The following is a 105,960-nucleotide window of genomic DNA, read 5'->3' as shown; positions in this document are numbered from 1 at the left end:
AAAATTAACTATTCTAGATGATTCTTGTAGCCTTGATTGAGTGGTATTTGTGGGCTTTGCATACTTGAAGTTTGAGTGGACCTTGAGTAACTTTAATTGAATTAAAACCAAGCTCCAGGCTGGCGCTCTTGATGATGAGCGTGAGTAAGAGTGTTGAGGGAGAGCGCCGGGCCTAGCTCCAGGGTCCTTGGCATGTATTGGACGCTCTTCTGGTAGCTGGTTTGGCACTTGCTAAATGAGCGCCTAAGAAAGCGCTGAAGGTTGCTCTCCAAGTGCTCCTTTGCAAGGAATGCTTTGTCTTGTGCTTTTTACTTCCTTTTCTTCCACCATTTTCTACAACATAAATCAAATCAAAGAGATGAAAGTAATCTATGAATTAAGCACAAAATACTCAATAATTAAGCATTATGAATTAGTTTTGTCATGAAAAAGTATAGAACAATATAACATGATGCCCATGCATCAACCACCTAGATGCCCGATCTTGATAGAAGTCACAAAGGAAAAACCCTGTTGTTCTGTCGTGGCCACAGTTTGTTTCACTGGACTTCGTTGAGATGGATTTGGATCCAAAAGTTGGAAGCTTCGCCAAAGCCGAAGCTGTGGTGATGTTGTTTAGATACAGTGAAAGTCTGAAAGATAGAATATATGAAGCAACCGTGTAGAAAAAGAGAAGATGGCAGCTCTGCCGTGATGTAGGAGACAGTGCTACGAGAAGATGGCAGCTCCGCCATGATGTAGGAAACGGTGCTACTGGGGTCTATTTTAGCCCTCTCTCTCTCTCTCTCTCTCTCTCTCTCTCTCTCTCTCTCTCTCTCTCTCTCTCTCTCTCTCTCTCTCTCTCTCTCTCACTCACTCAATTTTTGTATCTGAAATTTTAGTATCAGTTCTCTTGCAAACAAATGTAATCTTAGAAGACATATTAGCTAAAGAGTCCAGCTACACATCGAAGTATTTTTGACAACCAAATCCAACCAAGTTGGTCCAAACTCAACAAAAATCACTTTCTCACACCAGCGTGTATACACGTGCGTTTCAATAACACAAAACATATCCTTCTTCGGCTTCATCTTCTCCTTCTCCTTCTCCATTTTCTCCTCCTCCTCCTCCTCCTTCTTTCAAATTCGCGCACGTAGGTTCTTCTTCTTTTTTGTTATCGTCATCACCATGCTAACATCTTTATTGGTTCTGTTTTTCTCTGTTGCTATCATTAAATAATTTCAGTTTATTTTGGTTCATTTGTGAATTAATTGAGGTTCACTTGATGCTGCTGATAAGTATTGACCAAATTTTTTATTTCTTAAGTAATTTCGGTTTATTTCTTAGTTCAATTGAGGTTCATTTGAATTCAAAAATAAATTGTATCTGTTGTTGTTGATGATTGAGTTTTTTTAACTGCTTGTTCAAAACTAAACTAATTTCGATTTATTTGTGTGTTAATTGAGGTTCACTTGATGCTGCTGATAAGTATTGACCAAATTTTTTATTCCTTAAGTAGTTTCAGTTCATTTCTTAGTTTATTTGAGGTTCATTTGGATCCAGAAATGAATTCGATGTGTTTGTATTAATTGAGGTTCACTTGATGCTGCTGATAAGTATTGACCAAATTTTTTAGCAAAGAAGAATGAAATTATTCATGATTACTTTATTCAATTGCATTAGATTCCACTCTATTCCATTCAATTAGTTCATATTTGAACAAACAGTAAAAAAAACTCAATCATCAACAAAAACATATCAAATTTATTTCTGGATCAAAATAATCCTCAATTAAACTAAGAAATGAACCAAAATTACTTATGGAATAAAAAATTTGGTAAATACTTATCAGCAACATCAAGTGAACCTCAATTAGCACACAAATGAATCGAAATTAGTTCAAATTTGAACAAATAGTAAAAAAGACTCAATCATTAATAAAAACACATTGAATTCATTTTTGGATCCAAATGAACCTCAACTAAATTAAGAAATGAATCGAAATTACTTAAAAAAAATTTGGTCAATACTTATCAGCAACATCAAGTAAACCTCAGTTAACACACAAATAAACTAAAATAAATTAAGAAATGACTCGAAATTATATAATGATGGTATTAGAGAAAATCAGAACTAATATAGATGTTTGCAAAATATTGATGTTATTGGTGACGACAATAACGAAAAAGAAAAAGAAAAAGAAGAAGATGCAACATTGGAGAAGGAGGAAATATCAAAGAAAGAATCTCTTCTTCCTCTGTAAAAAATTATTTTAATAATTCTTTTGAATCTAATATTTTTGGAAAAGTGCGTAAAGTCTTCTTGTGTTTACGAGCCAACGTTTTAATACAAGAAAGTCGAATTATATATTTTATTCGATACAAACTTTTTTTTGAGGACCTATTATATTAATGAGAAAGATTTTGCGAATTTAAAAGGAAAAGGAGGAGTAGAAGGAGAAGGAAATAGAGAAGGAGAAGAAGAAAGGGAAGAAAACAGAGAAAGAGAAGGAGAAGGAGAAGCATGATTTGAAAGTTGTTATAACAACTTGGTTAGACTTGGTTAAGTATTTTTTTTGGATGTAGAACTTTATTGTTAGCTAAATTTAATCTTAAAAACTTTTAATTGACATTAAATACATTATAGAATTTATAATTCATAATTTATATATTATAATTCATTTATGTAACAATCGTTGATCACAGATCATAATCACACTTGCAAATTACAATTTATAAACATAAACATTTTCTTTTTAAAATAAATTACAATCTTGATTATTTTGATCATTAATTATTTTAGTTTTGTCATTGTAATCCATCAAGAGTTCTCCGTACTCATCGCGGTACCTGAAAAGGTGAGTCCTTCTTTTTTTCGCTCTCGATTGGACCGGAGAGGAAGAAAGCTTTTTCAGAAGGCTCACCCATGGGCCTTTGGGCGCTGATTGAAGCGGGAATGCACTAAATAATGACGTGACTTTGAATTCATTTACGATACTTTCTCTAAGAGAAAAACCAACTGCGTCATCAGCATCATATTAGAGAATAATTTTAGGAGTGGAACTGTTGGCGCTAACAGAGGCACTGGAAATGGACTTGAAAACGGGTTCGGTGTAGGTTGAGAAAAAGTAGAAGGCGACAGAAAAGGAAGAGAAGAAGCAATCGCAATGGGAGAGTGAGACATTGAGAGAAGAGACAAATGATAAAAATGAGGAGAAGGACATCATAAAATAAGAGAAAAAATAAATGATGAAGATGAAGATTTAAAAGTTAGGATTTTATAATTGTATATAGACCAATTTAAATATTTTAAACAAATTTGAGATACTAATTTAAATTGAATTTATTATTTGTCTATGTCAACTTGCAGTAAACTGGCAAATTGACATTTAATTACATATATTAACAACGTAAAAATGGTGAATGACATTTAGACTAATTAAGACTTATGTTTTTAAAAGTAAAAAATATATTTAATTATTTTAAAAAATAGAAAATTTAATTGAAACGACTTGAGAATTTCAAAAATATTTGAAACATAACTTTCATATATATATATATATATATATATATATATATATATATATATATATATATATATATTCTTTAGAATTTCCCTGAATTTTTTCAATAACTACGAGAAACCTAATTGAAATTCTTGTTGTAACTAGTATATGGCCCTTTTTAAGTAAAGCGAGTACTGATGTTATCGCGAATCGTACTAGTATCTGTTATATTATCTGTATATAACAGTTGGCAACGTGACTGTTGCCTGTTGGTATGACATCATTCCCATTCTTTAATATAAAAATATTAGTATACATATTAAATACTCTTAAAAAACATAAATTAATAAATATGTTAATAACTATTAATGTACACTAATCTGTTTATTTTTTATTTTTTATTTTTTTTGGTGTCCATCCACTAATCTATATAAATGGACTAGGTGACTGTCTTGACACAACTTTAGTTTTCAATGATCAAAATACATTAATCCGCGAATAATATTATTCTTCTTTCAATTCATGCTACTTCAATAATAAACTTCGTTTCTATGATGGATTTTCTTAGTGGTAATAAAAACATAGCTTTAGCACATTAATATTAAATTATTTACGTATATATTAATAAACAATAATATTTAAAACATAATAAAATTAGTTTAAATAATCCAAAATTAACGTAATTAATATTATATTATATAAAATAACTTTAAATATTATTTGTCTAATATTATTATTATTAAATATCTTTTATTTAAACACCAATTTTGGGTGCTTTCAATTTAATATCTCACAATACCGAAAATTTTTATTTATTTCTTTCCTTCTTTCTATATATACGTGGATTCTTCTAATATCTCCATATTATAATATTTTAAAAAGTGTTGTTAAAATTAAAATAAATTTTTATATTTTAATAATATTTTTAAAAAATTATTAAAATATAAAAAATATAACTTTAATTTTATAATACTTAATCATTACTGAATTCATATATATATATATATATATATATATATATATATATAACTTAATTTTTTTTATAAAATTACTTTTAAAATCATTTTTAATTATCTTATTTATTTACATTCTTTTACATTATTTGTTTAAGGTTAATAAAGAACGAGACTTAAAAATAGTAATATTACAACAATTGAATACTTAGTCATAAAATAAAATTAAAATAAATATTTACTTAAATTTTTTATTAATGTGTATTTTAAGAATATTATAAAAAATATTTTATTAAAATGATTAAAATTAATTTTTAGTATTTTTAATATATTAAATACATAAAAATTAAAATATTTGTATTATTATATTATTAAAAGAAGTTTTAAGGTACAAAATAATTAAATCTTTATTTAAAAACGAAAAAAAGTAGTAAAAGACTAAAAGTAAAGAGAGATAAAGGAACTTTAGTTATGTGGAGAGATAGAGCTACAGCTAGCTAGGGTTTCTTTTTGTTGGTAATGTGTCTTGATTAACACACAGCCTGGACCTCCAACTCCAACTCACACACTATCTCTTAATGTGACAGACAAAATTAATTAAAATAAAAATTGCAGCTTGGCCTTCTCTACTCTTGTCTTCGGTTACTCTCTCTCTCTCTCTCACTCTCGCAATGTCCATCAGAATCAAAATATACCCACACCCATAACCCACCAAACCACCTCAGCAACCTCTGCTGTTTGTTTCTCTGCGTTCTGTGTGTGTTGTGAGCAAAAGCAGAGCAATGGTGGCACTGGCCAATGCCATTGTGGCCACAGTGCTGGTGCTGGTGCTTGTGGCGGTGTTTCCACTGGGAAAGGCAGATCTGGCATCGGAGCGGGCGGCATTGCTGGCTCTACGGTCCTCCGTCGGCGGCAGAACCCTCTTCTGGAACGCGACCAACCAGAGCCCCTGCAACTGGGCTGGCGTGCAATGCGAGCAGGGTCAGGTGGTGGAGCTCCACCTGCCCGCCGTGGCACTCTCCGGGCGCATTCCGGTGGGAATATTCGGGAACCTGACACACCTCCGCACCCTGAGCCTGCGGTTCAACGCGCTGACGGGACCCCTCCCCGCAGATCTGGCATCGTGCATCAACCTCCGGAACCTGTACCTGCAGCGCAATCTGCTTTCCGGCGAAATCCCAGAGTTGCTGTTCCGGCTGCCGGACCTGGTCCGCCTGAACCTTGGCTTCAACAATTTCTCGGGTGGGGTCCCAGCAGAGTTCAACAAGTTGAGCAGACTTAGAACTCTTTACCTCCAAAACAATCAGCTCTCCGGTCCCATCCCGCAGCTCAGCCTGCCGGACCTCGAGCAGTTCAACGTCTCCAACAACTTCCTCAATGGCTCTGTCCCCGACAAGCTCCAGAAATTCCCCCAAGATTCCTTTCTTGGCAATTCCCTCTGCGGCCGCCCGCTCAAGCTCTGCCCCGGCGACGATGCATCTGCATCTTCTCCTTCCGGCGACATTCCCAATAACAAGACCAAGAAGAAGAACAAGTTATCTGGCGGTGCCATTGCTGGAATTGTCATCGGATCCGTCGTGTGTCTTCTGCTGCTCGTATTCGCACTGATTCTTTTGTGTAGGAAGAAGAGTTCCAAGAAGACCAGTGCCGTTGAAGTTGCAACCGTCAAGCATCCGGAGCCCGAACTTCCAGGCGACAAACCAGTGGACGAGTTGGAGAACGGGCCGGGGCCCCACAGTAATGGCGCTCACGAAAATGGGTATACGGTGGCTGCAGCAGCTGCAGCGGCTATGGCGGCAGGGAATGGAAACAAGGCCGAGGCCAACGGCGGCGGTGGTAGTGGAGCCAAGAAGTTGGTGTTTTTTGGTAATTCTGCAACAGCGGGGGCGGCGAGGCCATTTGATCTGGAGGATTTGCTTCGGGCTTCGGCGGAGGTATTGGGGAAAGGTACGTTTGGTACGGCGTACAAGGCGGTTTTGGAGTCAGGGCCGGTGGTGGCTGTGAAGAGGTTGAAGGATGTGACGATTTCCGAGAAGGAGTTCAAGGAGAAGATCGAGTCTGTGGGAGCAATGGATCATGAGAACTTGGTTCCTCTGAGGGCTTATTATTTCAGCAGAGATGAGAAGCTTCTTGTGTATGATTACATGCCCATCGGAAGCTTATCTGCTCTTTTGCATGGTCAGCACTCATTTCATTTCATTTGTCTTCTTTTATTTGTTTTTGTTTACTTCTAAGTTCTACCTGCTTTGTCAGTACTTGAGTAGTGTAGTGGCTCTCCTTACATGTTTAGTAACAAAAAGATGCACTTCACTTGCTTCGGATTTGGATTTGTTACTTAGGAATTAGGATTAGATTTGGTATCATCAATGCGATGATGTATGTGATTGTTGTTACAGGAAACAAAGGAGCGGGGAGGACACCGTTAAACTGGGAAATCAGGTCAGGCATTGCACTTGGAGCTGCACGCGGGATTGAATACCTTCACTCACAGGGAACAAATGTTTCTCATGGAAACATTAAGTCCTCTAATATCCTCTTAACCAAGTCCTACGATGCTAGAGTATCTGACTTCGGCCTCGCCCACCTTGTTGGCCCCTCCTCCACCCCTAACCGAGTGGCCGGCTATCGCGCCCCTGAGGTCACCGATCCTCGCAAAGTATCCCAGAAGGCAGATGTGTACAGCTTTGGCGTGCTGCTCTTGGAGCTACTGACCGGGAAGGCACCCACCCATGCTATCCTAAACGAGGAAGGAGTGGACCTCCCTAGATGGGTCCAATCCGTTGTCCGAGAAGAGTGGACTTCGGAGGTGTTTGATCTTGAGCTGCTGAGGTACCAGAATGTTGAAGAGGAGATGGTTCAGCTGTTGCAGCTTGCAGTTGATTGCGCAGCACCCTACCCTGATAAGCGCCCTTCCATGTCTCAAGTGGTACAGAGCATTGAAGAATTGCGTCGCTCCAGCTTGAAAGAGGATCAGGACCAAATCCAAACCCAACATGATCTTGTAGAGTTATAGATGATGTATCTATCTTTCTTCTCCGTGAGTTTCCTCTGGATTTGCCTACATTTACATTGTTTGATCCCACTAAATCATGTGCTTATGTTGTATTCAGTAGCTTTGGTTCCAACCCAAAATTTCTTTCGAGTTTCCTCTTTTTTCATTATTTTAATCCTCAAATTAAATCTCTACTGTGTCATCCCCCCTCCCAAATTTTTTCCCTTCCCAATTGATTTCCTGTGGGGGAGTTGATGTATCTGTTTCATTAATTTTTTTGCTTGTGGATTCTGGTTGATGTAATTATCACTTGTGCTTTAACATGGGTTTTTACTTTTGTCCAAAGCTTAATCGAAATGTTTTAGTCACTGTCGTTGGTTGGTTGTAATTGAAATGTCTCGTCGGTAGCGTGTGTCTCCTCTTTAATTGTGACCGTGATACCAACTTCGGTAAATATGAACCATAACCAACTTTGGTTAATTCATTCGACAGGTATGAGTACTACGTAGTACGTACAGTATTTAGTATTTACTACTATCTTGCTTCTCTACTACATCAGATTATCAGTAGCATTGCTTAAATAAGTCAACAATGAATTTAGTTTGATGCATTAACCAATATTAAACTAATTCAATAAGATTCATTAACATTCACAACTTCAAAGGTCCAGATAACAATGGCCCCAGTTCCGAAAATAAAAAGGTTTGGAAACTGATGAATCATGAAAGCGATGTGAGAAACAGTGACATTCCATTTGCAGCCCTTTTTCAGTTTTTCTATTTTTTTTTCTTCTTTTTTCACGTTATGGGAATGTGATGTGTTTGTTTCATGGCTATTGCTGTCCCATCTAACATTTTCCAAATTGATGAACGATCACCAGTTCACCACTCACCCTCACTGGGTTGGGTTAATTAAGCTGGTTTTCCACTTTCCGAGTAGTAACACGGTCGGTTGTCATTTAGTCTCCAATCAATGTTGGATCAATTTAATTCATCAGATAAATTTGCTATTAATTCAGTAGTTTTACCAACAACACACATTTATAATTTTTTTAATTATCACTTGTTTTATTTTATTTTTTTAATTACTGCTGAAGTAATTGAATAATACTTAAATGTCATATTGTTGGATAACTGTTGAAATTATAGATTTTAAATTAAATAAATTAATTTTCAATTATTATTTTCTTAACATATTGCATTTGTCGAAGTGTAAATGTTTAGTATAAAAAGATTTTATTAAGGTTTAAAAATTCAAAACTGTAATATTCATATTTTTATATGATATATAATAGAAGGATTTGAATTTTTTAAATTTTGAATTTCACTTTAGTGGTAGGATTAAAAAAAAATGAGAGATAGAGAGAAACCATTTAAAGGTGAGAGATCATACTTTACCTTCTAAAATAAAAATTCAAAATTTAGAAGATTCAAATTTAGAATGGAGATATGAAAAAGATTGTTGTACAATTTTTTTCTTTAAAATATTTTTTATTATATATATTTATAAAAACAGTTTTACTAGGTAGAAAATGACTTTCGTAAATAATGTGAATAGTGGACTATAAAATTTGTCAAATAAAGTAAAAGACACACTATACCCCCTACGACAAAAATCATAAATGGAGTGTATAAGTAACTGTATTCTTCACTAAACTCATTGTCTACTTATATTTTTCCTCCTAAAAAGTAGGGCAAAAAACCCAAATAAACCAAGGAGACTTCGAAATTACCTAAATCCGCCAAATCAAAAATCTTCACCTGTATCCACCAGGACCAATTATTATGTAATTCGAATCAATAAGATTCGAATTATGCTCTCAAGTAATTCGAATTGATTTCATTCGAATTATGTGCATGCAACGAGTTAAAGTAATTCGAATCAATATGATTCGAATTACTATGAAGGTAACAACATAAGGTAATTCGAAACAATTTGTCTCGAAATATACATAAAGAATTCGAGTCTAATTAATTCGAATTACTAGGTTAGCTTGTGTTTCAACATAATTCGAAACAAATTGTTTCGAATTATAAGTAAGGAATTCGAGTTTAGTTAGTTCGAATTACTAGGTTAGGTTGTGATAATTCGAAACAAATTGTTTCGAATTATATATATATAGCACGAACCAGGGCTATATATATATGCTGTGAACTCATGATGCTGTGAACAAAGTGGGGAGATGGCTAGTGAGGAGAGTTTCCTAGTGTTGGTACATTATAGAGGGTCGATTAAGAGAAAAACTCGATCCGGCGTGAAGTTCACTGATAAGGATCCACTATGTATTATCGTGACGCCAACAACCACCTACGATGCTCTTGTTAGCTGTGTGCTGGATAAGCTTGGTCTCGAAGGAGTTAAAAGGGTCAAGAAGTTTTTCTACCGCATTCCAACAGCGGTGCTCCATGACACCGTGAAGTTTGATTGTTCCACAATCGGCAGTAACGAGGACTTGCAGGTTATGTTTCTTTGTCGTAGGCAGTTTCCCGAGGTAAGGACACCAGAGTTGTTGGCTAAGTTGGTTGATGTGGTATCTAGCTCGGGTGGTTCAAACCGGAATGCGAATACTATAGCCGCGGTTGCCGGGTCGAGCTCGAGACCTGCTGTTGCTTCGTCCTCTGCTCCTGTGTATGAGCCACCGATGCAGCCTGTTGCGTCCCCTTCGTTTGCCGTCGATCTGGGCGGGAATGTTGGAGATGAGGTTCGGCATGGGGAACATATTCCCACCGAGGTACATTGTCCCACACCGATTGGTGTTGGTGATGGTTTGTTTGATGATCCAGATGACGATGACGTGGAGCCGGATTTGATCGCTGATGAAAGCGGCGATGATGTTGGAACTACTGTTCCGAGAAGAGCTACAGGTGGATCTAGTTCTGGCACACAGCAGTATCCACCCCATTTTTCCCCGTTGGACCTGGATGCCATGCGGCAGGACGAAAATGCTCTGCTGCCCTCAGGATTTGGCGCTAGAGATACCGAGGGGTCTGCCGGTGTGAACGAGTTTCAGGTTGGCCAACAATTTCAGGATAAAGATGAGGCGCTGTTCAATGTGAAGACGTACAGTATCCGCCGAGGGGTCCAGTACAAGGTCGTTGAGTCTGACTATCGCAGGTATGTGGGAAAGTGTTCTGAGTTTGGGAATGGGTGCACATGGCTCATTCGGATGAGTCTCCGACAGCGGAAGGGTATCTGGGAAGTGAAGCGATACAACGGTCCGCATACATGTCTCGCCAGCTCCATCTCCAGCGACCATAGGAGTCTGGACTACCATGTGATATCCACCTTCATTATGCCGATGGTTAGGGCTGATGCAGCTGTGAACATCAAGGTGCTTCAAAATGCCACGGCCGCACAATTTGGGTTCAGGCCAACGTACAGGAGGGTATGGATGGCGAAGCAGAAGGCCGTTGCCGTCATATATGGGGACTGGGACGAGTCGTACAACGAGCTCCCTAGGTGGGTTTTAGGAGTTCAGCTGACGATGCCTGGCACTGTAGCCGTCCTCAGGACTTGCCCTGTTCGAGTTGGGGGACAGGTTGACGAGTCTCAGGTTTATTTTCATAGGCTGTTCTGGACTTTCCCCCCTTGTATCCAGGCATTCCGTCATTGCAAGCCTTTGGTGAGTATTGATGGGACCCATCTATATGGGAAGTATGGGGGAACACTGCTAGTCGCCATTGCACAGGACGGAAACTCGAACATCCTCCCCGTGGCATTTGCACTAGTCGAGGGTGAGAATGCTGAGTCATGGTCTTTCTTTCTTTCCCACCTCCGTGAGCACGTGACACCTCAGCCGGGTCTATTAGTTATTTCAGATAGGCATAATGGCATCAAGGCAGCACTCGAGGCTCCGGATGGGGGATGGCTACCCCCAGCTGCGTACCGGGCATTCTGCATTCGACACGTTGCATCGAATTTTGCATTGACGTTCAAGGGAAAAGATGCCCGGAGGCTTCTTGTTAACGCCGCATATGCGAAGACTGAAGTGGAGTTCGACTACTGGTTTGACATTCTGCGCTCTGAGAATCCGGCAATGTGTGACTGGGCGAACCGAATCGAGTATTCGTTGTGGACACAGTACTGTGATGAGGGTCGGAGATTCGGGCACATGACGACCAATATTTCTGAATGTGTCAACTCAATCCTGAAGGGGGTAAGAAACCTCCCTGTTTGCTCGCTGGTGAAGGCCACATACGGAAGGCTAGCTGAGCTATTTGTCCGTAAGGGAAGGGAGGCCGAGGCTCAGATGGGTACTGGACAACAATTCAGTCAATACCTAGTAAAGTGTATCGAGGCCAACCTGAAGACAGCCAGGTGCTTCACGGTGACTGTTTACGACAGGGATAACTCGGAATACACCGTTGCTGAGACAACTCCGACAGGTTCATTCTCCCTTGGTACGTACAGGGTCTCATTAGGGTCTAAGACTTGTGATTGTGGATACTTCCAAGCACTTCACTTTCCCTGTCCGCACGCACTGGCATGCTGTGCTTATTCACGACTTACATGGCAGCCCTACGTCCACGAGGTCTATCGCCTGAGTTCCGTTTTCGGTGTCTATCAGATGGGATTTACACCACCCATTACAGAGGGTTTCTGGCCACCTTATGCAGGGCCAACCGTTATATCGGATCCGAATATGAGGCGTGCGCGGGAGGGTCGTCCTAGATCCACAAGAATCCGCACCAACATGGATGAAGCAGATCCGAACCAGCCAAAGAGATGTGGCCTCTGCAGGCAGCCAGGTCACACCAGGCGTAGTTGTCCACAAGGCGCAGGCCCCAGCGGGACTGCTGGAAATCAATAGGAGATTTCTTAATCTATTAGCACTTGTCTTCTACTTCAGTTAGCAACCATTGTGGTCCTTTGTACTAAGTTGTGTCCTATTAGTAATGAAACTTGTTATTCGTACCAAATATTTCTGCTGAATATGTTTTAAATGATTGAAATTAGTATCTAAAACAAACAACATTACCGCGAGGGATGACTCATAATGAATAACATAACATCAAACTATATATCATAACAGAAAAGTAGAAGACATCATAGTAAATGACATAACAAAACAACAAAGTACATACCATAACATCAAATAACATAACTACAACGTACATACCATAACAATGATAACAAACCAATAAGGTACACAATATAAATATAACAACATGACATACACCACTATCCATAAATCATCTAAATAGGTGCGATCCAGTGCCGCAACGGCGTGGCACTCGTGTCCGAAAACTCCTCCGTATAAGTGGCTCCTCATCCTCAATAGACTCGTCGCTGTCATCCGGAACTGGCTGTCTCGGGGTCACAGGCGCAGCATGCACGGGTCTGGATGATGACGGGCCGGCAACTGAATGTGACCCAATAGTCTGGGCCGATGCTGGGGTCCCACCCATGGCAAAAGGATGCGGGGGAGCTACCGTGGCAGGCTCGTTCAGATCTACATCCAGGGGTGCCTGTGTCCCTGTCGTCTGAACCCGTCCGGCTGCAGCCTCATCCTCCTGCATGATGGTCCGAATATCATCAAGGAAATGCGGTCCACCAAACTCGGCCACAATGCCATCACTAGCAAGCAAGTCTCCAAACATCGAGCCCGGACTAACCCATGGAGTACTCTCCTGAAGGGTATGATCATCACCGGGAACACCTACGAAGTAATCTCCAAGACCTCCACCACCAAGCCCAGCATCAGTGTGAGTCGTCCGATCTCCCATACCAGATCCACGCGACCCACCCTCATGCCCGCCCTGATGGGCCCTATCAACCCCCGCAACATCACCTCCCATAGGCATCTGGGCACCCTCTCTAGCAGCACCCACTCTCCTCCTGCCTCCACGACCACGAACTCTCCCCCCACCCCTAACTGGGGGTCGACGTCATCCATAGCAAGATCCACCCCGATCCACTCCCGCTGGCTACGACGTGTCCCAACTCGTGCTCTCCGCTCAATACGACGTCTGTCGGGAACGTCCTCGACCCGGTCCATATCTGGAAGTCGACCTGCACCCCTCTGCGTAGCCTCATCTGGAATAGGAATACCTCTCGGATCCCCCAATAACATCTCCGGCGACAAAAACCTCTTTCCGTGCTGATACCACCATGTCAAGAAATCGTGTGACGGACCGGGGTCGGGGACGATGTCAAACTGTAGAATGTGCTCCGCACGCTCCTGCCAGTGAACATGCCAGTCAGCGTACTGTGCCGGGAACCAACGGTCACCTCCTCTCCCATCCTTCGACATCAAGAAGTCGATGTTCAAGGCGGGAGACGGTATGGGCTGAACGCCGCCAAACTGAGGTAAAACTCTATCAACCTGATGCCACTCCACAACCGCAAAGTAAATCAGGGACGTCCTGCACCGCCATAACATCATATGCCGAGGCTCCAAGACCTCTGGATGTACAACCTGGATGACGTCTAGTGCGCTATAGGGCATCCATATGAACTGGAAAAATAAAAATTAAAAGGGTTGGACAATATAAACTGAAACAATGACTTGAAATACACATATGTTCTGCGTACTTACCTGCCGAGGCTGTAACAAGTCGATCTTCAGGCGAGCCATCTGTACCCGAGGTCCCTTGTTGCTAATCCCAGGATTGTAACCAGACCATCTGCGTACGAGAAACATTAAAATTGGTTTCATAATCGAAAATAAATACGAGAAGAATATATAATACAAAACAATAACGGTACCTCGAGGCAAGGGGCCAGCTAATCTCATCATACCCAGATGGTCTAAGAGTGGGAAACCTCCAGAATATCCAAGACTGTAGTAACTGTAAAGGGCCAGCTAACTTCACCACATGTCTGTTGGCGACTCGGCACATGCACCTGTACAACCATGCAAGTGCCGCCGACCCCCAATTTTAGCGACCCATCTCCTCAAGCCGAGCAACATAAGGTAGCCATCTGATGTGTATACGATTGCCGGACTTGTCGGCAAAGAGCTGCGTGCCCAATAACATCGTGATATAGGCCCGGACAAAGCGCCTAACTGTCTCCTCATCAGCCCCGTCTGGACACTCTGCAAATGTCTCCTGAAACCAGGTGCAGTTGACTGCGAATTTCTGCACCTGGTTCTCGGGAGGTAAAACACCGAGCAACTCATGGAACCACTGCCAAGCAGGTCTCCCACCCTCAATGTAAAGGTGGAAGTCTGTCAGGCAACCACTAACGTAATCTCCGTCCACTGGCAACCCCAGCTGGTATGCGACGTCCTGAAGCGTGATGGTACACTCTCCGAACGGCATGTGGAAGGTGTGCGTCTCAGGCCGCCACCTCTCGACGAATGCGCTGACTAGGGGCTCGTCTAGTCGGAACCATCTGTCATTCAGTCTCGCAAGATGGTACAATCCGGCCATCTGCAGGTACGGAACGTACCTCTCATCAAGACGCATCCCCTGCTGCCGCCTAACGTTGGATATGCAATGACGAGGCTGGCCAGTACATAAACCGCATAATTAGAACAGATGCACAACCCACTAACATATACAATATGTTTCATAAGGAACCAGAAAATAAATCGTGATGTGTAAAAGATATATGAAACAAACGACCAACATTTTATACACAAACCGCTCACTCAAACCTAGTGCAAATACCATTAACAAAAACAGATGCATGATCACATTTATCATAAACCACTACCGTTAACCGCTAAACCGCTTAGTTAAACCGCTAACACTAAAATAAACCGCTATAAAAAACCATTAACAAAACCCACTACCATACACCACCAACTCAAACCACCCCCCTAAACCGCTAACCATCACTAAAACCACTATCCAAAACAATTAGCACAAACCGCTTACAAAAACCAATTTCAAATACCACTAACAAAAACCACTGGCCTAAACCGCTTGCTTAAACCGCTAACACTAAAATAAACCGCTATAAAAAACCATTAACAATAAACCACTAGCCTGCACCACTATCCTAAACCACTATCCTAAACCACTAACAGTAACATAAACCATTATCAAAAACCATTAACAAATACCGTTATCATAAAACGCTTTCATAAACCACTAACCTCGTCGTTGATCACACCGGCGATATGAGCAACTCCATCCAAACGATAAAGCCTTCCCGGATCGTCCCCCATCGACAAAAAAAGGCGCTCTGCTCTTACTCGTACGAAAGGTTGGTCGTTTTCTCTGGGATTTGGTGGGGTTAGAGAAAGAGAAACTGATTCGAATGAACTTGGTTCGAACTCCTTTTATAGCCGAAACAGTTGTAATTCGAATCAACTTGATTCGAATTACTATGGAAATCCGTTTTAACCCTAATTCGAATCAACTAGATTCGAACCTCTCTAAAGTGAACTTCTCCTAGTAATTCGAATTAACTAAATTCGAAATAGGTTATTTTAATTCGAAACGTATTGCTTCGAATTACATGCTTTTTTGGATATCTATAATTCGAATCATATTGATTCGAATTACGTTCATTTGTTGCATGGAGATAATTCGAATTATATAAATTCGAATTACTTGAGAGTATAATTCGAATCTTACTGATTCGAATTATATAATAATTCGTCCTGGTTGATTCAGGTATGGATTTCTGGTTTGGCTGATTTTGGTAATTTGGACCTCTCCTTGGTATATTTGAGTTTTTTGCCCTAAAAAGTATTTATGTTCTCAAAACTGATTTCAGTATCTTAATCAAGTTATTACTTATTAAACAATTTGTCATGACAATTAATTTTATTTTTATTATTTTACACACATTTAATAAATAAAAACGAAGTTTTTTATAATGCATTTATTTTTTATTTTTACTTATAAATAAGTTTAATAAGTGCCCTAAGTATACTGACGAGAAAAATGTGATAATTAATTTTGCAACGAATGCTCTAAATAGTTAAATACCATATTAATAAATAATAACTTTTTACAGATTGCAAAACAGTAATATTTATTAATACACACCAATGAATTATAATACAAATAATACCTCATACTCGTCTAAGAGATTCCGAGTTTGAATTTTTCTATCTTTAGTAAAAGAAAAAAAAAATATTAATACACATTGCTGACTTTCCTTTTAGAATGTGGAGTGGTGTCTAGTGCTGTTGGATTAGCCAATGAGGGAAGTCATGTGTATATTTTTTGGACAGGGCACAGGAGGCAGTGTAGTTGAAAAATTGAACCCTAATTTCGTTGATTGAGTGATTGACTGATCATTGATTTTGGAGTTTGTGTATCGAGAGAGATTATGGAAAGCGGGAAGATACTAGAGCTGAGGCAATTGATAGAGGCATGCAAGTCCAATCCTTCATTCATCCACGACCCTTCTCTTTCCTTCTTCAAGTCTTATCTTCTCAGGTATGCGTATGTATGTATGTATGTATGTATGCTTCACTCTCTCTATCTCTAAGAATGAATGTATGAACTCTGCACTACGCAGCCTGGGTGCTCGCATCCCCCCGAATCCCAAAACGGTGAGCCTCTCCCTCTTCTTCTTCTTCTGAATCTCTCTGCTCTGCTATGCTTCTGTTGTGTTCTACCTCTACCAACCATGTATGCAGGAACCAGTTGATGTTGATGACATAGTCGAATCTGACATAGACCTCGATGATTCTGATCTTGTTGAACCCGATAATGATCCTCCTCTAAAGGTGCTCTGTGCTCATCTCATCTATGTCTCCCTTTATCTCCTCTGCAACTCAACTAATATTTATACTTCCTATCATTAAATGAGGCAGATGGGCGACCCTTCCGCTCAAGTAACACCAGACATGATCGATGCTGCACAACTAGCAAAATCAAGGGCCATTGATTATATATCACAAAGCATGCTCTCTCTCTCTCTCTCTCTCTGGTCTTCTTTTGTTTTATTTCTTCTACTTACTTTAAATCCTGTTCATTTTCAATGGCGCTTTTCCAGATAAGTTGGATCAAGCAGTTGAGCAACTAACAGAAGCTATATTGCTAAACCCACATTCAGCCATACTCTATGCTACTAGAGGTACATACTCTTACTCTCCCATACACACAGCTTCCAGAACGAGATACCTTTTCACAAATTCATTCCATTATCTTTCCACAGCTTTATTTGTTCACTCTTTGCATCACTTATTATTGGATTTCTTGTTTTCAGCTAGTGTCTTATTGAAATTGAAGAAACCAAATGCTGCTGTCTGTGATGCTGACACTGCACTGAAGGTTATTATTAATTTTGTCGTTTAGTAATTGGCCTAGTATATAAGTTCATTTGATTTAGTCATAGCTTGTTGCTCATAGAGCACGGTCTTAAAAGAATTTCTGCACAAATATGTATGTGTGTTCTCAGAGGTATCTCGTCTGTTCCAGATTAATCAAGACTCAGCCAAAGGATATAAAGTTCGAGGCATGGCAAGGGCCATGCTGGGACTCTGGGAAGAAGCAGCAAGTGATCTTCATGTTGCTTCAAAGTTAGATTATGATGAAGACATTGGTATGGCACTTAAAAAGGTAATTTGAGCACCATGTTCGGTAGACCAACCTTCAAAATGATTTTCTTTCTTTTTTTTTTTTTGAATTTTTAAAATTATATCTCTTGGTTAGACAGGTTGAACCTAATGTTCGCAAAATTGAGGACCATAGGAGAAAATATGAACGGTTACGAAAGCATAAGGAGGAGAAAAGAGCAGAACTCAAAAAACAAGAAGCAGCTGAAGCTCAAGTGAGTGTATTGTGTAGCATAACGCTTCCATTATTGGATAGTCTCTTGATAGTTAGGCATTGCTGGGCGACACATCTTTTGTACCAAAACTTTTAAGCAGCACACTATCATCAATCTTCTTAATTATGTCTTGGGAATTTTTCCTTTTCTAGAAATGACATTTCAGCTGATAATTTTTTTGTTGGGTAGTCCAGCTCTGTTTTAATCTCTCAACAATTTGCCTTTGTCTTGCAGCATTATCTACAAGGTTAAAAAAGTAGATTTACTTTGGCTAGGTTACTCTAAAGTTGAGATGTAACATAATATTCAATCAACTCGTAATTTCCAGATTTATAATTTTATTGTAATTGTTATGTCGTTTGGTCTTTCTGCTGAAATTCCCCGTTGGACGTTTTCTACAGGTTCAGGAAGCATTGTCTGCTCTGAAAGATGGTATGTCTCTATACTTCCATCTACTTGATGTTATTAAAATTCCCAAAATTTTTTATTTACTTGTCTGATCGCTTTCCCGCATACTTTACCTGCGGTTGTGATAAGAAAACTTGACAGTTTTAATCTGCATATTGCATCAGTATGTCCACACACCTACATTACAGCCTTGGAATCCTTCTCAGATAGTATTTGCCAAAATGGTACTTTCATGATGATGGGAATGGCTCCATGACAGATTTTGTATAACTAATTTTTTATTTTGACGATTTACTTAGAACTAAAATGTAAATTGTCTATAAGTCTGTTTGGTTAACCGCGAGCATGCTGTTCAAGGTGTTTCCAGTATATTTTCACCAAAAGCTGAGGAGGTTCTTGGTCAAAAGTACATTGGACCGACCAACAGGCTATTTATTTTCTTCTTTTACCTCTGATATATTTAAGTTAAATTTTGATCTTTGAGGTCAAGGTATGCCTCCGGCCATTGGAATTTAAACGGAGAAGAGGGTGAACTTTATTAATTAAATGACACATTATGTTTTGCGGCTTTTGACAGGGCAAGTCATTGGTATTCACTCAGCATTTGAATTGGAAAAGAAGTTGAATGCTGCATCAAAGACATCTCGCCTGGCAATACTGTATTTTACTGCAGCATGGTGTGGCCCCTGTCGATTTATTTCCCCTGTTTATACAAACTTGGCAGGAAAGTACCCAAAAGTTGTTTTTCTAAAAGTTGACATAGATGAGGCAGCAGATGTTGCTGGACGTTGGAATGTCGCCAGTGTTCCTACATTTTTCTTTATAAAAAACGGCAGAGAGGTTGATAGTGTGGTGGGGGCTGACAACAATGCACTTGAAAGGAAGATTGCACAACATGCCAGCCCTCTTTAAGTGAGTAGCTAATAAGGACCTTGTTAGAACTTGCAATTTCATTGCTGTTGCTTTTGCGTATATGTTCATAGTGCTAACAAAGCCAAAGATTAATGGAGTTTGTCATGGCTTGAGTTTCCGGTCTTATTGACTATTGAGTGTAAAAATATTACTGTTGATTTTAGATTCGTGATGACTGGTGGAGAAACAAAAGATGATGACTGATCTGGAACATTGAGGATCAGTTTCACCTGATTTTATTCCTTCGTTTGGAACTCTAGCTAGCTGAAGCTTCAGTACTTCATTAGGACTTCGGAGGCAACTTGTGTTTTGTCTCTCTTCCCTGCTGATAAGTAGGCTGGGATTCCATCCAGCTATTATTACGTCTTTTTTTTTTTGGGGACGGGGCTATTATTACATCTAATAAGTAGAAAGTAAAAGTAAAAGATTATACTGAAACAGGTTTCTTGTTATTTTGATCTTTTAAGTTTTTGGGCTGAAGACGGCTTAAAAGAGAGAAGAAAGAAACCGAGAAAGAGAATGACAAAGTCCACTACAGCTTGGTTTGATAAAGTAAACTTATAAAACCTCATTTTTAAGAGTTTTTTAGAAGTCGTAGTAGTATTTATGTTTGATAAATTAAATTAAAAATAATTTTTAATAAATATAAGTAATAATAATTGTGTTTGGTATAAGAATTTTTAAAATTTAAAAATGTTATAATAGATATAAATGTAAGAATTAAATTTAAAAATTAATTAATATATAAAGATATATTAAATTTTTTAATTTTGATAATATAAGTCAATTTTAAAAAGTTGTATTTTAGGTGCTTTCAAAATTCAAAAGTATCTCCATTTTTTTAAAACTGCAAGTACAAACATATAGTTATTTTGATTTACTAAACATACCAGGAGTTTGTGTTTTTGAAAAGTATAAGTATTTTTTTAAAAAGCTTTACCAAACCAAACTTAAATGATGTTTCAAAAATAAAATTGAGGTAATATGCAAAACAGTTTTTAAAATTTTGAACATGAATTAAAATAGTCCTTTACTTTCATAGATGACTAAATAAGTCCCTTAAATTTACTTTCGTGAATCTCTGATAGTTTCTAACCCAAATTTTCATTAGTACAGTAGAATTGATAAGTGCCAACATAATATCCCAACGGTAAATTGATATGAACACTATATTAGTATGATCAAAACGATGTCTTAAATTAGTTGACTAGACTCAATTTAATTCTTTTTCTAATATAAAATCCTAATCCTAAAAAATTACAGTAACATCATCATCTTTGACTAGGTTTGTGTTTTTATCTTGTGATATATGAATTCATATAAGGCCCATAAGGCTACATTTGTTTATAGCAACCGGACACTAAGACATAAACATAGAGATTAAAATTGTGTTTAGCAAGTAGAATATAGATAAATATATTATGTTCTGAAATACTGAATTAGTATATTTTGTTTTTTAATTTTTTTATTATTACTATCAAATTTTTATAATTATATTTTTTTATTCTAAATTGTGTGAAGAAAAAAAAAATAAAGATCAATTAGACTTTTTGTTATTTGTTCTATCTTATTTTTACTTCACTACCAAACAAAATAAAAAAATATTAATTTTTATTTCTGTCATATGTCATGTTCTCATTGTCTTGTCTTATTCTATTCTTAAAATCAAAAGCAACTTAAGAGAACACCAATGAATGTGTCGCTCACTAAACTCGTAACAAGATAAATAATCTATCCATTATTAGACTCTCTTCTGGCAACAAGGTATTCACACTTTCACTTCAATGATCATGTAAGATACTACGCGGACCAAAATTCACCAAAACAAACAAACAAACTCGCAGTGAGAAAAGAAGAAAAGTTGAAGATGATGCTATAATTTAGAGAAAGGACTAAATTAAATCCAATTAACTAATTTGAAATACCATTTTAAATTTGATCATGTTAAAATGTCGTATTTGGTATTGGCATTTAAAAGTCTAAGATAGCATTGTACTAACAAAGTGTGATTAGAAACCAACAGAAATTCACCAAAGTAAATTTAAAGACTTACTTGGTCATTTATTTATAAAAGTGAAAAACTATTTTGACTTCATTCAAAAATTCAGGAACCATTTTAGACATTAACTAAACTTTATAAAGATTTAATGTTTAGTAAGGCTGCAAGTGTAAAGTTTCACATAAAATGCCGCTTGTCTAACAAATGTTTAAAAGCTATCATTAAGGATCTGCCGCATTCAATCGATTATTTCATTGATGATCCATTTCTTGGTAAGCCTAGCAGCCAGCAGGGTCTCCATTTCCTGGCAGAATACCCCATGCTGGCAGGCTCAAAAGCAGAGGGGAAAATGTAACCATGGGGATTGGCCATTTGCCCATTATGTCTAGTAATATTCTACTGAATCAACAAAATTCTCTTTAAGACAATCTACATAGAAAGAAACTACTACATCATTTCTGGGAAGACTACTGTACAATTCTATACATTGGAAAAGAACCACCACTACGTGGATATCAATCAAAGAATAAAAGAAAGCATAAACTCATCACACCGATCAAGCCAAAAAGGAATATGAAAACCCAAATCGAATGAATGAAATGAATGTAAACTAACAAAGAGCAAAATAGATTTATGATGAACATCTTACTACCAACGGACAGACCATTTTTTCTGCATGGATTGCCTTCAACAATGACACAAACTTCAGAAGGTTATCTTTGCAGAACCACTTAAGCTTCAATTTAAGCGGTCCTAGAGCAGAGTTTCCCTGGTTGACAGCTTCAAGGTTCATTTGGGTAGACGGTCGGAATTCTGCCGCTGGATACGTCAGAACCAAAGTCACACAGCTCTCGCCAACCTCAATGACCTGTTAAGTGTTACAGAATAAGCTAAGCAATGAATGTTTAGGTACACAAGAAAAGGGAAGGCTTAGACTTATTTAATGGGAAACTTTGTGTTGTCCACAGTAGTTTCTCTCTCTAGGAAGATGGCTAAGTATTATGTATTGTGATGACTGGTGAGGTATTGCAAATTTGCAATGATGTAAGATGTTCAAAACTCTCAGGAAGCTTACCACTTTTGTAATGTCAGGAATGGAGCAACAAGATTCAACTCTGAAATAGGGAGACACGGAAGAATCTGATGACAATGAGAACAGCTGCTTAACATCTTCAATGCATAAAAGCACATAACCTTTAATCACAAAGAGCGATCTCGAGACCCATGATTTTTCTGTAAGTTGAAAACGAAAACTTTATTTCTGTAAATTAATATTTAATTTAAAAAATATATAAATCATTGCAATTATTAATTCCATGTTTTCAACCCTACTACAGTTAAATAGTACAAGATAGTCTCTGAAACAATTATGACTAAGTGGATATAGAGCTAATAATAAGGGTTTTGCTGCATAGTGTAGAAAGGACATTTGCTAAAGATACAGCACTGGAAGTTTTTAAAATCCTTTTATACATTTAGTATCACTGAAAACATGATGGAAAGCTTTGGAGCAACGGATGAGTTGTCTCCATGTGACCTCAAGTTCAAGGGCTCAAGCTGTGTTCCCCACTGATACAATTATCAGGTTTGGCTGCCTACATTACACCCTTTGTGTGCAGTCCTTTCCGGACCCTGCATTAACATGGGATGATTGGCCATCGGTTCATCTAATGGAAAAAATCTTCTCCAAGAATATCATTTTATAACTAGTTCTGATATGCTTCTATAAATGTTATCTTTCAGGAGTCAGAGCTACAAAGTATCTAGAAATCTGGTGACAAAAAAAATATACAGGAAATGACCATTGCAGCCAACTGAGGTTAACTCGGTAGTTCAGTCTTCCCCCTCCCCATAGGTACTGGGCTTCTACGGGTCACCAAAAACAGATATGACCACTGTCTGCCATTCTCATTCCAAATTGAGTATAAAGAATTAAGTGCAACATAAAATGATTGGAAAGAAGTGTACCGTTGCTATTGTTACAACTGACAAGCACCATGGAATACTGATATATGCTCACATTTGAACCACCACACACTAGGTTGTCAAACAACTGAACCTGAACCTGCTCCAAACTGCCATTTAAATTTCCAAAACCAGTCTATTATAACAGGACGAATTAGAAAGAACAAAAAATGGAAGAAGAAAATAAACATGGTCCTAACAAAATAGAGTAATAAATTATTTGAACTTTGAAAACCAATAGGAGAAAAAGCACCATACCCTATAAAACTTTTAGCTACATGCACTTTACCCCAAGAGTTTTGAACTTGTGCAAATCGACCATCTGACCATTTCCTAACCACAAAAATTGACTCATCTTTCCTCTATTTGTTAACAGAAATAGAACAAGTTGAAAAACCATTCAAATTGACTCTTCTGTCATCTATCGTTAACAGACCCAAGTTAAAAAATGTATTGCATATTAAGTTGCACATCGTTCTTTAGCTAAGAGGCACTGAAGTGCACATGAAATGATGCACTTATTTTTGGGGTATAGTGCACTTATTTTCCATTATTAATGAACAAAAAGTTGGGTTGATTTGCACGCTGTTAACGTTCTAGGGGTAAAGTACACATGACCTATAGTTCACGGGGTAAAGTTCTTTTTTTTTCTATAAAAAATAAACTTTCATAGAGACATGCATTTAAAGAAAATGAAATTATCTATATAAACTATCACTCAAATTAATATTTTATAGGTATACCTTTTTATTGAGCATCTACCATTTCCAACACATGAATCAAGCATGTTACATAATAGCTCTCGTGATTTCTCAATGTTTCTTGTTACGAAAAGGTATGTTTCACCACCCTCAAAGTTCACCCTGAGAAGCCAAAAGATTACATATACAAAGCTGCTGTTTTTAGGCTCAAAAGTCGAAACATATCCAGGTGATTCAGAAGTTGCTACTTTTTTTTAGCTCAAAAAACATGCAAGTGCACTGACCTTAACAGCTGAAGCCCCATCCCAACAAGCACTTCGAAAACTTCTTCTACCTTGTGGCAACTCAACACACTCAAAGTTCCTGGATGGCATTTTAAGAAGGCTTTTTTAGTACATATATGTATATATGTGTATATATAAGCAGCAATCAGGAGAGAAAGTTATCAAGATATGGATAAAATGTTCAACTTTTATAAGGTGTGAATATGGTTGTGAAAATGCCATTGTTTGCAGTAGGTGGTTGTGAAAATATGATAAGTGGCAAGCATTAAGAGAAATTCCACATTTTACATAAATTAATATGATAATCATGGGAAATTGGGCAAAGAGAATCCACTATAGATACGGGGAAGTTCAAGTGCCAACAGAAGGTCATAGCCTACCTGACCCTTCAGAAGCTACATTGATTAGTAGCACATAGAGCTTCTTAAGACTGCTCAGCAGTACTGCAACCTCTCTACATGGGGAAAACAATAAATAACAAAAGTCATGTCTGGAATGTGCAACTTTTAGAGTACAAATAATAATAATCAGTTCAGAACAACATAAACAGATAATTATTTTGGAAAGATTCATGCTTCCTATGGCGATTACCAATGGATCTAGAACTGAACTTGACAGAGAAAAAAGAAAAAGAAATAAAATCAAGTAATGCAGCTCAAACATTTTACATTACTATTTTGTGAAATGAAATTCATCATCTATAAAATATGTTTCAGAATTCTTCACAACAGTTTTGAACTTTTTATCTACTTGATCCTTTATATATATTTAGAGATTAATAAAAGCTTTTTGCAAATATTTGACAACAATACAACACACAATTTTCCACTTTATTTAAAAAGGTATATATGAAATTTTTATTTGATTATTCCAATGCAAATATTATGATTTGCTTCACATGATTATGATTATTAAAATGTGATACTCATTTACAAGAATTCTCTAGTACTCCTTTCAAATTAAAATAGAAGCTCAAGGCAAATATCATTTCTTTGTTACACCAAAGGGTAAGTATTCAGACTCTCAAAAAGATGGCTAGTTTGGTACTATCCTTGCTTCTTCTTATTATTATTATTATAAAAAAAGAAGGAAAAAGAAACTGTGTCATTTATATAAATCTCCATGGAGAACTATTGAATGCAAATCAATAGGAAACAGTGTTACTTTGACAGTTAGAACAATGGAAAAAATTGATTGATATATATAAGAAAGACTATGAGAGAAAACAGTTGTCATTACAAATATGCGCAACGATAAACATTTGCAGAGCTAATGCTCACCATGGGTAAAAAGCATAAGAAATTTTAAACACAAAAGAAGTGATTATAAACAATAATTGACTCAGCCTCAGAAACAATTTACTGTATATACCCAGTATTATGCTAAGTAAACAAAATTGTCAGATAAAGTTATTAACCATTTGACTCTTCTTATCAAATTTACTTAAATTCTTGTGAACTGATAATTACCTTTCTATATAAATCGCCTCCCTCTGAATGACACAGCTACAACGCATGCAATGACTACAGATCTCACTAGCTTCAGAATCAGCAACACTCGAATTGAAATATGTAACTATAAAATCATCATTCTCTTGGGCACGGGAATTATGCACGGAAAATTCAGAAGAATCATCAGTGTGCAGTTCATTCTTCAAATTTCCCGATATAGGTCCTTGACTAATCTGCTCTTGTTCTTGGGACGCACTGCCATCTGTATTCTCTTCTAAAATTGACACAAATCGCTTCTTGACCTTTTTCTTGACTTTTCTTGTCAATGAATCGGCATCTTCGCTCACAAAAGAAGTATTTGCATCATTGTGACTACTAGCAGCAAAATTAATTGAACATTGCTTAGAATTTTCATCACTTAGAGAACCAAATAAAGAAATGCCATTTTCTATTGCATGAGGAATTCCCTGGCTTGGGTTGTAAAACATGTCCTTGGGTTGATTTTGGGGAACATGACCATTGACATTCCCATTCACATAATTTTTGCTTAACAAATTATCATCCCCAGGAACTGGTGGCTCAAATTCACTGTGATCAACTTCACTACCGCTCGTGTTACTGTCAGAAGATGCCACTGAAAAGGAATCTGCGGAAAGCTGCAAAATTTCCTCCTCCATGTGTTGCCGACGATGAAAAAGGTCTTCTTGAAAATGGGGAGGAGATGAGGGGCATACAGATGATGACTGAGACCCATATACGCCATTAATAGTGGTCAATGGTGATATGTTGACATTTTCGGCCATTCTATAGGCTCTTTGATCAGCAACAGTGTCAGCAAGTGAATAAGATTTAAGTTGATCCACATCCACTCCTCCCAAATCAGAAAGACTAGCAGTAAAGTGTGAACCTCTATAATCAAAGTATTGCTGCCTACACATATCTACAAAAGAATTATCTGATTCCAAAATATTCATGCTACTTTCATCTCCTGATGCTAGGGCAGAGTCTGATGCATATCCCGAGACTTCCCCAGATTTCTCCTGATTCGTCTTGTCTCTGAAGTAATGTTTTTTCTGATGATGCAAAGCAGTTCTGGCTTCTTTGCTAGTTCCCACCGATTTATCACAAGCAATATCCATCCATTCTTTGAATTCTCGCAACCAAAGAATAGAACGCTCTTTCTTCATATGCTCAACTTTGTTTATCAAATCCACCACTTCAGCTTCATCATTAGATAAATCAGGCTCCTCTCTATTTAGAATTTCATTCACACATGATGCAGATTCCTCATCCGAACATGAGCTAGTCATCACTTCTTCATTCTTAATACTGGCTAGACGAATGACCTTCCTCTGCTTGGGGGGAAAACAATAAAACATAATAACACAATGTTTATCTCCAAATAGATAAAAAATGAAATTGGCAGATTTTTCAACAATGCAATAGAAAATAATCCAGATAAAATTAGCATCTATTCTGAAGTTCAATTTTCAGAATAATAGGTTCAATTTCAGAAGTTAGCAAAAAACCCAACGTGCAACAGGTATCATTTATACAAATACACATCCAATTTCACCTATTACATACCCTTCTATTATTGCCCGCTTCCACTGTAGACTCATCCTTTGCAGGCACATAAATCCCAAAGCTGGCAGGTTGCTTATGCATACTGGCAATAATTATTTGTCTCTTCCAAAAATCTTCAGTGCTCATTTCCTTGTCATCTAATTTTAACTGATTGGCACAGGAAGAAAAATATAAGTTTAGAAAGGTGGGGGGAAACAACTGAAAGCAAGAACGAATTAAATGATGTCTGAAAATGACCTCAGGGAAAAGAAAAACAAAAATACAATTAAACAACAAGAATAAGCCAACAGGACAATCAACATCTCAAGTAAGAGTATACTCTACAAAGCCACAAGTAGATACACCGCATGTGTGAGTGTGTAAAAGCAAATAACATTTAACTTAAACCTTTTCTGCGCAGACGAAGATGCTAAAAACTTGTGCTCTATACCATCGAGCACAGCATAAAGGATTTCCTTCCAACCACAAGCTTTGGAGATTTGGAAGGCCAGCAAGGAACTCAAGCTCTGAAAACTTCGAAATAATATTGTAGGAAACATCAAGTGCTTCAAGTGACCTCAACTTCTCAATCCCAGACAAAGTAGTGAGAGCATTGTTCCTCAAAACTAGTTTAACAATATGACAGGATACCTGCATGATCCAACACAATTGGCATATGGGTCCAAGAGCTAGCTCGTAAAAGACGAACACACAATTAAAACAAAGGACATTAAAATTGTTCCGGCAAATAGTTTCCTTTTATAGCATTTAAGTGTTTCTAAGTGACTGGTTACCACAACCAGCTGGCATAATCAACCATATAGGTACCTGGGTGAAGGGAGCAAATGATCTGAGATGATTGAAGCCAAGGTCCAAATGTTTCAATTTGGCACACTTATGAAGATTGTCTACCTTGGCAAACTTGTTCCTGCTAAGGTCAAGCGTTTCAACAGCAGGAAGAAGCTGCAGAGACTCGTCCATGAGAACCAAGGCATTGCAAGCGCAGGAGACAAAGGAGAGGCGGTTCCACTGGGGAGAGTCCTTGATTTCAGTGATCCTGCTAGCAAAGACATGGCGGAGAGCATCGGTGGAATTGTGACAAATGATCTTCTCGAGAGTGTGGCGGAGGTCGAGCAAGGCTCTGGCGGCGGAGGTGGAGAGGTCGCAGCCCCTGAGCTCAAGAACCTTCAAGCGGCCAAAGGGGAGGAAGGACAAGGGAGTGGGGTCCCTGATGGGGGGAGGGAGCACAGAGACCACCTTGAGGGAGGTCAGCAGGCGGAGGATCCGTCGCAGCTGCTCGAGGGCGCGGTGATCCCCCAGGTCCGAGACGTATGCCCTAAGGTAGTCCACCGGTGCCCCCGCCAGCATGCTCTCCAGCTCATGCAGTGCCTCCAGCCTCGACTGCACGTAGTGCAACCCCGCCGGGTTCAGCTTCAGTACCACCGTCCCCTCGATCAGCGGCCCCGCGTGCTCCTCCACGAACTTCACCAACTTCTCCAGGTACCGATCTCCCGTCACAATCGCCATCTGATTCCCCCCTTTCGCGCTCTAATTAGGGTTTCTACCGACAAAAGCAAGCTGCCGTCTTCATGAAAAGAACCGCCGCGTCAACTCAACACAGACACGAGAGAAAGGCGTATCATGTATGATTTATGTACCTACAACTGCTGCAGCAGCAGCAGCAGCAGAAGAAGAACAGCTTCTACTTGAGAATAACCAGAGGATGAAGAAAGAAAATGAAGGAGAGAATATCGAGGAAGCGAACGAATTCAGAGTAGAAAGCCAGAGAAAGGTGGTTTGGGAGGGATGGGCGAAACAGAAACGGCCATGGGTACGGATGAAGAGAAGCGTTTGAGAATTGAGATGGTGACTCTTTTTTTTTTTTCTATTTTTGTTGTAATAAAATCGGTTCAAAAAATTATAATTCTAATTAACTAATGATTGAGGGTTTAACAAATTGCTAAACAACACAACATATTATATTAAAAATAAATTAAATTATATATATTTATACATAAATATATTAAATATTAATTTTAATAATTAATTTTAATGTATAAATAATATTTTTAAAAAATTAAATTAAAAAAATTATAATTCTAATGAACTAATGATTGAGGGTTTAGCAAATTGCTAAACAACAGAACAGGCGTAAGTCTAATTTTCAAAAGAGGGAAAGAGGTCTCCTGCGGGATTACTAGGACACGTGGCGCACATCTTGATGCCTTTGTTTCGCTAGTCTGTCTTAAGCTGTTTAATTTAATCAAAGCGAAGTTATATCGTATACGGAAATCTATCAGGAAAGGATCTGTAATACCATCCTTTTTATCATTTTAAGTTAAAACAAATTTCTTGAAATGATTGTCATTTTAATATATCTCTTTTCTACTATCTTCTCTTATCCGTAACTATGATCATTCCATAATCCAGCTCTCTAATATCTATGTACTGCCTCTCTTTTAAGAATGTTGCTTCAACGTGTTAAACCAATTCCTTTTTTATTTGTATATTTATTTTAGAGAAATGTTAGGGCCAGCAACTTTTGTGATTTATAGCTATCAAATAACTATCAATAATAATTTTAATGGTGTGAGATTTCATCCAATGATACTTTTTTTTGCTAGTTACATGCTGACCAAAATTTAACAAAGTTACTGGTCCTAGACTTTTCATTTTTTTTATACTTAATAGAGGAAATGAATGAATCTCATATAGGGCTGTGTTAAAGTGTAGAATTTCGATGTTCAAATATAATTAAGATTTATTATTTATCAATTCTATTAGAACATTTATTTTCCACTAATAAAATTTGCCATCTTACTCAGGTATTGTGACTCTCTTCTATATTCTAACAACAAATTGGAATATAATGACAAAACAAAAAATTGGTAATTCTTTTATAATTACTTATATTCTTGATCAATTTTATTGAATCACTATTCTTTTTTTTTCCCCCTTGGAATCTTCGTTGTGTATACTGATACGAATCGGATAATACGATATTGGCATTCATAAATGTGTTAACTGAGAAAAGAGAAAGAAGGCTAAAGAAAGATAGACTAAATTCATAAATGTATTTAGTTTTTATAATTAACATAACTTTTTATTTATTAAATATGTATCAATTTCTATTTTAATAGTAAATCAGATGATACTTAAAAAGAATGGAGTCTCTTTTCCCACAACGAATCCTTCCCCAACTCTATCTCTCACGAGGTTCATAGTAATACCACTGCTAACATTTTTAACATTTTTTATAAGAATTTAATTTTAATATAATGATAGTGTAAAATATTTAATTCTATTTTTTTTTAAAATAACAATGCTTTAAACATATATATATATATATGTATATATATATATATATATATATATGAGAAATATTAAGAGGCTGATATTTTTTTATCAATATTAATAAATATTTTAGGACAATATTCTATTTTTATATTATTAAAAATTAAAATTTAAAATTTAGAATAAAAATATTTTTATTGGTCAAATATTAGACAAAAATGATAAATCTGTTGATTATGTACCATTGATAAATTTTGTTAATCTTGTTATAGAACGGCTAAATCTGTTATGCAACGTTCTCTGCTAATTTTGTTTCTTCCTTTGTTTAAAGTTCACCCTACGCTCAGACCTGCGCGTGAATGGTTCTGCTGTATACATGCAAATGCAATGAAAAAAATGGACAAGAGATTCATGAATCTAGTGCAAGCTGCACCAGCACGTGAATGGGCAGAATGGCTCTTGTACATACATGCATGCTGCATGCCTAACCAATCATTTTGGTTTCCAGTCAAATAACAATTGGGTATTTCAATTTAGTAGCGCTTGTGATGAGGAATAAAAGTGCACTCAACGATAGAGAGAAATATACAAATACTGAGACGATGGGAGGCACAGCTTCACTTTGAACGAGGTAGTTAAGAAATAGGATAAAGTACTAAATTGGTCTCCTATGTTTGGACGTAATTCTGTTTTGATCCTTAAGGTTTAAAGTGTCATATTTGAATCCAAAAATGTTTCATTTAGCATCAATTTAGTCCCACAATAAGGTCAAAGTTAAATAATTAACGAAATGTCCTACATAACAACAGTACAAGAACAAAATTGATAATCTAGAGAACATGTACAAGCTTCAGAGGCACAAAATCAACCGTTAATGCATTAATACATTTATTTATTATTTTTCTTATAATATAAATAAAATAAATGTATTGATGCATCAACGGTTGATTTTGTGCCTCTGGAACTTGTACATATTTTCTAGATTATCGATTTTGTTCTTGTACTGTTGTCATGTAGGACATTTCATTAATTATTTAAGTTTGGCCTCAATGTGAGACTAAATTGATGTTAAATGAAACTCTTTTGGATTCAAATAGGACACTTTAAACCTTAAAGACTAAAACAGAATTACGCCCAAACATAGGGACCAATTTAGTACTTTACCCTAAGAAATATTTAAGGTAGTAGTTGTTTTCAAAGACCAACTAAAACTTAGTGTTATATTTGATAGCTAAAAGTTAAAACTAAAATTTCAGTCTCAAAAAACACACAATTTTAATTTTTTTAGTATTTTTAAATGAGGAGTACTAGATTTTTTTAGTATTTTTAAATGAGAAGTACTAAGAGGCTAGCAACTTTTGTGATTTGTAGCTATCAAGTAACTATCAATAATATTTTTAATGGTGAAAAATTTTATCCAGTAGTGTACGATTACTCACTTTTCTTTTGCTGGTTACATACTAGCCATAATTTAATAAAGTTGCTAGTCCCTAGACTTTTCCTTTTTAAAAAATAAAAACACAAAAAACTAAAATTTTTAGACACGGACTGAAATTTTATCAACATTTTTTTATACTTAAATATTTTAGTAAATATTCTTATTTTCATATTCATATTTATTTTGAACCCAATAACATTCTTAGTCATATACCTTTTATACCAAACATAATACAAAGACTTAATTTAATTTCAGCTTTTATCTTCCATTCCATGTTTCTCAATCTCAGCCTTTCCACCAAAAGCATCCTAAATGTCAATGACCTTACTACAACCAATGCTTGGGATAAGATTAGCACGTCAGTCAAGTTAGATATCAGTTGAGAATTGAGATATTCGCGGATGGTTAATATATATATATATATATAGATATATATATATATATATATATATATATAGATATAGAGAGAGAGGGGTGAGTTTGTGCATGAAAGGAGTTAGAAAGTAAGAGAAGTCCTCGTTGTAACAATCCATTTTTTTTATAGACTCTATCTCGAGCTCTGCTCTGCTTCATCTGTTTTTCCTTCAATGGCAAGGAACATTGATTTTAACAAGTTGTCTAATCTTTTTTTCTGAACTGAACTTAGTCAACTAGGACCATATAGACTGGAATATTCTGTTTCATTTACAGTTACAGTGGTAAGATCTTAGATTATTATATATACAAACAAGTTACCTGCTTCCCACAAACTTAGCGTCTCTTCTCTTCCTCAATTTCCTCAAGCAGAGCCTCTAGCTCTGCTTCTGTTAGGGACTCTAACCGTTTCTGCACATTCAAAATTAATTTGTAAAAAATTCCATATACTAATCTCCTAAAGTAAGGTAGTAATTAAGTGATACTAATAAATCTGTTCACAACACAATAACCAATATACAATAACTCAATAAAATTCGGGAAACAGTATTCCCAGGCATGTTATGTTGAGGACCAATGTGATCACCGACTATTTTATCCTAAGTTTACAAATTAAGACGTTTGTATGGAAAAATATTTCTGACTAAAATAAAAGTAATATTTAGTGTGCAATGCCACATGACCAACAAAATTGATCACACTTGGCTAAGGCTAAATTCTATACAATAGAAGCAACCTTGTTAATATTATTATGTTACCTCCATCACTTTGCTTTCATAGTCACGCAGTTGTTGAGCATATGTCATTTCCTTGTTTGAAACTCTGAAGATATATGTTGAGATCCATCCAACTGTGAGGCCCAGAACCAGCACCAGTTGAACTACGTTTCCTGCTTGTAGTGGATCAACTCCAACAAACTGCCAAAAAAATTGCAACTGCAAGGTTAATCCCAATGCGTAAATGAATGCCTATAGAAAATCCATATCTCATGGTATGTTAAAACAAGAGTGGAAGGATAATCCAATAACTGAAACCAAGGTACCTCTAATCCAGCTTTTAAGGCAATGCCAAGGAAAGTAACTCCGAGTCCAATTAAGAGAACATCTTTCCTTGTATATCCAAATGGTGTCTTCTGTAACATCCAAAAATATAGTTAAAGCGAGCACACATCATTACTTACTTCCTTGATTCCTTCAAATAGTACATATTTGACAAAAATGATGGAGTGATAGTGATACATGCCTGTGCTTGAGGAGAGGGAGAGGGAGTGCTAGCAGGGTCTGAAGATGAACTATTTTTAATTGTACGGATAGAGAATCTGTTACGTTTTGCTTCGAATGATGCAAGCGTCTTTGCATTTAGGGTTGTGGAACGGGGAACCACTGTTCCGGAAGAAAAAGAACCCAAGGGTCAGATCTGAAATAGAAGGAATAATAAATAGTTGAGTACTGAATAGGAGTTAATTGAGGTGGCTGACCTGTCCCTGTGTTGAAGCTTGAAGGGGTTGGCAAAGAAGAAGCACGCAGACTCAGAAAGGAGGGGATTGCGCAACCTTGGAGTGGAAGGGTGAAATTTGCATATCCTATTCCGTATCCAATTCCAATTGGAGGAGAAGAAGGGGCCATCATAGAACAAAAGCAAGAATTTGAAACAGCGAGCGGGCGAAGGAGGATAAGTTAGTGAGTGGAGTCATAGTGCAAAATGAGATTAGAATTGATATTTAGATGAGATGGCACTTGAGATATGAGGCTAGATAGCCCTGTTTTGTGTGGTGTAATGTGTTGCTTGTCCAACCGCGTTGCAAATTCCTCTACCTCCTTCCCTTGTACACGTGTGGCTAGTAGCTACACCTTGCCTTTCATGGGAGAATTCAGCGAGGGTTTATTTGGTCTCTTTTTTTTTATTTTTAGTACTTTTTATTTTTAAATTTTTGTTAAAAAATAAGAAATATAAATGTTAATTTTTTTATTTTTTTTTTAACTTTAAAAACAAAAACAAAAAATATCTAAAAAGATAAAAACACAAACTAAATGTACCTCTTATTCTCAAAAAATTAATATTTATTAATTAATTATTTTATATTAGTATTATAAATTTATAATTATTTTTAATTTAATTTTAATATATTAATAAAATAAAATTTTAAATTCTAAATCATAAAATTTAAAATACTAAATCTTAAATCATAAAATAAAAACTAGCATCAAACTCACTAAATAAATAAGACAAAGCAAGAGTGTTTATTTGTTTTCCGAACATACAATAAATTTTCTATTATATGGTTCCATTTCCATCGGCTATTTGTTTTTATATTTAATTTAAGAGTTTAATTTTAATACACCGAAAATATAAAATATTTTATATAATTATTTAATGGTATTTATTTTTGTAACGACCAATTAAGTGATGTAAAAAGTAGTTATTTATATTAATATAATATTATATAATTAAATATTTATGTAAAATTATTTAACATTGATAATGTATTAAATCAAATCCCTAAATTAATATTAATTTATATTTTATTTTTTCAATAAAATTATTCACCTCGTAACATTTTCTTTATTTTTGACCGAAACACACCACTCAAGTTAAGATCTATTTCCTATCCTATTTATGTCTGATCTACACTTTATTGTATAAGTAATTTTCATCAGAGAGAAAAAGAGGCAGTATCAAGGCAGACATCTCGTTGTGTATTAGAAATCAAAACCCACAATCTTTTGATAAGGACAATATCTTGGTTGGTGCTAAAAGAAAAACTGGTTTATGTTTTTGGAAATATCATATGATTTTGCTTAAAAACAATAATTAAGGGGATAATAGATTAGGTTGATAATCAATTATTGATGTATACTTTATCCAAATGTAGTAATAATTTGCTATTATTTTGTGAAAGATGAAAAGAAACCTATACATATATGAGATGCCAAAGTATGATTATCTGGAAATACTAACAGCAGAGCACATGATGACAAATTGACAACTAACAGGTCGACCCTAGGGCCTAAGTAGGTGCAAGTGCATGAAGAAAGACTGTCTATTCAATATTCATGCATCAATGGGAATATATATATATTACAAGCTAGCATATGATAGCGACACGATATCAAACAAAGATTTGACCTGCAATCAAATGTAGATTGTAGATGTTCATGGTCCATTTTGTTAATGCTACAAAATCAAAGGCATTGCTAATTAATGCTAGATACCATAACTAATCATTAGCTTGGTGGTGTCCTAAGTGAGGTCGCGAGATTATCTATACTCCAGTCCTCTCCATGTGCACTCCAATCAGAAGGGTGGTACCCGCAAATAGCAGATGTATGTGCATTCATATTCCCAAATATTATTAAAGTCATATAGGCCAAATTAGTGACAGGTTGGACATATATATTTCCTTCATTTGTGGCATTTTCAAACTAACCTTGAAATTAGAAAAGAAGATGATCCTTAAATTGCACAGGTGGGCAGAGGCACAGTCACAAAAAGATTATATTAAAAAAAGCTTATTAAAAGTCCTAAAGCCGCATACCAACTTTCTGTCCTCATATCTGCTGTCAGATGGAAAAATTTTTAGTTTTGAATATATTTATATATCAATCTGCTCCAATGCGACAAACATGAGTATTATTAAAGATAGAGAAAAGTAACATAAAAATATGGCAATAAATTAAAGATACCCAATAAACTAAGGAGGCCGAGGAAGAAAAAGAGAATGAAGTAGCTAGTCTTATGTGTGTGCGACAGGCAGGCAGGTAGGCAGCTTGCAAGAATATAAATAGAGGAGACTATTGTAAGAAGGTGTATCTATGTATGTATGGAAATGGGAAATAGGGGTAGTTCATGCAATCGGAAGAAGAAAGAGGTGTTTAAGGTGCTATTGGTGGATGATGGGAGGGTGGAGGCGTACAGAAAAGCAATGAGAGCAGGAGAGCTGATGGTTGAATACCCAGGGCACTTTGTGTGTGATTCCGGTTACCTGAAAGTAGGGCACCGCATCCAAGGCCTGCTAGCCCACCAAGAGCTTCAGGGCCGAAAATTCTACTTCCTTCTGCCAATGGACCTCCTATACTCCGTCCTCACCCACGACGAGTTGAGCTCCTTCAATTACAAGGCATCCCGATCCAGGCCAACCCTCAACAATTTTGCTAATACGATATTTAGCCACTTTTTTGTATGCATGTGTCCTCCACAGCCCGAGAAATTGCGATCACTTGCTGATGCTGGTGCTGAGACTGATGAAACGTACTCGAAGCTGAGATCTTGGAGGCCCGCACTGGAGACCATTAACGAAAGTCCATCAAGAGCTTAGATACATACATGTTTTAATTTTGTCTCCGTTTTTCTTGGATTCTTTTATTCTTCTCCTGCCCTCCTCATTCTATTTGTATTTTGTAGTTTCACACACCTTAGATTTAGCCCTCTTCTATATGCTCCCTGACACAAATTTACACTCTGTTTTTAGTTTGTACTCGCGATCAAAGACTGCTAATGTAATTAGAAAGACGAGAATTAATTCATTTCATTATTGGAATGGTCTCCAGCCTCCGACGCTCTTTGGATTCAAGTGCCATTATTATTAATATTTGCTTGTGCTTGTGTAGTATTAGGGGTGAGCATGAGTTGGTTTGGTTCGAATTTATAGTAAAATTAGAATCTAACTTATCAAAATGTAATTGGTTTGGTTTGGTTTGGGTTTATATTTTTTTGTATATGTACTTGAACCAAACTAAACCGATTAAGAACGGATTGGTTCGATTTGGATAATTCGATATCCGATGACTTTGAAATTCATAAAAAAAATCAAATTTTTATCTTAAAAATTTAATAAGTATAATAAACATGTAACATCAATAGAAATAATTCAAACATGTTAAATATTAAATACATTAAAAAATAAACTCATTAAAATCCAAACATATTAATAGTGAATATTTTTTGTCTAATAAAAAAGTCATATATATATTTTATTTTTTTTATTTAATTAATATATGATCGAGTTTGCGGGTTGGTTCGGGTTCTGCATCCCAAAATCAATACCTGAACCAATCACTAAAAAAAATTATCGATTTAGTTCGGGTTAGACCCGATTACCCATTAATTCTATAACTAATTTAATTAATTCGGTTCGGGTTCAACGGATAATCAGGTACCCGCTATCCGTGCTCACCCTTATGCATAATGGCTTGCATCAGATAAACAATGGAACCTACTAGCAAATAGCAGGCAATTACTCTACAGGTTAACCTTGAGTCAGGCAATTATTAATTTTATGTAAATATTACTTGCATATAAATTTTTATATATTTTTTTTCAAAGTAACCAATCCTATTTTTAGTCTAAATTCGTTACGTGCTAATTTAATCACATTTTTTAATAATTTAATTATCAATTTAATGTGAAAATACTTTGTGATACGGACATCATCTTTCGACAATAAAAATGATCAGTTCAGACACATAAATTCCAAATCAAATAACAACTATCATTCAATAAAAGTAACTTACATAATGATATGCACAGAGTTCATTAAGGATCTCGGCGTAATTCAAAAATATCACAATAGATTCTCACTTTATACGAAGAACCAAAATAACATACAAAAAGATTATCTATTCTTTACTTATTTTTTCTACCTCTTATCATATTATTAACTATTAAAACCCGCTTATAATTTGAGTGTTGGAATATTTTTTGCAAATATTTTTATACGTGGTGTTCAACTTAAGTCGACGTATAACTCCTCCAATCAAGCAACTCATCGATATTAGGAGTCGATATAAGCTCGGCTGATCATCAACAACCGAAATATTTGGTACTCACCATGGAGTCGAGTTATACTAACCCCATATTAAATTTCTTTTTCTGAAGCAAAAACTCCAAAAATTGTTGACAATAGAATTCTATAACCGACGCAGTTCGAACTGCTGACACAAAATGCAGAACTCCAAACGGAGCTTCAAAAAGTAACTGACTTACTAACCCAGCAACAAAATGGGAAGAAGGACAAGGGCGACCCCAAGAGCACAAACCCAAACGATGAACCCATGGTGGAAGTTCGTCCGGATGAGATAGTCCCTAAAAAAAAGACAATATCCAATCATTTTTCAGAACATATTATGCAATTTTAAATGTCGAAAAACTTTACACTGCCGACCGCTCTCAAGTCATACGAAGGACTCAGAGACCCTCACATCCACATTACTAATTTTTCAGGCGATGATGTTTTTTAATAGTGCTTATAACCCTATTTTTTGTCGTTCTTTTCCAATTTTTTTAGATGATATTGCTTTATATTGGTTTTCTAAGTTACCTGCAGGGTCTATTTCAAACTTTGAGGACTTGGCGGAGGCCTTTACTAGTCATTTCGTCGCGTCCAAAATATACGTACATAGATCAGACTATCTTAGCACCATCAAGCAAGGACAGCACGAAAGTCTCAAAGATCATATGACACGCTTTGCTAAGGCAACCATAGAGATCCCAGACCTTAACCCGGATGTACACTTGCACGCAATCAAAAACGGCCTTCGTCATGGTAAATTTCGAGAGACCATAGCAGTAACAAAGCTAAAGACGCTAGCCGAGTTCCGGGAGAAAGCTGCTGGACAAATGGAAATTGAAGAGTTTCGCGAGGCTCAGATAATAGACAAACAACAACCTCGGCACGATGAGGAGAAAACCACCAAAGCCTAAAACAACAAGGATGTTAAAAAATCAAGTTGAGTTGGTCTAATGGTTAGCTCACTAGTCCACTTAAGTAAGTGTTGGAGGCTTCAACATCTCATCATAAAGACATTGCCGAGTATATACAAGCGACAAAAACTCGACGTGCTTCCTTAAAGAACGATCAAGCTTGGGGCTATGATACGCTCATCATACCTCGACAACAGAAATGATAAGTTCGGGCATGTAAGCCCCAAGTCAAATAACAACCATGATTCAGTAAAAATAACTTACATAGCGCTATGTAGAAATTCGTCAAAGATCTCAACATAATTCAAAAATATCACAACAGACTTTCACTCTATATAAAGAACTAAAATAACATAGAGAAAGATTATTACGTCAAAATATTTTTTATAAATGTTTCTATACGTAGTGTTTGACTTAAACGGACGTATAATTCCTCATTTTCTCCAATCAAGCAACAAATCGATATTAGAAGTCGCTATAAACTCGGCTGATTACCAACAACCGGAACACCTTGTAAATTTTTTTCATTGTTATCTAACCAAAATTCAACTAGTGATTCTTTTACATGTTTAGTGGAGTATATTATCTAATTTGCAAAGGAAGAATGCCCACTATGAAAAAAGGTAGTATGTTCTTGTCATAATCTGAATCCCAATGAGCCACTGTCGACTCAAGAACTGCCTACTAGAGGGGGACCATAGAAGGATATCTGCCAGTTACAAATCATGAATCAACATTTAAGGGATAAGATGGTCGTCGCAAACTTGTCCATGGAGGTTGGTGATGGGTGCCGGACTCGATTTTGGGAGGATGTATGGTTACTTGGTGGATCTCTGAAGGATCGTTTTCCGAGGCTTTTCTCTGTTTCAAACCAATGTGGATCCGTTATAGGGGAGTGTGGGTTTTGGGATGGGTTTGAGTGGATTTGGAACTTCCAATGGAGGAGAGAGCTCTTCCAATGAGAGTTGGAACTCCTGAGTGCACTGCATGAGGTTTTGAGACCTGTGACATTAGTTCCAAACAGAGAGGACAGAGTGGTGTGGAAATATAATAGGCGAGGTATTTTTACAACTAACTCATTTGTGCATATGATGCATGAGGAACTGATCCCAGAGGAGGTAACTAGCTACAGCTTCACCAGGACTGTTTGGAAGGGGTTGGTTCCGCCTAGAGTAGAGCTGTTTGTATGGTTTGCTCTTATAGGAATAGTAAATACAAAGGACAGGTTGAGTCGGTTTGGAATCATCAGTCAAGAAAATGTTACTTGTGTTATTTGTAACAACGATGTGGAAGATGTATATCACTTGTGTCCTAGGATGTGTATTTGCTTGGCAGGTGTGGAGTGCTTGGATTTCAGCCTTTGGCCGACGATGGTCTTATCCGGGATCGATGAAAGAGCACTTTCTTAGTTGACAGAAGAACCGAGGAGAATGGATGAGCGTAACCACCGGTTGAGGTGCTTCTGCGCAATCGTTTGGAACCTATGGTTGGAAAGGAATAGGCGGATTTTTCAACACACAAGCAAAGGAGTCGAAGAAATTGTCAACATGTCCTCGAATAGTGCTAACGAGTGGAGCGGTGGAAATCCCTTTAGTTATTGATAGCTATGCCGGAGATGACATGGGGACGAATTTGGTTTGTTATATTTTTTGTTAAGTTTGTTTGTTTTTAGTGTGGATAACTTTGATTGCTCCACTGTTATTGTGTTGAGCTTTGCTTTCAAAAAAAAATTATTATTATTTGAACAAAAGTGAAAAGTAAAAGTTCTAAAAGGAAAAGCCGAACATTATTGCTTTATGCAGGTAAAGCACAGCCACATATACACAAATCGTAACATAGTAATGTACTAGTACAGTAGCTCATTGATTAAACAAACTACAAAACAATCCTAAGAAAAATGATCCATCCAAACCCCATCCTTTCGCTTGCGGAAAAAAAAAAAAGCTGTGGGGCTTGGTTGGTTTATCCCGCACCTCCGCTACAGATCCCGGTGAGCAAGACGGGGAATCTGCTACAAAGAGTCCCAGCCGTGGATGCTGCGTCGTCCACGACCGGCGGCGGAAGGACCCTGCCGTCGGCAAATAACCGTCGCCCATGGCTGGTATGCGAATTAATGACCATGCTCTCCAACTCGGCCGTTGTGCCGTAGAAGGCGCCGTCCCCGATGCGGCGTTCGACCTCGAGGAAGTCAGCGAGCGATGCCGGCTTGGCGAAACCGTCTCTGCAGAAGCGCCACCACCGTGCTTGTGGTTTCTTGGTCTTCTTTGAGGTGGGATCCGGATCCCTGATGGGGATAGTGGCAAAAGAAGCGGCGGCGGAATTAGGCTGAGAGGGGGCTCTGAAGGCAATTGTTGGGAAGCTGACCCCCATGAGAGTGCCCAGTGAGGTGCTTCTGTCGTGGAAGAATGATCCAGTTGACTGTCACACTCACAGCCCACAAATTATTATTAAATGACAAATGAAATTGATCTCTGAAGAAGTGAAAGTGATAAGAAGAATACCTCGGTGTCAAGATCAGAGGAGGAAACGGAAGAGTTGGTTGGTGAAGATGGTGCTGGCACCAAATCACCACCGGGGTTAAGCATCACTACTCTACTTCACTTGCTTGCTATTTCGAGCTTGTGGCTACCTGCTACCAAGAAAATGGAAAGGGGGAAAGAGAAAGAGATCAAATTAAAGAGGATTTCTCTCTCGCGCGCGCGTGTCGTTGCTAATTGCTACCCATCACATTCATGGATTCAAGGCCATGGGTTCGGTCATGGGTGTTCCGTCTTCCCATGAATATGATCATAATAATGTTCAACTTCCTGCCCCACCAACACCAAGACCACACCCTTTACAATCTCCTCCACTCTTGTTTATTAACTAACTCCCCTTTTAATTTGAATTTAAATCCTCTGAAACAAAAAAATTGGTAAAATAATAAAATAATTAACTTAAGAATGATTAACCCACCATCATATTATAATATTATATATCTGAAGTTGTGAACTCTATTCTTTTAATTTAAAAATGATTAATCATTCACTTTATATTTTGCCAATTCCTTGGTTTTTTTTTGTGACCGAAATAAATTAAACAAAGTCACCAAAAAAAAAGAAATAAATTAAACAAAGAAAAACAAAACAAATAAAATAAGGAACTTTATCGCCATCCTTACCATAGTATCTGCCACTGTTTGCATCTCTCATAATCAAACGAAAGTCAACCCACCAATTCCAATACATGATATATCTTATTTTGAGCACCAATGAATCAATAAACCCAAAACCATCTTGAGTAACAAGATATCCCCATCTTGGCTTTGAAAGAATTGGAAAGCTTTTCTATCAATTAATCAATTTCAAGTAGCACTAATATGCTTATAAGGGGATTTATGGCTCTACTACTTAGCAAAATCGAAATAATTAATAAGTAATTGCAAGAACAAAAAGAGTTGGTTCTACTTGTTTTTGGTCGTGAGCAGGTTCTAATTCAAGACCCAATAATAAAATTAACAAAGCCCAATACTAGCTCAAAACATAATAAAGGCCCATGTAGTGGGCTTAGGCCCCGTTTACTCACAAGCTAGGACGGTGGTTGACCCAAAACAAGAAGGGGATGACTCAAGACCAAAAAAAAAAAAAAAAAAGAAGGGGATGACTCATAAGAGGGAAGGGTGCTGAGTTGGCAGGATATTAGTGGTCGGAATAGCAGAGAATGCAAGAAGATTCCAGTAATGCCCCTGCCGCGGTGGCAACAGCATCTTGCCATGCCGCAACATTTATCTGAACAATTCATTCATAATCGATAGTAACAGTAGATGATATGACTGTGGGTGTTACAGCAGCGGCAGCGGGCACTTTCACATTCCATCAATAACTGTTTTGTGTGTTGTGTTGGTTGGTAGCTTGGAAGAAAAGAAGAAATGATGCGTGGGCGATCAAGGAGCGTGTTATTGTGCGTGTGTGTGGTGATAGGGATCTTGTGTGTGTTCCCAATCACTCTGAGGGCGCGCCCCTTCGTCCTCGTCCTATCTCAGGAGGACTTCAAGGATGCCCCTGCCGACGACTCATCCGCCGCCGCGGATCCCGAATCCTCCGCCGACTGGGATGACTTCGGCGACTCCGACCCCCACAAGTCCGAGCACGAGCTTGACCCCGATTCATGGCGCCCCATCTTCGAGCCTGATTTTCCCCTCTCTCCCAACCCTCCCTCCGACTCCGAGGCCCTCTACTACTCCGGCATCTCCAAGATCATGTCCGCCGCCACCTCTGCCGACGTCAGGCTCAGCGAGGAGGGCGCCGCTGAGATCGAGGCTGCAGCGGAGTCCGGGTACCCGGGGGCGCAGTCGGTGCTAGGGTTTTTGTCCGGAATGGGTCTCCTTCGAGAGAGGAGCAAATCAAAGGCGTTCCTGTACCATCACTTTGCCTCCGATGGTGGCAACATGCAGTCCAAGATGGCCTTGGCCTATATCTACACTCGCCAAGATGTGAGGCCCTTTCCTTTTCAATTCGTTGCTTATTTTGATTACTTCTTTTCCGATCGTTATGTTGTCATGTGCAAATGCAATAGAATAGATTTAGATCTCTTCATCCTGCAGTTGAATTGAATTGAATTTAGCGTGTTGATTGATTGACTAATTTGGGTGCAGATGTTTGAGAAAGCTGTGAAGATTTATGCTGAGCTAGCTGAAGTAGCTGTGAATAGTTTCTTGATTTCAAAAGACTCCCCGGTAATTGAACCTATTAGGCTTCACAACGGGGCCGAGGAGAATAAGGAAGCTCTCAGAAAATCAAAAGGGGAGGAGGATGAGGACTTCCAGATTCTGGAGTACCAGGCCCAGAAGGGGAATGCAGGAGCCATGTACAAAGTTGGCCTCTTTTACTACTTTGGCCTCCGGGGATTGCGCCGCGACCATTCCAAGGCACTCTCCTGGTTCTTGAAGGCCGTTGAGAAGGGAGAACCCAGGTCCATGGAACTTCTTGGGGAGATATATGCTAGGGGCGCTGGTGTGGAGAGGAACTACACAAAGGCCCTTGAATGGCTTACCCTTGCATCCAAACAACAGCTATATTCTGCTTATAACGGGATGGGTTATTTGTATGTCAAGGGGTATGGAGTCGACAAGAAGAATTACACTAAAGTAAGATGTCTGTCTTCATCTTCCTCTACTTTGCTTGTCTGATTGTTTCACTGACAGTCCTTCCTCCTCTTTCTCTCCCTCCTCCATAGCAGCTACTTGCATATTTAGCAATCAGCATTTTTTTATACAGTAATTCACAGAAATGTGTGCCCGTAACTGCACTTTTCCTTGGCTTTGATTGATTGTGAACAACTTATTAATCCACTTTGTTCACCTAATATAGTATCATCTTGAACTAATAAGTAATAACAGATAGATTCAGAATGATAAAGGCATGCCGTTGGATAGTGTTGCAAATCAAAATCGTTTTGGGAGGGGTAAGGTGGCAGATTGAGGGCTAACACTTGCAATAACACAGTGCATGTTTGTGTACTCAATATCATTATCATTGGAATTCACCTGTATATTCTCTCCTGTGCAATTATAGGCAAAAGAGTACTTTGAAAAGGCTGCTGATAATGACGAGGTTGGAGGGCACTATAACTTGGGTGTCATGTATCTCAAAGGAATTGGAGTGAAAAGAGACGTGAAACTAGCATGTAAGTTCTTTATAGTGGCTGCTAACCATGGTCAACCAAAGGCATTCTACCAGCTGGCGAAGATTTTCCATATTGGTGTTGGATTCAAGAAGAACATACCCTTGGTAAGGTTTTCTCTCTTCTTTTTATCATGCAAGTGCCACTTGGTATTTGCTGTGTACTTCCTGAAATCAGCTCTTTTCAACATACTATATTTTGGAGGATGTAAGAGAGAGATACATATATTTAGTGGAAAAGTAACGACTGTCAGTATAATTATATATTGATCATGTATGTAAGAACACTATACTATGAAAACCTAATGGTTTTGCATGTATGAAGTTTTTACTGATCACATGAGATTATATGTATAATTCATAAGAACACTGCCTCCATAGTTATTAGGGGCTAGAGGAAGTAGAATTCCTGGATACGAGCCAAGATTAAATTTATGAGTTGATATATTTTCATTCCTTAACAGTTGCCATAAAAGATCTCTTCCAATAAGTTTCCTGCTAAATCTTTTTTTTTTGGGTCTTAGGCTACTGCTCTGTACAAACTGGTTGCAGAGCGGGGTCCATGGAGTTCTTTGTCTAGATGGGCACTGGAATCATACTTAAAAGGTGATGTTGGCAAGGCATTCTTGTTGTATTCAAGAATGGCTGAGTTGGGCTATGAGGTGGCACAAAGTAATGCTGCATGGATTCTTGACAAATATGGTGAGCGTAGCATGTGCTTGGGGGAATCTGGATTTTGCACTGATGCAGAAAGGCATCAGCGTGCACATTCTCTGTGGTGGCAAGCTTCTGAGCAGGGTAATGAACATGCTGCTTTACTCATTGGAGATGCATATTACTATGGTCGGGTATGTGTTTTTGTATGAATTCGACATCTGCATGCAGTGTTTTGAATATTCAACTTATGATATGGTGCTCTTTCGCTACAACTTCTCTCCACTTTATCTTATGTTTTGTTTGTTCCTTCTGTTACTCAGGGTACTGCCAGGGATTATGAGCGAGCTGCTGAGGCTTACATGCATGCCAAGTCACAATCAAATGCACAAGCCATGTTCAATCTTGGATACATGTATGAGCATGGGCAAGGACTTCCATTTGACCTTCATCTAGCCAAGCGATACTATGATGAAGCTCTAGAGCATGATCCTGCAGCAAAGTTGCCGGTCACACTAGCTCTTACAAGTTTGTGGGTTCGTAAGAACTATGCTGACGGTTTCTTGGTGAGTTTATTTGGTTTATCTTCTGAAATACAGCATGGTTCATTGCCAATCAATATATTCTGTCAAAAGCGTAGATATATATGGACGGTTTTCTTTTCATTTTGGGTGGTTAAAAAGTCAACAGGGAATAAGCTAAATGTTGTGGAGAGGACAATGTTGTGTTCATTATGTAGACTGTGGACTCATGAGAAGGGATAAGATTAGTTGCAGATGCATTAGAGAGAGTTCAAATAGTGCCTATCATAAAGAGGGTAAAATACTAAATGGTTTGGACATGTGTGGAAAGTGATATAGAGGTTCTCATGTGGAGAGAGGTGAGTAGATTAGATGGAGAGTAGCCTTAGAGCAACGTGAAGATTACGGCCCCATTTGAATAACAATCCTTATGACTTATTTCAACTTTTAGAAGACAAAAGTTATGCTTTAAAGTTACGTCTCCGTTTGGTTGATGTATAGGATGAGACATAGACACAAAGACACAAACATTAAAGACATAGACATAAAATATTTGTGTCTATGTATTATGTTTTGGCAAAAATAATGAACAAGACACACAAATATTTGGAAAAGACTGAATTACCCTTCATTCAAAAAGGGTTTGGGGAGATAGGAGGCCAAATTTTGAAAATTTAAAAATTGAATAAGGGTAAAAGAGTAAAAAATTAGCGTCTCACAAATTGTGTCTCAGTGTCTCACCAAATTGGAGGTACACAAATTTGGTGTCTCCGTGTCCTCCCATGTCCTTGAAAATCTGTGTCTCACCAAACCAAACAGCAGACATGTGTCACTGAGACATGGACATCAACCAAACGCTACCTTAAAGCTTTATGTCTTGTTTGGCTAGACATCTTATAACTTCTCAAAAAGTCATTTGTAGTGGTTTTTGAGAAATTAAATATCTAGCTTCTCAAGAAAAACTTCCATGAATACACATCAAATACAAAATAACTCATTCATAAGTTACTTTTCAATGTTACTTTTACATGAATTTCTAAGCTATTTACCCAAACAGACCCTAGGACCTAAAAGATGGTTAAATTATTAAAAGAGATTTTATCCTAATGGTTTAAATATGAATATGATCTTGTGATAGAATACTGTGGCATCAACTGATCCACGTACTCGACACCACCTTGTCAATCAAGATTTATTTTTTGTTGTCGTTTTATGAGCTACTACATTATATTGGTGCTATATATGCGCATGTCACTATATTTTCCTTCATATGATGGACAATAACTTTGTATTCTTGGGGTAAATATATTTTTAAATTGTTGCTGCCAATAATAAGATTCTTAAAACTTTATTGTGTTGAGGTGCAGCAACAACAATCTTTTGCCCTAAAGGAAATACACAACAGTGGGCACTTGTTACTTCGTACTTTGTCTGTCCTTGATATCTTGCTCTATTGTCTGTCATTTTGTAGCCTTGCTCTTACTTTCAATTTGCTTCCCCGAATAACATTTTGGATTTGTCACTTTTCTAGATCCTAATTGCTGTGTTCTTATTGTTTTTATTAGGTCCATCTGATAGATTCTTTGCCAGAAGTCTATCCCAAATTAGAGGCATGGGTGGAGAATGTACTTTTGGAGGAGGGAAATGCTACAATTCTTACCCTTTTTGCATGCCTCTTAACTGTGCTATATCTCCGGGAGAGGCAACGACGGCAGGGTGCTGTTTTGGCTGGAGAGGTGGCACAGCAAAATCACCCTAATGACATCAGAGTGCCAGCACCAAATTAGTTCATGGCGCTACTAGCCTGAATCAGGTATAAGAGTGATTTTGTTGGCCTTGATTTCATGTTCAATATATCTCTTAGAGGGTGCCAGGTTCTCCTTCCTCTTAGGTGGGAGGAACTAACTAGCTTTAGGGAAATTTGTACCATAGGGAACTTATATTGCGGAAATAAGAAGTGAATTTGTAGATATTCATCATTGCTTTTGTGAGGGAATTGTCAGAGCTCCCGTATAGAATTACTTTGATGATTTTCCTTTACACTGTAATTTCACAAATCAGGATATAACCTATTCAGACTTCATTTTTTCTTGGTCTAAAAGTTGCAACTTGCAAGTGACACCTGTGACTTCCGGCCCCCCAAAGATAAGTAAAATGGATAAACAAAGGTTGAAAGATGTTTGTGTTCATGAGGTTATTTCTGTATGTGATTTGAGCCAGAAGTTTACACTTCAGAGCGTGGATCCCGTTTGGTAATTGATGTTCCGCGGTATCAGTAGTTCTCCACAATAGTAATCAAATAAATCCATTGCATATTTAACGTTCAAAACATAGTACGCTTATGGCTGTAACCATTCGTTGTCTCTATTCTGTTGGGTTCGTATGATTCTTATTTAGGTAGTGTTTAAACTTTAAAGTTGGAAACTAATGATTCAATATTTCTTTTTCCCTTCTAAGAACATCTGTTAGGTTTGAAGCACTTTTATTTAAGGTTTAATTATTTTGTCAGTCTTTATAGTTTCACCAAATTTTTAATTAGATTTTTTATATTATATCTGATTTTGTAACTAAGTTTTTATCATGACAGAAATATTAAAATTAACGAAATATTCTTTTAAATTATATAGAATATTTAGTTAAGTATTAGACATATTTGTTTTGTTTAATGAAATATTCCATTAATTATAATATTTTTGTTACAACAATAATTTAATTACAAAATTTGACATGGTATAGGAATTCAATAAAAAAAATATAGAAAATTAAAAATTTAGTGAAGTTATAAGAGCAACTCCAATGGACAAGAAGTTGAGACTTATTGTTGGAGAGATGAGGAAATGAATTCTTACACAACTTTTGAGGAAAGTGAGTCTTTCTAAATGGGGACTCATATTGTCCAATAATAATGTCATTTAGCAAGTTATTATAAAAATAAATAATTATATAAAATTTTAATTAATTAATAATTTATATTAATAATTTAAATAATAATTAATTAGATTAAATAATTAAATTTTTATTTAATTAATAATTTATTTTAATTATTTTTTTATATTAAGTAATTTTAAAAATTTGTAATTTCGAATTATATATTGTATATTTATTATTATATATGATTTTTTTAATATCAATATTTTTTAATAGTGAATTATTTTTAAATTTATAAATTTAAATAATATTATTAAAAAAATAATTACATTAATTTTAAGTATTTTAATTAATTAATTAAATAAGATCACAATAGAGACTAAAGTTAGTTCCTCCTAATGGAGAAGAGAGAGATGCTTTGTTTTACTATTTATAAAGCTGATATAAATTTATTTTTTATGACAAGTAGGCCATAAATAGAAATTGGAATGAGTTTCTTAGAAATGGTCTAAGGACTAACAAAGTAATTAAATATTTATTTAAATACGAGTCAGACATGAATGGTTTCAAAGAGTTGCATCGAAGAGAATGGTACAAGTGGCATGGTTAGATTTAAATAATGTTTGGGAAGTATTTAAATGTCTCTCGTCACTCATTATAAGGGACAAGGAAAGAGTAATTTAAAATCATCCCTCTCCTTCATAACACAAATGTATTAAAATTTGTCAAACATGACCAAAACTTCTTAATAAAACGCACAACTAGAAAGTTGCATACTACTTTGCCATGGAAGCCGTAAGTAAACGTAATATTCAACTCCATGAGCAGACTCTCTATGTTTGTTCTTAAGTCTTAACAGCATAATACATAATTTTTGTCCAGTTATACAAATAACTAATAATTATTCAAACTATTATCCGGAAAACCGTGTTGATACGGTACGCAATATAGAAGGCATTAGGAAAAATAAAAATGCATCACATCACTCTTTCTTCGCCATGAAGAAGCCCCACTTCTGCTCTCCAGATTCACCCCTGTTCAGTTTTCCCTTCCACCTTTTAACAGTTTCATTGTAGTCTTCCTGAAAAAAGTCAAAATCCTGATAATATCTGATGCTTCACAAACTACCTCAAAACTCAAATCATTAATAAAAAGAATGAGAAACCCACCTCGCTTAAGTCATCAATGAATTCATTCTTCTTTTTCTCAAGGGCGTTTAACTCCTTCTGCAGTGTTTCCACAAACTGAACCAGACAATTATTAAAATTAATAGTCATACAACTCGAGGACTACGGCAACCAGAAAATCACGATGCCAAGTAAATTATGGGGTCAAACAAACCAGATTAGTTCGATCCTCAGCAATGACATTAACGAATCCAGCATTCTCGAGCATCTGACGATTTTAAATACATAACGTTTTGTCAAACAAATAGACAAAAACAAGACTGATGATGTTGGCAATAGCGCTCGCAACCATACCTGCTCATACGTTTTAATGTCATGGAGATGATATCCGCCTCTTTTAATGTAATCAGCGAATTCTACTGATGGATTTTCAGCATTTTTGCAGTAATCAGTAATTAGAAGTATACCACCCGGCTTCAGCCACTTGTGAAATGATTTAAATAGTGTTGGTTTATCCTGTATTAATCCACAGTAAATTGCAGAAAACAGATATCAGAGGCATTAAAAATAAAAATTAAATGAACTGTAGGGGGAAAAAAGGCATAGCATATATTCTCAAAATCAAGAGGTCTATTTTTGAAAAAAAGTACTTGTTCTTTTATCTTTAAAAAAATCTTTTTTAATTAGCAAAAGAAGTTATATTTGGATGGAAAATATAAGTAATTTTTCTAATATGCAATCCATGAATTTTTTTTAAAAAAATTATATTTTAAAAAAGCAACATATTGCTAAAATAAAAGATCTTTTTTTGCTTTTTTTTTTTTGAAAAAAAAAGTACTTTTTAAAAATTGTGTCCCAACACCCTTAAAATTATGAGTAATGACTAGGAAATCTACTTTATCCTCCTAATACATAAATAAGTGAACATTCAATATGTTATGTTTTTAAATATCAAAAAGATAAAACTATTCAAAACTTTTTTTTATTTAGAAATTAGAAAGATGAGTTAAGACTCTTAATCAATTTTCTATACATATAAAAGTACTTTCTTTAATTTTTGTTTCTTTTTAAAAAAAAAAAATACAAACGAACATATTTAGTAATTTAGAAGGCAAACGAATGAGTTAAGGTAGAGGACTCACATATAAAGCTAATATTTAAAAATCGTTAGATAATTTGACATGTTTAATTAAATTATTATTTAACAATTTTCAACTATCATGTGAGTTTACAAGAAGCTTAATTTAAAAAATAATAATAATAAAAATAAAAATAAATCAAATTGAAAAGGAAAAATAAGGTTTGGTTCCTTACTTTAATGTGCAACAGAGCATCACGACTGTAGATTATATCAAATGTGTTCACTGGATATGTTTTTCTAGTGCAATCGGCACATTCGAATTCAACGGGGTATTTGAGTCCAATAGCACGTTCAATAGCAAGAGAAATCATATTTATGGAGAAGTCAATTCCAACAACCTCAACATCAAAATTTTTAGCCATATAAAAGTCACTTCCACCAACACCACAACCAACATCCAGAACTTTCTGTCCAGGCTTTAGTCCCAACTTTGCCACAAGTTCCTTTGTAGTTTCTGGCCAAGCAAGAAACACAAACACATGGAGAAATAAAATAAACGATGTGAAAGTAAAGAACCGTCAAACAAAAAATCATAATCCAAACAATAGGTTCTTCATAGAAAAAATAATATTAACGATAATGCTTTTTGGTGCAAAGAAATTCAGTAAGGAACAAGTTAAGAATGGCTAGTAGCCGAGTACTTTCTCTCTTCACCACCACAAGTTGATTTCGTCAAATTTTGGTTATTCATGTTTATAAGACTTCCAAGTTGTTACATTTTGTAAAATGATAATTTTCTTAGCATCACTAACCAAATGTCCCCAAGTCGAATATACTACTCCCATCCACTAGTAAGTTTCTGTTAAGGTTTTCACAATAGGGTTAAGAAATCATTAGATTGACTCAAATGTAGAAAAAGATCAGCTAATTTTGACTAAATTACCCTTTACATTTTTTCATTAATGTATGAATACTATATTAAATTGAGTTAATAAATACAAGGGTAAAGCTAGAAAAATATCAATTGATGCTTCATAGATATTCACAAATTCTAAATAATTTAGGACAAAAAGTTTTGCTAAGGACAGTTAATATTGGACAAAGGCAGTAATATATTAAGAAGCTAAGTCAATTATAATGATATTAAGTGACAAGTCAAAGAAGATCCAATATTCAAAATAAAAAGATTAGAAATACTAGATTTCACTTTTATTTATTGTCACTGGTAAATCTCTTTCTTGTGCACACAATCATTCTCCTATAAATCCAAAATCAATCTACATTGTGTTCCTAAAGGCAAAAGAGGTGACAAAACAGATTAGAACTTGTAGTCATGGAACAATAACTTAAATGACAAGTCAACCAGTAATGTATTTCAGCTTTTGCATGAGCAATATAATGATTTGATGCTAGTTTAGTAAGTGCACATGAAACCTTTCAACAACCACAGCCAAGTAACGGTAAGGGAAGCTTATTCTTGCAAAGAATAAGATGTTTTTTGACACCAAGGAAGATCATTCTTCAATTTTAACGAAAACTAAATATATCTGAGATAGCAAGGTAAAAATGTAAAAGCATACCAAGTCCTCCGACACTCACAAAGCCTTTGCCATACACATGCTCATATCGCAAAATACTTTCATTGCTATACTCAACTCTATCCAAGAATCGCTGGAACCCCTTATCATCATGTGACCTAACTTTCTGCCATATCCAGCAAATCTGTGCAACAGAGATATTATTTATGCATATATATTGTCAATCATTTTGATAAGCTGAATTTATGATGACTAAATCATAAAAACAAATAGAAAATGAATCTTGTTACCTGGTTTTGATTCTTCTTATTCCGAACATAAGCTCCGATGCATTTACATCCCACAAGAGAAAGTTCAAAGGAATTCCCAGTATTATCACTCATGCAGCATTCTTTAAATACCTGCATGTAAAACAGATATAGACAGATAAAAAGAATGTGTGATCAGTTTCCCAGTATTCTAAACAGAACATCAAGAAGATGCGGTATAACAAGTTGAAGACATTTTTGCTTGCAATAAGGATTAGGGAATTGCATCTATGAAGACAATTTCTTCATCCGACTGATTTCGAAGTCAACTAATTAAGCAGATATGGGACAACGCGCATTTACTCTGCCCTTCTTCATCAATGCATACTCAACATATCATCTCAATTTGCAGAAAGAAAAAAATTAGGGAGTTGGGTTGTGCACTTCAAACAACAAACCTTTGTGTAATATCTGGGCTCCCTGTAGTGAGTAGGGTTGTATTTTCTCTTTGAATCTCCAGATTGGTGGAAACAAGATTCTCTGAAAAATATACATCCATCATCTTTTAACCATTTTATCATCCTCGCTGCTAAGCACTCAACCTAAAATGAAATTGAAGGAAAAATAAGCATCAGGTAATGGTATGAAGCCAGGTGCACCTATAGGAGACAGATAAAGGAAAAAATTCATTTGTAAAAAATAGCAAAATGAGGAGGCCAGAAATAGAACAGATGAATTAATAAAAGCCATTAACATTGACGTTCAGTTTAATTTCACAACTGAAATTGATATTGGAAATTTACAAACTCCTTGTAATTAATTTGGAACCATGTACCACTACTTCAAGCTGGTACATCCTGTTTATTTTGACGAGCCTAACTGGAAAACAAAATCACAAAACTCATGTACTTCAATAATAAGAAAGCTGACCTCATTGTCTGAAAGGTACATAAGCAACCAATTTGAGAATATCACATCAACTGATCCTTCAGAGAAATGCAAGTCTGGAGATGTGACATCAGCACACATGAACTTGACATTCTTGTGGTGTCCATTAATGCTTTCATTCTACAAAAATTATGGGAGATAACTAATTCAGGTTACCTGACAATGGGTAGAATTAACAAAATTTGTTGCCCTGATCTAAGTATAAACCATCAATTTCCAGAGTATCAAAAAGACCACGCTTACCTTCTTTATTGCACTCTCAATAAAGTCCAGAGCAAGCAACTGGCCAGCTTTCTCAGCCAATTCACCAGTAAATCTTCCAATACCTGCTCCAAGCTCTATAACTGACTTTCCTTCATAAGCTGGTAGCAGGGACAGTACCTATGTTAACAAAAATAGATGAGTTGAAAGGCACAGACGTTGACTACCAAAAGAAAACAGAAAAAATGAAAATGATAAAAGGTGGGGGAGAAAGATATGTGATAGTGGGATACTGGAAAATATTTAAATAGAAATTAGCGATTTGCTTTTGCTAACTGTTATGAATATCCAACAAAGTTTTAAGCTAAATGCAGTAGCATGCATGTGTCGGTGGGTGTTGACTTGATTCTGTATAAAATTAAATTCTATCAGAATTGATTTCAAAATAAAGTGATTTATGTTTTCTTAAAAGGATCTTGATTCTTGGCATAATGTGTCACCTTCTCTGGTTTGTTTCAATTACAGCTCAAAGCTAAAACCTAATTGTGCTTACTAGTTTAACTTCTAAAACAAAAGTTGATACACAACTGAAATCAGATTTACAGTATTTTAAATATTATTTTTACAAATTTATTTAAATATAGGAAAACTGATTCTTTTTTTTTTCCCCAGTATAAAAAGAGTGATATTCTACAATTTCTAATGATAAATAAAAAACCCTAATTCTAGAGGTAAGCATTGTTTTTTTTTTTTTTTTTTTGATAACTTGGTAAGAATTGATTTTGATCTTAAGAAACCAAACAACTTATAAATATAATAATAACAGTCAATTCTGGTTTAAAAGTAGCAAGAGAGAGTAGTCATACAATAATGTGATATTAGGAAATGAAGTTGAGGAGAGAACATATCTGAAATGTTTTAATATTTATATTATTAGGAAATTCAATCAAAGATTCAATTAAGTGAGCGCAAGAAACCATTGATAGAACGAGCCAGTGAATCCAATGGAGGTTAATGTACCTCAGGTCTCTCCTCCTTGTCGAGATCGGAAGCATTGGAATCGAGCATCATGGCCTCCACCGATAGATCAGCCGAATGCTCGATCCAGTAGGTTTTCTGAACTTCACGCTCGTCCATACCTGCAATGGCAGATGCAAATGAAACGCAATTGATTCATGTTCATGGAATATTATTAAGTAGAAGGAGAGTGAATGAGAAGAAATGCGGTTGGACCTGAAGCCATGGCCGGCAGACACAGAATGGAAATGGAATTGAAGGGGAGAAGAAGAATGAAATAGGTTGGGTGAATTGTGTATGTGTGCGAAGATCTAATAACTTAAGAACCCTCTATGGCAAGACGAGACCTTGTGAAGCTCCTTGATCTTCGGTTATTAGTTCTCCCTCTTTGCTGCATATGATATGATATCTCTCACAACCTCACAATACACATTTACAAACGGGCCTCCTCTCTTCTCTCCTCTCTACTCTCCTCTCCCTTACCCGTTTTATACACTGCACGCTGCACAAGCCTTTCTCCTAGCTTTTCCCTTCTTTAATCTTTATTTATTTATTGATTTTTGTTAAATGTTATTGTTCAAGAGGAATGCTAGAGGGTCATTAACTTTTGTGATGTGTAGATATCAAATAGTCATCACTGATGATTTTAACAGTGTGAGATTGACGTGAAATTTTATTTAATGGCTCACTCTTCTTTATTGATTACATGCTGGTCAGAATTTAACAAAGTTGCTGACCCCTAAATTTTTTCATTGTTCAAAATGGTTTATAAAATAAAAAATATTGATTTTTTTAAAAATAAAAATATCCCGAATGAATTTTTAATTAGACAATTTAAATTTCAACAAATTTTAATATTAAATAAGTTTCTGCATCAAAAAATATTAACTCAATGTCTAATTCTTTATTTTATCAGATATATCAGGTTTTACGTTGAATTTTAGTAAAAATAAAACAAATAAATTTTTGTTATTGTTTAATAAAAATATAATAATATTTACAATTTTTTAGATTTGTTTTTATGTGGATAAATAATTTGATATGAAAAAATTGATTTATCTAATAAAATAAAAATTTTAAAATTAACTTAATAATTAAAATTTGTTAACAAAATTAAAATACTCAGACTAAATTTTTTTAACAAACTGATTTCGAATATTATTTTTTAATAATTTAATTTAAAAATTAATTTGAGATATTATTCAATAAATTAAAGAGAGAGATGGAAAAAAAGGAACAAAAAAAAAATCAGAAATGATTCTTTGAGAGGGAATCTGATTTGGGATCCAACAATGCCAGTGGACTGTCGCCACGTGCATCCGCATGCAAAGCAGGAAGGCCCGTCTGACTCGTGTTCCTTAGCAATCAATAATTAATAATTTAATATTATAACCGATTCGATCAGTTTATTTGTCCAGTGTAAAAATTTAAATATTATTTGTGTGTATATAGTAATTTATTAATTAATAATAAATTTTTAAACAAAAATTAAATGTATAATTTATTAATTTTTAATCTGTCAAAATTAAAATATATTATGAAAAAATAATATTATTATCATCGCACGACAATATAAGGCAATGTTTTTAGGTATTTACTAAATTTTAGTGTAAATTTAATTATTAAATTTTATAATATTTTTTAAAATTTTAAAAGTGAGACAATTCGCAAAAATTGTATTATATTTTTAAAAATATAATACACACACTACATTTTGTCAATAAGTATTTTATACTAAAATTTGGCCAATACCTAAAAAAATATAAAGAGTGTTAGAGGATCAGTACTTTTTTTAAATTTTGGTTAATATTTAATTATTAAAAAAAATAAATAATTTTACATCATTAAATATAATTTTATATTATTAAAAATATTATTAATAATTAATTGATGGCTAAAAACTACAAAATCTGCTAACCTTCAAATTTTCTCAAAAAATATATGACAATACAACGTGTCAGTTCATCCCGCATTTAGTTGTTTCCGTCTTATTTTGTTAGGGTATATCTATGGACCACAAATCCACTATTCACTCCTTTTCTTTCTTTTTCTTTTTTTTCTCTTTATTACACAACTTACACGAAAATAAAACTTTAAAGTAATTCATGCGATTAATTAACTTTCATGCATCAGAGTCGTTTAAGATTTAAATGGTATAAAAAAATATAATTGAAATTGACTATATACACGTTGATTCTTTATTCGTTTTTCTGTTATAAATTATTAGTAATGTGTCCCATTATAATTTGATAACGTATAATAATATGATAATAGATTGATTAGTGAGACGTGAACGATTATATCATGTCTGGCAATATTATTTATTATGTGTTAGTTTGATATTACTTATCGCGATATTATTTGTTTGTTTATAATAATCTATCATATTATTATTACAAATGTATCAAATTAGACCTTAAATATTTTTAATTTTGTTCTCGATATTTTAGATAGAATTAACATTTAAAGATAATTTTGATATAAACTAAAAATATTAGGGACAAAATTTAATACAATTAAACATTAGATGTATTTTTGAAAAATACCATAAACATTAATACTACAACAGAAATAGAAAATGACGATAAAAAATTGGAGACCTTTCACCTTGTCGTCGCAAAACAAAACGGTAGAAAAATGATCTCTTTGTGTGCCGTAACATCAATGGCGATTGCATCAAAAAAACATCGCTAGGTAAGAATCTAATCATAATTCAATTTTTATTTTGTCCCTTTTTATTTTATAACTTTTAATTGATTCTTCCCTAAATTTACAGAAATCCACGAAAATCTTTGGTAGTTTTATCCTTTTTATTATTATTATTATTGTTATGTTAATATGCTTGTCTTATTTTAACTTAATTAATAAAAATTAAAGTTTTATTACTATTATTATTAATGTAAAATAGGTTAGAGATAATTATCAAATTTATTAAAATAATATTTAATTTTGGTTGTTATTATTAACATATTTTAGATATTATTATTAGTAATTATTATACAACATCATATATTTTATTTTAGAATAATATGATATCTTTCTCCTATTATACTAATATATTTTACTATTATTAATGTAATGGTGTGTGTGGTTCGAGAATAATTCTTAAAAATTTTAAGATGAAAATATCATATGTCTATATTTAGTTCAAAGTTTGAAAAACTATTTTCAAGCAAGTTTTATTTTAGGGAATTAAAAATTTCATCATTTCAATTCCCACTTTGGTATATTTGATTCCCATGAAAATAGAATCTTTATAACAAAGTAATACTTGAACCACACACACCCTTAGGCAATAGCACCGTGAAAAAGTTCTATTATTATTATTATCATCATTATTATTATTATCATTATTATTATTGTTGCCACTAATAAATCGTGACCGAGATTTTTATAATATTCAAAATTTTTTGTTTACAAATTGTTGGTAATAATTTATTTATTTGGTTTTCATCAAAATTAGAAAAAAAATCGTTATTTACAATTTTTAAACAATGTTTTGTTTTATTTGAATTTGTTATTCATGATTTTTTTACTCTAAAATCTAAATATTTAGTATCAATGTATTACATAAAAATATCATAATATTAACGTAAATTACTCTTAACAATACAATATAAAAAAAATTAGCCTCTGAATATACTAATTTCTCTTTTTTTCATATATTTAATACAAATAATTATAAATAGTTTCTAAAATTTTAAATTTTAATCATACAATTTTTTTCAAAAAAAATTAATATTGATTAAATTTTATAATACATAAGTATGTTATTTTAATAAAAGAATTATTTGCACGATCAAGCAAAAAAATTGCAGTCTCCTACAAGTTATAGCTCAAATGGCGTAGTCTTCTCATACTCAAAGTCTCCCTATCTTCGATAAAAAAAAAAAAGAAAAGGAATCGCAGTCTATCAAAGAAAGTAGATCACATGCATGCTTGATGTTCATGACCTAACCGAATGCAAGGCTAGCTCAGCTCCAATGGAGTATACCTCGAAGCTCTGAAAAGAAATGGAGATCCTTTTGAAGACTATTATGAATACAGAAAGCTCATAGAAAGATTGCTGTATTTGACCAACACAAGAAGAGATATTTGTTTCACAATGGACAAACTAAGCCGATATCTTAATCATCGGCAGCAGCTTTGAAAATTTCTAAAGTACCTAAAAAGTTGTCCAACTACAGGACTATTTTTCTCTTTCACCTCAGATCAAAATGTTGTAGGTTTTTCAAACTCCGATTGAGCTTCATGTCATGACTCAAGAAGATTAGTTTTAGGCTACTACATTGATATCATGGAAAAGCAAAAACAAATGACTGTGGTGAAGTCTTTCACAGAGACTGAGCACATGGCATCGACACTTGCAACATGTGAGGCACAGTAGCCATATAATCTATTCAAGGAATTAAATTTAAGACCAATTAAACAGCAAATTTCATAAGAACAACCCTCAAGCAAATCAAGCATAATTTTCATGCATTATTATTAGATTGATCTTAAATTTTTTAAAAATTTAGCTGTCGATTGTATATTTGATGCAAATCGAAAATTTTTGATACAAAATTGAAACAAAATAAAATTTATGGGTATTTTTAAAATTTTTATCAAACTTTAGGGACAAAAAATATATTTTACCCTTAGTTAAATTAAAGTTTACCAAAGTGTGAGTCTTAACTTTATTAGTTAGGTGATTATTAGTTAGTTGCAATTCTCTTAGAGATAGTTAATGTTAGTTAGCTGCATTCTATTAGACTGGTTACAAGTGGTTAGCTTGTTTGAAATATTCACCATTTTACTGAAATCATTTTCTCTTCACAAGCTTCTCTCGTTTAATTCTCTCTCACTTCTATGAGAGCACACATAAATTCTCATCTCTAACCTCTTTTTCATCATCATGCATATGGGAATGAAATTTGTAATTTTCCTATTGAATCTTGTTTTTTAATTATTTTCTCTAAAAGTTTCTAAATTCGTGTTTTATTACCATTCAATTTCGAATCTTACAGGACGACAAACGTTAAAATTTCCAATAAAAGCTCACATGAGAAAATTATGTGCCTAGCCTTTTGATTATTTGTTATTATCTTTATTTGGTATTATAATATCGATTTAATTTTTTTGGGGTTACCAGTATATATATATATATGAGAGAGTTCTATTCAGAGGACGGATTCAAAAATTTTTTGAAGAAGGGTCAAAAATTAAATATTTATATAATTAATGTTATTATTTTTTATTATTATTTTTAATAAAAAATTATTAATAATAAGTGTTATATTAAAATAAGAAATTCTACTAAAAAATAATAATTTTATATTTAATATCATTCATAATAATTAACATTTTAATTTTTATTTTTTATTATTATAAAAAAATATAACATGAATAATATAGATCAGTTAGTTTGATATTTTTGATACATGCGTTTAAAATAAATTAGTAAATAAAATATGTAAAATATTCATATTAATATATAATTTATTTAATATGTTATTATTTTAATATCATAAAAAAATAAATAAATATTGAAATAATTTAATTTTTATGTATATACTTAGATAAAATGTATATTTAAATTAGATGAAGGCAAATATTACCCAATTTAACTAAAAGAAAAAACATTATATGGATCTCCTAAAAGGATATTTTTATGTAAATCGAATGAGATCTATTCGAATTATAAAATCCAACACTAATTTAAATTAGTGCAATTCGAATTACTAGAAAAACTGCAAATCGAAAGGGTCCAATTCAAATTATGCATGGACGAAATCTTGCATTAAATCGAATGTGATTGAATCGAACTATGCGCAAATACCTCACTAATTCGAATTACACCCAATTTTGAGCACATGGTAATTCGAAACAAGCTGTTTCGATTTGCCCATAGTTACTAATTCGAAGTGGGTTCATTTGAATTACCACCAAGGAGCAGCCTAAGGTAATTCAAATTGAACTCATTCGAATTACCCAATCCTTACCCTATAAATATAGTTCGAGTTGAACTCATTCGAACTCAATTTCAAACTCCTACCTCACCAAATCCTAGAGAAAACACCATCCTAAAACTGCAAGAAAGTGTTCAACATTCGAATATTCCATTGATGGGGGATAACTAGGACCGACTTTATCGTCTGGATGGAGTGACTCATATAGCTGATGTCATCAATGAAGAGGTTAGTGCGCACATTTTTTTCGAAAATATTTCATGTGTTACTTTTTTTTTGTTTCTTATAACGCTAGTCATTATTTAGAATGGTCAAGTTAGATAGAGTTGAGACACCAAAAAAAAAGTTATATAGAGTTGTTCTATTAGTGATTTATTAGTTTTTAGAAATTCGACGGAGCAATTTTTAATTTGGATTGTGATTACAAATAAGTAGACGAATATGAGTAGTAAAGATAGTGGGGGTGCAATTTATTTAGAGTCGGTTTTTTGTGTTAACATTAAACTTAGTCGTTAAAGTAAATTTTTTTGTTAATGTTATACTATTTTTTATTACACTCAGCTTGATGTTTATATGATGTATTTGAATGCGTAACATTATTTTGTTGCGTACAAGTTGTATTCTTGAATTAAAACATGCATTAGTTGATAATGTTGTATAAATATGTTCCGAGATGAGCGACAATCTAATACATTTTTTATGCAGCCCCATCGATGTATCCTGAGCATGCGACGGCAGTGGAGTATGCGCCTGGATGAGAGGATCGTTTCGTATTTGCACATGGTCGGTTTATACCATCTTGCGAAACTAAACGAGACCTGGTTTAGGTTGGATAAGCTGCTAGTTAGTGCATTCGTGGAGCGATGGTGTCCAAAGACGCACACGTTTCATATGACGTTCGAAGAGTTCACGATTACACTGCAAGACGTGGTGTACCAGTTAGGGCTGTCGATCGATGGACATTATATCAGTGGTTGCCTGACAGATTTTCAGATGTACATCGAGGGTGGTCGCCCAGCTTGGATGTGGTTCGAGGAGCCGTTGGGTGTATTACCTCCTGCGAACTGCATCGACAAGTTCGCAGTGAAATGCAGTTGGTTCCAGGAGACATTCGGAGAGCTTCCTGATGGTGCCGATGAGGCCACTGTTATGAGGTATGTCCGGCCTATATCATGATGCTGTTGGAGACTCAGCTATTTGGCGACAAGTCCGATACTCGCATTCACATTAGGTGACTGCCATACGTAGCCAGGCTTGAGGACATGGGTGGGCATAGCTGGAGATCAGTTGCTCTCTCATGGTTATACCAGTGCATGTACTGCGTGGCGAATAGACACGTGGTGAAGTTAGTCAGACTGTTACAACTGCTTCAGTCATGGATCTTCTGGGGATTCCTTGCATTCAGACCCGATGGACATGATATGTTCGGCTGGCCTTTGGCCACGAGGTACTATTCTATTCAAATGCTTTATTTGTCATAATTATTTGGTGTTAGCTTCATTTAGTGATAATCTGGGTTTGGGTTACAGGTGGTCAGGTCACAACCCTACAGCGAGCGAGAAGGGACCTCGAGTTGCGAGTTAGAGGCTTAGGATAGATCTCTTACAGGCTGGGGATGTGAGTATTTCAACCACTCTATATAGTTAAAATCTTTTTTAGATTAGCAACATTGTATATTTAACGATGATGTTTCATATCTATTTCTATTCACAGTTCATTTGGATGCCGTATAGCTCTCATGACATAGTTCAGGTAGTGCATCCGGAGATATTGGAGCCTCGGCATGCGGCGTTATGGAGGTTCGTGACAACGTTGATATATTTTGCTGTCATAGAGTGGCAACGGGTAGATCGGGTGCTACCGCAGTTTGGTGGAGCATAGCCTCGACCCCGAGCCATACTAGACATCGACTTCTTTATGTCGAAGGATGGCAGAGGCGGTGATCGGTGGTTCCCATACAGCTTGTAGTTTTAGCCATAGTTATCAAAATCGAACCGGTAATCGACCCGGTGAAGCTACTGGGTCACTGGGTTAGTGGTTCAACCAATTGGTCAGTGGTTGAACCGTTTGACCCGATAATAATTAAATAAATATATAAAACTATAATACAATGTTTATTAAAAAATAAAAATTAGTGTTTAATATTTCATATTATTTAAATTTAAATAAATTATATATAAATTTCGTTAGCTCGTTGCTTTAATGTGATATATATAATTTATATAAATTATTAGCCTTTAATTTAATAAGTCTAATTTGAAAAAAATAATAAAAAAAAGTTACATGTAGATAAAATTAAAAGTAAAAATAATTTGTTGATAAAAAATAAGAAACAATCAAAATTTTAAAAGAGAAATAAACATATATAAGTTGAATTACATAAATAAACATGTGAGGTTAAAATTATTCTAATAAAATATGAACTAATGTAAGGTTGCAAGTTTGGAGCATTGCTCATGAGAACTTGGTTATTATATATTCTATTATTAGCATATAATAGAATAAGAGCATGCCTGGCTTAGTGGTACAAGAGCTGCAGCTTTACACAATCCTTCTAGGTTCGAATCAGGCAGACCACCGATTCACCGGTTTTCTGGTTGAACTGGCCGGTCTAGTCTAGTTCTGATAACTATGGTTTTAGCACCTCCATTGGGACAACCGGGAAGATCATGTGATTCGGTTTGATGTTGTGCCAGGCCCAGGTCCGTCGCATGAGTTTCTGGATTGGTGGAGCCAGCATGGCAGGAGATTCCTGTCACCTGAGCTCTTCCTTGGTGACCCCAAGACTGTTCCTATTCCGGTCGAGGCAACTCAGCGAGATCCAGGTCGATTTCTGACATAGATCGGGTGGATGATGCTCTAGATAGGCGTCGAGTTGAGCAAAGGTGGGATCATGATGGGCTGACAGTGGGATGGGGAGTGGACTTGGAGGAGGTGCGCATGGCGGAGGTGGTAGAGGATCCCATGGTGGAGACTGATATGGTTCTGGTGCGGGTGATGATTTGGGCAAAGGCAGCAGGGGAGATTGAGGAGGACCGTTCGGTGATTACTTTGTCGGTGTCCCCAGTGATTACCAGGCGGTTCATGAGAGCCAGACATGGGTTAGTCCAGGTCAGCTTCTATCAGACCTGCTAATCAGTGAGGGTCTTGATGTGGACTTTGGAGGATCACACATCCTGGAGGAGATTAGCGTCATTATGCAGGAGGATGGGGGCATCACGTCAGAGATCATATGCTACCGGTCCCCAATCACACCTAGATGTGGACCTGAACGAGCCTTCATCAGTCCCGCTGCAGAAGCATTTTGCTTTAGGTGGAACTCCTCCGTCCGCATACACAATTCCCCCACAGGCTGTCGCAGGACCGTCTAGACCACCCCCACATTCTGAGGCAAGACTGTCGGTACCACCCCCACATGCTGCACAGGAGGATGATGCAGATGGAGACAGAGAGGATGACGAGGTGCTGCTTGCCCAGAGACGCCAGAGGATCCAATTCCAAGTTGGGCATATGCCTTTCTCCCCTTGCGAACAAATAGCTCGGCCAATCTCTCGTATGTGGACTTCACCAGTGAACAAACTAGAAGGTTCCTCACACCCTTTAGTATTAAATTCATACTCTTGGAGATATTCATCACCATATGTTCGAATCTCCTACCCTCATCCCGATGCTGAGTCCACATCGCATACTCAATCCTGTTAGCCCAGTCACACATGACAGGGTCTTTAGTTCGTAGAATAGCAAACCAGTAATCAAATTTCACCTCATTCTTGACATATGCCGCATTCACCAGAAGCCTCCGTGCATCATTGCCCTTAAAATTCAGGACAAAATTTGCAGCCACATGTCGAATACACAGAATGCATGGTATGCAGCAAGTGGTAGCCAACCTCCGTCGGGAGCCTCAAGTGCCGCCTTGATCCCGTTGTGCCGATCTAATATCACCAGAATACCCGGCTGCGAAGTCATGTGCTAGCGGAGGTGGGATAGAAAAAACGACCACGACTCAGCATTCTCACCCCCACCATAATACCCGGCTGCGAAGTCATGTGCTAGCGGAGGTGGGATAGAAAAAACGACCACGACTCAGTATTCTCACCCCCACAAGTGCAAATGCAATAGGCAGGATGTTGGAGTTCGCGTCTTGGGCAATCGCAACAAGCAACGTACCCCGTATTTGCCGTACAACTGTGTCCCGTCAATACTGACCAACGGCTTGCAATGCCGGAATGCCTCAATACACGGTAGGAATGTCCAAAAAAGCCGGTGAAAATAGGCTTGTGACTGGTCCACTTGCCCACCCACTCGCACAGGACTCGTCCTCAATACTGCAACACTACCAGGCATCGTCATCTGCACACCTAAGACCCATCACGGCAACTCATTGTATGACTCATCCCAATCTCCATAAATCCGTGCTACGGCCTTCTGCTTAACTAACCAAACCCTCCTATAAGTTAGTCTAAACCCGAAATGTGCCTCTGTTGCATTCAGCAGTACTTTGATACACACGACTGCATCAGCTCTACCATTGGCAGTATGAAGGCTGAGATCATATGATAATCAAGACTCCTGTGATCACTCGAGATCAACGTGGCCAGACAAGTATGAGGTCTATTATGCCGTTTTACCTGCCAAACACCTCTACGATGGCGGAGACTGATCCTAATCAACCATGTGCACCCGTTACCAAATTCCTTAGACTTTCTAAAGTACTTGCGATAATCGGATTCCACCACTTTGTACTGTACCCCGCGTTAGATGCTATAGGTCTTCACGCTTAACACGACCTGCTCTTTGTCTTGAAACTGCTGACCAACCTGAAACTCCGCTAGACCTCCGATACCCTGTGTATTTCTGGCACCAAATCCAACAGGTTTTCCGGGAACCCCTGCTATCTCATGGCATCCAAGTCTAAAGTTGAAAAGTGGGGGAGGGGTACTGTTGAGTCCCTGAGCTGGACGTTCCACCAGCCCCAACTGGATTACTCGCTGCTATGTCATCACCACTATCATCGGCAATGATATCTGGCTTCACATCATAATCGTCATTACCATCCCGCAATACATCGTCTATACCATCCGGTATCCCACCCTGTAATGAAGCCAACGCCGTGTTAATAATACCAACTTCTCTGTCACCACTGCGGTTGAGATCAGCTGCGAAGGATGGGGAGGCAACCACCATTGCCTGAGGTGCAATCATAGGCACGGATGAAGAGGCACCAACAGGCCTCGAACTAGAACAGGCTATCGTTGCTGGAGTTTGGGGGTTTCGGTTCAAACCACCTGAGCTATAGACTACATCTACAAGCTTGGCCAACAGTTTAGGTGTCCTGACCTCGAAAAATTGCTAACGACAATGGAATAGAACATCCAAATCCTCGTCACTCCCTATGACAAACGAATCGTATTTCACATTATCTCACAAAACTGAAATCGGAATGTGATAGAATAACTTCTCAACCCATTTCACGCTTTGTAACCCCAATTTTTGGATTATAGAATTCAGGAACTCAGCAAAGCTCGTTGTAGATTTCAGAAAAACACTGAGGAGATCTTTACCAGTAAACCTAATACCAGAGCGTGTTTTTTTCTTAATCGACCCTCTATAGTGAACCAACGCTAAAAAACTCTCCTCACTAGCCATTGTGTTTCACTCTCATGGGAAGAATTCACGTTCACATCATATTTATATACGTTGGGGCCTACGTAAATCAAATTTACCTAGTTCGATTTACATGTTTATGGTAATTCGAATCTGTCAAATTCGAATTATATAAGGACAACTATATTTGTAAATCGAAACAGATTGTTTCGAATTACTAAGGAAGTCCTTCCATGCATTCATAATTCAAATTGGACCCCTTCGATTTACAATTTTTCTAGTAATTCGAATTGCACTAATTCAAATTAGTGTTGGAATTTTTAATTTGAATGGGTCTCATTCAATTTACATAAAAGTGTCTTTTGGGATCGGAGATCCATGTAACGTTTTTTCTTTTAATAGAATTGAGTAATATTTGCCTCCATTTGATTTAAATATGCATTTTACCCTACTTTTTTACTATTCAATTATAATTTGTTATAAAAGTTAAAGTATTTTTTATACCATAATAAAGTTAAAAAAGATTTATTGATCTGATCAAAATGGTTGGCCTAAAAAAATAATGCATTATTAATGTTTAAAATATAAAAATTGGAATTTGAACTCAATGTCATGAAAAAAAAAATCTTTTAATTAACTACTAGACTAACAACTCAATTTTAAAGTTAAATGTATCATCATATAATATATAAAAATTTTAAAATTTTCCACAGAGATCATGGCCTCCACTGATCCTCCTCTAAATCCCCCCAGATCCTATTTGCCATCATTTTAGTAATAATATATACAACACATAAAGATAATAAAAATTATTATTTTAATTTTATTTTAATATATATTTTATAATAATAACTGATTTTAGTGTAAATTTAGTCTAGTTTAAAGATAATATATATATAACTAATAACATTAGTCATTTCATACATTATGCATGCTTTTCTTCGTGGCGGATAGGTTTGATCTTTACGCACTAATATGTTAACGTTGTCACATCAAATATATGAACCGAGGGATCGGAGTAGTTTATTATCTTGAATGGGGTGTAAATAATATGATTTATCTGGGCAATAATAAATCTGACCAAATAATTCCAAAGAGATGTAAGAATAATGTAAAGTAGATGTTATATACTTATATATATTTATTAGTAAAGTTGATACAAATTGATATATTTTCACGCTGATGATTGATGACAAGCTCATCAACAACCGAGCCCTTGTATACAACAAAAAAAAAAAAAAAAAAGGAAATAAGGACGTTCGGGCGTTCAGCAAGAGGGGCATAAATTTTAGAAAAAGGAAACGAAAAATGCAAAACACGCAATATATATAGGGAATAAAGCTATATATTGAGATCAGAGATGGCAATGCAAGTTTAGTTGTATGTATATATATGCATGGAGTAATTAATAAAGCATGCTGCATGCATGAGATGAGAAAAAAAAAAAGAAAAAAGGCGTCACATGACAGATCCAGGAATATTTATCCATTGCAACTGGATTTCAACCTCACCACATTCGACGTGTCGCAATCTAAGGACCATGTCTTGGACAATTTTGCCGTCGACGAGAGTAATACGGCTCTCCTCAGCAAGGCAGTTTTGCCTGCTAGGCTGTATTCGGGTGATTATGGTGCCCGTTGGGAGGCCTTCAGTGTTCATCTTCAATGCTTCTATGAAGGGGTGTATGTCACACTCTGCATCCCCCATGGGGTCGTCTTTCGTGAACGTGTCATGGTCATACACAGTCAGCGTGAACGGAACGCTGGGATCTTGTACGGAAAGGGTAAGCTCTTCATCCCACTCCGGGTTAACATCCTTTTTTATGATACGTGTCTTGAGTTTCTGCTTCCCCATCCTAACCACGCAGTATGGGTCACTGGTATTCACATCACGAACCGCCAGATTCACACCACGCTTGATGTGAATCCTAAGAAGCCCCATCAGGTCATTCATCATGATTATTCACTTTTCTCTCCCTGCAGGACTCTCTAATTTGGTTGTGATGTTGATCACAATAATAATAATCTCCTAGCTGCTCCCTCTCCGTCCTTTTTTAATCTATTTTGTGCAACGAACAGCATAAATAAATATAAGCAAACAGAGTTGAAAATCATAATAATACTAATTAATAATATAGGGCCTACCAGAATTCTGTTAGGATGTTGCCAAGGAATAGCGGTAGTTGTGTGAAAGTGAAACCCTGTCCTGAGGGAGGGAGAGAGAGAGTTCGTTACGAGGGATATATGCAATAATAATTTAATAATTAATAATATTAATAATGAGGAGGAAACATAGGAGGAGGGGAGGGGGTGGATATGTGGGTATGTGTGTTTTGGAGAGGAAGGAGCGGAACATCCGATTCCCTCATTCACGCTCTTCGCCTCGCTCTCAACCCCTAATCCAGTACTCCCCAATTTGTACGGATAAGCGTTTACCTATTTACTCTGTTGAAGAAAAGAAATTGAAAATCAACCTAAGTGATAAATATTTTTTATTTTATATTTAAATCAACACTAGTTAATTTTTTTATTTATATTGAAAGTATTACTTTCTTAACATTCATCGTGTACTTTTTTCGTTCCCAAGATCTGGGTCAAAATCAAAATCGTTCCCAACCTTTTTTTTTTATTAAAACCATCCTCAACGTTACAAAACGTTATAAAATCGTCATCTTCTACTTTAAATTTTTTTTACTAAATTATCCTTATTAAATAATAAAAATAATAAAAAAATTTATAAAATAAAATTAAAAAAAAAAAACAAAGGGGAAGGGGAAGGAGGAATCACTCAGAGGGTGGGGGCAGGGAAAAAGAAGGAAGAAGGGGAAGGGGGGAGGTCGTGCACCCGCCGCAGCCCCTGCGTCCAACTCGCAGCCACCGACCGTCGTAAGCTTGCATGGAGGCACCGTCGCTGCTGTCCAGCTCTCGACCCTCCGCTATTCGTTGTTCGAGTTCTCCCTGCCTCTCCCCGAAGCCGCCACTTGTCCCTGTCTCAGCCCACCGCTGCAACCCTTTCTCTTTTCTTCTTCCTCTACTCTTTTGCCTTCTCCTCTATCTACTGACCCATGGTCGAACCACCACCAACAACTACCTCAGCTACCTCTAGCAGCTGCTGTCCTCACCACCACCGCTAGTCACCGCCGCTGCAACATCCACCTCTCCCCTGACTTCTTTTTGCTTTATTCTTCATTACACGTTCATGAACCAACCCACTTTCAGTTCCTCTAAATTTTTGTTTAATTTAACTTAGGTTTAATTAGAATTTTAGTTTAATTTTTAATCAGTTCTAGTTGCTCGGTTAGTTTAGTTAGATTAGATTTTTCTGTTAATGGATACTAGGTTATTAGGATAGGTTAGTTTAGGCTTGTTAGTGGTGATAGGATTGTATGTGTTTGGATTTCTGAATTGTTGCTGGTATTGCCGTTGAATTGTATGTGTTTGTCTTATGAAGATTTTGTTATTCGAATTGCTGAGGATTGTGTTAAATATGTGGGTACGTACTTGAATATATGGTTGTTGTGGATTAAAATTGGTTCCATTGACAGATTGCTGCTAGAATTGTTGAAACCTGTAGTTTGGTTTGCTTTGATTGGATTTGGTTACCGGCGGAAAGGGAAAAAGCGAGCTAGATTGATGATGATGGTGAAAAAGATGAAGCTGCGTTGAATTTGAGAAGAAGAGAAGAAAAAAGAAGAGTGAGAAGAGGAAGGGAAAGAGGGGTGGGTGTCTTCCGATACTGGTAATTGTCGCGACGAAGGTGAGAAGAGGGTGATGGTGAAGAGTAGAAGGAAGGGGATTGGGGGAGGGGTGGGGGGAGAGACTGACGAGATGCAGGGGAGTGGGTTACGGTGAGGGAGTGGGGGGTTACGGTGAGGGGGTGAGGGGGTGATGGAGTGGGGTGAAGGGGTGGGAGTTACGGTGAGGGGGTGAGGGGGTGAGGAAGTGAGGTGAGGGGGTGAAGGAGTGGGAATTGATGAAGGAGGAAGGGAAATTGGAGGTGGGTTTAGGGTGAGGGGGAGAGACGAAGAGATGCTGGGTGTGGGTGGGGCGGGGTTTTATTTTTTTAATATTATTTTTATTAATAGTTAAGGGTAATTTGGTCCAAAAAAATAAAAAGGACGATTTTATAACGTTTTGTAATGTTGAGGATGATTTTAATAATAAAAAAGATTAAGGACGAAATTGATTTTGACCACAGATTTTAGGGACGAAAAAAGTACTTATCCCTTTACGTATAAAATTACACAAGGGATTTATTCATAAAAATTACATCTGTAGATTGTAGTCAAACAACAAAAATATTATGTCTACACTAAAAATTAATTACAAATTCTTTTTTGTGTGAGAGACAGAGACGTGTATCACAGGATGGTGTGAGAAGAGAAGTATTTTACATTGTTATGGGTTACATAAATCGGTGCCTCTGATTTCTTTGTATTATTTTATTTTTTTAAATAAACAATCACAAATCGAACGGTCTGATTTGTGGTGTAGAAAATAAAAAAAATTTTAATGTTAAATTCAGACTCTTCGATTTTTATTTTCAAAAATAAAAAAAATTTCAAAATACAAATCGGACCTTCCGATTTGATCATCACCTTTTCCATACAAAAAACTTGCATAGTCTGAGTTCTTTACACTGAAACTGAACAAAAGTTACCCCACACATTAGTGTAGCACCCAGGAACCCATAATCATGTACAACACAAACTAAGTTTTCATAACAAAAAAATGAGCCTAATAATGTGTGGTCTAACAACGAAAAATGATGATTAATTTTTAATATACACCTACTGGTTATCAGAATTGATTTAACAATATTAGTTTAAATAAGTATAAAAAAAAACTGAAATTTAATATTTTTCTCAATCATGAGTCATCATATATGTTCATATCCTATTCCAACACTATGACCTAAGTTTAAATAAATCAAAAGGTCTAATCCAAAGATTGGCCTTCGTTACCCACCGACCTCCTCAGAAAAGGTCGGATTCGACACAGACTCCTTCCCAAAGAAGTCGGGTTCGATGGATAGCTGACAGATAACACTTATTTAAATAAGTAACTATCCCTAAAATATCTCAACCCACTTCCAAGAGTCATATCTCAACTACCCTAAGATAAAGAGACGGTTACCCACCTTAAAAGGTGGAATTACTCCAACGATGGTTATTGGATCACCACTATAAATATACTGACACCCCTCAGGTATCTCTAAGTTCTAATACTCTCTAAATTTACTTACCCCTTTGCTAATTTAGGCATCAAAGTGTCTTTGCAGGTATTACTCCCTATTCTCTCACTTATGCTAATAGGACGGTAGCTTCTAGACGCAAACCAAGTCAGAGACCACCTTTCCTAAACATTTGGACCTACCCTACGAGCCCAATCCACCTATGTCAGGTCACCTACGTAACAACATCAATAATGAATTTCAAAACATTAAAAAAAAAAAAACCCAACAATGCAAAGTCAAGTCTTGACCGAGTGTTAGAAAAAGAACGTGTCTTTTGTTGTTTGAAACTTTGAATACAAAAGAATAAGAGCAGAGGTCTCTACTCTCTAGTGTTATATTGTTTGAAACGTTTTAGTTATTTTTGTTGGTGCTGATTGTGCAGTTTAAGTTGCCAAATGCTAAAATAGAATGGGAGAAAAATATGTACAGAATATATTATGTGATCGATATTTAAAAAAAATATAGTTAATAGTCAAAATTGTTTCTGAAATATATTTTGATCTCCATTTTGGTTCTCAAAAGACAAAATTAATCAAAATCGTCCCTGAAAGATACATGACTTGGTCACGTTAGTCCTTCCGTCAGTTAGATGATGACGTGTCATGTTAAGCGCCACGTGGCATGATGACGTGGTGGGTTAATGCCATGTGTCACAAGATGATGAGTTGACGTGTTACTTGACATGTAAAAAAGTTATTTAAAATCAAAATAGTTCTTGAAAGTTTAGACGCAAGTTATTTTCATCCCTAAAATTTTAAAAATTAATCAAATTAGTCTTTATATATTTTTTTTTTATTTTTTCTTGATACTATTAAATTTGAACTTTTTTTGATATTACTAATTTTAATAGAAATGTAATTGACAAACATGTTTTATAATAGAAAAGAATAAGAGAGATTTTGAAAAGAATTAAAGGAGAGAGATAATTTTATTAAAAAAAATTTAAGAAAAAAAGATACAATTACTAATTTTTTGTTTGTCAATTACATTTCTATTAAAATTAGCAGTATAAAAAAATATTTCAAATTTAAGATTATCAAGAAAAAATTAAAAAAATATATATAAAGACTAATTTGATTAATTTTTAAAATTTCAGGGATGAAAATGACTTACGTCTGAACTTTCGAAGGCTATTTTGATTATAAATAACTTTTTTACATGTCAAATGACACGTAGCGTGCCAGGTATTACTGATCTGACACGTCAACTAATCATCTTGTGATACATGGCATTAACCCACTACGTCATCATGTCACGTGGCACTTAACGTGACATGTCATCATCCAATTGACAGAACGACTAACATGACCAAATCGTGTATCTTTTGGGGACGATTTCGATTAATTTTGTCTTTTGAGGATCAAAATGGAGATTGAAATATCTTTCAGAGACGATTTTGACTATTAACTCAAAAAAAAAATACTATACTCATACACTAAATACTTTTAATATTTGTATAAAAATACAATTTTTACTAATTAATTATGTATTTAAAAGTTTTTTTAATTAATAAAATAAAAAAACATTTAATTATTAAAAAAACACCGTTGTCAAGATGATATTTATTATAAAAATATAAACATAGCGAGATGTCTTTTTGAGAAATCTAACAGATCTTAAACCTACTTACTTATGATTAGTAACTTAAACAAATACGGTCAAAGAAATTTTAATAATATATAATTTATATAAAAAGTAAACTATCATTTTTATTCACGAAAATAAAAAAAGTTCACATATTTACTTATAGAAAAAGAAAATTACCATTAGTACCTATAAAACATGGATTTTATATAATAAAATTATCCAAATACTAAAAAATTACATAAAAATTATAAATTACCCTTATCACATCATCCGTATCATCTTACCACCTTACCACCGTCGCCGCCACTAACCTCATCTTCTTTCTCTCCTTCCATTTATGAGTTCGTCGCCGCCGCCAAAGTACGTCAACTCCAAAATGAATCTTCTGTGTAACACCGCTGACAATCATCTCTTACCGTATCTCATGTTTCAAAGCTCACTTAAAATAGAAACCCTAAAAAAAAGGATTCCTTTAGAATCAACATGCAACTTAAAACGAGAAGATAAGCACAAACACATAAAAGGAGGCGTCATTGAATGAAGAAAATAAGAAAATAGGAAATTACAGTTATGAGATTACAGATTCTGTATTGATTGAGTTATGGGAAGGAGAAGAAAATAAAAACAGAAAATTCACGGCGGTGAAGAACATGGATGAATTGGGTCACGAAAGTGACAGAGAAAAAGTTGAAAGAGGTGACAGTGACTTACGGGAGTGCTATTTTTGAAACTGTGGTGTCTCCTCTGCTGTTTGAAATTACACTACAACTACAAATTTCTCCCTTCTCAACTCCATAGCATTTCCTTCTTATGTGGATCTGTTACTGTCTTTTTCGTTTTTTCTCTTTGTTTTTATCGCTGTTGTTGTTGTTGTTGTGAAAAAGATGATGATAGAGGTATAATGGCGGTGATAGTGATGAAGGAAATGAGGTGGTGGTCCCTTGAACTCAATGTTTGGCTCACGTGAGGATTGCTCAATTCATTTAATTCCCCACATAGCTTGTTTGAGTTTGGCAATTGATTTATTGCAGGAGTATTAGGTGGTAGCACTCTATTTTGAGTTCAATGAAAAGTTGAAAACGATAATGATAAGGATAATTTAGAGTTTTTAGATAATTTTTTAGTGTTTAGATAATTTTGTTGTGCAGAATTCATATTTCATAGATACAAATAATAATTTTCTTCTTCTATAAATAGATGTGTCAGCGTTTTTAACTTTCGTAGGTAAAAATAATAGTTTACTCTTATATAAATTTAACAAATTATTAATAATGTATATTTTAAAATAAGAGCATAGTACAAATATTTTTTCCTATATGTATTCTCTCCCCTTTCTCTTCCCCCACCTCATATATATTTTTAAATAGTATTTCTAGAACTATTCACAGCAAGCCTTTAATCAAATATGTGAATAACAATTTTTTAAGGTAGAGACTCACGTACAGTTATTTTCATGTGAAGTTGTTAGTTGAAAAGTATTAAATGATTTGACATATTTAACTAAATTGTTATCTAAAGATTCTTAATTAGCAACTTCACATAAAAATAACTGTGCGTGAATTTTCATTATTTTTTAAAATATAATTCATGTTAAAAAAAGGATTAAAAAAGGGCCAGAAATAACAATTTAAGGGTATGCTGAAAGTCTAAAGGTAAAAAAGGCAGACAATGGCGAAGATCTTAGCCCTTCAAGCCCAAAAATATTTGAATCCAAGCCCAAGAGCCCATTGGCAGGCACCACAGCCACAAGACTGGAGCTTCCCGCGTTAACCAATTTTCTGTTTGGCGCTGTACATAGTCAGTGCAGAATGGAGTTGGAACCATGGGCAGAGCTTGACGTCGACGACTCTGATCTCTCTTCCTTTCTCCGACCTTGCAAGCGATTCCACTCCCATTCCAATTCCGATTCCAATTCCATCCAACACCAATCCCAATCCCAAACCCTAATCGACGCCGACTCTGCATCGCCACCGCCACCGCCACCGCTCATTCCGGGTCCTGCCGGTGCCGTTCAGGCCGCCATGATGCACCGGAGATCCCGAGGTCCCCTGGAAGAGCCCCTTCTTCCCACACAAGAATTCATTCGCCGCGTCGTCCAAAACGGCCACGAAAGCGATCACGATTTCACCACGAATGCGTGGCTTTCCGCCTTCCATTTCCTTCGTTCCCTGGACAGAGAGAGTGATTCTGTGACGCCTTTGAACTCAATCAAGAAGCATCTAAATGTCGTGAGAGTGCCTCTGGTCGTAGCTGTTATCAAATCGTGCACTCCCAATGGTTTTGGAGACATGATGGTCACCCTCAAGGTTTTGCGCCTACTCTCTTGTAAACTAAACTCATGCTTTACCTACACATATCTGAGTCTCTAAATTTTGATTTCAGGACCCTACGGGAATAATTAATGCCAGTGTTCACCATAAAGCCTTCTCCGACGGTGAATATGGGAAGGATATAACTGTTGGTTCAGTTGTAGTCCTCCAAAAGGTCAGTTTCTTTGCTTGGCGCTCTGCATCCTACACATGTTGAGTTCGTTTCTGGTTCATGATTTGTATTGATCTTTTTTACATTTTTTTTTGCTTCCTTGCTTGCGTGAAAACCTTCCCCAATTCAGGTGGCTGTATTTGCTCCCACTCGCTCGACTTGTTATCTCAACATAACATTACGTAACATACTCAAGGTATGGGATCATCTATGTTTTGGCCTCAACTTTTTATCCCTTCTTCTCTGTAAGTAGAAACATGGGTTTTCCATTTCTCAGCACATATCAACCGTTGAGTTGAGCCAAATTGCTCTCATATATGTGTCATACAAGGGTAGAAAATTTCATGGATTGGGTTTAGGGTATTGGGACTTGGGATTTGGACTTGTAAGTATAGTTATATAGCAAAGCTAATCTACAAAAGTTTAACCTCCATATTTACACTCGTACCTTAACTAAGAGTGAGTTAGTTTGGAAACTTAAAAAATGAGGTTGAAATTTTCATGGGTGAGTTTGATTTCTAAATTTATCTATCGATCTCCTCCATTAAACTTTTACCTCCCAACCTATCATTCCGTTAGTGCGGAATGTTAATGGATTGGCTTCATGAGTAAAGAAACTAATCAGTTATGTCACTACTCACTAGATTGTGATAATTGGATCCAGACTCATTCCTTTTTCCTTGAAGAATGAGGTCATTTATGACTACATGTTGCTTCTGATTGTTTATGCTATACAGATTTTCTGCAAGGACAGCGGACTTCCATCAGGGCAAATTCATCCTTCTATCTCAGCGAGGCAGACTACACCAGATATGGGTATTTACTTAATGTTTATATATGTCAGCGATATAGCTCAAGTTCCTTAATTTGATCCTTCTTTGCCTTCGGAAGTGGTGATTCCCCCTCACTTCAATGGCTAACTGACAAGATTGAGGTCTTAGAAAATCCATATCTGCTCATTTGTTGTCTGCCTGGTGCCACAGAAAGGCATGAAGAACCAAGGACGCTGGGCAATACATTCTCTCTGTCAGAGAAGGAAAGAACTGAAGATCACAGAATAGAGTCAAGGCTCGTTGCAAGAGAAGGGCATGAAAAGTCAAGGATGCCTACTGAGACATTCTCTCTGCCACCAGAAAGAACTGAAGGAATCGTGATTGGTAATAGGTTAGATTCAAGGTTTCTTACAGAAGAAAGACATGAAGAGTCACGGATGATGGACAATACATTTGCTCTGCCACAGGAAAGAACTGAAGGAATCATGACTAACCTCAGCTTAGGCTCAAAGTTTATAGAAGAAGTAGATATTCACAAACAAATGGGAGAAGATTTAGTTGTACTAAGCTGTCACTCTGATGATGGAAACAACAGAAACCAAAAATCTGTTTTCGAAAGAGAGAACTTATCATTGAAACAGGATAATGTTCGACCTGAAGAAGTAACCTGTGGTGATGAGATCCAAACTGAGTTGAACGGCCAGCACAATCCACCTAAATCAGCTGAAGGAGACAATCTAAACCTAGCATGCAGTGCTCGAGGCGGTGGTTCTTTAACAAAAAATTCGATTCATATATCTGCTGGTGTAGACACCGAGGTAAAAAAGCACTTAGAAGGACAAAGAGTGATCTCAAATCCACAAAATACAATTCCGCATTGGACAGACGAACAGCTGGATGAGCTTCTAGCATTTGATTGAGACGATGATTTTGTTTGTCGATCGTCCAAGCAAACGTTAGCTTAAGACGAGATGACGATCTCCAAGTTCTTTCTCTTGTGTAAATGTTTCCATACGAATATATTCTGGAACACGGGCATGTTTCTAATCCCAGTGAGGTTACCGTCTTACTGACCTTGTTGAAATCTGCCATTGATGTTCCAGATTTCTATTACGTAACAATACACTTAAAATTCATTCATTAAAATTTTCACCCATTAACTTCCCAAGTCCCAAGTTCCAACTACATGCAACCCAAGGAAAAAAGCGCAGATGCACAATAAGCAACATAGAATTATTGATTGGGAAAAAGCATCCAACTTACTTGACTAATATCTGATACTATATTACAATACAAATAAATTAACCGTGGTCAAAATTGGGGCTCCTTCTAGCAAATAGAAATAACACGTCACTCTGTCAATAACACCTAAGAATACACGTTTTCAAGTTTCAACGTCTATAATTAGCCTTTGCCGTGAACAACAAAAGAATCATCATCATTTTTCCGCAAGAAACTACATATCAAATTACTCCTGTGTGATTATCGCACTGCAATTAGGACCGCATACCAATCAATCATTTCAAGGCCTAAATGGTTCTGGGGTATTACTGTCCATCCCTACAAAGACCATTAAGATCACTTACTCCCTACCCCCCAAGTCCCCAACCCCTTCTCTTTTGTCCTTCTTCGACCTTGTGTTCAAATTTCACAGCCATAAGCCTACTGGAATAGCTTCCTCAGCCTTTCAGCAGCTGCAGCTGCCCTTTTGTTCGTTGGCTCAAGCACAAGGGCATATTTAAAATCTGCAGAATAAATTTAATGTTATTGACATGTGATTAGGATTAACACAAGAAACTTATTTAGACATACACACATGTAATTGTCTAATACTACAACAAATTTGACAATTCAAATGCAATTTCACCACAAACAAATTGAATTTCAAGCGTAGGAACGGTTCAATCTTCAGCAAAACATAATGTTTTAAAACCCATCTCAAAAAATTAAAAGAAATACTTGAAGTACAGTCGAAGCACATAAATAAAGAAATAAAAACAAATTAAATCCATTTACTACCTAGTGGTTGGGGATCGATCTTATGTATGATGTACATGTATGTGTAAAATAATACTCCAGAATGGACATCTACCACGAATGTCAGAAGGGATGAAAGAAATGATAGTGACAAGGTTCTCATAAATGTTAGAAGGAGGAAATATCTTACCATCAATTGCATCCTTGTAGTAGCCTAGCATCTCTCGAGCTGTGCCTCTACGGAAATAGGCCTTTACATTCTGTGTAAAATGAAGGTATTGAAGGGATGTTACCAACAAATTGCTTGGTTATCATGCTCAATGCTCAATGCTCAATTATTCATTGCAAGTATCAACTGATGAAAGAAGCAGAGCTACTAGATCTCTCTTTCTCGAAGCTTTAATTATTCTTGTCATAGCAAAGTAAATAAATTTTGTAAACCATGGCATGCACCCAATATACAATGTAAATATCTTCAGAATTACAAAGAATCTTATTCTATTTTGCCACAAAATGTCATCCATGCATATGCCAAGAAGTCTACGAGTTCTTGCATAATCTATGACGACAAATCATCAGTCACAAATCACAATGACATCATACACTTCCAAGTTCAACATTATCTGAAAACAACACTCACCTTTTTGTCAAGGTTAATTGCTTTTGTACAGTCTGCCTCAGCTTGGAGATAACTGGATAAGCCAAGAAAAGAACATCAACATGTTTGTAATACAATTTTGAGAAGAAAATTAGCAAGAGTGAGAAGCTACCTCCCACGTTCTAGATAAGCCTGAGCCCTATTACTGTAGTATGTTGCATTATTGCCACTAAGTTTGATAGCTTCTGAATAAAACTCAATGGCTTTCTGCCACTGCTTATCTTTGTAGGCCTGGTTTCCCTGAATCATTAAGTGATGAGGAGGGATTAAGGAGAAGAACATGAACAAAGTGAGAAATAATGATAAAAAGAATCAGGAGACTAATACAAATTCCAGGAGCTGCTTATGAAAAACCAACCAGTTCAATGATCAAATATACTTATCCAAGTACAGAAATAATAGCAGATACACCTTATTGGCTTAAGGCTTACAAAGAATCTTTTGAAAAATGTAAGTGCAGAAGTTATTGCAGATATTTCTTTAAGGACTGAAGGCTTACAAAGAATATTTTGAGGTTACCCATGGTGATGAGAGGACCTACACAGATAATATAAAATAATTTTATGATAGTTCAGCTTTTCTGACTATTTATGGTTTGACATGTTTGAATAGACAAGGTTAACACCTAAATTCCCATCAAAGTTTGAGTTCAACATTTATGGAGAACCAAAAGTTCACTTTTCAGTTTGAATAGTTCTGTCATACAGCATCATCATGAAGATTCCGCGGATTGATAACCAAGTTTGTGCTACAGGAAAAATGCTAAGAGCACGGAAATCAGAAATTCATCAACTAATTGCAGTAGAATTGTCTCCATGGCTCCATACAAGATACAGGCAGAAGAGAAGGAAGGTATACACTTAAAGATGTTAACCATAGCTGAGAATCTTATATGTACTAGATGAATGTTGTAAATATTCATACGAATGCATCAACATCACATAAAAAATACACCGCAATATAGGAACCACACCACAAACTTAAAAAAAAGACATGCTAAACTACATTAATTTATAAATAAAAGATCACATCACACAACCATAATTGAAACAAATACTGAATATATCCCCTGTCCACATAACAGCAATACCTTCTCTTTTGCTATTTCAGCAGACTCTTCCTTACTGACAACATTTCTTGATGATTTAGCCTTGGAAGCAACATCTGCCTGCTCTTGAAGAGTTGTATACATGGTTTCTAGAGTCTCCAGTAGAAAGAGATCATTACCATGACGAGCTATTAAGGACACTGAAACAGGACACTTATCATAAAATCCTAGTGGAATAGTGACCTGAAAGGATAAAACAGCAGAATATAGAGAAAAGTTGAATAGCATGGTCAGAAAAGCGACTAAAAAGAGCACCAGAAGATGACTTGAATTTTTTTTTTCCCTTGGCATGGTAAAAATTTGGGTTTTTGCTGGCAAGTGCGGAAGTGCCAACACATCTTAAGGTTACTCATGATAGAAACTTCTAAAATATTTTATATATATAAATTCTTTGAAAACTTGGAACATTCTAATTTTCAACTATAGATTTCTACATTAGAAACCTTAACATGTACACTAGTCACCAAGGGCACTTATTAACCAAACCTGAAGAATTTTACCTGACAGCAACCTGACAAGCTAGCAATACTAAGCAGTCTAAATGCACGGCTTTGATAATCCTCTGACTGGATCTCCTTCCCACCCAATTTTGGAGGAGGATCAGCTACAGTTGGGATCACCAAAATTCCATCATCCTTAAAAGCATCAAAACAAATTATACTCGGCACAATCATGTTTAATATATCAAGACTGCTTTTTTATAGAAAAATGAATTTGATTTTGGTATGACTGGACTATAAATTCAGTAACTTGTTTAGAATGGTATCTGTTCTCAATCTGTGTTTTTTTTTAGTGACCTTTTTCCCTAAGTTTGCGGAAATTCAGCAAAATTTAATTTTGAACAATCACACACTATTATGCACTCCCTTTGGGAGAGGCATTCCCTGGAACCCTGAGTAGCGAAAGCGGGATGCTTGTGCATCAGGTAACCTTTTTTTTCACACTATAAGAATTTGTAAGATAGCAACAGAATTTGAAGATAAATTTGACTGTGGACTTGAAGATGCAGCCAAATTAAAGATCAAATCCACTTCAAAAACTTATGTTAAATTAGGACTTGACAAAAGTTGCATACAGAGAGGGATACAATCATTACCTTCAAAAGCATATTTAGAGCAGCACGCATGTCACTTCTAACAGATTTGGACTTTCCTATCTCTGCATCGGATACCTCAAACTTTCCATGTAATTGTGCTGAGACAGCTGGATGAAGATCGGGGTTTACTGTGTTCATCCATTCATCATGCTTAAGTTTGAATTCATGCCTGTACAATAGGTTGATAATAATCACACTATATAACTGACGACTTCAACAGATGTGATTAATACACACCAAATGAGAATGAAGAGTTCAAACGACATTGAAAAGCAACTTATTCTTGTTAATGAAGTGCTTACCGTAAAAGTTACAAATTATACCAGTATTTTCACATCACAAAAAAACAACTAACCTTTGTAGGAATTGAGCAATGTTGGCAAGTAATTTAAATGAAGAAGATTTCAGTTCACCATTTGTATTCTGGTTAGAGTGCTCCTTCAAGCTAGGAATTTTAGCACTTATATAGTCCTCAAGATTTATGTGCTTCAATACTTGCCCTAAGACAACCGATGTTTATAAGTTATTGTTCTGTTAGTTAATAAGCAACAAAATTTAGCTTAAAAACAACACACACACAAGAGCAAACATCCTGCAGGACATACTTCCAAAAAGCTTCTCAGTGGCTTTGATCACCACCTGCAAACTCCTTTCAAGAGGAACATTTAGATGCTGAAAACAATCATCAGCTACAACTATCTGCCGGGGATTCCGGTGAGTTACAAATGGTGCTTGTAAGAGTACGTGGCCAACACGACACAAAATATGAGGATCCTTAGCAAACCAACCTGTAAAGGGCATTTCAGAATTAAAAAGAAATAGAGAAATGCAGAAATGACATAATAAAAGGATCCATATTGATAAACCAAAACAATGACAGTAGCTATACAAGAAAGTTAAACAAAAAGTAACCTTAATAGAACATTTATTTTCTCCACTGCTTGATCTTTCAACCAAGTGAATTTACTAATCTTTAAAAACAAATAAATGAACATGAGGTTTAAATGAAAAGTGATTATAAGATATATTTTCTCGTCTGGTTGATCTTTCAGCCAAGAAAGTATACTAATCATTCAGAATAAATAAATAGATGTAACAGCCACCGATGTACACATGCTCAAAGATCAGATCATAATATATAATTGGATCATTCATACCAATAGTGTCTAGACTTGTTGAAATAGGTATAATTCCCACATGAGGAACAGCACCATATGAAGGTCGAAATCCTAGAATGCCACAAAACCCAGCAGGCACTCTCACCCCACCAACAGTATCAATACCTGTTAGATATGGTGCAATAAATCAGCATTGGTCAATATTATACAAAACTTATATTGTAATACTAAACAAAAATAACAAATATAGAAGGAATACACTTTCACTTTTGAATTGAAAATATCCTGAGTGGCTGTAAGGCGGTAACAACAACACCTCCTTTTAGGGCTAGATAGGATCAATTATCTGAAACTAAATGACAACACCATTCCTATCATAGCCACGTATATAGGCAATCCACTTACTTCTTAATGGTTTTATCAATATTTTCTTGGACACCCTCTACCTCTCTCTACTGGGCTACCCATTCTACTCATGCTGGAGCTTTTATAGATTGTCAAGTTACCTGAACAAACAACTAGTCAAGATTCTATCATCTTTTTCACAACTAACTGCTATCAAAATAAACGGAGTAGAATAATAACTCCACTCCTTTAAGGTGTTTAGAGTGGATGCCCAAATTCGTCCTAACAATGGAGTAGAATAATAACTCCACTCCTTTAAAATCCATTGCACTCCACACCTTAACTCCCATCAATCCAAAATAGCCCAAACATGAACCATGTCTGAACCTTTAATGTCTTAAACATCTTTGTGAAGTACTTTCTGCATGAATCTAGACTGCAACTAAGAAAACCCTATTCTTGATTCTAAGAACAAATACAAAAGCAAGGTATGCACCAAGCCTTCATAAAAATAATATTATAGAAGGAACAAAGGCACAGGCACACAAAAATCACAAAGTGCCGAGAAAAGTTGCTTGACGTCATCGAAGTTGATACTATGTATGCTAAAACTATTGGAGTGAAAAAGACATTAAGATGCTCACCCAATGAAAAATCCACAAAATTGGCGGCAACAGCCACAGCAGCCCCACTAGAGGATCCACCCGGTACACGAGCAGGCACAGAAGGATTGGTTGGCGTTCCATAATGCTTATTTTCACCACTGATACTGCAAATAAGGATGCCCAAAACAACTTGTTTTCACTCAAATGCGTAATGTTAGGAAGAAATTATAATCACACAATACCGTGCAGCAGTGCATGTCATGTTGTTTACTATTTCATAACCCCAGGAAGGCCAAGAGTGGTATGCTAGGTCATCGACAAGAGTGGTACCAAGCATAGACTTAGAGTTATGAATCGCATAGACTTAGAGTACAAGCAACATAATAATAGAAAACGTTACGAACCCGTATGCTAGGTCATCGACAAGAGTGGTACCAAGGCAGGTCGCACCGCCTTCAACGAGAGCGGAGACTACGGGAGAAGTGGAAGAAGCAGCTTCATGGGTGCGTGCCCAATCAGGATGCCCGAAAGTGGAGACGTGTCCCTCTATGTCAAATCTGGTAAGTAGTCAAGTATGTAAGTCAAGTCGAGAGAGAGAGAGAGAGAGAGAGAGAGAGAGAGAGAGAGAGAGAGAGAGAGGGAATGAAAACATACAGGTCGGAAAGGGCGAAAGTGAGGGCGGTGAGAGGATGAGGAGCCTTGGGAGGAGCGGGCTGGGGCGGAGGGAGCAGCTGAAGCTTCTGAATGAAAGCGCCCAAATCCTGTCTGACAGTGTGCTTGAGCTTCCTGGTAAGGAGCAAGATGCCGGCGATACCCAGCCCCAGCAGCACCCAAACATTCGCCGATTGAGAAGCCATCAATCCTAATGTAAACAAAGATAGGATTGGCAATCCAGCCTAGCTTAACCTAACAGTAATAGCTATTCAGCTGCGTATTATGCTAACAGTGACCAAACTGATCATCCAAGCCTAACTAATTTGTGAATTGTGGATATGAGAATGGGGACTACTTCCTCTTGTTTAATGTTTATTCTTCTTCTATCTCTTCCCCTCGCCTCGCATCCGCCGCCTTTCTTATTCTTCTCTTCTTCCTATCCAGTATATAAGTAAAAACCTCTTTTCAAATATCAATTATCATACAAATTACTAATTAGTATTTCTCAATATTTTATACTAATTCTTAACATTTTACAATGACTTTGTCTTCTCGGGAAATAAAGTTATGAAACAATTATCACTACTTCTGACTTCGATGATTTGTATCTGTACCAAATAAGAAGATTATTAAAATTTATTTTTTTTATTAATTAATTATTAATATTAAAAATATGAATTAAAATATATTATTTAATTATTAAATTAAAAATTAAATTAATAAATAAAAATAATAACAAAAAATAATAAATTCTAATAATTTTTTAATATTTTTATATATTATCTATTATTAGATCTAACAACAATGAATATATAATATGGTAAATTTTACACTGTCTTTTGTTTTGATGTTTAAATTATTTAAATTATTTTTATCTTAAAAAATTAAATATTTAAAATTTATTAAAATATTAACTAGTTATCTATTTTAAAAAATTAGGCAATATTTATAGGATACCATAATAATTATCATATAATATTTTTTTGGAATATTTTTCTTCAAATATTAAGTGTTATAAAATATAATAAAATTATTTTTCATTATTAAATTTAAATTCAGTATCAATTTCTTAAAAAAAATACCTGTTAAATGTGATACTTATTTATCCCACTTATTAGAATTATATATATATATATATATATATATATATATATTAGTTAAATTGCTTTAGAACAAATTTTATTATAACTTCGTTGAGTATTCGGTATTTAAATCCTTTTATTGTTAGTACTTAGTAGACTTGAAAAAATATTTTGGTGAGTAGAGTCAATAGGCAACAAAAAATACTTACAAAATGCCAATTCACTATAGATATACATATATAAGATTAAAGGATTTTTACATATATAATTATTTGAAAAAAAAAATAGATTGTCCTCAAAATATCACGGGACATGAGGAAAAAGAGAGAGAGGATGGAAAACATAAGATGGCATAGAACTAGTGCAAATGAGATGGGTTCGAGGGTTTTTGAAAAGAGTACCAGCGATTGAAAAACAAATATTTTTTTTTGTTAACAATTTTTTAGAAGACTTATCGAAGAAGGAATTGTTCTATCGGTTTAATTGGATTGGACACATAAATGATATATATTTATCACGAAAACAAAAAAATGATAATTTATACATTTTTGCATTCATACGATATATAACAAAGGGATGAGTGTTGAAGGCTACAGTGAAAATGAATCGAATGAGATTGAGAAGGAATATTATTTCCGTGGGGGAACCTAAGTATGGGAGAACAAGAGATACGAAAGGAAGGACGAGGGTTCAGGAAGTAGAGGCGAATCGAAAAGCTATAAACGACTAGTCGAAACGGGGAGTGGACCAAAGAAACTCAGGGATGGATGTCAAAGAACCAATGAAGGAAACAAACGAAGAAGACCCTCATGGAAATGGATGGACGAAAAAAGTGAAAGTATCAACGGCCAAAAAGAATCTGGAATTGCTACGGAGGAGTTTAGTGGGCGGAACAACGAAGGTCATTGATTATAACTCTTTGAAGGATATGATTGGGAAGAATCTACCTCAAGTTGTTTAGGTTAAGGAGCTCGAAGTATATAATCCCCTTCTGAATTTTGATAATATGTTGCATGCAGAAGAGGCTTACCCTTTTAGAGTGAATAGTCTGTTACAATTCTTCCATAGTGTATAGAGATAGGATGAGGCAGAGCAAAGCAAAACTAGGAGAGTGCAGTTAGAATGCTTTAGGGTTCTGCTGAATGCTTGGTCAGTGGATACTTTCAGAACGATAGGAAGTCAATGGGAGAAAGTAGTTGGATGCGATAAAGTGATGGAATCGTGCTATCCTTCAGTGTTGGACGTGTGCAAATTGATACTTGTGTCATGGATGTGATTAATGAATGGGTCCATATTACATTAGGCACGAGTGTCTTCGATGTCCTGGTGAAAGAGGTTGGTCGTGATACATATGGATTGAGTTGTAACTTAAAAACAGATGTTGAAGTCAGGCCTAGCCATAAAAAACTAGGGAAAGAGGTAGCAAGAGAGTACGCGGTTATGGATATAAGGAATGCACAGACAATCACACTGGAAGACTATAGAGATCAGGTGGCAGAAGTGGTGGTACAAATGCCAAGGGAGGTGGGAGAGGAGAAAGGTAGAGTCGTAATACCATAATCAATTTTGAATGAGTGGATTAATGAGCATTCAAAACAGAATAATAAGAATTATGTAACGTATCATTCAGGTTCTGTAGGTATTGAAGATAAAGCTGATTCTGCGGGATATGATTTTACGAGTAATGAGGCAAACTCTGAAAAAATGGTGACTAAGGATTATATATAGTGGCATGATAGGCTGAAAGTTGGGGGCATAAGGAATAATAATATGAAATTAAAGGGTGTTTGTGCAAAGCCTACTAAGATAAATGGACCAAAAAAGGGGAGGGGCTATTCGATTGGCCCAAGCTCATCAACAACTTGGACTGGGGATGATGGGTCACGCCAAGGAGACGGGTTGGGGGATTTTGAGTCGGGTCGGACGAGTAACACTTGGAAGAAAGGGTTTCGGTTGAGCCACAACTTGGGAGCTCCAATTACACTTGAAGGAGGTGACGTTGAATACGTCCAGGGAGTGTTTCACCACAACGCCAGTGAAGGCCGACAGGGTAGTAGTGACAGCGACGGGTCTGCGCGCCTTACACCTTGCATTGAGCTGGCTCCACGAGTAGAAGATGGCTCTAGACACAGTGGCATGGAGATACAACCATTAATGATGTTGGAGTTAATGAACACTTTCCACAATGATAATGGGGACGAGGATGTAGCTGATGTTGGGGATGATGCTGATGATTACGATAGTGGAGCAAATTCAGGAAAAAGGGGTAAGGTCAGTGAAGAAAGAAGTTGGGATGATATAAACGTAGCTCAGGGGGATAGGGTGGTTTCGGAGTATGATTGAAAATAGAAAAAATATGGAACTTAGCAGTGGAGTCAGGTGCAATGCTATACAATGAGAAATATGATATTATGGCAACTCTACAAGCACAGAATGAGAAAATTGCTAGAAAAAATGAGAGGCAAAGTAAAAGGAGAAAGCAAGAAGATGCAGGTCCAAAAACCATAAGGTGTGTAATAAAATTTTTAAAATGAGTTTTAGCTCTTGAAATATTAGGAGGTTGATGGATAATGGTAAATTGAGTATGGTGAGGACCTTAAAAAAATATAGAGTGAATATGTTAGGGTTGATTGAGACTAAAAAGCAAGAAATAACAAAGTTTAACCTAACAAAAAATTGAGGAGTTGATCATGCGGGTTGAGAATATGTTGGGTTTGAGGGTGCATCTGGTGGTTTATTATTAATATGGGATGAATTGATGTTTAAAATGAGTAATTTTTACAAAAGAGAGAGGTGATTGTGTGTTGAAGGTATATTGTTAAAAAGTAATTTCAATTGTGCTTTTCGTTTGGTATATGATGCTCATACAAGATATGAGAAGCTTGTTGTGTGTGAGTTGAGTTATATAGCAGGTTTATGTCAGGTTTCTTTGTGCTACATAGGAGATTTTAATGAGATTGTGTTGGTTGAGGAGAGAAAATGGACAATAAGTTTAACTGCGTCTGCGGAAGACTTCAAGAATTGGGTGCAAGATATGCAACTAGTAGATTTACCATTCAATGATCACAAGTTTACTTGGTTCAGAGGTCGATCTTGTAGCCATATTGATAGAGTTCTAGTTAGTGTGGAATGATTTGAGAAGTTTCCAGAGATTAAACTGAAAGGTGGACCTCGTGAATTGTCAGATCATTGTCCGATAATAGTGGAGGATACTAAGTGGGTTGGCGGCCCAAAACCTTCTCAGAGTCTAGAATCTTGGTTTATCCATGAGGGTTTTCTTAGCATAGTAAAGAAGAATGGATATGTTTAGGGAATGTGCAATTTACTGATAAATTGAAGGCTCTTACGGTTCCTTTGGGAAGATGGCATAAGGACAAATTTGGTGACATGAATAAAAAAATAAGAATGTTTGAAGAAGAGATTAAGAAGATAGATGATATGATGAGCAATGGGGTTTATGATGGAATGGTAGAGGCAAAAAGAAAGGCATTGGTGAGGTGTTGTGAGAGATAGTATGTGTGAAAAGAAATACATTGGAAGCAGATGTCGATGTCTCGGCATGCGAATGACATGGACAAAAATACTAGATACTTCCATATCATAGCCTCGGCAAGAAGGAGGAACAACAGAATTGATGCGCTAGTAATTAATGGAAGGTTGGTCAGAAACCAAGCTAAAATAAATATTGCTATCAGGGAGTTTTATAAGGAATTGTATCGATAGAAAAGATCTCATATGGTGGAATTCAGAGATGAATTGGTGAATCAAATTGATTAAGATGAGTCTGCAGCTTTGGAGGTGATGCCATCAGCAGAAGAGATTAGAGAGACGGTGTGGGACTGGAAATCTTCTAAGGCGCCAAAAAGTGATGGGTACAACATTAACTTCATTAAAAAAGTGTTGGGATGAAATTGACTCATATTTTACGATAGCAGTGATGGATTTCTTTCAGACATCTAGATTACCTTCTTATGCAAATACCACATGGATGGCATCGACACCTAAGTTTGTTGGAGCTAAGGAGATCAAAGACATTCGACCAATAAGTATGGTTGGTTGCGTTTATAAGGTAATTTTGAAGGTTTTGATTAGAAGAATAAGGTCAGTGATGCCAGGCCTAATAGGTGAGACTCAAAGTGCATTTGTTAAGGGTCAAAAGATAGATGATTGGGCACTTATTGCGTGTGAAACAGTGTAGTGGTTTAAGATGAGAAAGAAGGAAGTTGTAATTGTTAAACTTGATTTCCAAAAAGCTTATGATAAAGTCAAATGGAGGTTTGTGGATATTGTGTTACAGAAAATGGGCTTTGGATTGAGATGGAGGCAGTGGGTTAAAGAGTATATTAGTTCAGCTTCTATATCTATTTTAATAAATAGTTCACCATCTAAGCCTTTTAAGATGGAAAAGGAGTTTGAGACAAGGGGATCCACTATCTCATTTTTTTGTTTGTTCTTGTTGCTGATGTGCTGCATAGAATTGTGGGAGAGGCAACTAGAAACGAACATATATCATCTCTATTCATTGGAATGGATAATATAGAGTTTTCAGAAGACACTATATTATTCTACCCACCTGAGAAGGAGATCATCAAGAATTACAAGAGGCTCCTACGGTGTTTTGAGTTGATGTCGGGATTGAGTATTAACTTTGATAAATCTAGCTTAATCTCAATTAATTGTGATCAACAGTGGATACAGAGTATGTACAGCTTGTTGGGATGCAAGGAGGCTAATCTTCTAATTAAATATCTTAGAATCTCTCTATAAGCTAACCCAAAGTTAATAAAGACTTGGAAGCCAATAATAGACAAAATGAAGGAGAAGCTCAGTTTGTGAAAATCTAAGGTTCTTAATAAAACTGCCATGTTGGTTCTTATTAAATAAGTGCTAAATAGCTTGGCGGTGTACTACTTAAGTTTAGGGATAAGTATTGTTTTGGTCCCTCACGTTGAGGGTCGGAATCGAACCTGTCCCTGGTGTATATTTTGATTTAAAATCATCCTTAATGTTATATAAGATGCCGAAAGCTGTCGCAGAGAAATTGATTTCGTTACAGATAAGATTCTTGTGGAGTAAAGAGGATGGTAGGAATGGCATGGTGATGATTAGGTGAAAAGTAGTGCAAGCTCTAAAAAAGTTAAGTGGATTGGAGGTGGGGGATGTATTGATCCATAGCTCTTATGTTTAAGTGGTGGTAGCATTTTTCTAGAGAGGAGTGTCCATTATGGAAGAAGATAGTGTGCTCATGCAATAATATGAATCCAAATATGATGTTATCCAATCAGACTTTACCTACTAAAGGAGGTTTATGGAAGGATATTTTCCAGTTACAGATTAAGAAACAATATGTGAGAGATAAGATGGTCATTGGATTGGCTATGCAGGTATGTGATAGAAGGAGGACCCGATTCTGGAAGGATGTTTGGCTACATGGTGGTTCGTTGAAAGATCGATTTTCAAGACTCTTTTCAGTTTCAAATCAAAGAGGATCTATTATAGGGAATTTTGGGTTTTGGGATGGATTAGATTGGATATAAAACTTTCAATAGAAGCAAGAGTTATACCAATGGGAGCTAGAATTAGTAAATTAGTTACATTAAGACCTATTAAGATATCAAATGTTCGAGAGGATAAGGTCGTCTGAAAATTTGATACATAAGGGATATTTTCTACTAACTCATTTGTGCAGGTGTTGCAGGCAGAAACGCTTTTAGAGGACGTCACAAGTTATACCTTCACCAAAACAATTTGGAGAGGCTTGGTTCCGCCAAGAGTATAGTTGTTTGCTGATTGTCTTGGTTGGCAGAGTAAATACAAAGGAAAGATTGAATAGACTTGAAATTATTACCCAGGGGAATAATGTCTGTGTTCTATGTAAAAAAGGATTTTGAATATATTCACCATTTATTTCTTGGTTGTGAATTTACTTGATAGGTGTGGTGCGTATGACTATTTGAATTTGGACAGTTGTGGTCTTTTCCAGTTATATTAAAGGATCATTTTGAAAGTTGGACAGGAGTTTTTACCAGAAAAGAAGAGTGTAAGAAGTGGTTGACGGGGTTCTTTGCGATTATTTGAAATGTATGGCTAAAAAGAAATGAGAGGATATTTAGGAATAAGGAGGCATGTGTGGGGGTAATTATCAACAAATCGTTTTTAAGCTACAAGGATTGGAGCATTGATAATCCCTTTTGTTGTTAATGGTAATGTCAGAGATGACAAAATAATTAGTTTTTATGTTTTATGTTTAGTTATTTGTTTTGTTGTTATTTTTTACTTTACTCTATTGTGTTGAGCTTTCTTATTTAAAAAAAAAACTTTTAATACGAATTTATTCTAATTTTATTTATATAAAATTACTACATTTAGATTTGAACATAATATTCATGTATCTGCTAGGATTTAGTACATCAAATTTTAAAACATTACTATTTTAAATTGCTATACACTAAGATATTAGGTTTTTTTATTAAAGCAAGTTCTATGGTATAGATAGTAACTTAGCATCCACATGTGTAGATATGCAGTGGCAAGCTGTGGTTATAACAGGTGGTATAGAAAGGAGATATATTGTTCAGTGTGTCAGAGACGTTGTAGGTAAAGTTTAATGGAACCACGTGAAGAGACTCCTAATTAGGTTGGATAATGAAATGTTATGATGAGTAATTAATTTTGGCTGATTAGGGGCCCAATCCTTAGCCCTTTTTTCGTTCTTGGACAAAAACTTTTTTTGTGTGTCATAGTCCAAAAAATATAGCTATGTTAACATTATTTTTACTCAATATCCAAGAAACCCAAAAATCACTCCAACTATGATTACTCACAGAAAAAATAAAAAAGGACCTCACTGCCTCTACTACCCCCTCCAAGTTTGGGCTTTCATCCAATTAGTATAATCCATGTGCAAAAATTTGATATTGAAATAAATAATTATGCCACGTCCAAAAAAAAATAATAATAATAATACAAATACAGTTAGTTAGAAATAATTTTAAGCAATATTTAATTGAATCTACATGTGTTATATAAAATAGTTTATAGTTAATGAATGAATAAATACTAAATGTGTACGCTTAAACATTATCTTGATGAATTTGCTTACATGATTTAAATTATGAATATTAATTAACTTTTTATAAAATTTTAATTTATAAAAAAATTATTTAAAAATATCTATACACTATACCTAACCAAAAATTTAAAGACGAAGAAGTTATTAAAAATTTGTTATAAAAAAATATTTATTGCTACCAAGTGTCAACGTAGACAAAAAATTGTAATGATAGACTAATAATTATAGTATCTATGTTTATAGCCTCAAATTGTTATTATAGCACATGCTCGAATGGAGAAGTTTGGATATAGAATAATAAAGAATCCTTTTAGGCATACCTGAAATTAAAAGGCATATTTATACAAAATTTTGATGATATATTTAATAGAAGCTAATTTTGATGTGCGTATAGTTGTTTTGCACGTGCGTTTAATTACGTAATGCTACAGGAGAAAAAAAACTAATTTTTAAAGTGACCACGTGAATGTCATCTAAAAGAACAGATGTGATTGCACGACTGTATAAAATATTTTGCACTGTCGATGCATGAAAATTAAACTGATGTTTAATAACAGAAATATATGAAAAATTAGAGATTACGGGCATTCCATTTTGGAAAACCACTTTAAAGAAAAGAAAAACCAATAGGTTCATCATTAACTGGCCTGAGTGGCTGAGACTAAGAGCATGCTGATAAATCCGTAATTCTATGATGAATTTTTATCCGAAAAGAGGAAATTTTAACAACTTATGTTGCACTTATTCATTGAGATTGCATGCTTTTGTGAATTTCCTTCTAATTGTGGCTAATTTTTTAAAAAGAAAATATGTTTCATACTTAAAATTGCTAAATTTAATTCACTTTTATTCCATTCGATACCTTGATATGTTTGTTTAAGTGATATAAGTTTTAGAAGGTTATGATGGCTTAGGGTTTTAGAGAAAAGACATGCAAATGCGGATGATTCATGACGAAATGAATACTGTAAATTCTCCAAGTCGTGCGTACGCTTCATCCTCAATCCGTGCGTATGCATCATAGGCGCATATGCATGACCTCTGGCACGTGACTCGCTTGAACGAACACGTTGTTGGCGATTTCAATCTCATTCTAGGTGCGATCGAAATCATTTCTGAAGCATTCGAAGCACGGATCAAGTGGGTTTTGATCCTGTTTTAGGGTTTTCGGGTGTGTTAATTTAACTTCCCTCTAATTTTAGTTTTTGATCCCGTTTTAGTTGAGTATTGGTTATATTATCTTCTCCTATCATCTGAGGTTACCCAGTTTTTATTGTTAGTCTATTGGTTTATTTTTTTTTTTACTATTTTTAGTTTAGGAACATGAGTTGAATTTCCATTTTTCTTTAATACAATTTGAGGTTTTTTATGTTTATTATTGTTCATTTGAGTTATTATTGCTTTCTTATCTTAATTGCAAATTTTATTTTTTCATTTTAGAGACTTGTGTTGTTTATTTGTTGTTAGGTTTAGGGTCCACTGTCGACAAGTTGCAATGTTTATATATTGATTCAACTGGGTCAAGGCAATTCTGACAACAGTCTGCATTCTATTGTTGTAGAAGGTCAGCGAATAGGTTTCGTTAAAGTCGGTAGCAGGCTCCGATAAGGAAATTCTCTCTTTCCATACCTTTTTCCTACTTGCCCAAAGGAGAGAACACAATGACATGTTCTAAGGCCTGAGACCGTACGCAAGATGTTGCTGCAGCAGCCAGCTGTTGTTCGCTAATGTCGATTATAGATCCTATTAAAAAAGGAATTACAGATGAAACACCGATGAAAATGATAAGCGGTCTGTTGGACAAACATGTTTGAGAAGATTAAAGTGCAAAACAGTGTCTGAAACGTTGTTTTATCTGTGGTTATTTTTAATTTATTGACAAAATATTAACTTGATGTTATAATCGTGAATAATAATTCTACTTAAATAGAGTACTAAACAAAATACTATATAAAAATTGTAATAATAAGGTATTAAAAAAATAAATATATTTTTGATAACCTCACATTATTATTTAATAACATATTTTTGAAAGATTTATCTATGAAGACGTGAAGATATTAAACATTTGGTATTTTTATTACAAATTTTTAAAATATAAAATTTAAATGAATTATATGAAACGATTTTACATCTAAAAATGATATAAAATAAACAATAATTTATAAATATAAATTAATTAAAATAATAAATGGTATATTTTATGGTAAAATTGTTAGAACGTCAATAATTTATTATTTTAATTATGTTGTTGTTATTATTATTATTATTATTATTATTATTATTATTATTATTATTATTATTAGTGGGAGGTTTGGTGTTGTCGATAATGATGCATGTAGTATATATTGTGGGTTCCAGTATAGGGGATTTGGGTGGGTTACCGAGGAGTCATTGAGGAGCTTTCCAATTGCACGAATCACGATAAAAGATAAAATAGACGGGTTAGCAGTGATGATGTGTGTTTACAGTGAACAGTATATATATTTATTTTGAGATTGAAATGTGTTGGGAATGTAATCTACTCCAGATAATGATTACCTAGCTAATGGAGGTTTCTTAATTTTTTTTGTTACCGTGTCAAAAAAGTAACATCTTATTATCATGTCCTTTGAATCAGTTTTTGATTCATTTATATTGATTTTTTATTAAGAAAAAAAAAGAATTTAGGAGAAATGAAAGTAAATATCCTATTTTTCTCTTCAATTGAGTAGTAGTTGCATCATGTACCCAAAAGACATTAGAAATTATATGAGGTGTTTAGTGTCTGGCATTTTTTGTATGACTTTCATCATAAAATAATAGCCAAACGTTTACGCTGTGCTTGGTTGAGAATACTAGAGACAAGTCATATTTATTGAAAAAAAGAAAAGGCTAACAAATCAATGCAAACAGTTATATATTACTCCAAAAAAATGAGCCGCGTTTTGAATGAAATGTAAGGAAAAATAAAGACTTTGACATATTTGTAATGAATCCTGCTAGGGAGCCAATGGAATATTTGTACAATGTGTACAATAGGCTATGAGTTAAAAAATGAACATCACTCATACTATTCAGAATAATCATCCGGGTACCAGGGATAATAAACATCTCATGTCATGAAACCACTCATCCCATAAGCTTAAGCTGATTTTGGGGTTTACCAAGAATTGAACTCTTGACTTTTCGAATTTAGAGCTCTGATACCATATCATGAAACCACTCATCCCAAAAGTTTAAGCTGATAGGAAAAGGTAAAACTGATGGTTATATCTCTAATACTGAATCGGACATCCCTAAACCTTCATTGTACACATTGTACAGATATTCCATTGGCTCCCTATACTTCCTCATTTGTAATCTGTGATACTATAACAATGTATTATACTGTCGTTGTTATTATTTGGAATGAGTTTTGTTTTGTTATGATTTTGATCTCTATAGGCGGATCAACTTTTACTTTTTTTTTAAGTTCTGATTACCTTTTCGTTATTTACTATAATTAAAGTATACAAATATAAAAACACTTCTCTATCTGTTTTTGTTTCTATTATCCCAATATTATTTATTTATTTTATAAAATAGTGGACATTTAGGTAAAGACGCTCAATACGTCTTTACATACAGATATTTGATCTCATCTATTGAATAGATTATCATATATTAAATTTTTGAGACATGACCTAGATTAAAGCTTAAAAGTGATATCTTTATTAAAAAATGTTGTTATATTATTAAAGTTATTATTTTGATTCTTATCTCGATATTTTAAATTGCTTAAAATTTAAATTTTTAACAAAAAATTTATTAGAGAATTATTTTATTTTTATTATTTTTTATGAATTGTATAATATTATGTTTTTGTTTTTATTTCGTTATCATTTTAATACTTTTTTATTTCGAGAATTTAATAAATTTTTACGAGTTGAGTTTTTATTTAAAAATTTAAAAAAATTTTAAAAATTTTTTTCTTTTTTTTTATTTAAAAATTTATATTTTAATTTACTTGTTGATTCAATCTTATTTATAATTTATATTTTTATTACTAATTTATATTTCATAAAACATATTTTTAAATGTGGCTAAACAAACAACTTAAAAAAAATTGTTTCTAGGCTTTCCTACATCTCGTGCACTTCCTTTTTCAACCTTTGTGTCCCCGTGTGCTGGGTGCCCCTTTTGAGCGCACAACGGTTGGATCTCGAACATCACAGGCCGCATTCAGACTCATATCCATCGTATCATTGTCGCTGCATGCTTGTAGATCACAGCATATCTGCCTGATTCCGCTCATGCATTTCTTGTACAGATCGTCGTTTTTAGATCCGACGAACAACATCCACTGCGAAGTAGCATCTAGGGCTCCATGTCTCAACAAGAAACCCCACTCATCAGCTAGTGCCGTCTTCTCAGTGTATTCGTTGACTGTCTTTACATCCTTCCTCCATCGTCTCAAAATCAATCGCTCGGGAATTATTTTTACGTGCTCGTACTTCATGACAAGAAATATATTCCTGCAAGGAAAACTTTTTTTCTCCCAAAATCCACATCGACAGACCAACCTCCCTCTTTTTAGATCGTACAATGCCACCACATTCTGACCGGGGAATCCATACTCCTCGACCGTGTACACCATGGTTGTTGAGACCCGTCGTTTGCTTATGAAGTTAACGATCGAGATAGAATCAATCTCCTTCTTCACTTGTGTGAATATGACCTTCGTGTACACCGATGCAGCAAACTGTTCCATGGGATCAAGACATGTCATCATAACGGGAACACCGTACATTGAACTGAACTGTGCAACCAGCTCATTGTTCCGTTACTCCTGTACTAGTAGCTCCAGATTCTACACAAGCTCTAGAAAAGTGTGCCTAGACAAGAGAAATTTTTTTAGATGGGAATTGATGCCTTCACAACGAGACGTTGTGCGAAACCCAGCGCAAAACTTACGACGCAAGTACGCATTTGCCCACATCTTCCTCTTTTCATACAGTTGTAATGCCCAATACTTATTGAGTAACCCATACTGTTCAGCAACTTGTGCCCATTCCCCCTCAAACTCTTCAACCTCCATGTCGGCATACAACCACTTGGCAAAGACATCATGGAACATCTACTCATTGCTGTTCGAGGTCACATTCTTCTGCAGATGTCATGCACACAACCTATGGGTTGCCGGGGCAACACTTCCCTAACTGCAGCGATCATTGATTCATCCCCGTCGGTCACGACAACAGAGGGCATCTTCCCACATATGACTTCTAACAAGTTCTCCAGCATCCACTTGTATGAACTGATTGTCTCATCTAAAACCAAACCAAAACCAAAAATCGTTGTTTGCTTGTGGTTGTTTGAACCTGAGAATATGACAAGGGGTCTGTTGTACTTGTTCTTCTTATACGTTGAATCGAATACAACCACGTCTCCAAAATGTTGAAAATCAACCCCGCTAGGACCATCTACCCAAAACATGTTTGCCAACATACCTTCTTCAGTCAAATTGTACCGGGCCATAGACATGGGATCAGCAGCTGCCTTGCCTTCCAGGTAGACTATAGCAACGTTCATGTCTCCATCAACCACCTTTGTACGTTTTGACCCATCAATATAGTTGTATGCGTCTTTCTTGGTAAAACCCAAACAAGAATAACCACCCGCAATCCCAGCCATGTACCCCACTCAAACTCTTCAACCTCCATGTCGGCATACAACCACTTGGCAAAGACATCACGGAACATCTACTCGTTGCTGTTCGAGGTCACATTCTTCTGCAGATGTCATGCACACAACCTATGGGTTGTCGGGGCAACACTTCCCTAACTGCAGCGATCATTGATTCATCCCCGTCGGTCACGACAACAGAGGGCATCTTCCCACATATGACTTCTAACAAGTTCTCCAGCATCCACTTGTATGAACTGATTGTCTCATCTAAAACCAAACCAAAACCAAAAATCGTTGTTTGCTTGTGGTTGTTTGAACCTGAGAATATGACAAGGGGTCTGTTGTACTTGTTCTTCTTATACGTTGAATCGAATACAACCACGTCTCCAAAATGTTGAAAATCAACCCCGCTAGGACCATCTACCCAAAACATGTTTGCCAACATACCTTCTTCAGTCAAATTGTACCGGGCCATAGACATGGGATCAGCAGCTGCCTTGCCTTCCAGGTAGACTATAGCAACGTTCATGTCTCCATCAACCACCTTTGTACGTTTTGACCGATCAATATAGTTGTATGCGTCTTTCTTGGTAAAACCCAAACAAGAATAACCACCCGCAATCCCAGCCATGTACCCCACTCAAACTCTTCAACCTCCATGTCGGCATACAACCACTTGGCAAAGACATCACAAAACATCTACTCGTTGCTGTTCGAGGTCACATTCTTCTGCAGATGTCATGCACACAACCTATGGGTTGCCGGGGCAACACTTCCCTAACTGCAGCTATCATTGATTCATCCCCGTCGGTCACGACAACAGAGGGCATCTTCCCACATATGACTTCTAACAAGTTCTCCAGCATCCACTTGTATGAACTGATTGTCTCATCTAAAACCAAACCAAAACCAAAAATCGTTGTTTGCTTGTGGTTGTTTGAACCTGAGAATATGTCAAGGGGTCTGTTGTACTTGTTCTTCTTATACGTTGAATCGAATACAACCACGTCTCCAAAATGTTGAAAATCAACCCCGCTAGGACCATCTACCCAAAACATGTTTGCCAACATACCTTCTTCAGTCAAATTGTACCAGGCCATAGACATGGGATCAGCAGCTGCCTTGCCTTCTAGGTAGACTATAGCAACGTTCATGTCTCCATCAACCACCTTTGTACGTTTTGACCGATCAATATAGTTGTATGCGTCTTTCTTGGTAAAACCCAAACAAGAATAACCACCTGCAATCCCAGCCATGTACCCCAGTATCTTAGACGTCGGCAACCCATACGCATGCATTTCATCCATGTGGGCCTTTGCGGAACCCGATATCGCCCGGAAACTTCGGAGCATGTGAACCATTCCCCTTGGTATCAATTCATGGTTATGCTCGAAGATTACTTTCCGAACCTTCCAAACCGAGCTTCCCTTATCAAGGTATACAGACATCAGGGCCTGGCAATTCGTGCGTGTCTCAGGCCTATGGCATCTCTTCCTGTCTACTCTGTTGTAGTGTTTTCCATCCCTTAGCCCAGCCCTATTACAGAAGAACCTCCTTCTCACTACAGTCCCATCTTCATCCTTTTCATAGTCTCCCTTACAGACCCCAAATCCATTGCATTTCCCTACCCTATAATAAAACTCATATGCACGCTCTTCACTTTGAAACACCTTTTTCATTATATCCTCTGCACTCAACCCACTCACGTCTTCATATTCACGACCATCTTCATCCGACAACAACTCAACCTTTCTTAAGTCATCCTCGTCAACAACGTCGTTGTTTGAAAGGCCTAACTCATTTTCACTTTCATCTGGAGACAAACCGTTTGCCTTGCCCATCCCACCATAGCACTCCATCTATTAAGTTGTAGAAGTTGGTTTTCAAAATAATAACTAATTGTGCAATAAAATTACACGCCTTTACCTCTAGCAGGTTCCATGCCACCAACCAACTTAACAAACTATCAATTTAACAAATTCAAGACCAGGAAATCAATAACCAAATCATCATTCATTCAAAAATTTAAAACACAACATTCGAATAATCATTAATCGAATAATTATTGAACAGGTATAATAGAAAGTAAGTGTATAATTTTTCCTCCAAACATAGAAACTGAGAATGTATAGTCAAAGATAGCATTCAAAGATCAACCGAAAATAAGAAAATAAGGCCATAATACAGATACATTCAAATTTCAATCTGAGTAAGGTTAGCAGAATCTGACTAGTAATAGCAGGTTTTAAGCCATCAACCATATATAAACCAAATCAAAGGCTGCTCTGGGCCAGATCTTATCAGAAGACATCATAATTACCAAAATACATCAAAGCTATCTCAAACCTAAACCTAATGAAACTGTAGACCACAAGGACAAGTTATACATGGAAACAAGAACAATTTAACAAGAATAAGATCTTCATAGAAAAACTCAGCAACCCAGTAATAGCCAACCACAATCTCAAATATCACGACAACAACAATTTACCAAATTAGCAAATTAGTAATTTGAGAAGAAAATGGCAACTCAATGATTTCAAACACAACAATAGGTACACACAACAACAATTTAACAAATAAACAACCACAAGACCTGAATAGATAATCCGGCAATTGAAATTGCAAAATCCTAAAAAATTTTGCAACTTAAAACGGCAGCAACAAACCAATTTAACACACTATCAACTTAACAAATTCAAGCAATGGAAATCAGTAACCAAATCATCATTCAATCAAAAATTTTAACCACAACATTCGAATAATCATTAATCAAATACTTATTGAACAGGTATAATTGAAAGTATGTGTATTTTTTTCCTCCAAAGATACAAACTGAGAATGCTTAGTCAAAGATAGCATTCAAAGATCAACCGAAAACAAGAAAACAAGACCATAATATAGCTATATTCAAATTTCAATCTCAGTAAGGTTAGCTGAATCTAAAACCAAGATGTTTTGAGTGAAGAATGAAAAACACATAGCGATAATTACAAAAAAAAAAAAGCCCATTACCTACTCTCTGAGCAGTTTCAGCAAAGGGGCAGAAGCATGATCGAGAGGGAGACCACGCGACGAGCACAACAACGGACCGCAGAAGTGTGGCTGGGTAAGATTAATTCATCCACTAGCAGTGAGTACTGACCTCCGAAGGAATACTGCAACCAGATGACGTCGCAGGTATAGGGCCAGGACTGAGACCCAACCGGGAGTGGTTCTTCCGGGAACGCTGACTGGATAGAGAGGCAAGTCCCTGACTGCAACGAACGGCTGTGTCAGCTCACTACTTGCAGCAGTACGTCTAAGGTTTCCATTTTATTTTGGGGGGAGGGAAGGAGATAACAAACAATGGAGAAGGGGCCTAGGGTTAGGAAGGGAGGCTTCTGTGTTTCACGCCTGCCCGTGACTGCGATGGGCGGGTGCGGTGGGTTGCGCTGGTGTGTCTACAGTTACCGTTTATTTTGATAGAAGGATATGGGAGAATTGGAGGAAGGGTTGGGACTTGGGAGGAGATGCATTCTGGGTATGCTTCGTGCTTTCTTTCTTTTTCTTTTAGCAGCAAAGCGTTGTCATTTCATGAGAACCATGCTTCCTGGGGTAAACAACAGATGGGAATTGGGAATGGGTTTGACTCACTAAAATGGCGGATCAACTATTTTTCTATGGGTCGGGTTTATTTTTCTTTGCCATAGTGGTTTCAATGATGTTATTCCCTTTGTTGTATTTTGGTTACCATAGTTGCAGTAATTTCTGGATTTTTGGATATTTATTGTAAAGGTCTGTGACATAAAAAAAAGTTTTTGTCCAACAACGAAAAAAGGGCCAAGGATTGGGCCTCTAATCAGCCAAAATTAATTACTCATCATAACATTTCATTATCCAACCTAATTAAGAGTCCCCTCCGTGGTTCTATTGAACTTTTCCTGCAACGTCTCTAACACACTGAATAATATGTCTCCTTTCTATACCATCTGTTATAATCACAGCTTGCCACTGCATATCTATATACTAGGATGCTAAGTTACTATCTATATGATAGAACTTACCTTTTATTAAAACTAATTCTTACATTTCAAAAAAATCCAACCCACTAATATCCAAAAACCTAATAATTATTCAATTTCTACGGTATTAGATATTTTTCTAAGTAATTTACTACAATCAGAAAATGTACGAGACATAAAAAATGTGTATTTAGTATACAAACGTCTTAAAATGTTGATCTTAGTTATTTATCTTAAAAACCCTCAAAACATTTCTTGAATCCTATAAATAAAATACAAGACATAACTAAATCTCATTAAAGAATTCAAAATTAATGAATTTTTTTTACTCCAAAGTCATGAGCGTGCTCAGTAACTTAAAATATTTGAAAATAATATTTTTTTAGAGTGAATATTCAATTCGATCATAATAATTTTTTCAAATGACTATGAGATTTTCGAAAAAAAATATTTTTTTATATTTTGATATTTAACTTTGTGAGATTAGTTAGTCTCTTTATTAATGATCTCTCTAAAATATATTTATGTGACATGTTAATCACTAATATATCTTCTATTTAATTGTTATAAGTAAAAGCAATTTAAAAATCATTAATATTTTTTAGTTTTACACAGTTGATTTAGCTAATATATTTAAAAGGTAATAAAAAAATAAAAAATAAACGGCCTTGACATTTATTATTAAAAGACAACGAGATACTCAACAACAAAAAAATTGTTAATCCTAGTAAGTTTTTAATGTATAAATCAATAGTTTAACATGTCATATAGGTTTATTCTGTTAATATAGAGAAAAAATATTAATAAAAAAACTAATCAATCTTATAAAAACAGAAAACTAATAGTCAAAAAAATTTTTTTTTGTTAAAAATCTCATTATTTTTTAAAATAATCGTCATGAATCGTTTATATTTTTTTCTCTTTTTTTTACTCATTTACTATAAAATACTGAATCCGACAAATGTATTGTACGAGGCAAAAGATACTTGCACTTCTTACACATGAATAAAGTTTACTATGAAAAAAAAAATTTAACATCTATTATATATATTACTAATTTTATAACAAAAATATGTCACACGTCACTTTTTTATTGTAATTGAAATCAAATTTTTTTCCTCTAACATTAAAAAGTTTTCCTCTTCTCTCTTTTGCTTTCTCTATCTCTTTCATTTTTCACTCACTCTATCTCTCTTATATATCATTATCGATGATTAATTATAAATTTGGCAATCAAAATATACAACATAACATTCTCTAATTGTATTTAAATTAAATTAAAATTAAAATATAACTATATTATATATTATATTAATATATTACTAACTACTTTAATAACTAAAATGTGTCATATGATACCTTCTTATTAAAATTTAGAAAAAATATTTTTCTCCAAAATTAGTAATTTCCTTCTTATACTCTCTTATCTACTTCTCTCTTTTTTTTCTATTTCTCACTATCATTTTTACTCTATATATAATTTATATTTTATATTAGTAATTTGACAAATCAAAATATGTCACCAAATATTTTTTATTATAATTAAAATAAATTTTTTTCTTAACTTCTAAAATTAACAAACTTTCTCTCTCATTCGTCTTCTTTATCTTTCTCTTTCTTTTCTCTTATTATCTATTTTTCTCTATTTTTCTATTCTATAAAAAATAAAACTAATAACATAATTATAATTTAAATAAAAATATTATTATATGCATATTTTTTACTTAGTTTTAAATTTTTACTGCTTATCTTTCTAATCTATATTTCACTCCTTTTATTTTAAATATTTATTACATATAATTTAGAAAAAATATTAATGTTGTGATTAAAGGTTAGAATCAAGATTCAATTATTTAAAAAAAAAATAAATTTGAGTTAATTTTATAACTATCAATATAAAATTTTTTATACTAATATCTAATTATATATATATATATAATATTATTTTTAAATAGCAAGCACAAAAATTAATCATTTCATTTGTACAATAGATTTAACACCTAACCAAGTATAAAATATACACTTTAAATTATATTCTTTCAAATTTTAGATAATAAATGTTAAAATTAAATATTAGTAAAAAAATTAAACTTTTTCATAAAAAAAACTAAAAAATTTATTATTTAATTTTTTTATCTATAAAAATCCTGATTTTCTTAGTCAACGAAGATTTTTGTTCTTTACTACCTTTTTATCAAAATAGTTTAATGCTATAAATTTTATGCGACATAAATTATAATGTCAAGACCGACATTATTTTAAAAAATTTATATTCTCATAATATTATTACGAGTAAAAATAGTAATTTCTTTTTTAAATGATACTATAAATACAAGTTAAAGGATCAAAAATAAAAAAGCTTGAACCAAATCGAAATGCTTTCATTTATTTTCTATCGTTTCTTATTCCCACTTCATTATCCATCCATTTTGTCTTAGAAAAGTTAACGTAAGACTTTTGTAATTTAGGTATTAGTAACTAGAGCGTCGCAAATACAGTCGAAGATAGTCGCTACAATTCAGATAAGAATATTTAAGGGTTTTAGATTTTTTTTTTCATAGTCATTATGATACCATAAATGAAAAGTATCATAATCATACTAAATATAAAATATATATTAAAATATAAAATATATATTAAATTTAAATTAAATTATACATATATTTATACTCAAATGCATAATAATTGATTATGATATATAAATAACATTTTTATCAGAATATATAACTATTCTTAAATAAATTAAGATTTGAGTCATTTCGTCAGGCTTTTTTATACAAATAAATAAATAAAAAATTTTATTTCCCTAAATACGCAGGATTAAAAACGTTAACGAAAATGCACAGCATCATGTTTGATGAAGCGCACACAAAATGAAAAAAGACACGAAATCAATGCTGGCGTCCACGAAATAGTGCCATGCATGGCAGAGAAAGCGTTGACCACCAACCCAAGCATGGCAAACGCGAAGTGGAGCATGTTGTTGATGGCAGCCACGAAATGGATCAACTCTACACCGGCACACACGAGATGGACCAACCCAGTTCTGGCACATACAAATTGGACCAATTTGTTTATGGCGCCAATGAAATAGCCACTCCAAAGGCGGCACACACGAAATGGCAATGGTCAAGGCTGCAAGTTTCAGGTGCTCCAGTCCCGTATAAGCATGCATTGGGTGCATCAGGTGGCATGGTAGAGGTGAAGGAAAATTGTGTATATAAAAGGGGAGAAGGGGGAGAGGACCAAGTGCACCATCAGTAGAAGTGAAATAGGGGAAAAAAAGTTAACAATCGGTGCAAGAGAGAAAAAAATGTGTGCGGTTAATAATCTTCTATTGTGATTTGATAAGAAAAAATATAAAATGAGTGGTGGTGGAGGAATTAATGTGAAAGAAAATCTTAATCGGTTAGACGAAAATCATATTGCCGTGCATTTGACTCACAAGGTTGGTTTTAGTGAATGTGTTGTAATTTATTTTATTAGTTTTCTCGTTATAAATAATTTTATTATTATTTAATGTTGGTTAGTGTAAATTTAATTATGTTCTTCATAAGACTATGTTGCAGCTCACACGTGTTATGACGCCGCATGGCCCACTTGTTGATGTTTTCACCTCGGATCCGTCGGATCTAAGCATAGAAATCAGGCGGCAGAGACTTGAACTTTATTTATGACATGTAGTATTTCATTATGCTTCATTAATAATGCGTTTTGAGTATGACAATCCACTCATAAGCACTTTTTGTTGAAAGATGGCGTCCCGAGATGCACACATTTCACCTCTCCTGGGGTGAGTGTACCATAACACTGGAGGATGTGGTAATGCAGTTAGGGTTACCTATTGATGGT

General features: G+C 35.6%; 14 protein-coding genes across 20 annotated transcripts in view; 6 read left to right on the top strand and 8 right to left on the bottom strand.

The window, feature by feature from the left end:
- Positions 1–4,835: 4,835 nt before the first annotated feature.
- Positions 4,836–7,797, top strand: LOC112734274 (probable inactive receptor kinase At1g48480). The gene is made up of 2 exons (XM_025783529.3): positions 4,836–6,615; positions 6,834–7,797. The coding sequence occupies exons 1-2, from the start codon at positions 5,220–5,222 to the stop codon at positions 7,448–7,450; spliced, it is 2,013 nt and encodes a 670-aa protein (XP_025639314.1). The 5' UTR covers positions 4,836–5,219; the 3' UTR covers positions 7,451–7,797.
- A 6,513-nt stretch (positions 7,798–14,310) lies between these two features.
- On the bottom strand, positions 14,311–15,548 carry LOC112735593 (protein MAIN-LIKE 1-like). Its single transcript, XM_025785122.1, has 2 exons — positions 15,477–15,548; positions 14,311–14,880 (listed from the first exon to the last, which is right to left on the bottom strand). The coding sequence occupies exons 1-2, from the start codon at positions 15,546–15,548 to the stop codon at positions 14,311–14,313; spliced, it is 642 nt and encodes a 213-aa protein (XP_025640907.1).
- Positions 15,549–16,476: 928 nt separating this feature from the next.
- On the top strand, positions 16,477–19,666 carry LOC112734273 (TPR repeat-containing thioredoxin TDX). Of its 2 annotated transcripts, XM_072233624.1 has the most exons (11): positions 16,497–16,773; positions 16,856–16,889; positions 16,977–17,066; positions 17,154–17,241; positions 17,336–17,416; positions 17,549–17,613; positions 17,761–17,901; positions 17,999–18,112; positions 18,514–18,544; positions 19,098–19,432; positions 19,597–19,666. In XM_072233624.1, exons 1-10 carry the CDS (start codon positions 16,664–16,666, stop codon positions 19,430–19,432), a joined length of 1,089 nt encoding a protein of 362 aa, XP_072089725.1. In that variant the 5' UTR covers positions 16,497–16,663; the 3' UTR covers positions 19,597–19,666. The 2 variants fall into 2 exon arrangements, with proteins under 2 accessions (XP_025639313.1, XP_072089725.1); XM_025783528.3 differs by having other exon boundaries at positions 16,477–16,773; positions 19,098–19,666.
- A 1,995-nt stretch (positions 19,667–21,661) lies between these two features.
- Positions 21,662–29,537, bottom strand: LOC112734271 (uncharacterized). Of its 4 annotated transcripts, none has more exons than XR_011880415.1 (10): positions 28,227–29,354; positions 27,807–28,049; positions 27,420–27,566; positions 25,851–27,184; positions 24,762–24,835; positions 24,382–24,460; positions 24,140–24,259; positions 23,400–23,496; positions 22,507–22,664; positions 21,662–22,299 (listed from the first exon to the last, which is right to left on the bottom strand). XR_011880415.1 is itself a non-coding variant. In XM_025783522.3 (10 exons), the coding sequence occupies exons 1-10, from the start codon at positions 28,923–28,925 to the stop codon at positions 22,063–22,065; spliced, it is 3,198 nt and encodes a 1,065-aa protein (XP_025639307.1). In that variant the 5' UTR covers positions 28,926–29,537; the 3' UTR covers positions 21,662–22,062. The 4 variants fall into 4 exon arrangements, 2 of the variants coding, with proteins under 2 accessions (XP_025639307.1, XP_025639309.1); XM_025783522.3 differs by having other exon boundaries at positions 23,400–23,506; positions 28,227–29,537; XR_011880416.1 differs by having other exon boundaries at positions 21,845–22,299; positions 22,507–23,063.
- A 3,112-nt stretch (positions 29,538–32,649) lies between these two features.
- LOC112734270 (uncharacterized) lies at positions 32,650–34,422 on the bottom strand. Of its 2 annotated transcripts, XM_025783520.3 has the most exons (6): positions 34,022–34,422; positions 33,787–33,926; positions 33,587–33,676; positions 33,303–33,461; positions 32,866–32,955; positions 32,650–32,712 (listed from the first exon to the last, which is right to left on the bottom strand). In XM_025783520.3, the coding sequence occupies exons 1-5, from the start codon at positions 34,170–34,172 to the stop codon at positions 32,881–32,883; spliced, it is 615 nt and encodes a 204-aa protein (XP_025639305.1). In that variant the 5' UTR covers positions 34,173–34,422; the 3' UTR covers positions 32,650–32,712; positions 32,866–32,880. The 2 variants fall into 2 exon arrangements, with proteins under 2 accessions (XP_025639305.1, XP_025639306.1); XM_025783521.3 differs by having other exon boundaries at positions 32,650–32,955.
- A 6,585-nt stretch (positions 34,423–41,007) lies between these two features.
- Positions 41,008–41,974, bottom strand: LOC112734269 (uncharacterized protein At3g17950). Its single transcript, XM_025783519.3, has 2 exons — positions 41,745–41,974; positions 41,008–41,661 (listed from the first exon to the last, which is right to left on the bottom strand). Exons 1-2 carry the CDS (start codon positions 41,826–41,828, stop codon positions 41,206–41,208), a joined length of 540 nt encoding a protein of 179 aa, XP_025639304.1. The 5' UTR covers positions 41,829–41,974; the 3' UTR covers positions 41,008–41,205.
- Positions 41,975–43,057: 1,083 nt separating this feature from the next.
- On the top strand, positions 43,058–48,179 carry LOC112734268 (ERAD-associated E3 ubiquitin-protein ligase component HRD3A). Its single transcript, XM_025783518.3, has 6 exons — positions 43,058–43,714; positions 43,877–44,368; positions 44,796–45,011; positions 45,428–45,751; positions 45,881–46,123; positions 47,644–48,179. The coding sequence occupies exons 1-6, from the start codon at positions 43,151–43,153 to the stop codon at positions 47,863–47,865; spliced, it is 2,061 nt and encodes a 686-aa protein (XP_025639303.1). The 5' UTR covers positions 43,058–43,150; the 3' UTR covers positions 47,866–48,179.
- A 1,443-nt stretch (positions 48,180–49,622) lies between these two features.
- On the bottom strand, positions 49,623–55,643 carry LOC112734267 (phosphoethanolamine N-methyltransferase 2). Its single transcript, XM_025783516.3, has 12 exons — positions 55,323–55,643; positions 55,110–55,228; positions 54,132–54,269; positions 53,871–54,008; positions 53,399–53,542; positions 52,983–53,093; positions 52,735–52,876; positions 51,388–51,668; positions 50,428–50,589; positions 50,288–50,341; positions 50,116–50,190; positions 49,623–50,027 (listed from the first exon to the last, which is right to left on the bottom strand). The coding sequence occupies exons 1-12, from the start codon at positions 55,330–55,332 to the stop codon at positions 49,929–49,931; spliced, it is 1,473 nt and encodes a 490-aa protein (XP_025639301.1). The 5' UTR covers positions 55,333–55,643; the 3' UTR covers positions 49,623–49,928.
- Positions 55,644–61,783: 6,140 nt separating this feature from the next.
- On the top strand, positions 61,784–63,899 carry LOC140183648 (serine/threonine-protein phosphatase 7 long form homolog). Its single transcript, XM_072232112.1, has 5 exons — positions 61,784–62,211; positions 62,310–62,504; positions 62,587–62,629; positions 62,771–62,911; positions 63,699–63,899. The coding sequence occupies exons 1-5, from the start codon at positions 61,784–61,786 to the stop codon at positions 63,897–63,899; spliced, it is 1,008 nt and encodes a 335-aa protein (XP_072088213.1).
- Positions 63,900–67,771: 3,872 nt separating this feature from the next.
- LOC112734265 (protein C2-DOMAIN ABA-RELATED 4) lies at positions 67,772–68,939 on the bottom strand. Its single transcript, XM_025783514.3, has 2 exons — positions 68,809–68,939; positions 67,772–68,722 (listed from the first exon to the last, which is right to left on the bottom strand). The coding sequence occupies exon 2, from the start codon at positions 68,618–68,620 to the stop codon at positions 68,123–68,125; it is 498 nt and encodes a 165-aa protein (XP_025639299.1). The 5' UTR covers positions 68,621–68,722; positions 68,809–68,939; the 3' UTR covers positions 67,772–68,122.
- A 6,224-nt stretch (positions 68,940–75,163) lies between these two features.
- Positions 75,164–77,908, top strand: LOC112735592 (uncharacterized). Its single transcript, XM_029291283.2, has 5 exons — positions 75,164–75,792; positions 75,869–75,970; positions 76,098–76,163; positions 76,705–76,783; positions 76,951–77,908. Exons 1-5 carry the CDS (start codon positions 75,295–75,297, stop codon positions 77,658–77,660), a joined length of 1,455 nt encoding a protein of 484 aa, XP_029147116.2. The 5' UTR covers positions 75,164–75,294; the 3' UTR covers positions 77,661–77,908.
- Positions 77,909–77,952: 44 nt separating this feature from the next.
- Positions 77,953–84,841, bottom strand: LOC140183896 (translocon at the outer membrane of chloroplasts 64-like). Of its 2 annotated transcripts, XR_011880414.1 has the most exons (14): positions 84,302–84,787; positions 84,052–84,204; positions 83,687–83,811; positions 82,737–82,862; positions 82,185–82,367; positions 81,935–82,079; positions 81,580–81,748; positions 80,984–81,118; positions 80,466–80,666; positions 79,875–79,912; positions 79,488–79,615; positions 79,358–79,409; positions 78,908–78,977; positions 77,953–78,485 (listed from the first exon to the last, which is right to left on the bottom strand). XR_011880414.1 is itself a non-coding variant. In XM_072233623.1 (13 exons), exons 1-13 carry the CDS (start codon positions 84,502–84,504, stop codon positions 78,403–78,405), a joined length of 1,773 nt encoding a protein of 590 aa, XP_072089724.1. In that variant the 5' UTR covers positions 84,505–84,841; the 3' UTR covers positions 77,953–78,402. The 2 variants fall into 2 exon arrangements, 1 of the variants encoding a protein (XP_072089724.1); XM_072233623.1 differs by lacking the exon at positions 79,875–79,912 and having other exon boundaries at positions 84,302–84,841.
- A 13,982-nt stretch (positions 84,842–98,823) lies between these two features.
- Positions 98,824–99,963, bottom strand: LOC112735591 (protein FAR1-RELATED SEQUENCE 5-like). The gene has a single exon (XM_025785120.1). The coding sequence runs from the start codon at positions 99,961–99,963 to the stop codon at positions 98,824–98,826; it is 1,140 nt and encodes a 379-aa protein (XP_025640905.1).
- Positions 99,964–105,876: 5,913 nt separating this feature from the next.
- The window catches only part of LOC140183647 (protein MAIN-LIKE 1-like), a 402-nt gene continuing 318 nt past the window's right edge, over positions 105,877–105,960 (top strand). The window contains exon 1 of the mRNA XM_072232111.1: positions 105,877–105,960. This exon is cut by the window's right edge and continues 318 nt beyond it. Within this exon, the coding sequence (XP_072088212.1) occupies positions 105,877–105,960 (84 nt within the window).

This window comes from Arachis hypogaea, chromosome 3 (genome assembly GCF_003086295.3).
Source record: "Arachis hypogaea cultivar Tifrunner chromosome 3, arahy.Tifrunner.gnm2.J5K5, whole genome shotgun sequence".
Classification (NCBI taxonomy): Eukaryota; Viridiplantae; Streptophyta; class Magnoliopsida; order Fabales; family Fabaceae; genus Arachis; species Arachis hypogaea.
The sequence above is the reverse complement of the archived record's forward strand: the minus strand, read 5'-3'. Positions and strand labels throughout refer to the sequence as shown.

Bases quoted from the DNA above. Each gene is read 5' to 3' on its own strand.
- LOC140183648 (XM_072232112.1), top strand. From the start codon at position 61,784: ATGCGACGGCAGTGGAGTATGCGCCTGGATGAGAGGATCGTTTCGTAT. The intron at 62,505-62,586 runs GTACTATTCTAT...TTTGGGTTACAG, and splicing joins GGCTGGCCTTTGGCCACGAG to GTGGTCAGGTCACAACCCTA. The intron at 62,630-62,770 runs GTTGCGAGTTAG...TTCTATTCACAG, and splicing joins CGAGCGAGAAGGGACCTCGA to TTCATTTGGATGCCGTATAG.
- LOC112734273 (XM_025783528.3), top strand. From the start codon at position 16,664: ATGGAAAGCGGGAAGATACTAGAGCTGAGGCAATTGATAGAGGCATGC. The intron at 16,774-16,855 runs GTATGCGTATGT...TGCACTACGCAG, and splicing joins TTCAAGTCTTATCTTCTCAG to CCTGGGTGCTCGCATCCCCC. The intron at 17,067-17,153 runs GTGCTCTGTGCT...TAAATGAGGCAG, and splicing joins ATAATGATCCTCCTCTAAAG to ATGGGCGACCCTTCCGCTCA.
- LOC112734265 (XM_025783514.3), bottom strand. From the start codon at position 68,620: ATGATGAATGACCTGATGGGGCTTCTTAGGATTCACATCAAGCGTGGT.
- LOC112734271 (XM_025783522.3), bottom strand. From the start codon at position 28,925: ATGGCGATTGTGACGGGAGATCGGTACCTGGAGAAGTTGGTGAAGTTC. The intron at 24,836-25,850 runs GTAATTATCAGT...TTCCCCATGTAG, and splicing joins GAGGCGATTTATATAGAAAG to AGAGGTTGCAGTACTGCTGA. The intron at 24,461-24,761 runs GTAGGCTATGAC...AATGCCATCCAG, and splicing joins TGTAGCTTCTGAAGGGTCAG to GAACTTTGAGTGTGTTGAGT.
- LOC112734274 (XM_025783529.3), top strand. From the start codon at position 5,220: ATGGTGGCACTGGCCAATGCCATTGTGGCCACAGTGCTGGTGCTGGTG. The intron at 6,616-6,833 runs GTCAGCACTCAT...TTGTTGTTACAG, and splicing joins CTTATCTGCTCTTTTGCATG to GAAACAAAGGAGCGGGGAGG.
- LOC140183896 (XM_072233623.1), bottom strand. From the start codon at position 84,504: ATGGCTTCTCAATCGGCGAATGTTTGGGTGCTGCTGGGGCTGGGTATC. The intron at 82,080-82,184 runs GTATGTCCTGCA...CGGTTGTCTTAG, and splicing joins CACTGAGAAGCTTTTTGGAA to GGCAAGTATTGAAGCACATA. The intron at 78,486-78,907 runs GTAAGATATTTC...TTTATTCTGCAG, and splicing joins CTACAAGGATGCAATTGATG to ATTTTAAATATGCCCTTGTG.
- LOC112735593 (XM_025785122.1), bottom strand. From the start codon at position 15,548: ATGGGGGACGATCCGGGAAGGCTTTATCGTTTGGATGGAGTTGCTCAT. The intron at 14,881-15,476 runs GTTAGTGGTTTA...TGTACTGGCCAG, and splicing joins CCGGTGTGATCAACGACGAG to CCTCGTCATTGCATATCCAA.
- LOC112734268 (XM_025783518.3), top strand. From the start codon at position 43,151: ATGATGCGTGGGCGATCAAGGAGCGTGTTATTGTGCGTGTGTGTGGTG. The intron at 43,715-43,876 runs GTGAGGCCCTTT...ATTTGGGTGCAG, and splicing joins ATATCTACACTCGCCAAGAT to ATGTTTGAGAAAGCTGTGAA. The intron at 46,124-47,643 runs GTGAGTTTATTT...TGTTTTTATTAG, and splicing joins ACTATGCTGACGGTTTCTTG to GTCCATCTGATAGATTCTTT.
- LOC112734270 (XM_025783521.3), bottom strand. From the start codon at position 34,172: ATGATGGCCCCTTCTTCTCCTCCAATTGGAATTGGATACGGAATAGGA. The intron at 33,927-34,021 runs GTCAGCCACCTC...CTTCCGGAACAG, and splicing joins AAGCTTCAACACAGGGACAG to TGGTTCCCCGTTCCACAACC. The intron at 32,956-33,302 runs GTAACATAATAA...TTGAATGTGCAG, and splicing joins ATGAAAGCAAAGTGATGGAG to AAACGGTTAGAGTCCCTAAC.
- LOC112735592 (XM_029291283.2), top strand. From the start codon at position 75,295: ATGGAGTTGGAACCATGGGCAGAGCTTGACGTCGACGACTCTGATCTC. The intron at 75,793-75,868 runs GTTTTGCGCCTA...TTTTGATTTCAG, and splicing joins ACATGATGGTCACCCTCAAG to GACCCTACGGGAATAATTAA. The intron at 76,784-76,950 runs GTATTTACTTAA...CTGGTGCCACAG, and splicing joins GCAGACTACACCAGATATGG to AAAGGCATGAAGAACCAAGG.
- LOC112734267 (XM_025783516.3), bottom strand. The intron at 53,543-53,870 runs GTCAGCTTTCTT...ATTTCATTTTAG, and splicing joins TGTACCTTTCAGACAATGAG to GTTGAGTGCTTAGCAGCGAG. The intron at 50,028-50,115 runs GTGGGTTTCTCA...GACTTTTTTCAG, and splicing joins TCATTGATGACTTAAGCGAG to GAAGACTACAATGAAACTGT.
- LOC112735591 (XM_025785120.1), bottom strand. From the start codon at position 99,963: ATGGAGTGCTATGGTGGGATGGGCAAGGCAAACGGTTTGTCTCCAGAT.
- LOC112734269 (XM_025783519.3), bottom strand. From the start codon at position 41,828: ATGCTTAACCCCGGTGGTGATTTGGTGCCAGCACCATCTTCACCAACC. The intron at 41,662-41,744 runs GTATTCTTCTTA...TGAGTGTGACAG, and splicing joins CCTCTGATCTTGACACCGAG to TCAACTGGATCATTCTTCCA.